Source organism: Jaculus jaculus, chromosome 5 (genome assembly GCF_020740685.1).
Source record: "Jaculus jaculus isolate mJacJac1 chromosome 5, mJacJac1.mat.Y.cur, whole genome shotgun sequence".
In the NCBI taxonomy this organism is placed as follows: domain Eukaryota; kingdom Metazoa; phylum Chordata; class Mammalia; order Rodentia; family Dipodidae; genus Jaculus; species Jaculus jaculus.
The window spans coordinates 1,988,356-2,107,500 of record NC_059106.1 but is presented as its reverse complement, the minus strand read 5'-3'; the positions used below and the strand labels follow the sequence as shown (position 1 = coordinate 2,107,500).

Sequence of the window (119,145 nt, the reverse complement as noted above, 5' to 3'; positions counted from 1 at the left end):
TTTTAAAAATCTAAAATAATGTATAAGGTTATAAAATGAAATTTCTGTCCTGGTGTCTTATCCCCACTGTCATTCCCCAGGGTAGCCTCTATTAACAGTTTATAATGTAATTTTCAGAAAAATTTTATGTGTATAAGCAAATATGTAATATTTATTTTAAATAAATGGGATCATATTACATAAACACCTGTATATTGCTTTTTTACTTGCCATCTTGGAGATCCTTAACTCATTCAGATAGTGACTCCATCATTTACTTGATGAAGTACTCCCAGTACCCATGCTTTGGTGGTGGCCAGTAGTTATTAAAGATAATTTATTTATTCCATTAGAACATTGCTACAATGAACATCCTCAAGGGAAGGAATATTCTTAAAAATACTACATCATTGAAATGCTTAGAAAGGCTATTGCGGACTAGAGAGGGAGCTCAGTGGTTAAAGGTACTTGCTTGCAAGGCCTAAGAGTCCATCTGAGGCAGGATACATAGGGTGGTGCATGCATCTGGAGTTTCATTTGCAGTGGCAAGAGGACCTGGTGTTCCTGTTTTTTTCTTTCAACCCTTGCAAATAATTTAAAAAGTGTTTGCAGGGTTGCAGAGATGGCTTAGTAGTTAAATGCGCTTGCTTGCAAAGGCTGATGGCCTGAATTCAATTCCCAAGTACTCACATAAAACCAAAGTGGTGCATATATCTGGAGTTCATTTGCAGTGGCAAGAGGCCTTGACACAACCATTCTCTCTGCAAAAAAAAAAACAAAAAACAAAAAACATACATACATATATGAGACTCCACCCCCCCCCCCCGCCAGCCGAGGTAGGGTTTCACTCTAGCCTAGGCTGACCTAGAATTCACTATATAGTCTCAGGATAGCCTCGAAATTATGGCACTCCTCCTACCTCTACCTCCCAAGTGTTGGGATTAAAGGCGTGTGCCACCATGCCAGCTTTATTTTTACTTTTATTTACTTTCAAGCAGAGAGAGAGTGGGCACACCAGAGCCTCTTGCCATTGCAAACAAACTCCAGATGCATGCACCACCTTGTGCTTCCAGCTTTACATGGGTAATGGGGGATCAAACCTGGACCATCAGCCTCTGCAAGCAGGGCCTTTAACCTCTGAGCCATCTCTAGCTCAAAAATATTTTTTTTAAGATTTATTTATTTATTTATTTTTTAGAGACACAGGGAGAATGGGCGCACCAGGGCTTCTAGCCACTGCAAACGAACTCCAGACACATGCACCACTATGTGCATCTGGCTTTCATGGGACCAGGAGAATGGAACCTGGGTCCCTAGGATTTGCAGGCATGCACCTTAACCGCTAAGCCATCTTTCTTGCCCAGAAATTCTTTTTGTAAAGGTATTTGCAGTTTGCATTACAGAATAGGCCAAGTTGGTTCCTTTAAAGGCTGGGGTTTAGGACCCACAACATTGTAGAGAATGTCCACTCCTGCCAACAATTGTCATTCTTTCATCTTTGTTGGCATAATAGACAAAAAAGTTCAGTGTGTTTTCTTTGTGTGTGTGTGTTTCTGTATGCATGCAGAAGCCACACAGTAGTACATCAGGTGTCTTCTTCTGTCACACTTCCACTCTATTTCCCAGAGACTGAGTCTCTCAGTGAACCTGGACTTTGCTATCTCATAGTGAATTCCAGGTCAGCCTGGGCTAGAGTTTAGACCCCACCATCGAAACCTCCCGACCCTGCAAAAAAAACTTGGATTTATTTATGAGAAAGAATGAATATTGGTGCACAAGGGCCTTACGCTACAGCAAATAAACTCCAGGCATATGCCATTTTGTGTGTCTAGTTTTATGTGGGCACTAGGGAATTGAACCTGAGTCAGGCTTTGCAAGCAAGCACTTTTAGCCACTGAGATATATCACCAACCTATGCCTGGCTTTTTACATGGTTCTTGGGAATCAAACTCAGGTCCTCATGCTTGTACAGCAAGTGCTCATACCTGCTGAGCCATCTCCTCAGCCAAAGTTGTTGTTTTCCTAAATATTTATATATATGTATATATGTATGTAGATATACATATATATGTATGTATATGTATGTATGTATTTGTTGTTTTTGTTTTTTGAGGTAGGGTCTCACTCTAGCCCAGGCTGACCTGGAATTCACTATGTAGTCTCAGGGTGGCCTCAAACTCATGGCAATCTTCCTACCTCTGCCTCCCAAATGCTGGGATTAAAGGTGTGCACCACCATGCCTGTTTGTTTTTTTTTTGTTTGTTTTTTGTTTGTTTTTTAGGTAGGGTCTCACTCTAGCCCAGGCTGGCCTGGAATTCACTATGTAGTCTCAGGGTAGCTTTGAACTCATGGCGATCCTCCTACCTCTGCCTCCTGAGTGCTGGGATTAAAGGCGTGTGCCACCATGCCTGGCATTTTTTTTTTTTTTTTTGAGGTAGGGTCTTACTGTACCCCAGGTTGACCTGGAATTCACTGTGTAGTCTCAGGGTGACCTCAAACTCACAGTGATCCTCCTATTTCAGCCTCCTCAGATTAAAGGTGTGCGCCACCACCGCCCCCCGCTTTTTTTTTTTTTTTTGATTTAGGGTTTCTCTCTCCAGCCCAAGCTGACCTGGAATTTACTATGGCCTTAAACTCATAGTGATCCTCCTACCTCTGCCTCCTGAGTACTAGGATTAAATTAAAGGCATGCACCACCACACCCAGAATTTTTCCCTGTCCTTTTTTTATGTTTATATCTGGTATCTGAGCAATTACTTGTTGGTGGGACAAAATACATGACCAAAAGCATGTTAGGGAAGGGCAGGTTTTATTTTCAGTTTATAGGTCACAGGGAAAGGTCAGTGCAGCAGGAGCAGAAAGCTACTGTCACGTTGTCATGGCAGCAGAGATAAGATGAATGCTGCAAGCCGGGCTGCACTATACACCCCAAGACCCGCCGACTCCATGGTGCACTTCCCTTCAGCAAGGCTCCAACTCCCAAAGGTACCAGAACCTTTGCAAACAGCTCCACCAATTAGGGATTAAATAGTCAAACACATGAGGCTATGGGGGAACATTTTAAATCCAAACTACAATGGTATCCAAGGAAGGTGTTTGGCTCCCACCCACAGAAGACTTGTGATTAACATCCTCAAGAACTAAGCACTGACCCACCCCCTGCTGAGGATCATCCAGTGGTCCTTCCACTGACCCCCATCACCTAAGGATCATCCAGTGTTCCCTGCCAATGATCCTCCACAGCTAAGGCTCATCCAGTGTTCCCACACACTGATACATTCCAGATTTGGGTCCTCCAGTGTTCTCATCCACTGATGCATTCCAGATAAGGCTCATCCAATGTTCCCTTCTACTGACACACTCCAGATAATGCTCATCCAGTGTTCTCTTCTGATGACACATTCCAGATAAGTGTCATCCAGTGTTCCTTTCCACTGATGCAGTCCAGATAAGGCTCATCCAGTGTTCCCTTCCACTGATGGACTCCAGATAAGTGTCATCCAGTGTTCCACTAATGCATTTCAGATAGGGGTCATCCAATGTTCCCTTCCACTAATGCATTCCAGATAAGTGTCATCCAGTGTTCCCTTCCACTGATGCATTCCAGATAAGGCTCATCCAGTGTTCCCTTCCACTAATGCATTCCAGATAAGGGTCATCCAGTGTTCCCTTCCACTAATGCATTCCAGATAAGGCTCATCCAGTGTTCCCTTCCACTAATGCATTTCAGATAGGGGTCATCCAATGTTCCCTTCCACTAATGCATTCCAGATAAGGGTCATCCAGTGTTCCCTTCCACTGAAGGCCTCCAGAGAAGTGTCATCCAGTGTTCCCTTCCACTAATGCATTTCAGATAGGGGGCATCCAGTGTTCCCTTCCACTAATGCATTCCAGATAAGGCTCATCCAGTGTTCCCTCCACTAATGCATTCCAGATAAGTGTCATCCAGTGTTCTCTTCCACTAATGCATTCCAGATAAGGCTCATCCAGTGTTCCCTCCACTAATGCATTCCAGATAAGTGTCATCCAGTGTTCTCTTCCACTGACACTCTCCAGATAAGGGTCATCCAGTGTTCTCTTCCACTGACACACTCCAGATAAGGGTCATCCAGTGTTCCCTTCCACTGACCCTCCCCAAGAAGGTCTCACCCAGTGTTCCTTTGTGCGTTAGCATGTAACCCTGGCTACATACTCTATTTCCACTTATAGTTGGAACTATACCTATTTCCTATTAGTGATCTCTTGCTTTGTGCTGCTAAACTATGTTAAGAACTACCTTCATAATGTGTTTTAGTATTCTTTTTCCTTTTAGATTTATCCCAGGCACTATAATCTTAATATGGAAAGCATTTGTCAACATCCCTATAAAAATTAGATTTAATTTTGAGGCTAATTTATGTATTATTGACAGCTTTTGATAGATATTTGACAATTTTTAAAAATCTATTGATAGAATACTTGTGCTCCATAAGTTCCTGACTGACAAATAGAACGTACAGTAGTAGAACTTTTGGATAGAAAGTTCTATAGACATAATTCAGGTAGAGAAACTTAGAAGAAACAAAGTTTCAGGCATACTTTTTTATTTTTATTTTTAGGGTAGGGTCTTGCCCAGACTGACCTGGAATTCACTATGTAGTCTCATGGTGGCCTTGAACTCCTCCTTTCTCTGAACTCCAGAATGCTGAGATTAAAGATGTCTGCCAACATGCCCGGCTCAGGCATACTGTTAAAGCAGGTATAAAGAGAAAGAGAGAGAGAACAGGATCTCACTATGTAGTCTAGGCTGGCTGTGGTGGTTTGATTCAGGAGTCCCCATAAACTTAGGTGTTCTGAATGCTAGGTTCCCAGCTGATAGAGATTTGGGAATTAATGTCTCCTGGAGGCAGTGTATTGCTGGAGACAGGCTTATGGGTATTATAGCCAGTTTCCCCTTGTCAGTGTTTGGCACACTCTCCTGTTCCTATTGTCCAATTTATGTTGGCCAGGGGGGTGACGTCCATGCTCTGCTCATGCCATCATTTTTCTCTGCCATCATGGAGCTTCCTTTGAGTCTATAAGCCAAAATAAACCCTTTTCCCAAAAGCTGCCATTTTGTTTTTTGAGGTAGGGTTTCACTCTAACTCAGGCTGACCTAGAATTCACTATGTAGTCTCAGGGTTGCCTCGAACTTATGGCGATCCTCCTGCCTCTCCTCCTGAGTGCTGGGATTAAAGGCTTGTGCCACCACACTGGCTTACAAACTGCTCTTGGTTGGGTGAATTCTGCCAGCAATGTGAACCTGCAACGCTGGCCTTGAACTTGAGGTCCTTCTGTCTCTTTCCTGGACACTGGGATTATGTACAAGTGTTACTATGCCCTGGTCTGTTCTTCATTTTAAAAATCAGTTTTCCAGCACAGATAATCTTTGAGGATTTTACTCTGACATGGTCTCAGCACATCCATTATAATGGATAAAGACCATATCTTGGTCTGCCCCACCACTGCTCTGGTGTGCGTTGTCAATGGCTGACACACAGGAACAGCTATGTTGTCAGTGGTGTCTCTGGAAAGTGCTGGCCAAGACAGACGTGGTCATTGGCCCTAAGACACAGCACAGATGATGCAATTCGTGTAATGTGGTCATTCACAGCCGGGGACCTTCACTAGTGGGGGAAGGATCTTCCTGAGGACTTTAGAAAGTGGTTTAGATGAAACCATTTTATTTGAGCCAAGACTTGAAGGCAGCTTCAGAAAGACTTTCCAGGCGAAAGGGAGCATGGGATGGCCAAGGCTCTACTTGCTGTTCAGTAAAAGAGGCTAGGAAATGGGCTAGACAAGACAGGGTCAGGTCACATGGGCTGCTGCTCAGAGCCTTAGAATCTCATCTGAAAGTCAGGTGTGGTTTCATCTCCTATAATTCCAGCTCTGGGGTAGAGACAGGCAGAATCTTGGGGCTGGCTGGCTAGCCAGTCAAACCTAGTTAACAGCTTACAAGTATTAAGAGACTGTCTTAAAAAGGTGAATGGAAAAAAAATTAATAAACAAAAAAAATTTAGAAGGGCTGGAGAGATGGCTTAGTGGTTAAGTGCTTGCCTGTGAAGCCTAAGGACCCCAGTTCAAGGCTGGATTCCTCAGGACCCACATAAGCCAGATGCAGAAGGTGGTACATGCATCTGGAGTCGTTTGTGGTGGCTGGAGGCCCTGATGCACCCATTCTCTCTCTCTTTGCCTCTTTCTCTCTCTGTCTGTCACCCTCAAATAAATAAATATATTAACAAAAAAAAAAAATGAATTGTGGGCTAGAGAGATGGATCAGCAGTCAAGTGTGCTTCTTGTGACAAGGGCCTGGGGAGGGGGTGGTGGGCCTTAAATCTCCTGAGTTTGAAACTCCAGATCCCATGTTAACAGCTGAGTATGGTCACATATGTCTATAACCCCAGTCCCCAAAGGGGAGCATAAACTAGAAAATCATGGGCTCATGAGAGGGGATATTGTTTATAATCATTGAAGTTGTTAATAAAAAAACTTAAATTAAAAAAAATGGAGGGCTGGAGAGATGGCGTAGCGGTTAAGCGCTTGCCTGTGATGTCTAAGGACCCCGATTCGAGGCTCGGTTCCCCAGGTCCCACGTTAGCCAGATGCACAAGGGGGCGCACGCGTCTGGAGTTCGTTTGCAGAGGCTGGAAGCCCTGGCGCGCCCATTCTCTCTCTCTCCCTCTATCTGTCTTTCTCTCTGTGTCTGTCGCTCTCAAATAAATAAATAAAAATAAATAAAAAAAAAAATGGAGGGACGGGTATATTATTGCCGGGCGTGGTCGCGCACGCCTTTAATCCTAGCACTCAGGAGGCAGAGGTAAGTGGATTGCTGTGAGTTCAAGGCCACCCTGAGACTACATAGTGAATTCCAGGTCAGCTTTGTCTAGAGCAAGACCCTACCTCAAAAAAAAAAAAAATGGGGGGAGGGCAATTGAGCAGGACACCTAATGTTTGGCTCTGGTCCACTGTAGACAAGCACATGGGGACATTGCAAGGTTACATACACATGTATACAGTACATTACACACACATACACACAAGCCAAAAGAAAAAGTGGTGTCTGAAAAACAACTCCCAAGATTAGCCATGCATAATGGCACAGACCTTTAACCCCAGCACTTGGAAGGTTGATGCAGGAGGTTTGGTGTGAGTTCGAGGCCAGCCTGAGACTACATAGTAAATGCCAGATCAGCAAAACCCTACCTCAAAAACAAACAAAAAAGCCAGGTGTGGTAGCACACACCTTTAATCTTAGCATTTGGGAGGCAGAGGTAGGAGGATCGCCATGAGTTCAATGCCACCCTGAGACTACATAGTGAATTCCAGGTCAGCTTGGGCTAGAGGGAAGCCCTACTTTGAAAAACAAAAAAGAGGGCTGGAGGGATGGCTTAGTGGTTAAGGTGTTTGCCTGCAAAGCTAAAGAACCCAGGTTCAATTCCCCAGGACCCATGTTAGCCAGATGCACAAAGGGGCACATGCATCTGCAGTTCATCTGCAGTTGCTGGAGGCCCTGGAGCACCCATTCTCTCTCTCTTTCCCTCTTTCTCTGTCAAATAAATAAATAAAAATAAAAATATTTAAGAAAAGAAAAAGAGAGAGAGAGGGAGATGGGCTGGAGAGATGGCTTAGTGGTTAAGGTGTTTGCCTGCAAAGCCAAAGGACTCAGGTTCACTTCTCCAGGGCCCACATAAGCCAGATGCACAGGTTGCACATGCATCTGGGGTTTGTTTGCGATGGCCGAAGGCCCTGGCACTCCCATTCTCTCCATCTGTCTCTTTGAGAGAGAGAGAGAGAGAATGGAGAGAGAGAGAATGGAGAGAATAGTGGATCAAGGGCCATCTCTTTCTGCATGTTTTGGTGTCTGCTGCAAGGAGCACAAGAAACAGAGAGCCGTGGTTGGGGCTAGAAGTGACTTGTGTGACCTTCTAACTTCTGCTGAACCTGCTTTCTCAGGAGAAGCAGCCACAGGACATACAGACACAGAACTGCTTTTATTTTCTGAGAAGTGGGTGTGAGGCCAGGCGAAAGCCTGAAGAGAGGGCGTAATGATATTGCAGTTCACATACACCCTGGAGCTGACTTCTTACAAGAAATAGCCTGTGGTTTTAGGGTTCTTCAAACACAAACAGACCCATTGTGTTCACTTAAGAGGTCACAGAACCACTGGATCAGTTCATTAGCTGCACGTTTCCACAAGAGCCCAGCGGAACTCCCCATTCCTACAGACACTGTCATCTCAATCAAGAATTCCAGTCTCCTTGGACAGTACAGAAGAGCTTGATGAAGAACTCTGAACACAGAAGAGCTCAGCACCAGCAAAGCAGGAGACAACTCTGCACAACTTTAGTAGGTGGTGGTTCATCAGAAGGAAGAAATGGGGCTCAGTTCCTGTTGGGTTGGTTGTGAGCCCCCTTGCTTGGAGAGCCTGCAGTACTTGTACAACAGAAGTGCCAGGCCACAGGCTCCCAGCAACACGAGGGAGAAGAGGATGTACAGTGCCATCTGTGCCTCTGTGGTGCCCAGCATCAGCCCCAGGAAGGGCACCTCCTCCTGTCTGTCAGGGCTGGTGGTGGGTTTAGCATCTAGGAGAGAAGAACGGGGTGTTCAGACTCTAGCAAGGAGAATTTTCAGATCACTGGGGCCTAGCCAGGCCCCTGCTGGACCCTTATACTCCAGAGGTCATGCCACATTCCCCACCTGCAGCCCAGGGCACAGCAGGCCCCTGGCTGCGAGGAGTACAAGCCTCTGACTAGCTTAAGCAGTTTTAAAAATTTATTTATTTTATTATTATTATTATTTTGTTTTTTTTAAGGTAGGATTTCACTCTAGCTCAGGCTGACCTGGAATTCACTCTGTAATCTCAGGGTGGCCTCGAACTCATGGTGACCCTCCTACCTCTGCCTCCTAAGTGCTTGGATTAAAGGCGTGAAACACCACGCCCGGCTTAAAAAAATTGTTTATTTGCAAGCAGAGAGATACAGTGTCTGGGAGTAACACTAGCCGTAAGTATTCTTTCTTTCTGCTCACAAGTGTTTGAAGTACTTAAAGAAACTAACTTTCTGGGCCAGAAGAGATGGTTTAGTGGTTGAGGCACTTGCCTGCAAAGCCAAAGGACCCAGGTTTGATTCCCTAGTACCCAGATGCACAAGGTGGTACATGCATCTGTAGTTCATTTGCAGTGCCTAGCAGCCCTGGTGCACCCATCTCTCTCTCTCTTTCTTTCTCTCTCTTTCTCTCTCTATTTCTCTTTAAATAATAAATAAAAGCCAGGCATAGTGGCGCACGCCTTTAATCCCAGCACTTGGGAAGCAGAGGTAGGAGGATCACCATGAGTTCAAGGCCACCCTGAGACTCCATAGTGAATTCCAGGTCAGCCTGGGCTACAGTGAGACCCTACCTCGAAAACCCAAAATTAATAATAATAATAATAATAACAATAATAAATACATTATATATATATATATATATATATATATATATATATATATATATATGGAAGCAACTAAGTTTCTGCTAAATGAATGAAGAGGAGGGGAAAATAGGAAGAATGTAATAAACTAGGAAAATGGATTGAAGGAGCTCCTCCCTCTCATGCTTGAGCCTTCCTTATTAGTCCCTCTCAGAGTCATTTCTCACCTTCAGGTTGCTGGAGACAAGGGTGAGGTCCTTGTGCTGGGTCAGGAAAGCCATTGCACCGGACCACCGAGGCGTAGAATTTGGCCGATGCTTTGGGGATCCTTGGCAGAGAGGGGTCACTGCGGTTCACGAAATGCACACCAAACCTCTCTGCATAGCCTGTGGCCCATTCGAAGTTGTCCATTACACTCCATACTGTGTATCCGCGCAGGTCCACCTTATCTTCCTGCACAGCTGCTCAAACAAGAGGCTGGGTATGAATGCCCATCTCTCAGATGCCTCTGCCAGGCTTCCCATAGTTCTCCCACTGTCCCACCCTGCAGAGTTAGGTGGGCTTGGACTCAGACTCTGAGAAAGCTGCCCGCGTTCTCTCCCTTCCTATGTAGGTCCTCTGAGTGGCACTGCAGGGCCACCAGCATCTTGCTTTGGCACACCCCTATCTGGGTGTGTGGCACCCATCTTCAATTCCAGCTCTCAGGAGGTAGAGGTAGGAGAATGGCTGTGAGTTCGAGGCCACTCTGAGACTACATAGTGAATTCCAGGTCAGCTTGAGCTAGAGTGAGACCCTACCTTGAAAACTCAAAAAAAGAAAGAAAGAAAAGAAAGGCTTAGCCCTGAGTGGATCATGGGAGGTCTGAGTTAGGACCTTAGAATTGTGATGTGCCTCCATACAGAGAAGCAGTAGCTGGAGTAAGGTCTCCCAAACATGCCCCTCACTAGGGTTGAGACCAGAGGCTCACAATTGTACCTCAGAATCAAAAGGCCCTAGAGCCTGCCACCCTTGCCTCAAGAGGATGCTACTGCACAGAGATGTGAGCCTTCAGGGAGAACTGAAGAGAGCAGAGGACTGAGGCCAAAAGCAGGCCAGTGGGTCTGCTTGCCAAGAGCAGATCTAGGACAATCCCCAGAGCCCAGTCCCAAGCAAAGGCTTCACTCCTCATCCCTCCCAGAGCAAAAACCTTTTTGTTGTTGTTGTTGGTTTTTCGAGGTAGGGTCTTCACTTTAGCCCAGGCTGACCTGGAATTCACTCAGTCTCAGAGTGGCCTCAAACTCACAGTGATCCTCCTACCTCTGCCTCCTGAGTGCTGGAATTAAAGGCGTGCCCCACCACACATGGCAAAAAAAACCTTTGCTTGCTTGCTTTTGGAGTGTGTATATGTGTGTGTGTATGTGTGTGCACTTGTGCACAGATGTGTATGCCCCAGGCACAGGTGTAAGGAGGCCAGAGGAGGTCATCAAGGTTCAACCTTACTTTCCCGAGCCAGGGCCTCTCACGAAACCTGGAGCTCATGAGTTTTTCACTCTGATTTGTTTGAGGCAGTCTCACTTTACCCCAAGCTGGGCTTGAACTCGAACTCACAGAGCTCCTCCTACCTCATCTTCCCAAATGCAGGGAATAAAGGTATGAGCCACCACACCTGACTACACTTGGTTAGGCTAGAAGCACCAGCGATCCTCCTGTCTCTGCCCTCCTCAGCTCTAGAGTTACAGGAATGCATGGCCATGCCTGGCTTTTTCTTTCTCTTTTTTTCTTTTTTTTCGAGGTAGGGTCTCACTTTAGCCCAGGCTGACCTGGAATTCACTATGTAATCTCAGTGTGGCCTCAAACTCACAGGGATCCTCCTACCTCTGCCTCCCAAATGCTGGGATTAAAGGCGTGGGCCACCACGCCCGGCATGCCTGGTTTTTTATGTGGGTGCTGGGGATCAAAATTGTGCTGCAGGGGCTCTTCCCCACTGAGCCATCTCCCCAGCCCCAGCCTTGTCTTTTGTTACTTCACTGCCCGGATGCCAGGTTACCCTCCCACAGACATTGAAAGTTTCTAACAATAAGAGGGCACTGTTGGGGGCTGGGTTGGGTTGGGTAGGCTGTCACCTTTGAGGGCCTCATTGATGTAACTGCGGAGATAGTAGATCCTGTCAGTGTCATTGAGCTCTGGGTCCCCTCTCCTGGACACTCCGTTCTCTGTGACATAAATTGTAGGATTGTTGTACTCTTCCTTCAGCCAGTTCAAAATCCTCCTAAAGCCAAAAGGTGTCATCTTCAGCCAGAAGGAGCCAGAGGTCGGCCAGGAGCGGTCTGCAATGGAGGCGACGCCCCTGCAGTTCAAAGCCAAAGTGAGGACTCCTTTTGCTAGCCCCAACAGGGTCTTTACATGAAATGGGATTTATAGTACTTTAAGTTTACTTAATTTTATTTTTATTTATTGATTTCAGAGAGAGTGAGAGAAAGAAGCAGACAGAGAGAGAGAGGAGGCGGGGAGAGAATGGGCACACCAGAGCCTCTAGCCACTGCAAATTAACTCCAAATGTACGCACCACCATGTGGATTATGGGGAAATTGTTTTTTTAATTTTTTATTGGCGGGGGGAGAGAATTGGCATGCCAGGGCCTCTAGCCACTGTAATAGAACTCCAGATGCAAGTGTCATCTTCTGCACATGTGCGACCTTATGTGCTTGCATCACATTGTGCATCTAGCTTACATGGGACCTGGAGAGTTGAACATGAGTCCTTAGGCTTTGCAGACAAGCACCTTAACTGCTAAGCCATTTCTCCAGCCTAATTTTGGGGAAGTGAATCTGGACCCTTAGGCTTTGCAGACAAGCATCTTAATCACTAAGCCATCTCTCCAGCTCCAATATTTTTATTTTTTAAATATTTTATTTTATTTATTTATTAGAGAGACCTTTAATCCCAGCACTTGGGAGGCAGAGGTAGGAGTATTACTGTGAGTTCGAGGTCACCCTGAGACTACATAGTGAATTCCAGGTCAGCCTGGGCTAGAGTGAGACCCTATCTAAAAAAAGAGAGAGAGAAAGAGAGAGAGAGAGAGAGAGAGAAAGAATGGGCTGCCAGGGCCTGTAGCAAGTGCAAATGAACTCCAGATGCATGTGTCACCTTGTGCATCTGGCTTATGTGGGTACTATGGAATTGAACCTGGATCCTTAGGCTTTGCATCTTAACAACTGAGCCATCTCTCTAGCCCATAGTTTTGTTGTTGTTTTTCTGTTTTTTTGAGGTTGGGTCTTGCACTAGCTCAGGGTGACCTGGAATTCACTATGTAGTCTCAGGGTGGCCTCAAACTCATAGAGATCCTCCTACCTCTACCTCCCAAGTACTGGGATTAATGGCAGGTACCACCATGCCAGGCTGAAGTTTTGAAAGTTTTATACATAGTATTACAGAGCTTACGAGAAGGGAAGAAGGCAGAGCTCCTGCAAGACAGGCGAGGTCCTGAGTGGGTCTTCCCAGCCTTAGGCTTTTAGACTCATGCTAACCCCACAGGAACTGAATTGCTTCAGAATCTCCTCTGCTCATTCTGGCTGCCACATGCAGTGCTGACTGAGCTTGGTTCAGTGCTTAACATCCATGCTTTGAGCTCCCCACCAGGGCAGCGGCCTAGGCTTGCTCATGGAGCCTAACCTGCCACAGGGTCCCATTCACAGTGATGTGCCGCACAGATGTTCACAGTTGGGTGTGCCCCAGCTCTTGTCATCCAATGAAATGCAAGTGCTGTCTGCAGAGAATGAGCCCCAGTCTCATGTCTTGCTCATGCCACAGGCTGGCTGCCCTACCTGTCTGCATCGAAGGAGGAGATGATGGGGGGGTAGTTGAGGTTGTAGGCCAGGACCGTGGTGTAATGATTGAACCCAAAGAAGTCATAGGTGCCGCTGATGCTTCGCTTCTCGTCCTCTGTAAACTCAGGAAGCCTGAGTGGAGAAAGCCAAGAAGAGAGAGAAATTGTCAGGAAGAATCAGGCTTTGAGGAGAGAATATCACAGGCTGGGAGCACTTGGACCCCAGGAGCTTGGCTGTGGCTAAAGCCGCAGCTGGGCCAGTGGTGCTGGCAGAGCCTCTGCAGCTGTCCCGTTAGCTGTGAAGAGCTGCCCAAACACACATCACCTTTCACAAACCTCCCCTCACACAACACCATCTTATATATTTCCAGACATTGTCTATTTGAGCTTTTCCACTCTGATTTATTTATTTATTTGAGAGAGATAAAGAGGCAGATAGAGAGAGAAAATGAGCACACCAGGGCCTCTAGGTACTGCAAATGAACTCCAGATGCATGGGCCACCTTGTGTATCTGGCTTTACGTGGGCATTAGAGAATTGAACCTGGGTCCTTTGGCTTTGCTGGCAAGCACCTTAACCACTAAGCCATCCCTCCAGCCCTGAACTTTGTTTTCTTAACATGTAGATGTGGGATATGTGTGTATGTGTGCATATGTGCACACATGCCATGCCAAGCATGTAGAGGTCAGGGGATGGCCTCATGGGGTCAGCCCTATACTTCCAGCTTAAGACAGAACTCTCTCTCTCTTTCTTTTTAACCTCTGGGAAGGCCAGACTCACTAGCCTGAGAGCTCTGGGGTTCTCCTGACTCCAAATCCCATTGCACTGGCATTACATGCTCCACTTTGTATCCAGTTTTATGTGGGTGCTGGAGATCCAAATTCCAGTAGGCAGGCTGTGGAGCAAGCACCTTTAATCACTGAGTCGTGTCTCTAACCCCAGATGGTATGTGTGAAGAGACATTTCTGTAAACCTTGACTGACATGGCTGATGGTTAATCTTGATTGTCAACTTGATAGGCTCTAGGATCACCACGGAGGTAAGTTTCTGGACATATCTTTGAGGGAGTTTCTACATTAGGTTAATCAAGGTGGAAGACCCACCTTAAATGTGAGTGGCATCATTCTACAGGACTGAATAAAAGGAAAACCATGAGCTGTGCACCAGCATTCATGGTTCTTTGCTTCCTGACTGGATGCAGTGTGACCAGCCACTGCATGTTCTGTCATGATATGGATGGCATCCCCTTGAACTATAAGCTGAGGCTCTGCTTGGCTCTGACCCTCCCTCCTGTGTGCTTCCTTCCCTGCGACAGGTTCACCCTCCCTCCCCTTAGCTACAGAAGCTGGGGAAGCGAGGATGTAAGAGTTGGAGGGCGGGAGGAACAGGAATGCTTGGAGCACTGTGTTCTGGACCTAGTATGGCTGTTAGACTCATGAACTCACAACAGCTGTGGTTTCATGCACAAGATTGGGCCCATCAGCATTCCATAATGGATGGGGTTAGGGCTCATGAGACCCCACTCTTGCCAGAAGAGCTGCTGGCAGTTAATGCTTGCTGGGGGTGGGGGTCACAGCCACTGGCGAGCTGCCCATGCTCCAGCAAATAAGATCCACGCATGCTCACGCAACCAACCTGGCTTCTCTTTCTCACAGGAAGACGAGGATCAACTTGAGTGGGAGGGGATAAGAGAATAATCAGGGGTGACCAAAACATATTATATACATGTATAAAGTTACTAAAAATGAAATAAATATAGTGTTTATACTAAAATAAAAATAATAATAAATGAGCCAGGCGTGGTGGCGCATGCCCGTAATCCCAGCACTCAGGAGGCAGAGGTAGGAGGATCGCCCTGAGTTCGAGGCCACACTGAGCATACAGAGTGAATTCCAGGTCAGCCTGGGCTAGAGTGAGACCCTACCTCGAAAAACAAAACAAAAATAAATAAATAAATAAAAATTTAAAAAATGAGCCGGGGGCTGGAGAGATGGCTTAGCCATTAAGGCGCTTGCCTGCAAAGCCAAAGGACCTCGGTTCGATTCCCCAGGACCTATGTAAGCCAGATGCACAACGTGGCACATACATGCATTTGGAGTTCGTTTGCAGTGGCTGGAAGCCCTGGCGCTCTCGCTCTCTCTCTCTCTCTCTCTCTCTCTCTCTCTCTCTCTCTCTATCTATCTATCTCTCTCTCCCTCTTTCATGCTCTTAAACAAATTAAGAAATTATTTAAAAAAAAATAAAAAAGAGCCAGGAGTGGTGGCACACACCTTTAATCCCAGCACTCAAGGGCAGAGGTAGCAGGATCACTGTGAGTTGGAGGCCACCATGAGACTACATAGTGAATTTCAGGTCAGCCTGAACTACAGTGAGACTCTACCTTGAGAAAGCAAACCAAACTAAACCAACCAAACAAACAAAAAGCAAAACAAAACAAACAACAAAAAACGAAATTGGGAAACAACTCCTAAGGGTTTTGTCTGAACCACTGACCTATCAGCACTTGGGCTCTGACCTGGATGCCCAGTTGCTGCAAAGTTGTGTGGAAGACTGGAATGCCCACTTGCTTTTTGGGCACCAGACATATGATCATAGTCTGCCCAGCAGGACCTTCCTCAAGCAGCCAGAGCATGCTGTGAGGTGAACGGGAGTTTTAAATTCTCAAATACGGGCATCATGAAGTTTGGGGAAAACACTTGAAGGCTGTGTTAGCAAGTCATACCTATGGAATTCTTTTTCTTTCCTTCCTTCCTTCTTTCTTTCCTTTTTTTTTTTTTTTTTTTTTTTTGAGGTAGGTCTTACTCTAGCCCAGGCTGACCTGTAATTTACTATATAGTCTCAGGGTGGCCTCGAACTCATGGCAATCCTCTGCCTCCTGAGTTCTGGGATTAAAGGTGTGTGCCACTACACTGGGTACCTATGGGATTCTTTTCACTTTCCCATGCTTATGGTCACATGAGCTAGCTTAGCACATGTGTCTCCTGTTACCATAACACCAGGGACGCTCACTTTGCTTCCTGCTATGCCCCACACCTCTATTACCACTTGCATGACTCTTAAACCCGGACTACAGGCCCTGGAGACAGATGGCTTCATTTCAAACCCCAGTTCTATAACTTCAGTAGTTGGCTGTTCTTGCCCTAATTACTCACTCAACTTTAGGAATAAAAGTATTAATGGGTAGAGGGGCAAATATAAAGAAAATACATTATATGTAAGTATTAAAAGTGGGCTGGGGAGATGGCTAAGTGGTTAAAAGGCACTTGCTTGTAAAGCCTGCTGACCTGAGTTCAATTCCCAAGCACTCATGTAAAGCCAGATGAAAATTGTTACACACATATATGCATACACAAATAAATAATTTTACAAATAATAATATGCATCTCAGCCGGGCATGGTGGCGCACGCCTTTAATCCCAGCACTCGGGAGGCAGAGGTAGGAGGATTGCCATCAGTTCAAGGCCACCCTGAGATGACAGTTAATTCCAGGTCAGCCTGGACCAGAGTGAGACCCTACCTCGAAAAACCAAAATAAAATAATAATAATATGCATCTCTTTCTCCATATATATATATATATATATATATATATATATATAGTGCAGATAGAGAGAAAGAGAGAGAGAGAGAGAATGGGCACATCAGGGCTTCCAGCCATTGCAAATGAACTCCAGACACATATCCCACCTTATGAATCTGATCTACGTGGGTACTGGGGAATCAAACCTGGGTCCTTAAGCTTAGCAGGCAAACAAATTAACCACTAAGCCATCTCTCCAGCCCTGCTCTTGTTTGTTTGTTTCAAAGTAGGGTCTCACTCTAGCCAAGGCTGAGCTGGAATTCACTTTGTAGTTCCAGGCACACCTCAAACTCATGACAGTCCTCCTTCTTCTGCCTCCCAAGGGCTGGGATTAAAGGCGTGCACTACCATATCTGGCTTCTTGTTTTTCTTTTGAATCTCATATTCATGCTTTTTCTTTCTTGCTCTCTTTCTTTCTCTCTCTCTTTCTTTCTTCCTTCCTTCCTTCCTCTCTCTCTCTCTCTCTCTCTCTCTCTCTCCTCTTTCTTTATGTAGGGTCTTACTCTAGCCCAGGCTAACCTAGAATTCACTATGTAGTCTCACGGTGGCCTTGAACTCATGTTGATCCTCCTACCTCGGCCTCCCAAGTGCTGACATTAAAGATACGCGCCACCACAGACAGAAACTTCCCTTGAATACTACTCATTCTACTGGTTCTTTTCCTCTAGAGACCCCTGACTAACGCTGTGATCCTCCTGCTTCTGCCATGTACTTCTAGGATTACAGATGTGAGCCATCATGCCCCACTCCCCACTCACATTCACTCTTAGGGTGATGAGCTGGGGAGTCTGTTTTTGGAGTGACATAGCAGGGTTGCTTAGAAGTGAGTGCCTTTGGGACAGGTTCCCTGGTTCTCCTGAAATATGACAACAAGGTAGCAACTGTGTTTTGTCACACATGTCACAGTGCCATACACTGAGCTAAAGGCTTTACTATACCTTCAGGTGTGAGCTTCCCAGCAAACACAGAAGCTGTGACACAGAACCCTGTCAGAAACATGCATAACACCCATGCTCTCACCGCTGTGGGATCTTACCGAGACTTGCTGAGGCCTGCAGCCAGGCTCCTGTCATGGATTCGAGTCTTCATCACTTCAGGGTAATCTCCATTCTTGAATATAGGATGTGCAAACCAGCCTCCCATAAACTGTGGGGTGGGGGACAGGACAGTCAGCCTCAGTGTCACAGACAGGTTTACCAAGAGACAGCAGCATCCTTGCTCAGAAGTGTGTCCTCAGAACCTTCCCACCCACTTTGGCTCGCTCTGCCTGCAGCTGTCTTTCAACCTGCCTGTGATGCTCAGCCACAGCGCAGTGCTTAGAGCAGGACACACTCCCAGTGATTACTGCTCAGGGAAAGGGCTGAAGGACTGCAGGCCCTGGCACTCCACAAATGCTTCTGCCACCAGTAGGAGGGTGTGACAGAAGAGAGCAGACACTTCCAAGCCTGAGTCACTTTCTCACCACAAAGCAACAGACCTCATGTTTTGGTTTGTCCTCATCCCAGTGCCTGAGGGCCAAGCAAGAACTCCTGAGGAGGACTAAAGAGCTTAGTAGTTAAGGCATTTGCCTGCAAAGCTAAAGGACCTCGGTTCAATTCCCCAGGACCCATGTAAACCAGATGCACAAGGTGGCACGTGCATCTGGAGTTCGTTTGCAGTGGCTGCAAGCCCTTGTGCACCCATTCTCTCTCTCTCTCTTGCTCTTTCTCTGCCTCTTTCCTTTTCTCAAATAAATAATAAAACAAAAATAAAATCTTTTAAAATTAAAAAAAAAAAAAAAGCTCCTGAAGAGAGGTGGGTACAAGGCTTTCCAGTTGCCCAGGTTGTCTTGTGAACTTTAGGTTCAAAGCTTTAGAGAGGGAAATTATTCAACCTGTTTTTGGAGGAGAGAGGGTCCTGGGTACCCAAGACCCAGGGTCTAATACATCTAAGCATGGCTCTGCCACTGAGCTACATCCCAAGAAAACCAATTTCTTTAGTGAGGTCTAGGCCATCCATACTGTTTGTTAGGAGGACACATGGCACCCAAACATATACTCCTAGGGTCTGGAGAGGCCTTCTTGGTCTCTTCAGATCACCTGCCCCATGCTGGCTGAGGCAGCAGACTTCTACACTATTAGTGAGGGTGCTGGAAATGCACACCTCCAGTGGAAGAGACTTAAGTGCACTCTGTGGTCCAAGAGCACCTTTAGCTGGGCCTAGTGGTCCAAGCCTGGAATCCCAGCACTTGGGAGACAAAGGCAAGAAGATCAGTTCAGGGTTAGTCTCAGCTACATAGTGAGATCAAGTCCAGCCTGGCTACTGGAGACCCTGTCTCAAAAATCCAAAAGCAGGGCTGGATGTGGTGACACATGCCTTTAATCCCAGCACTTGGGAGACAGAGGTAGGAGGATTACCATGAGTTTGAGGCCATCCTGAGACTACATAGTGAATTCCAGGTCAGCATGAGCTAGAGCGAGACCCTACCTTGGGAAAAAAAAATATCCAAAAGTAGGACTGGAGAAATGGCTTAGTGGTTAGAATGCTTGCCTACAAAGCCAAAGGGCCCAGGTTTGATTTCCCAGGACCCAAGTGATCCAGATGCACAAGGGGACACATGTATCTGGAGTTTGCAGTGGCTGGAGGCTCCGGCTAGCTCATTCTCTCTCTCTTTCTCTCTCTCTCTCCCTCCCTCTTTCTCTCTCCCTCAAATAAATAAATAGAATAGAATATATATCCAAAAGCAGACTAGAAAGATGGCTTAGTGGCTAAGGTGCTTTGCCTATGAAGCAAAAGAACCCAGGTTCAATTTCCCAGTACTCATAGAAACCAGATGCACAAGGTGGCACATGTATCTGGAGTTCATTTGCAGAGGCTAGAGGCTCTGGTTCACCAATTAATTCTCTTTCACATTCAAATAAATAAGTATAAATAAAAAAATTAAAAATCCAAAACCAAGCCAGGCATGTTGGTTTATGATTTTAATCCCAGCATTTAGGAGGCAGAGGTAGGAGGACCACTGTGAGTCCAAGATTAGCTTGGGCTAGAGGGAGAGCTTGCCTCAAAACAAACAAAATTCCCTAAATCAAACAAGTTTCATCTTTACGTGGAAGTGGTTCTAATAGGAGATGGATCTATCTATTATTCAGTCACTCTCCATCCATCATCTATCTGCCTATTATTGGTCTATTTATCATCTGTTGATCTATCAGCTACTACACAGCCATCTATCATCTCTTTCTCTCTCTATCAACTATCTATCTATCTAGCCATCCATCATCAATCCATCCATCTATCTTAGTCTTGGGCTGAAAGTGCACACATCCCCATTTATCTATTAGCTAATAAGACAATTCATGATGTTTCAATTTCAGGGGAACAGTTCTTGCTCTGACATCAGGTCTGAGTCTGAAATGAAAGGTGCTAACTCAGACACCTTTATGAAGCTCTCTGTGAAGAGTCAGAAGACCTCCTCCTTGGAGTCAGAATGCCACAGTCTCTAGACTCCTGACAGAACTAAAGTGGGCACAATCCAAAGGATGAAGGCCTTTCCTTTTCTTGCTGACACCAAGATGGGGGACGGGTCATCATCCCGGCAGAGGCATGAGCAGGACTGGCGGTGGGGGCTGAACCTCCAGTGAGGGCCATTCTCCCCATCTCTGTAGAGGTCCAGATTGAATGGGTTTTTCATGTTGGTATCTGCTATGGCTGCTAACCCGGGCTAAAATCCACAACCATAATACACGTGAAATTAGCAGCTGAGGGGCACTAACTAGTCTCACAGAGTCGAAAGCCTTCAATTCAAGGAATTCTTGGATAGGAGCAAATACAATAAAATGGTCACACCCAAAGGGGACCACACATAGCCTGGGTCTGTAGTTACTGTGGTCAAACTAGACAGATGGAAGAGTCAGGAGCTCTTTCTCTGAGCTGGCCTCACATCAATGTTATATCCTGTGAAGATTGCATGCACAAGCATTTTCTTTTGTTGTTGTTGTTTAACAAGGTAGGGTCTCACATTGGCCCAGGCTGACCTGGAACTCACAGCAATCCTCCTTCCTCTGTTTCGCAAGTGCTGGGATTAAAGGTGTAAGCCATCATTCCTGGCTAACATTTTTTAAAACTTTATTTATTTATTTTTATTTATGTGCAAGCAGAGAGAGATAAGAGAGACAGACAGAGAGAATGGGTGCACCAGGGCCTCCAGGCTCTGCAAATGAACTCCAAATGCATGCGCCCCTATGTGCATTTGGCTGTATGTGAGCCCAAGTCATCAAGCTCTGTGGCAAGCTCCTTAACTGCCAAACCTTCTCTCCAGGCCACATTTTTTTTTTTAGAGGTAGGGTCTCACTCTAGCCTAGGCTGACCTGGAATTCACTATGGAGTCTCAGGTGGCCTCAAACTCATGGCAATCCTCCTAACCCTGCCTCCCGAGTGCTGGAATTAAAGGCGTGTGTCACCATGCCCGGTCCACATGTTTTCTTTTTTGAGACAGGGTTTCATGTAGCCCAGGCTGGCCTGGAGCTCACTATGTAGCTGAGGAGGACCTTGAACTTCTGATCCTCTTGCCTCCACCTCCTGAGTGTTGGGATCACAGCTGTGCACCACACACCCAGTTGATGCGGCGCTGGGACCCACCCTAGAGCTTCATGCTAGAGCAACGCTTCGTCGACACAGCCACGTCCTCACCCTGTACAACTTAAAACCCAGCCCCTGCTAGCTTCTTTTTGTCCCAGCAAGCTTCTGATATGAGCAGGACACCGCTAGTTCAAAGGTGAAACCTCAAGTGCAGAAAAGTTAGACCCTTTCTCAGGCTTCACAGAATGAAGTGAAAGCAAATCTCCAATTCTCAGCCGACCTGTTTCTACTCAGCCACTACAAGAGGGAGGACAGTCAAGAGCAACAGTGACCAGAAGACACAGACCTGCACGTATCTCCTGGCCGCCTCCACGTCCTCCTGGTTGGTGGGGTCCCTGGGCTCTGCCCAGTCACTGTTGATGGTGATGGAAATCACACCTCCCTGACTGGCACGGTACTTGTCGTTATAGAGATGCCAGGCCTTGGCATGAGCCTTTATTAGGTTGTGGCCAGCAGTGTAGGGTGCACTGCCAGGCCTAAAGGAGATTCCTGGAAGCACAGAGAGGAATGTCAAGAGAGAGCATTGCTCTGCATGCAGATGACCCCTGTGTTTGAGGAAAAGGTTTTGGTGTTAGGAGGCTGACAAATCAGATCCTGGATCTCTGTCTTTCTAGATGGCAGAGTAGGTCTGCCTTTTATGGCAAAGAGTGCATGCAAGAAGGAGTTAAATTGTGTAGATCAAGCAGCCAGCAGCACTGTGGGCCAAAAAAAAGTCAGAAATCAACGTTGGCTTTAGAGCTCCTCCTGCAAAAGCATGGTCTGAAGGTGGATGTGGTGGCGCACGCCTTTAATACCAGCACTAGAGAGGCAGAGGTAGGAGGATCACTGTGGGTTCGAGGCCGCCCTGGGACTCCACGGTAAATTCTATGTACACCTGGGCCAGAGTGAGACTCTACCTTGAAAATAAATAGAAAAAAAGGAAGGAAGGAAGGAAGGAAGGAAGGAAGGAAGGAAGGAAGGAAGGAAGGAAGGAAGGAAGGAAGCAAGCAAGCAAGCAGGCAAATAGAAGGATGGTCTGGGGGTAGAGAGATGGCTTCATGGTACAGCGGTTGCTGCGCAAGTGTGAGGGCCTGAGTTGGGATCTTTAGCACAGAAGCTGAGCATGGTGGCTGTGCCTGTGATCCCAGTGCAGGGGGAAGGCAGACAGGAGGACCCTGGGGCATGTGCCTGTGATCCCAGTGCAGTGGGGAAGGCAGACAGGAGGACCCTGGGGCATGTGCCTGTGATCCCAGTGCAGTGGGGAAGGCAGACAGGAGGACCCTGGGGCAGGTGCCTGTGATCCCAGTGCAGTGGGGAAGGCAGACAGGAGGATCCTGGGGCATGTGCCTGTGATCCCAGTGCAGGGGGAAGGCAGACAGGAGGACCCTGGGGCATGTGCCTGTGATCCCAGTGCAGGGGGAAGGCAGACAGGAGGACCCTGGGGCTTGTGCCTGTGATCCCAGTGCAGGGGGAAGGCAGACAGGAGGACCTTGGGGCATGTGTCTGTGGTCCCAGTGCAGGGGGAAGGGAAGACAGGAGGACCCTGGGGCATGTGCCTGTGGTCCCAGTGCAGGGGGAAGGCAGACAGGAGGACCCTGGGCCATGTGCCTGTGATCCCAGTGCAGGGGGAAGGCAGACAGGAGGACCCTGGGGCATGTGCCTGTGATCCCAGTGCAGGGGGAAGCAGACAGGAGGACCCTGGGGCTTGTGCCTGTGATCCCAGTGCAGGGGGAAGGCAGACAGGAGGAACCTGGGGCATGTGCCTGTGATCCCAGTGCAGGGGGAAGGCAGACAGGAGGACACTGGGGCTTGTGCCTGTGATCCCAGTGCAGGGGGAAGGCAGACAGGAGGACCCTGGGGCATGTGCCTCTGATCCCAGTGCAGGGGGAAGCAGACAGGAGGACCCTGGGGCATGTGCCTCTGATCCCAGTGCAGGGGGAAGCAGACAGGAGGACCCTGGGGCATGTGCCTGTGATCCCAGTGCAGGGGGAAGGCAGACAGGAGGACCCTGGGGCATGTGTCTGTGGTTCCAGTGCAGGGGGAAGGCAGACAGGAGGACCCTGGGGCATGTGCCTGTGATCCCAGTGCAGGGGGAAGGCAGACAGGAGGACCCTGGGGCTTGTGCCTGTGATCCCAGTGCAGGGGAAAGACAGACAGGAGGACCCTGGGGCATGTGCCTGTGATCCCAGTGCAGGGGGAAGGCAGACAGGAGGACCCTGGGGCATGTGCCTGTGATCCCAGTGCAGGGGGAAGGCAGACAGGAGGACCCTGGGGCTTGTGCCTGTGATCCCAGTGCAGGGGGAAGGCAGACAGGAGGACCCTGGGGCTTGTGCCTGTGATCCCAGTGCAGGGGGACGGCAGACAGGAGGACCCTGGGGCATGTGCCTGTGATCCCAGTGCAGTGGGGAAGGCAGACAGGAGGACCCTGGGGCATGTGCCTCTGATCCCAGTGCAGGGGGAAGGCAGACAGGAGGACCCTGGGGCATGTGCCTGTGATCCCAGTGCAGGGGGAAGGCAGACAGGAGGACCCTGGGGCTTGTGCCTGTGATCCCAGTGCAGGGGAAAGGCAGACAGGAGGACCCTGGGGCATGTGCCTGTGATCCCAGTGCAGTGGGGATGGCAGACAGGAGGACCCTGGGGCATGTGCCTGTGATCCCAGTGCAGTGGGGAAGGCAGACAGGAGGACCCTGGGGCATGTGCCTGTGATCCCAGTGCAGGGGGAAGGCAGACAGGAGGACCCTGGGGCTTGTGCCTGTGATCCCAGTGCAGGGGAAAGGCAGACAGGAGGACCCTGGGGCATGTGCCTGTGATCCCAGTGCAGTGGGGAAGGCAGACAGGAGGACCCTGGGGCATGTGCCTGTGATCCCAGTGCAGTGGGGAAGGCAGACAGGAGGACCCTGGGGCATGTGCCTGTGATCCCAGTGCAGGGGGAAGGCAGACAGGAGGACCCTGGCGCATGTGCCTGTGATCCCAGTGCAGTGGGGAAGGCAGACAGGAGGACCCTGGGGCATGTGCCTCTGATCCCAGTGCAGGGGGAAGGCAGACAGGAGGACCCTGGGGCATGTGCCTGTGATCCCAGTGCAGGGGGAAGGCAGACAGGAGGACCCTGGGGCTTGTGCCTGTGATCCCAGTGCAGGGGGAAGGCAGACAGGAGGACCCTGGGGCATGTGTCTGTGGTCCCAGTGCAGGGGGAAGGGCAGACAGGAGGACCCTGGGGCATGTGCCTGTGATCCCAGTGCAGGGGGAAGGGCAGACAGGAGGACCCTGGGGCATGTGCCTGTGATCCCAGTGCAGGGGAAAGGCAGACAGGAGGACCCTGGGGCATGTGCCTGTGATCCCAGTGCAGTGGGGAAGGCAGACAGGAGGACCCTGGGGCATGTGCCTGTGATCCCAGTGCAGTGGGGAAGGCAGACAGGAGGACCCTGTGGCATGTGCCTGTGATCCCAGTGCAGGGGGAAGGCAGACAGGAGGACCCTGGGGCATGTGCCTCTGATCCCAGTGCAGGGGGAAGGCAGACAGGAGGACCCTGGGGCATGTGCCTGTGATCCCAGTGCAGGGGGAAGGCAGACAGGAGGACCCTGGGGCTTGTGCCTGTGATCCCAGTGCAGGGGGAAGGCAGACAGGAGGACCCTGCGGCATCTGTCTGTGGTCCCAGTGCAGGGGGAAGGGCAGACAGGATGACCCTGGGGCATGTGCCTGTGATCCCAGTGCAGGGGGAAGGCAGACAGGAGGACCCTGGGCCATGTGCCTGTGATCCCAGTGCAGGGGGAAGGCAGACAGGAGGACCCTGGGGCTTGTTGGCTAGCTCATTTAACCACATCACAAGCTCCAGATTCAGTGATACACCCTGTTACAAAAAATAGGGTAGAAAGCCATTGAAAACCTTGGGCTTCCACATGCATGTGCATATATGTGTACCTGCACACATATGAACATGCATACACACACACACACACACACATGCATGCGTGGCATGGATCATGTCTCCATCAGAACATCCACCATGTTGTAGCCTTGGTAGCTGGTATCCTGGAGCACTGGGTGTGGGAAGGGGGCTCTGTGGAAATCAGGGTTGGATAAGATAGCAAATGCTGGGTTGGGAGACACTGCTCCAATCAAAGCACTGAGAACCATGGGAGACGCACTGTCGGCAGCAGAGGTGCCTCTTCCTGCGCTCTCAGGGGACCCACAGATGAGCATAACTTTTCCTCATGCACTGAGAACCAGAGGAAATGGAGACTGGCTCAGAGGGACAGATTCACAATCCATTATTCAAAGCCTGATGGTTAGCTATGTTTTGAAATGAAACATCTTACAGAAGGATTAAGGACCTGGTCAGCCTGAGCTACAGCAAGACCCTACCTTGAACAATGAAACGAAACGAAACAAAATGAAACAAAACGAAACAAAACAAGACAGCATAGCTGGGCGTGGTGGCGCACGCCTTTAACCCCAGCACTGGGGAGGCAGAGGTAGGAGGATTGCTGTGAGTTTGAGGCCGCCCTGAGAATACAGTGAATTCCAGGTCAGCCTGGGCTAGACTGAGACCCTACCTCGAAAAGCAAAACAAAACAACAACAAAAAAAGACAGCATACGTGAGGCACCTCTGGCCTCCACATACATGTGCACATACATGCATATGTACACTCATGCATGTACACACATCACACACACAAAGGCAAGCAATGAGTGGCACCTAATGTCTACTGTGCAAGACTCCAGCGGTCGAGGACCACAGTAGAACTCAGGAATGCTCACTCGGAGGGCCACCAGACCCCCAACGCCCATGCTGCTTCAAGTCAGGTTTTGCTGTTACTAGCTGGGTTCAGATCATCCCAATCAGCTGTTGAATTCTTGTAGGATTTAGGAATTCTGAGAAACTGACTGTATACCCTAATCAATTGTCCTTTCCCACATCCCTAATCTTAGAGACTGTCCCATTAAGGCAGGTCAGAGTCACAGACTAAAGGAGTGCAGTCATCTTGAGGGGCTGAGATGTAAAATGGCATTTAGCAAAATCATCAGGAGGACCTCTGGGCCCTGAGCAGCAGGTGAGATTTCCAACGCAATGCACAGGGCTTCACAGGCCACCCCTCCCCATGCCACCTAAATTTCATGTCTTCAAGGTGCTAAGTTTGCCATGCTCTAAAGAACTAGCAAATCCAGCCTGGGATCTTTACCTGGAGCTGACACCCCAGAGCCGTAACCATGGGCGGCAATGATAAAGGGCTCATTGATTGTGATCCAGAACTTGACCTTGTCCCCCAGCCTCTGGAAGAGCACTTCTGCGTACTCTGTGAAGCGCTGCACAATGGTCTCATTCTCCCATCCGCCAATGTCCTGGAGTGCCTGGGGCAGGTCCCAGTGGTACATTGTCACCTGTGGGAAAGCCACATTGTGTTTTCCATTGGGAACCACTGACAAGAGATGTGAAAGCATAAGTATCTGAGAGGATAATAAATAAAAATTTAAAATTTAAAAAGCCGGGTGTGGTGGTGCACGCCTTCAATCCCAGCACTTTGAGAGGCAGAAGTACGAGGATGTGCATTCAAGGCCACCTTGAGACTGCATAGTGAATTCCAGGTCAGTTTGGGCTAAAGCAAGACTCTACCCCAAAAAGAAAAGAAAAAAATTAAATATCTGAGGGGGCCATTATGAGACAAAAAGACTCAGAAAGTTTTTCTGTGGTGGTGGGCTAAGTTTTCTCTCTAGGGAAGATTGTGGGGAAAAATCTTTCAAGATTTAATTCTGAGCTGGGTGTGGTGGCACACGCCTTCAATCCCAGCACTTGGGAGGCAGAGGTAGGAGGATCACCATGAGTGCAAGGCCACCCTGAGACTACATAGTGAATCCAGGTTAGCCTGGGCTAGAGTGAGACCCTAACTCCAAAAACCAACAGAAAAAACAAGATTAATTCTGTATCATGCGAGTCTGTATGAACTCGAAAATTTAAGGTTTTTTAAAATTAAGTTTTTTAAATTTTTTGTTTATTTTTATTTATTTATTTGAGAGGGACAGACATAGAAAGAAAGAGGGAGATAGAGAGAGTGGGTGCACCAGGGCCTCCAGCCACTGCAAACGAACTCCAGACGTGTACACCCCCTTGTGCAACTGGCTATCGTGGGTCCTGGGGAATTGAGCCTTGAACCAGGGTCCTCGGGTTTCACAGGCAAGCGCTTAACTGCTAAGCCATCTCTCCAGCCCTAAATTAAGTTTTAAAAGGAACATTTTGGAGGCTGCAGAGGTAGGTCGTTTGGTAGAATGCTGGCATAGCATTCACAAAGATTTGGTTTCTAATCCCAGCACCACATAAACCAGGCATGATGGTGCACATCTGTAATCCTAGGAAGTGGAGGTTGGTGGATCAGAAGTTTAAGGTCATCCTCAGCTACACAGGAGTTCAAGGCCAACCTGAGCTACATGAACTATACTTCAAAAATCAATAAATTAATTAAGTAAGGGGCTGGGAAGATGGCTCAGTGGATAAAGTGCTTGCCATGCAAGTTTAGAGACCTGTGTTTAGATCCTTAGTACCCACGTAAATTGCAAGCTGTGGTGATGTGTGCCCAAAATCCCAGCACGGAGGAGGCAGAGACAGGGCGATCTCCAGGGCTTGCTGGCTCCCTGCCAGCTGAACCAGTGAGTTCTGGGTTCAGAGAGAGGCTCTGTCTCAAAAAGTGAGGTGGAGAGCAATTGATGACACATGGTATTGACCTCTGGCCTCTATGTATACACATGCACATGCACAAACATGAATGTACGCAGGTTCATACAGCACACACACATGAAATAAGTAAATAAATAAAAACAATTAAATGGCATTTTGTTTGCATAACAAACGTGCTCCCTTAGCCCCGTTGCCTGCTCAGGCCAGGCGCACCCTTACCTGGGGTGTGATGCGGGAAGCCAGCAGCGCGTCCACCAACCGCACGTAGTAGCTCAAGCCTGCTTCACTGATGTGCTTGGTGGTTCCATCGGGGAGGACACGAGGCCAAGAGATGGAAAAGCGATAGTGGGACACGGCTAAGTTCTGCAGGGCTGCCACATCCTCGGTGATCTTGTGATAACTATCGCAGGCCACATCTCCAGTGTCATCATTCCCAACCCTCAGTGGCGTGTGGGCAAAGGTGTCCCAGATACTAAGTCCTTTGCCGTCTTCTCTCCATGCGCCTTCAACCTCAACATGACAAGATGTGGTCCAAGTCATTGGTCAAGCATTCATAAAGTGTCTTTCTGTGCTGAGCAACCCCCAAGGCAGGACATTTGTCACCAAAGGGGGAGCCCTCCCCATTTCTGAAGTTCTACTGCACACATCGGTGCCATCACACTGCACTGTGCAACTGTGTGCTGACTTCCCACACAGCCATGCAACCAGGGATCATGGCTTCACCTGTGTGTCCCACCAACTAACGCAGGCAGCGGGGCTTGGAGTATGATGGGTGCTCATTAGGTCTTGTTTTGTTTTGGGGTGTGTGTGTGTCAGGGTGCACATGTGCCATAGCTTTGTATGCAGCTCAAAGGGCAGCCTCAGGGTGTTGGTCCTTAACTTCCAACTTTGTTTGAGACAGGCTGTCTCTCAATTTTTTTTTCAAGGTAGAGGCTCACTGTAACCCAGGCTGACCTGGAACTCATGGTGATCCTCCTGCCTCTGCGTCCCGAGTGCTGGGATTAAAGGTGGGCGCCGCCACGCCTGGCTCTCTTTCAATTTTTGCTCCTAGGAATATCTGACTAGCTGACTCAACAGCCTTTGGGTATTTCCTGCCTCTACCTCCCCTTGCCATAGGCACATCAGGGTAACTGACGCATGCGCAATTTGCACCAGGAATATTCCTGTCTCTACTTCCCTAACATTGGGAATACAGGCACGTGCTTCCACACCTGGCATTTTATGTTGATATTGGGAATCAAACTCCGGTCCTCTTGCTTGTGAGGCAAGCACATGACAGACTGAGACATATGCCCAGCCCCTCACTAAAAGTTTTTTTTTTAATTTTTTTTTAAATTTATTTATTTATTTATTTGAGAGTGACAGACACAGAGAGAAAGACAGATAGAGAGAGAGAGAGAGAGAGAAGATGGGCGCGCCAGGGCTTCCAGCCTCTGCAAACAAACTCCAGACGCGTGCGCCCCCTTGTGCATCTGGCTAACGTGGGACCTGGGGAACCGAGCCTCGAACCGGGGTCCTTAGGCTTCACAGGCAAGCGCTTAACCGCTAAGCCATCTCTCCAGCCCCCTCACTAAAAGTTTTAAAAAGAAAAATTTCACACCTCCTGCCACCTCTAACCATAGCCAAACCACAAAGGTGCAGGCTACAAAGGCAGAATTTCTAGTGAGTACACTGTTTCTGTACCTCCTCTGTTCCCCCCCAAAGCCCCTGGGAAATGCTGATCTACAATCAGCTAGGTTGATACATACATTGTCTGAAATTTACTTCAAAATATTTCACTAAATATGGCATGGTCTTACGTGACTGGTTGCAGCTAAGGTGGTATGAGTGTTCTAACCATGGGCATGTATTCAGTGCCACCACGGGAGAGGCAGTCGATCTAGCATGAATACCATGGTGATAGCCATGGGGGTGGTATGGAGGCTGGCAGCTTAGGTGATGCAGGGGGACTGAACAATAGGAGACTATATGAAAGATGTTAGAAGCTACATGTCTCAGCACTGGAAAAAGGACATACAAACATGGCAATGAAAAGGCTAGCATTAACCTTGTGGAGCTGGATTGATAATGGACATATCAGGGAGAAATACATAACTATGTGCATGGGTACATCGGTGTGTTTTCTAGTTCTACCCACTGAGAGGGCTCAGAAGGTGTCACACCCTCAGAACAGCAGGTGTATACATCGTCCAGGCTGAAGTTTCTGCTCTGTTTTGTTTTCTCAGTTTTTCAAGGTCTGGTCTCACTCTGGCCCAGGCTGACCTGGATTCACTATGTAGTCTAGAGTGGCCTTGACTCATGGTGGTCCTCTTACCTCTGCCTTCTGAGTGCTGGGATTAAAGGTGTGCACCACCATGCCTCAGGCTGTGGTTTCTAAATGCCATTTACTGTGAAACCAGAGCCAGGGCTCATTAAGAAAATGCCTGGAGAGGGAAAAGGTACAAGATGGGCCAGAACCATCCTGTTGTACCAGAAAGAATTATGGGAAATTGGCAGGAGAATCAGGAGTTCAAGGTCATCCTCAGTTATGTAGCAAGTGTGATGCCAGGGTCAGCCTGAGCTACATGATACCCTGTCCCATTAAAAAAAAAAGAAAGAAAAGGGGAGGGGGGAGAGAAGGAGGAGGCTAAACAGGAGGAGAATAGGAGATGCCAATCAGGCAGGGTTGAGAAACTCTGCCCAAGGGCAGATGCCATTTGCCTGAATTGTAAGAGGACCCAGTCTCTGACATCTTGGCATTTGCTTCATGTAGACCTTGATGTCAGATGCTATGTGATCTGCAACCTCGGGCCTCCTTGAAGTGACTAACCAGACATAAATAGTTAACTAACACATAGCTAGTGTCTGTCTATCTATGGTAGACTTGGATCTGGCTCTTTATCATTTGATGATGTGTTCATCTGGGGGTAGCTACCTCTTGCCTACCTCAGAAATTTTCAGCAACAGTGAACAAGTGACCATCTTAAAAAAAAAAAACAAAAAAAAACAGAAAACAGCTGGGTATGATGGTGCATGCTTTGAATCCCAGCACTAAGGAGGCGGAGGTAGGATTGCCCTGAGTTCAAGACCACTCTGAGACTATATAGTCAAATCAGCCTGAGCTACAGTGAGACCCTACCTCAAAAACCCAAACAAACAAATAAAAAACCATAATATAAGCACACTCAGAGCCAAGTCAGTTATAACCTGGCCCTGCCCAGGTACCACTGAGCCCCACTCCTGGATCAGATCAGAGATGAATGAAGGTGGAACATGGGGGCAGGAGCCCGGCATCCATCATGAACTGCCCAGCCAACAAGGTGTATTCGTGGTTGCTCACTTCTCTCTCCCTCTCATAGTGCTAGATATCAAACCTCCAGGGCCTTAGGCTAGGGGTATGCCCATAGCACTGAGCCATAACCTCCAGCCCATTCATTCATTTAAAAAAAACTTAACTTTTTAAAAATTTATTTGGAAAGAGAGAGAGAGAAAGAGGGAGAGAGAGAGAGAATGGATGTTCCTTCAGCTGCTGTGAACGAACTTCAGATGCATGTGCCCCCTGTGTGCATGTGTAACATTGTGCACTTGTGTCACTGTGCATCTGGCTTATGTGGGATCTGAAGATTCAAACGTGTTCTTAGGCTTCGCTAGCAAGCACCTTGACTGCTAAGCAATCTCTCCAGCCCTATTTTTTTTAATTGTTTATCTATTTTTTTAATTTTTTACTTTATTTTTAGTTATTTATTTGAGAGACAGAGAGAGAAAGAGGCAGAGACAGGGAGAGAGAGAATGGGTGCACCAGGGCCTCCAGTCACTGCAAACGAACTCCAGATGCATGCGCCCCCTTGTGCATCTGGTTTACGTGGGTTCTGGGGAATTGAACCGAGGTCCTTTGGCTTTGCACGCAAATGCTTTACCTTTGTTTTGTTTTTATGAGGCAGGGCCTCACTCTATCCCAGGCTGATCAAGAATTCACTATATAGTCTAATGGTGGCCTTGAACTCATGGGTATCCTCCTACCTCTGCCTCCTGAGTGCTGGGATTAAAGGTGTTGGGATTGCCCTTTCTATTTCAGCAAGGCCCCTAAACCATACTGCTTTGATCAAAACTGGGGGTGAGCCATCAGTGAAGTGAAGCCTCCAGGGCCCCCACAGCACGCACTGGCTTCCATAGGTGCCTCCCCTGCACTGAGCAGAAGCCTGGGGCACTGGGGCAGCACCACAAGTGGTACCCAAAGGCCCCAAAGTCCTCACCTGATATGCAGCAGAAGCTGCACTCCAGATAAAGCCTGCGGGAAACTGTCCATACAAGAATTCGTCCTCTTTAGGCAGTGGCATGCCGTTGTTGGTGATGACCTCTGTGTAGTACCTGGCTGAAGCTCTGGCTGTGCGAGGCCTGTTCACATGATTGAAGTCAACATGGTACAGGCCATACTTGATGGTATACCCAGACAGCCACTCGAAGTTGTCCATCAGTGACCAGGCAGAATACCCTCGAAGGTCTACACCATCAAGCCTGTAGGCTAGGAACATCCCAAAGGTAGTAGAGCTTTACACCAGGGCCAGGAACTCCAAGAAGCCCAGCTACATGCTGGCTCCTCAACTCAAGGCAACAGTCTCAAACCATCAACCTAGCTGGGCGTGATGTTGCACGCCTTTAATCCCAGCATTTAGGAGGCAAAGGTAGGAGGATCACCATGAGTTCAAGGCCACCTGAGACTCCATAGTGGATTCCAGGTCAGCCTGGGTTAAACTGAAACCCTACTTCAAAAAAACCAACCAACTGTGGGCTGGAGAGATGGCTTAGCGGTTAAGCGCTTGCCTGTGTAGCCTAAGGACCCTGGTTCGAGGCTCGGTTCCCCAGGTCCCACGTTAGCCAGATGCACAAGGGGGCGCACGCGTCTGGAGTTCATTTGCAGAGGCTGCCCTGGCGCGCCCATTCTCTCTCTCTCTCTCTATCTGCCTCTTTGTCTCTCTGTCACTTTCAAATAAATGAAAAAAAAACAAAAAAAAAACAACCAACCAACTGGGCCTGGAATGATGGCTTAGCATTTAAGGCATTGGCCTGCAAAGCCAAAGAATCTCGGTCCGATACCCCACATAAGCCAGATGCACAAGGTGGCACATGCGTCTGGAGTTCATTTACAGTGGCTGGAAGCCCTGGCACGCCCATTCTCTCTCTCTCTCTCTACCTCTTTCCCTTTCTCAAATAAATAAATAAAATATAAAATTTTTTAAATTTATTTTTATTTGAGACAGAGGGAGGAGAGAAAGAGAGAGAGAGAATGGGAGTGGTAGGGCCTCTAGCCACTAGAAACAGACTCCAGATGCATGTGCCATCTTGTGCACCTGGCTTACATGGGTCCTGGAGAATCAAACCTGGGTCCTTAGGCTTGCAGGCAAGTGCCTTAACCACTAAGCCATTTCTCCAGCCCCAAATAAAATAATTTTAAAACACCTGACAAACAAAATATCCACATAAGCCAGATGCCCAATGTGGTACATGCATTTGGGATCATTTATAGTGGCTAAAGGCCCTGGAGCACCTGGTTCTCTCTCTGTCATCTGCCTCCCTCTCTCAAATAAATAAATAAAATATTTAAAAAATCACACTTCTGTGCTCAACTCCTAAAGAGGGTTGAAGACTATCACATCCAGCTTTTAAATAGGCACAGGGGAATTGAACCTGGGTCCTCCCCTGTCGTTATTGTCCACCTGATGTTGGCCAGGGGTGATGTCCACCCTCTGCTCATGCCATCATTTTCCCTGCCATCATGGAGCTTCCCCTTGAGCCTGTAAGTCAAAATAAACCTCTTTTTTCCCACAAGCTGCTCTTGGTTGGGTGATTTCTACCAGCAATGCAGACTGGACTGCAACATCAGGGATACACAGAGCACATGGGGCCGGTGTTAGTTTGTTCCTTGCCCATTCCCACAACCTCAAATAGAGCTTGTTATGGAGTAGTTGCTTAGTAATAAGTAGACCCATCAAAACATTCTTTTTTGGGGGGTGATATAGCTCAGTTGGTAGAGTGCTTACCTCGTATCCATAAAGCCCTAGGTTTGATCTCCAGACTGAATAAACAGGGTGTATGGTGGCACATGTCTGTAATCCCCATGCTTGGGAGGTAGAGGCAGGATGAGAAGTTCATGGGCTGGAAACATGCATGGTCAGTCAGTAAAGGGGCTTGCCTTGCAAGTTTGAGGACCTGAGTCTGATCTCAGAACTGGCATGGTGGCACTTACTTGAAAGCCCAGAACCGAGGCAGTGGGGACAGGGGCTCACTGCCAGCCAGTCTAGACTAACTGGCCAGCTCTTGGCCAATGAGAGACTGTATGTATCTCAATAAGAGGTGGACAACATACCTGAGGATGACACCCAAGGCTGTAGCTTGGTCTCTACACACACGTGCATTAAAAAAGAAGAAAATAGGGCTGGAGAGATGGCTTAGCGGTTAAGAAACTTGCCTGCAAAGCCAAAGGACCTCGGCTCAATTCCCCAGGACCCACATAAGCCAGAGGCAAAGAGGGCGCATGCATCTGGAGTTCATTTGTAGTGGCTGGAGACCCTGGTGTGCCCATTCTCTCTTTCTCTCTCTTGCCTCTTTCCCCATCTCCAATAAATAAATAAAAATAAAGTTAAAAAAGAAGAAACCTAGTGTGGTACCTAGCTGATGACTGTAACCCCAGCACTCGGGAGGCTAAGGTAGAGGATCACCATGATACCCTGCCTCAAAACAAAACAACAACAACAAAAAGTCAGCCTCAGTTACAAAGCAAGTTGGAGTTAAGCCTGAGCTATATGAACCCCACCCCACCCTGTGTAGTCTTTTGGGAATTCTTTTGCATTTATATGTTTTCTCTGGGGAGAGGACTGTAGGCTTTTATTTATTTATTTGGGAGAAAGAGAGAAAAAAAAAAGGGCACATCAGAGCCTCTTGCCACTGCAAACTTACACCAGACGCACGTGCATCTTTGTGTGCCTGGCTTTACATGGGTACTCAGGAATTGAATTCAGACCTGGAAATGCCTCTAACCACTGAACAATCTCTGCAGTCCTTTTTTTTTTTTTTTTTTTTTTTTCAGAGGTAGGGTCTCACTCTAGCCCAGGCTGACTTGGAACGCACTCTCTAGTCTCAGTTTGACCTCAAACTCACAGCGATTCTCCTACCTCAGCCTCCCCATTGCTGGGACTAAAGGCACCACCACACTCGGATAGCTTTGTTTTCAGCTTCTCAACAACAATCTAATTATCAAACAGGTGAGAATTTCAGAGTTAGAGCCCCAAAGAGATTTTTTTGAAGCACCTCACCAAACCATTGACATATGTAAGTTAGAAACCTTTGTGAGATAAACTGAGTGCTCAATACCTTTCAGAGCTTCATTGATATAGGTTTTGTGGTAAAATACCCTGTCGGTATCTTCCAGGTTGGAATCCTCCAGCCCTATGCCGTTTTCAGTGACATAAATGGGGATGGCACCATACTCCTCCTTGATCCAGTTCAGCAGTCTCCGGATCCCCCAGGCCACAGCCCTATGCGTTGGTGTGGAAATCCAGGACGAGTCCACCTCTAAGGTTATCTCCTGGTCATCGTCATAGGAGGGTGGGTTTAGCCGAGGTGTCTTGTGCTGCACTATTCGGGATGAGTAGGTATTGAGACAGAAGACATCCGCTGTGGCCCTGATGTAAGCCTTCTCCTCCTCAGTGAAGCTGGGCAGGCGTGAGGTGGCTAAGTGCTGGAGTTCACTCCTGTTCCCCACTTTCCATTTCATGGCATCTGGATAGTCACCATTTTTAAAGATGGGGTGGGCAAACCAGCCCAGGGAGAACTGCAGCATTCGGTCAGCAGCTTCAACATCCCTCAGGACCCCTGGGGCCTTGGGCTCTGCCCAGTGTGTGCTGAGGCTCAGAGAGATGACCCCGTTCTGCTTCTGCCTGTATTTCTCATTGTAAGTGTGGTAGACCCGGGCATGGGCTTTGATGACTGCATGGCCAATCCTGTAAGGTGCCCAGCCTGGGTCCTGCACATTTGGGGGAAACGTACCTAAGCCATAACCCAACCATGCCTGGTATGTGGGCTCATTAAAGGTCATCCAGAACTTGACTCTGTCCCCAAAGGTCTGGAAACAAAAGTCCGCGTAGCTGTCAAACAACTCAATCAAGAAAGGGTTCTCCCAACCTCCGATATCCTGGAGGGCCTGGGGCAGGTCCCAGTGAAACAAGGTTACCATGGGAAAGATGTTGTTTGCCACCAAGCCATCAATGAGCCTGTTATAGTAGTCAACCCCGCGGTAGTTGATGGACGTGTTTCTCCCTGTTGGGAAAATCCGAGACCAGGCGATAGAGAAGCGGTAGGCGTTCACCTTCAGGGCGCGGAGGATGTTCAGGTCCGCCTCCAGCTGGTGATAGCTGTCGCACGCTACGTCTCCAGTGGAATTGTCCTTCACGGCGCTGCCCGCGCTGTGCGTGAAGTTGTCCCAGATGCTGGGCCCTTTGCCGTCGGCGTCCCAGCCGCCTTCCACCTGGTAGGCGGAGGAGGACACGCCCCACAGGAAGCCCTCGCGGAAGGAGCCCGCGAGGACCAGGTCGCGCTCGAACCGCGGCTGCGCGGAGAACCGCGCCCACACCACGCTGGCTTTGGAGGGGACCTCGGAGCGCGGGGCGAGCGCGCGGGCTGTGGGGCGGACGGCCGCTGTCCTGGGGGGCGCAGGGGTCTTCTCCGCCCTGGGAAGAAGGCCGTTGTCGGCGACGACGCGGCTGAAGAAGAGCGCGGACCGCCTGGGCGTGCGGGGCCTGCCGCCGTCCTCGAAGCGGACGCGGTGCAGCCCGAACCGCTGCCTGAAACCGGAGGGACCTTCGAAGCCGTCCATGAGGGAGCGGACAATGTAAGAACGGACGTCCACCGAGTCTTCCTTGATGGCTATGAAGGAAAAGGAAACTCAGGATTATTTTTAAATTTAATCAGTTTTAGCCGGGCGTGGTGGCGCACGCCTGTAATCCCAGCACTCGGGAGGCAGCGGTAGGGGGATCACCGTGAGTTCGAAGCCACCCTAAGACTCCATAGTGAATTACAGGTCAGCCTGGGCGAGAGTGAGACCCTGCCTCGGAAAACCAAAAAATAAAATATTTTAAAAAATCAGTTTTAGGGCTGGAGAGATGGCTTAGCGGTTAAGCGCTTGCCTGTGAAGCCTAAGGACCCCGGTTCGAGGCTCGGTTCTCCAGGTCCCACGTTAGCCAGATGCACAAGGGGGCGCACGCGTCTGGAGTTCGTTTGCAGAGGCTGGAGGCCCTGGCGCGCCCATTCTCTCTCTCTCCCTCTACCTGTCTTTCTCTCTGTGTCTATCGCTCTCAAATTAATAAAAAAAAAAAATCAGTTTTATTATACAGTATGTTGAACTGCAACACAAGCACTAGAGAGGAAGAGGACTGCCTCAAATTCAAGGCCAGCCACGGCTACATGATGAAACACTATCTCAAAATGGAATAATAATAATATTTTAGACTTGGCTTAGAAAATAAAAATACTAAAAAATTATAAATAAAATGTTTATTACTGATGCTGTTTTTAGGATATTTTCCTGTGATATGACATTGTTTCTTTTTAAAAAATATTTTTATTTATTTATTCGAGAGAGAAAGAACAGAGAGGGGAGAGAAAGAATGGACATGCCAGGGTCTCTACCCAGGCAAATGAACTCTTGTGCATCTGGCTTTACATGGGTACTGGGGAATCAAATCTGGTCCTTAGGATTTGTAGGCATCTGCCTTAACTGCTGAGCCATCTCTCTAGCCCCTATTTTCCTTATTTTATAGTCTCATGGTTTGCTAGACTTTTTTCTATGTATTCGTTTGTTCATATGGACTGATAAATTACGTATTAAACATGTGAATCCTCTTGATGTATATTTTTCCATATATATTTTGGTACCCCTCCCCCCAGATACTCTAGTGAGTGGTGCACATCTTTAATCCCAACCCTTGGGAGGCAGAAATAGGAGGATCACTGTGAGTTCGAGGCCATCCTGAGAGTACAGAGTGAGTTCCACGTCAGCCTGTGCTAGGGTGAGACTCTACCTTGAAAAAGAAATGCTATTATTTTTGACTTAAAAAAGTGAAATTTCTGGGTGTGGTGGTGCACGCCTTTAATACCTGCACTCAGGAGGCAGAGGTAGGAGGATTGTCGTGAGTTCAAGGCCACCCTGAGACTACATAGTTAATTCCAGGTCAGCCTGGACCAGAGTAAGACCCTACCTCGAAAAACCAAAAAAAAAAAAAAAAAGTTTAATCTTTCTAGTAGTAGGTTCTACTATTACTAGTAGAAACTGGGCCTGGAGAGATGTCTCAGTGGTTAAGATACTTGCCTGCAAAGCCCAACAACCTTGGTTTGTACCACAGTACCCACATAAAGCCAGATGCACAAAGTGTTGCATGCATGTGGAGTTCATTTGCAGCAGTTAGAGGTCCTGGTGTATCCATTCTCTCTATTTCTTTTCTCTTTCTGTTTGGATGTTTTTGTTTTGTTTTGTTTTGTTTTTGTTTTTGAGGTAGTGTCTCACTCTAGCCCAGGCTGACAGGGAAATTACTCTATAGGCCAAAAACTCATGGCAATCTTTCTGTCTCAGCATCCCAAGTGTTGTGATTAAAGATGTGTGCCACCATGCCCAGCTTGACATGACATTTTCTTTTAATTTTTTTGTTTGTTTTTCATTTTTTGAGGTAGGGGCTCACTCTAGCCCAGGCTGACCTGGAATTCTTGACATAGTCTCAGGATGGCCTTGAACACACATCAATACTCCTTATCTCTGCCTCCCATGTGCTGGGATCGAAGGCATGCGCCATCACGCTTGGCCTTTTAATTTTTTTTTTTTTTTGAGGTAGGGCATGGCCTCCAATCACTGTAAACAAATTCCAGATTCATGTAGCATTTTGTGCATATGGCTTTATGTAGGTACTGGGGAATAGAACCTGGGTCCATTAGGTTTGGCAGGCATGTGCCTTAAACGTTGAACCATCTCTCTAGTCTTGACATGACTTTTTTTTTGTTTTGACTTTTGAGGTAAGATCTCACTCTGGCCCAGGCTGATCTGGAATTCACTATGTAGTCTCAGGGTGGCCTCAAACTCACAGCAATCCTCCTACCTCTGCCTCTCAAGTGCTAGGATTACAGGCATGTGCTGTCACATCAGTATTTTTATATGGGTTCTAGAAATGAATCCAGGTCCTCATGCTTGTGAGGGAAGCACTTTACCAACTGAGCTATCTCTTTAGTTAGCCCCAGGGCTGCCTTTATAGCATAAATCTCAATGCAGAGAAACTCCACTTTCTTAAAAATGAGTAACAGAATATGATCAACCTGCTAGGATCAAGATGCTTTTTTTGTTTGGTTGGTTAGTTGGTTTTTTGAGTCAAGGTTTCACTCTAGCTCAGGCTGAAATGGAATTTACTATATACTCTTAGGGTGGCCTTAAATTCACAGCGATCCCCTTACCTCTGCTTCTTGAGTGTACCATCATGTCTGGCAATATGTATGTGTGTGTGTGTGTGTGTGTGTGTGTGTGTGTGTGTGTATATATATATGAATGATAGGTAGCTATTGTGTGTGCTTGTGTGTGTGTTTGAGGTAGGGTCTCATTCTGGCCCAGGCTGGCCTCGAACTCACAGTGATCCTCCTTCCTCTGCCTCCCAAGTGCTGGGATTAAAGGTATACTCCACCATGCCTGGCTTTAAGTTTTTTTTTTTTTTTTTTTTTTTTTTTCATTTCACTTTATTTTTAAGCAGAGAGAGGAGAGAAGAAAGGCAGAGAGTGGGCGTGGCAGGGCCTCTAGCCACTGGAAACAAACTCCAGAGGCATGTGCCACTTTGTGTGTCCAACTTTACATGGGTACTGGGGAATTGAACTGAGATCATTAGGGTTTACAGGCAAGTGCCTTAACTACTAAGACATCTTGGAAGCTCCCAGCTCCATTAAAAAAAATTTTTTTTAATTTGAGAAAGAAGGAGGGGGAGACAGAGAGAGAGGCGCCAGGGCCTCCAGCCACTGCAAACAAACTCCAGATGTGTGCACCCCACTGGGCATCTGGCTCACGTGGGTCCTGGAGAGTTGAACCAGGATCCTTTGGCTTTGCAGGCACATGCCTCAACTGCTAAACCATCTCTCCAGCACCCCCTCCTTTTTTAAAAAAAGAAAACCTATGGTGGCTCATGTCTTTAATCCCAGCACTCGGGAGAGAGCTAGGAGGAATGCTATGAATTTGAGAACATCCTGAGACTACATAATGGATTCCAGGTCAGCCTTAGCTAGAGCAAGACCCTGCCTCAGAAAACAAATAAATTAAGTAAATAAATAAAATAACAAAGCCTAAAGAAGTGCATTCCCCAGTGTTGTAGAATGAATGGTGGTACCTATAAGGATATGTCTTACCCTTACCCAGAGACCCATAAATATAACCTTATTTGGAAAAAAAAAATCTTTGCAGAGGCAACTAACAGTCTCAAGATGAAATCATCCTGGATTAACCAAGCAAATCCACAATCTGATAAGTATATTTATGTATTTATTCAATTTTAAAGTTATTTTATTTACTTACTTTGGTTTTGCCAGGTAAGGTCTTGCTCTAGCCCAGGCTAACCTGGAATTCACTGTGTAGTCTTAGAGTGGCCTTGAACTCAAGGCGATCCTCCTACCCCTACTTCCCAAGTGCTGGGATTAAAGGCAATTTTAAAGTTTTTTTTGACAAGTGTGTAGTATGTGTGGTGTGTATAGTGTAGTCGTGCACATATGTGGAGGCCAGAGGAAAATGCAGGGTGCCTGGGTTTCTCACTGAGCTCACAGCTCACCAATTTGTCCAGTCTACCTAACCAGCTTGCCCCAGGGACCCTGCCTGTCTCCACCTCCCCAGCATGGGGATTAGAGGCACACACGGCCACGTTTACGTGGTGCTGGGATCCGAACTCTGGCCTCCACGCTTGCACAAGCCCTCTACCCACCGAGCCATAGCCACAGCCTCGGGTAACCAGGGCTCTCGCTGCCCACTTCAGATGACGGCCGCCTGTCTTTCTTACCCTTGAGCACCTCGCTGATGTACTGGCTGAAGTAATCCACTCTTAAGGAGTCCTCAAGGTCATCCTCGCTTTCCCCGATGGGCATGCCATGTCCAGCCAGGTAGATGGGAACTCTTCCTTTGGTATATTCCATGGATACAAACCTCAGCAGCCTCCTTATGCCCCAGGGAACCACACGGATCCAAGGAGAGGCTGTTTGGGGCCAGGTGGGGTCCACATGCTGGGAGAAGCCTCCAATGTGGTCATAGCTGGGCACACAGGGGTGCTGAGCAGCCGTGCCCACAAGGCGGGAGGTGTAGTGTGAAAGGCCCAGGAAGTCCGCTGAGCCTTTCAGGAGCTGCCTCTCTGCCTTGGTGAACTCGGGGAGCTGGGCCACCAGGGCACCACACTGTTGGTTGATCTGTTGGATTCGGGCCTTCAGAGTGGCAGGGTAGTCTCCATCCACAAAGATGGGATGCGCAAACCAGCCGAGCATAAAGTGCAAGTAGCGCTCCGAGGCCATGAGGTCTTCGGGACTCTCTGGGGCCAGGGGTTCCGCCCAGTCTGAGTTGAGCACGATGCCTACGTGCCCCTGCTGCTGTGAGCGATGGTGACTGTCGTAGTGGTGCCAAGCTCTGGCATGAGCCTTGAGGATCAAATGAGCCACCTTGGAGGAAGGAGGAAGTCAGTGTCAAAAATAGCACCAGTAAAGCTTAGCAGTTAAGGTGTTTGCCTGCAAAGCCAAAAGACCCAGGTTTGATTCCTCAGGACCCATGTAAGCCAGATGCACAAGGGGGCACATGCTGAATGCCCTAGAGTGCCTATTTTCCCTCCCTCCCCCCCCAGTAAATAAAATAAATTTTAAAAAAGAAAAAGAAAAGAAAAAATAGCACCAGTAAGCCAATGAGAAGTTGGTGAAGTCAAGTCAGCATCAACGATGGGGCTGTGGGTGTAGCTCAGTTGGCAGAATACTTTCTGAGCATACACCACATAAATCAGGAGAGGTGACACATGCCTATAATGCCAGCACTTGGGAGGTGGAGGCAAGAAGATCAGAAGTTGGAGGCCATCTTTGGCTACATAGAAATTCAAAGGCCAGCATGTGCAACATGAAACCGCGTCTCAAAAAATAATCTGAGCACTTGGGAAACTGAAGTAGAAAGATTACCTTGAGTTCAAGGCCAGCCTGGATTACAGAGTGAGTTCCAAAGTTAGAGTGTGGCCTTGCCTCCAAAACCCAAAATAATAGCAATGACAGTGATATCAGCAAGTCAGTGCAGACACCACTGACAGGGCTTACATTCATGCAAATTCCAGCAGGGCACCAACAATTCCACATTAACACCAACTTCAGGAACGTCAGCAAGTTAAGAGTATGAACAAACCAACAAACACATCAATAACTAGCCAGGCAGGTTGGCGCACGCCTTTAGTCCCAGCACTCGGGGAGCAGAGCTAGGAGGATCATCATGAGTTCCAGGCCACCCTGGGACTACATAGTAAATTCCAACTCAGCCTGGACTAGAGTGAGATCCTACCTCGAAAAAACAAAACAAAAAATTAATTAGGAGGAAAAAGTTAATTAGGGGCCAGGGGTAGCCTGATGGTTTAAAGGTGCTTGCTTGCAAAGCCTGATAGGCCTGGTGTTTGATCCCCAGCACCCACATAAATCACACAAAGTAGTGCACATGTCCCAAGTTTGCTTACAGAGGCTGGAGGCCCTGGCATGCCCATATTTTCTCTCTCAAATTAATGAATTTGCCAGGCATGGTGTTGCACACCTTAAATCCCAGCACTCAGGAGGCAGAGGTAAGAGGGTCACCATGAATTCAAGGCCACCCTGAGACTACATAGTGGATTCCAGGTCAGCTTGAACTAGAGTGAGATCCTAACTCAAACAACAACAACAACAAAAATAATAATAACAAAATAAATACATTTTTAAAAATTCTTGAAAGGAAATACCTTAAAAGAGGCCACTCCTGGGTCAGAGATGCCTGGTGCGTGCTGACCAGTGCCATAGCCTGCATAGCTGATGACCCATGGCTCATGGAAGGTTACCCACAGTTTTACACGGTCCCCAAATGTGGAGAAGCAGAAGGCTGCATAGTGTAGAAAGGCATCCACCACAGCCTCGTTCTGCCACCCGCCCTGGTCCTGCAGAGCCTGAGGCAGGTCCCAGTGGAACAGTGTGACCATGGGCTGGATGTTTGAGTCCAGCAGGTTGTTGATGAGCGTGTTATAGTAGGCAACACCGTGGAGGTTGGGGCTGCTCTCAAGCCCAGTGGGGAAGATACGGGACCAGGAGATGGAGAATTTGTATACCCCAGCCCGGAGGCCGCGAAGCAAGGCCACGTCAGAGGCTGGCTTGTAGTAACTGTCACTGGCCACCTCTGGTGTTGCTTGGCCCTTGGTGTCATACAGGTGCCCATACTGGTCCCAGATACTTGGTCCCCTCTTGCCCTCAGCCCAGCCCCCTTCCACATTAAAGGCTCCTGTGGAGACACCCCAGAGGAAGCCTTCAGGAAATGTATCTTGCAGGAAGACGTCCCTTTCAGCCTTGGACTGGTTCGCAAAGGCCTCCCACACTCTCTGATAGGCTGAGCCATTCAGGGCTGAGGCTGCGGCTGTCTTCCCATGCTGCTCCTGGTCAGTCAGAAGGGCCAGGCTGTCAGCCAAAGAACAAGATGTGCTGTGGGATTGAAGGGACATGATAATTAATCACTGAGTTACCAAGTCCTCAAAGGACTAGGGACTAGCTGAAGATGACAGAGTGCTCACCTCGCACGCATAGTCCTGGGTTGGATACTCAGCCCAGTGTAAACTGGACCATAGTACATATCTGTCCTTCTAGCACTGGGAGGTGGGAAGCAGGAGGATCAGAAATTCAAGGAATGCTTAGATTACATTGTGAATTTGAGGCTAGAGGCTAGCCTGGGAAACATGTGACCCTATGTTAGAAAAGAAAAAAGCAGGCGGGAGTGGTGGTGCACGCCTTTAATCCCAGCATTTGGGAGGCAGAGGTGAGTTCGAGGCCACCCTGAGACTGCATAGTGAATTCCAGGTCAGGCTGGGCTACAATGAGACCCTACCTCGAAAAACAAAAACAAAATTAAAACAAAGAGAAGAGAAATGCAAAAGGAGGGTTGGGGAGCTCAGTATTTAAAGGTACTTGCTAGCAAAGCCTACTGGCCCAAGTTTGACTCCCCACTTAAAGACTGCTGCTGGTTTGTTCTTGCTACTTTTTAGTTTTTGCTGACTGGAGGCAGTTTCTCTCTGCTTGGAGTTATATGAGAGTTAAATGGGAGCCAGTTTCTCTTACTGTTTTTTTGTTTTTGTTTTTGTTTTTCGAGGTAGGGTCTCACTCTAGCCCAGGCTGACCTGGAATTCACTATGGAGTCTCAGGGTGGCCTCGAACTCACGGCAATCCTCCCACCTCTGCCTCCTGAGTGCTGGGATTAAAGGCGTGCACCACCATGCCCAGCAGTTTCTCCTACTGTTGATGGCACTTCCCCTTGGATCCATAAACTAATTCCTGTTCCTCCCATAAACTGTCTGTTTGGAAGTCCATACCAGCAGCTGTCTACTTCAACTGTATTCCCAGCACTCAGAGGCCAAGGCAGGAAGATTGGAAGTTTAAAAAAAAAAAAAGCTGGTCTAGGTTCAATACCCCAGTACCCATGTAAAGCCAGACACACAATGTGGCACATGCATCTGGAGTTTGCAACAAGAGGACCTAACATACCCATTCTCTCTTTCATAGATAAATAAATACTTTTTTAAAGCCTCAGGCACTGTGCTCAGGGCTTGTAAGTACCCCTCCTTTAGTCAACCTTCTTCACAGCAGCCTAGATAACACTTCTCTTTGGGATGCAGTTGTGCCTCTGCCACACTTGGTCAGCTCTGTCCATGAATACACATTATAGATCACCCATTAGGTAAGCCAACCTTACCCCTCTGCCGAACTTGGTGAGCAGCTCAGGAATGCACTGATATCAAAACCAATGAGGAGTATTTTGTCTTTATTTATGGCTGTAAGAAAAGAAGCTCAGTTAACTATAAGTTAAGTTTGAGATATACATACCTAAAATCAGCCGTTTTCCTCAGTCATAAGACCCACCCAAACTCTAAGCAATGGTTTCCAGACACTCTGGAAAAAATGAATGAACTAAGGATTTCTTCTCTGGAAAATACTTAAGACTAAAATGGCGGTCATACATTTCAGGGTGACCCTGAGGGTTCATAAAATATCTGGGCCCACCGCAGAATCTTGGAGCCAGCAGGCCTATGTCCAGTGGCGCATTCACCTGGATTTGAGAACCAAACTCATTGTGTGGTAAGGGGTTGGAGCCCTCAGAACAGAGAGGAGAGCTAGTGTCTGATGACTGGAAACAGCCTTGAAGCCCAGGGTGTGGTGATAAAGGCAAACTAGAGAAAAGAGAGCTGAAACATCTGTGGCTGGCCAGCGTCTTTGAGCCGACCTCCTTGTAACCCTGACCTGCCAAGAGATAGAGGAAAGAAGTAGACAGCCATGTTTTGCTCTTTACTATAAAAAGGGTGTAACACCTTGGATCAGGGCTGGGCTTTGTGTTTCATTTTTTTTTTTTGGAGGTGACTCCACCTGGGTCTTAGCCACTATTCTCTTGTAATCTCGGTGCCTTGGTCTTTATTCCTTTCCTCTCCTGTTTCAATTGTGCCACCAAGGTGAGTTAGAGGGAGAGTATTAATGGGGGCCTGTGGACAAGCTACAGTTGGCCTGTGGAACTAGTATAGTGTGGGGAGAGATTGCACGTATAGAAAGGATGCCACCACCTTGCCCATCTCCTAGATTAAGGATGGGCAGATGGGGTGTTGGCACTGAGTATCAGAATCCTTCAGCAGATGGCTCTCTACCTTTTCCTATGGAGTCTCTATCAGCTTCAGGCCTTAACAGACCTAACACCCTTCTGACTCCATGGTCAGGGACAGCCTCCTGATAAACAGCCAACCAGTCAGATTCGCAGTCAAGAATTTAAATAAGGCTGGAGAGACAGCTTAGCAGTTAAGAAGCTTGCCTGCAAAGCCTAAGCACTCATGTTCAACTCCCCAGATCCCATGAAAGCCAGATGCACAAAGTGATGCATGCCTGAAGTTGCACATACATACAAGGTGGCACACACATTGGAGTTCAATTGCAGTGGCTGGAGGCCCTGACATGCCAATTCTCTTTCTCTTTCTGTTCTGTCTCTCATTTAAAAAAAAAAAGAAAAAAAGAATTTAGCCAGGTGTGGTGGCACACATCTTTAATCCCAGCACTCAGGATGCAGAGGTGGGAGGATTGCTGTGAGCTTGAGGCCACCCGGAGACTACATAGTGAATTCCAAGTCAGCCTGAACTAGAATGAGTCCTTACCTCAAAAAAACAAAAGCAAAGACAAACAAACAAACAAACAAAAGAATTATTAAAGTTAGGGTCTGGAGAGATGGCTTAGTGGTTAAAGGTAGGGGCTTAAACTCGTAAAGCCTGCTGGCCTGGGTTCAATTCCCTAGTACCTACATAAAGCTATATGCACAAAGTGGCACAGACATCTGGAATATTTTTGCAGTGGCAAGAGGCCCTGGTTATTAGTTTTTATTAGCTTGTCTCTCTCTCTCTCTCTCTTTCTCTAATATGTTAAAAAAAAAAACAAAAAAGGGCTGGAGAGATGGCTTAGCGGTTAAGCGCTTGCCTGTGAAGCCTAAGGACCCCGGTTCGAGGCTCGGTTCCCCAGGTCCCACGTTAGCCAGATGCACAAGGGGGCACACGCATCTGGAGTTCGTTTGCAGAGGCTGGAAGCCCTGGCGCGCCCATTCTCTCTCCCTCTATCTGTCTTTCTGTCTGTGTCTGTCGCTCTCAAATAAATAAATAATTAAAAAAAAAAAAGAATTTAGGGCTGGAGAGATGGCTTAACAGTTAAGGTGCTTGCCTGCGAAGTCTAAGGACCCAGGTTTGATTTGCTAGAACCCATGTAAGCCAGATGCACATGGTAGTTCATGTGTTGAGTTCACTTGCCCTGGTGCACCCATTCTCTCTCACTCTCTCTCTAACAAATAAACAAAAACAAAATATTTTTAAAAAGAGAATTTAACTTATGAGACACTAAAGGATATCTCTATCACCCCCACCCCCAAGGCTCAGGGAATATTGCAGGATGTAGGAGCCATAGTTTGGGGAGGAGTGTCATGGATCACTGTCTTCTGGACAGGACGTGGCCATTGTATTATTGAGCTCAGAGAGCTATGGCCACCTGCACAAGATTGGGCCCATCAACATTCCATCAGGGATGCAAAAGGGTCTCATAAGGGCTACATCCCTCTCTGAGGAGCAATTGGCAGTTAGTAGTTTCTGGAGGGAAGGGGAGACATTTTTCTCAGTGGTCTAGGTATTAGTACATTTCCCATGTTCCTGTAAATAATTGTTGACAGATGTACGTACACACATGAGTGCATGTGTGCATATACACACACATACACACAAAAGCAGAGAAGGGATGACTCTTATCCTATGTTTTCTACTTCGTTGGGAAGACTGGGTTCACTGGAAGGTGGAGAGGAATAACAGAGTGTTGGACACAGGCAGGGCCCCAGGTTAAAGCAAGCCTAAACTGTCAGACATGACTAAGGGCCCCAGGCTACGGAGAGGAGAGGTTGTAGCATCCTGAACCGCTGGACACATCTCAGGTCCCAGACGGGCAGGGAGGCTCCTTCCCCCATTTTCGGGGGTTGCAGTGAGCCAGGCTCCTGGGCCCCCAGACAAAAATCTCGGGCCCCAAGATAGGCAGGAGGTAGGGCCACTCCCTTTCCAGCCCAGGACACTTGGACTCCTGATAAGACTTAGGCTTTGCTCATAGCCCTGTGACCTTTGGCCAGTTGCTTAGGAAACTCCTTATACGGTATCAGCCAGCCATCTTCACACAGCCCGTCCCCCTGCGACTCACACCCCATGCCTTTTCCCGCCACTACATAGATCACCCGGCTCTCTCCCTACATGCTGGAATGAATGTCCCTAGGCATTGGCAAGAACCTTTGAACCCACCAATCCCCTTAGGACCCTCTTCCTGCTCTCTCTCAGCTGCTTGTAACAACTCAGTCCCCTGATCAATAAAGAAGCTGTTCTCTGAAGCTGTCTCCTGGGTGTTTCTTCCTGTCGCACTCATGGCCACTCAAGACCCTGCTCCAAGTTGCCTGGATGCCTCCAAGGAGCTGGTGCACAATGGCCTCTTGAAGAACCAGGGACCCCACAACAGAAGGTAATGGGGGTATGATAGAAATACATTTTATACATGTATGAAATTACCAGAAATAAAATAAAAATAGGGGCTGGAGAGATGCCTCAGTGATTAAAGCTCTTGCTTGCAAAGTCTGCCTTTATGGGTTTCGATTCTCCAATAACCATTCAGAGCCAGATGCACAAAGTAGCACATCTGAGGTTCTTCTGCAGTGGCAGAAGGCCCTGGTGTGCCCATTCTCTCTCTTTCTCTCGCTCTCTCTGCTTGCAAATAAATAAATAATTAAAAAACAGAAGGGCTGGTAGATGGCTCAGCAGTTAAAGGCACTTGCTTGCAAAACCTTCTGGTCTGGGTTCAATTCTCCCAGCCACCTCCATAAAGCTGGATGGAAATTTGTTTACAGTGGTAAGAGATGCTAGTGAGCCCATACACACACAAATAGGCAAATAATTTTTTTTGTTGTTCTTTTGAGGTAGGGTCTCCCTCTAGCTCAGGCTGACCTGGAAGTCACTATGTAGTCTCAGGGTGTCCTCGAATTCATGGCAATTCTCCTACCTCTGCTTCCTGAGTGCTGGGGTTAAAGGCCTGTGCCACCATGCCTGGCTCAGCCTGCTAAGTTTTTAAAAAGTTAAAATACACCTTTAATCCCAGTACTCGGGAGGAAGGGGGGGAGGATCACCGTGAGTTTGAGGACACCCTGAGACTACATAGTGACTTCCAGGTCAGCCTGGAGTGAGACTCTACCTTGAAAAATCAAAACAACAATAAAAAAATAAAAATAAAAGCTAAATAAGGGCTGGAGAGATGGCTTAGCGGTTGAGCGCTTGCCTGTGAAGCCTAAGGACCCCGGTTCAAGGCTCAGTTCCCCAGGTCCCACGTTAGCCAGATGCACAAGGGGGCGCACGCGTCTGGAGTTCGTTTGCAGAGGCTGGAAGCCCTGGCACGCCCATTCTCTTTCTCTCCCTCTATCTGTCTTTCTCTCTGTGTCTGTCACTCTCAAATAAATTAAAAAAAAAAATTAAAAAAAAATAAAAGCTAAATAAAAATGTTAAAACAAAAAACACCAAGGAGCCGGGCGCGGTGGCGCGTGCCTGTAGTCCCAGCTACTCGGGAGGCTGAGGCGGGAGGATCGCTTGTGTCCAGGAGTTCTGGGCTGCAGTGAGCTATGCCGATCGGGTGTCCGCACTAAGTTCGGCATCAATATGGTGACCTCCCGGGAGCGGGGGACCACCAGGTTGCCTAAGGAGGGGTGAACCGGCCCAGGTCGGAAACGGAGCAGGTCAAAAAACACCAAAGAGACAGCATGACAACTAGTACCTGCTCATAATTCCACCACTCAGGAAGCTGAGGCAGGATGACTGCCTTGAGTTCAAGGCCAGCCTGGGCTACAAAGTGAGACTCCCTCTCCACCTCAGAAAAACCACAGCAATCTAGTTCTTTGGTAGGTTGTGTGCCTACCTGGAGCTTTCTAGCATCAGAGGTGCCCTTCAGAGCCCTCTCAAGCCGAGGCAAAGGCCCCAGGGACCAGAGTAGGTGGAGCTAAGTTTCGGCGCTCTCCATACCTGCCTGAGGTCCCCCGGCCTCCTTGGCAACCACACAGAGCCTTGCCCTATCTGAGTCCAGTGGGAGCTGGTGGCCAAGGAGGGCCTGGCCCTAGACTCTCCAGCTCTCCTCTTACTGGAACCCTGGGCTTCAAGACTGCTATCCAGCAAGCCTACACACCAAATGTCACTCCAGACCTCCACTTACCTTCAAGAAGGCCAAAGAACAGTGTGGTGAGGCTCTCCCTGGTGGAGAGGCAGTCCTGAAGTTCTAGGGTAAAGATGAAAACTGTCACTTGTGGCTCAATGTTCTGAAAAAGATTAAGACCAGTAAGAGAACAGAAGCTGGGCAAACCCCTTGGAGATGACCTCTCGCCAGCTAGGGAAGTAGGGCGTTGACTTAAAGGGCAGAGGGAGAAAGAGTTCCACTCTCCAGTGACCAGTTTTCCCTCCGTCCCCTCAGCAAAGCCACACCCTCAGTCACTCATTTCACTTCACTCTTATACAACCTTCTGACCCTCACTGTGTCCTCCTGGCTTGAAGGAAGGAAGCCAGCTGCCGGTGGGGAAGCAAACCTTGGAGCAGGGCTGTCTGAGTTCACCTAACGTTGGAAGAGATTTTGTGATCTAAGAATGAGGCTGGGATACAGTGCAGTTGGGAGACTTCTTGCCTAGCATGGTGGAACACCTGCTTTTCTTTTTCCAAGGTAGGGTTTCACTCTAGCTCAGGCTCTCCTGAGATTCACTATGGAGTCTCAGGGTGGCCTCGAACTCATGGTGATCCACTTACCTCTGCCTCCCGAGTGCTGGGATTAAAGGCGTGCGCCACCATGCCCGGCTTGTTTTTGTTTTTACATGTGTCAAGATTTATTTACAAGGCCTGAGAACATTTAATCAAGATGATTCTGCAAGTTCTTAAGTATAAACAATACAGTTTTTATTTTTGTTTTGTTTTGCTTTGTTTTTGAGGCAGGGTCTTATTCTAGGCCAGGCTGGCCTTGAACTCTTTGTGATCCTCCTGAGTGCTGAGAACAAAGGAGCAAAGGTGTGTTCCACCACACCAGGCATAGTATAGTCTTAAAAACAAAGCTAAGGCTGGAGAGATTGTCTACTGGTTAAGGTGCTTGCTTGTGAAGCCTAAGAACTCATGTTTGAATCTCCAGGTCCTATGTAAGCCAGATGCACAGTGACGCAAGTGTGCAACGTCACACATATGCACAAGGGTTTGCACATGTATGGAGCTCATTTGCAGTGGCTGAAGGCTCTGGCATGCCTATTCTCTCTCTCTCTCTCCCTCTCACTCACACACACACAAAGGAAAAAAATATTAAGACAATTAACTCCAAAGAACATACCATGATTTCCAAAAGCAATGGCTGTTTAACAAAATGTAAGAAAACATTAGTGAGCTTTCACACATTTTTAAATTTTTTTTAACTTTATTTATTTATTTATTTATTTGAGAGCAACTCCAGACGCGTGCGCCCCCTTGTGCATCTGGCTAACGTGGGACCTGGGGAACCGAGCCTCGAACTGGGGTCCTTAGGCTTCACAGGCAAGCGCTTAACCACTAAGCCATCTCTCCAGCCCAGCTTTCACACATTTAATGAGGACATAATGAGCAGTAAGCTGTCCAGACTAAACAGCACAAATCAGTTTTTACACTTCCCATGTTTGTTTTTGACTTTGCTCCATAAAGCCACTGATAATTGAGACTTTTTTCAAGTATGAAATTTCTAACATTAAAATATTTATTTTCAGGGCTGAAGATGTAGCTTGGTGTAGAACACTTGCCTAATATTCACACAGCCCTGAGCCATTTCAGAATAGCACAAAAAAAATAGACACATACAAGCTGGACATGGTGGCTCACACCTTTAATCCCAGCACTCGGGAGGCAGAGGTAGGAGGAGCACCATGAGTTTGAGGCCACCCTGAGACTACATAGTTAATTCCAGGTCAGCCTCAGCTAGAGTGAGACCCTACCTCGAAAAACAAAAAAAAGGAAGAAAGAAAGAAAAAATAGACAAAACAGCTGGTGTGGTGGCACACACCTTTAACCCCAGCACTTGGGAGGCAGAGGTAGGAGGATCACCATGAGTTCGAGACCATCCTGAGAATACATAGTGGACTCCAGGTTAACCCCTGGGCCTCAAAACAAAACAAGTAAACAAACAAAAAAAGACAATGTGTAGCTCTACAATGACCTTCGACATGCATGAACATCGACCCTCCCACCTCACCTCCCCACCAGCACCTTGAGCCCTGGTGCAGTGGACCATCAGACAGAACACAAAGCTATCTGCAAGCTAGTTTCCTAACTAGCCACAATTCCAAGTTTCTGCCAATATAAGCAAAAGGATTCAAGCAGCCAAACTTTAGAAGAAAAATGCAAGTTATAAAGTTTAATGAAAACCTTCTACCTTTCTTAAGCTACAAGTACTCTTTGGACTATCATGAGGTTATATTTAGCTATGAATACAAGGCTACCCAGGCTTAGATTATGCTTTAGAACACAGGGCCACAATTTAAAAAAATTTCCTGCTGGGCGTGGTGGCACACGCCTTTAATCCCAGCACTTGGGAGGCAGAGGTAGGAGGATCACTGTGAGTTCAAGGCCACCTGAGACTACAGAGTGAATTCCAGGTCAGCCTGGGCTAGAGTGAGATCATACCTCAAAAAACCAAACAAATAATATTAAGAAGAAGAAGAAGAAGGAGGGGGAGGGGGGAAGGGGAGAGGAAGAGGAAGAGAAAGAGGAAGAAGAACGAGGAGGAGGAGGAGAAGAAGAAGAAGATTTCCTATGTGGGGGAAGCATTTTACTTAAGAAAGTAGTACATACAAATTAATGACTTTGTGCTCTTTACATCCCAAGGAAGCCAGCCTGTAGATGAAGTGTGTTGTTTTGTTTTTCTGACAGTGCAAAGCAGAAATGCACTTCACCACCTGCCACAAGATGGGACTGGAAGGACAGTCAGAGGCAGTCTGAGGTGCACATTGCAGGCTGTTCCGAGCAGGAGTGAGGGAGACAACCACTTAAAGGAAAGGAGCCAAAGTCAAGAAATGCTAAATGACAAGAATACTCTGAAAACATAACACAAAAACAAGATTATTGTCTTAAAAAAATTTTTGACAGGAAGTGTCTAGGACCCTTCAAACTAAAGCAGTTCTAGAAACAGACACCAGGATGAATGGCCACACAAGGGCAACAAGTAAAACATGGCACACAACCTTACATCTGTAATAATAAAACATCAAAACACCTGGCTCGGCATGGTGGCACATGCCTTTAATCCCAGCACTCGGGGGCAGAGGTAGGATTGCTGTGAGTTTAAAGCCAGCCTGGGACTACAGAGTGAGTGCCAGGTCAGCCTAGGCTAGACAGCAAGATCCTACCTCGAAAAACAAAAAACAAACAAACAAACAACAACAACAACAAACAAGAATCAAAGTTCTTTTCTGGTCTGAGGTAGCCAATAACGGCCACATGGAAATTTCCCCATAGAAGGCCTCTTTGAAGGTGTGGATGATGCAAGTTTCCATGGACGCTTTCGCGCTCTTGTAGCAAGGCTTCCATGCCATGCTCACCACCATCTTATGGACGTCTCCACTTCCAACATTGGTCCAATGAAATAAATGCCAGTGGGCACATCAGCTGGAAGATTGCCTAGTACTTGTTCAGAAAAATTCACTGTAGGGATGCCCAGCTGCTTGGAGCATGGCACCACCTGGCCCTGGCAGAGCGGCAGGCTCCTCAAGTCGCCATGTGCTGGGGACAAGGGCTGCTGCCGGTCCCCACCTCCCAACGGGGCCAGGAGCACTCTCTAGTGAGCACAAATCACCCAATGGGAGCTGCCCAGAGACTTCCACCTGGTTGTTTTGAGACCCATCTCTCAGTGACTCCTGAGCTCACCTATTCAGCCAGGCTAGCCCTCTTGCCCTGGGCGTTGTCCTGTCTTCCCCTCCTCGCACTGTGCAAACTCAGGCCCTCATGCTTGGGCTGTGAGCGCCTCACCCACGGAGCCTTACAGCTACTTGCGGCGGGACCTTTCCTGACTTTTAGACAGTGCCTCCTATAGCCTAGGCTGGTCCTGATTCACTAGGTCGCCAAGGAGGCCTCGACAGTCTTACCGTCCTGCGGGCACCAAGTGCTGGCACTACCAGGGGCACAACCAGGCTGCACTTAGGGCAAGAGCGCGACTGAGCGGCAGCCCCTCCGCGTCGCACCGCGGCGGCCGGGCGTGGGCGGTGACAGACCGCACTCCCCGCGCTAGAGGCCTTCCAGCCCTCAACTTGCTTCCGACAGGCATTTATTTGGCCACAGCAGTGAGAAAGTAAAGACAGTCCTCAAGATGGCGCTGTTGGGAGGTGATTTACCCGCAGGTCTTCGGGTCAGTGGGACTCATGTTCTCAGACTGCGGGAACCCAGTCTCTGTGTAACTTCCTGCTTCTCGAGAGCAGCGCCGCGTCCCTGCATCTCCACTGAATCTCCAGAACTGTGAGCAAAATAAATCCTCCCTCCCTCCATTCCTCTCTCCATCTGTTCCTCCATCTCATCTCTCCCTCCTTTTTTTTTTTTTGTCCAGGTAGTGTCTCACTCTAGCCCCGGCTGACCTGGAATTAACTCTGTATTCCAAGGCTGGCCTCAAACTCACAGTGATCCTCTTACCTATGCCTCCCGAGTGCGGAGATTAAAGGTGTGAGCCGCGACACGCCTGGCTTCTTTGTTTCTTTGGAGTGTGTGTGTGTGTGTATGCCCGCACACAAACTCAGGAACTCAGAGTTGCCAGCAGGTGCTTTATCAATTGAGCCATCTTCCCAGCTAAAAATCTCTTTTCTTTATAAAGTTAGCCTGCCTCGGGAATTTTGGGGGAGTTGATACAAAACAAACTGATACAGCACCCATTAGTGAATTTCAGCTTTCAGATTCCTACACCAGAGAGCAGAGGAGCTATGTGGACACTTTCTAAACTCACCCTTACTCTTGCTCTTCTCCACTCTTGTTCTTGCTCACTCTTACTCTTGCTTTTTCTTTTAAAAATATTATTATTATTATTAACAACATGCTTTGTATGGATACATCATGTGTTGGTATCCTTTTTTCCCTTGTCTCTGCTCCCATTCTGCTGGGGACTCTCCTCAGTGGGGTTACAGGTATCCCCCATGGGGTTGTGGGTTATACTTTGTGAGAGCAGCAGTCAGTTAGTTTTTTGGGGAAGGGAATACCTCTGGGCATGATGTCTCAACCTGTGGCTCTTACAATCTTTCTGCCCCCTCTTCTGCACAATTCCCTGAGCCATGGTGGGTGAGTTTTACATCTACTTCAGTGATGAGCTCTTAGGAGCCTCTGGATCTCTGCTTTGGTAGGTGTTGTGTGTCCTCAGGGTTGTCTCCTGCACCCTGGTGCTGATGACCAGGTTCAGCATGGAAGCAGCACTCTTGTTCTCCCCATTCCTCTGTGGATTCAGCTGTGGCTTGGGTGAAGTGCAAGGGGTCACTTATCTCCTCTGTCTCGCTGTTACTCTTAATTAGCAGAGATGCTTCCAGTGGGAAGTTCTCAGCTATAGCTCAGGTCTCCCAACTTTTGGTGGAAGCCCAGTTCACACATTTACCCAAGTAATAATGTCTAATCAGCTATCCTTGGGCCAGGCCAATGGCTCAGTCAGTAAAATGCTTCCTGCCCAGGCATGAGGACTTGAATTTGAATCCCTACAACCTATTTAAATGCCAGTAGTAGTGGTGTGAGCCTGTAACCCCAGCACTTGGGAGGCAAAGACAGGAATCTCAGGGCTTGATGGCTTTCTAGACCAGCTGAATGAGGAGCTCCACGTTCAGTGAGAAACTCTGTCTAAAAAAATAAGTGCTGGGCGTGGTGGCGCACACCTTTAATCCCAGCACTAGGGAGGCTGAGGTAGGAGGATCGCCGTGAGTTCAAGGCCACCCTAATACCCACGTAAAAACAGATGTACAATGTATATGCAGGCATTTGGAGTTTGTTTTCAGTGACAGGAGGCCTTGGAACAACCATACTTTCTCTGTCTGTCCTGCCTCTCTATCATGTAAATAAGTAAAAATATTCATTTATTTATTTGCAAGCAGAGAGAGAATGGTCACACCAGGGCATCTAGCTATTGCAAACAAACTTCAGATGTACGCACCACTTTTATCTGGCTTTTTACATGGGTTCTGGGGAATCGAACCCAGGTTGTTAGGCTTTGCAGGCAAGCACCTTAACTACTGAGCCATCTCTCCAGCCCTAAAATTAGTTTTTAAAAAATACAAAAACAGCCAGGAGTGATGGCTCATGCCTATGCTGAGGCAGGCAGATTACCCTGAGTTCAAGGCTAGACTGGTCTTAATAGTGAGTACAGCACAACCTGAGTTACAAAGTGAAACCCTGTCTCAAAAAAACCAAAGATAAAGCCCTGGGTATGGTGGTGCCCACCTTTAATCCCAGCTCCCAGTAAGCAGAGGTAGGAGATCTCTGTGAATTCGAGGCTATTCTGAGACTACACAGTCTATTAGTGAATTCCAGGTCAGCCTGGGCTAGAGTGAGACCTTAACCTCAAAAAAGCAAAATAAACAAACAAAAAACCCCAAAGATAAACAAAAAAATGAGCTATCCATTCACCATCAATATGGAAAAACACTGAAATTACCTGTAGCTCACTCAGCTTCTGTGGTAGATCTGCCACTTCTTGACAGTCATAGGACAAATCAAGTGAGAGGAAGTCAGTCGAGTCCTGGGAAGAAAGAGAAAGAAAGTCATTGGAGAACAAGCAATTCTAGGACAAATCCCTAAAAAACAAATTGGGCAGCGGGGCATGGTGGCACACATCTTTAATCTCAGTACTTGGGAGGCAGAGGTAGGAGGATCACCATGGGTTCAAGGCCTCCCTGAGACCACATAGTGAATTCCAGGTCAGCCTGGACTAGAGTGAGACAGTACCTGAAAAAAGCAAACAAACAGAAAACTTGGGCAATGGGCTTGAGAGATGGTTCGGTGGTTAAAGGTGCTTTCCAGGCCTGCTGCTCTGGCTTTGATTCCCCAGTGCCCAAGTACAAAGCCAGATACACAAAATGGCAAGTGTGTATGGAGTTTGTTTGCAGCAGCAAGAGGCCCTGGTGTACTTATTCTCTCTTTTCCTCTCTCAAACAAATACCTAAGTAAATAAATATTTCAAGAAATTGGGCAAAGTAGCACACACCTATAATCCCAACACTGAGGAAGGGAAGACAGCAGGATCCCTGGGGCTTGCTGGCCAGTTAGTCTCATCTAGTTAAGTTCTAGGTTAATGAGAGACCCTGTCTCAAAAAAAGTTGATGATGCCTGAGAAATGACATCTGAGGTTTTCCTCTGGCCTCCACACACATCCATGTACACACGTGCATGTTTATACCCAAGAACACACACGAACATGCACATGTATAATTCTCACATGGAAAGATAAATAAGACCTGCAGAAACTTTCAATTCAGAAGGAGGAGCCACAGCTGGGAGTGGTGGCACATGCCTTTAATCCCAGCACTCAGGAGGCAGAGGTAGGAGGATCACTGTGAGTTCGAGGCCACCCTGAGACTGCATAGAGAATTCCAGGTCAGCCTGAGCTAAAGTGAGACCCTACCTCGTAAAACAAAAGAAAACAAAAAAAAAAGAAGGAGCCGGGCGTGGTAGCGCACACGCCTTTAATCCCAGCACTTGAGAGGCAGAGGTAGGAGGATTGCTCTGGGTTAATAATAAATACAGCAAGTGCTTGCAGAAAAGACAGAAACTTCAAAGGGCTTTAAGGAAAGCCCACATGAGGGATCTCAAACCTTGGGGAGATTAGACTCGCCTAAGGTTTTGGGACACCTTTGGAGGCTCAGGTCGACCCCATACTAAGTCTCACTCTCTCTCCTTTTGAGACAGTGTCTCATGAAGCTCAGGCTAACCTCAAACTTAATAAGTATGTTGTCTGAGGATGACCTTGAACTTCTAATCCTCTTACTTCCACTTCTCAAATGCTGGGATCACTGGCATATGCCTCCATACCCCATCTTTGTGGAGATGGGGATGGAACCCAGGGCTTTGTGCATGCTGGGCAGGCCCTCTGCCCACTGAGCCCCATTCCCAGCTCAAGGTCTCTTCTTTACTGGCTTTCTGTGTGGTCCTGATCCACAACAAACCCTGAGAACCACTGGTTTAAACAAATGTCTAAGGGTCCTGGCGAGGACCCAGCTCCTTGGCTGAGTGACCGGGAACCAACATCCCTATGGAGCACACACTCACGTGGACTTTAGCAATATGGGGACTTTGGTGAAAGATCTGAGGGTGGCAGGAGGACAGGAAGGACACCAGGAGGGTGTAGTGTACTATGCAGGAAGTGAGCATAGGCTACATACAAGGTAAGACAGGAAGTGAGGCAGAGACAGAGAGGTCGGCATGGCCATTGTTGGAAGCCCCTTCTTGCCCTGGTTGGGGGATCATGTTGATGGGGGAGGGTCCTACCCAGAAGGGCCCTGATATCACCTTGGGCTGCTGGGTTACCGGGGAGCAGCGCGCACCACACACAGGCAGAGAGAGCGGTTCAAAGGCTGCTGTTGGACAAGCACTTTTCCGATCAGCTTTTGATCCCCTGATAGCGATTATGGCCCTTTGTAAAGTAATTTAGAGGGCATCCTGGCCAAGCAAGCAGGCAGAGATCTGTTTATCCAGAACCTTATCGCCACTGGGCTTTAAGTTCCTGAAGTGGTAAATCTGAAAAGTGGACCCTGGCTTGTGTGGCCCACAGCTATGCAGACACCAGAAAGCTTGCAGGGTCTCCATGGCGCCAGGGCTGCAGAATCTGAGGACAGCCCACACTGCCTAGCTGACAGCAGCAGGCAAAGCTATCTGCTTGCTCAGATGTTTTTTTCTTTTAAAAATTATAATTAAGCTGGGTGTGGTAGCACATGCCTTTAATCCTAGGAACAGAGGTAGGAGGATTGCCCCAAGTTTAAGGCCACCTGAGACTATATACTGAATTCCAGGTCAGCCGGGCTAGAGTGAGACCCCACCTCAAAAAATAAACAACCAACAAAAATTATAGTTAAGATGGGCGTGCTGGTGCATGCCTTTAATCCCAGCACTCCGGAGGCAGAGGTAGGAGGATTACGGGGAGTTCGAGGCCATCCTGAGACTACATAGTGATTCCAGGTCAGCCTGGGCTAGAGTAAGACCCTACCTTAAAAAAACAAAAATAAAATAAAAGAAAGCCAATCGTGGTGGTGCACACCTTTAATCCTAGCTCTTGGCAGGCAGCGGTAGGAGGATCACTGGGAGTTTGAGGCCATGCTGAGACTATATAGTGAATTCCAGGTCAGCCTGGACTAGAGTGAGACCCTACCTCAAAATAATAATAATCATAAATAAAAATAAAATGCATCTTGGGCTGGAGAGATGGTTTAGTGGTTAAGGCTCTTGTCTCCAAAGCCTAAGGACCCAAGTTCGATTCTCTAGTACTCATGTAAACCAGATGCACAAAGTGGCACATGCATCTAGAGTTCATTTATAGCAGTTGGAGGCCCTGGTATTACCATTCTGTCTTTCTCTCTATATCTGCCTCTCTCTCCCAAATAAATAAATAAAAATTAAATTAAAAAAAATCATCTTTAGCCAGGCATGGTGGCACATGCCTTTAATCCCAGCACTAGAGAGGCAAAGGTAGGAGGATTACCATGAGTTTGAGGACACCCTGAGACTACATAGTGAATTACAGGTTGGCCTGGGCTAAAGCAAGACCCTACCTCAACCCCCCCCAAAAAATTATATATATATATATATATGTATGTATGTATATACACACACACACATACATACACACACACACACACACACATATATGTATATATGTGTGTGTGTGTGTGTGTGTGTGTGTGTATGAATGAGACCCTCCGGGCATACTCTGGCCTCCTCATATGCACACACACACATATTTCTCTCTCTCTTTCTCTCTGAGTGTGTGTCTGTGTCTGAGAGAGAAAGAGAGCAGAGAAGTTATAGAAGTTATAGAAGATGTAAATTGGGATGGGCACGCTAGGAGTCCATGAGCCTTGACCCTAGTGTCTGCTATATAGACTGACCTCTTCTTTAGTAAGCTATTTTATATTCTTTTAATGTAGCCAAGTTGAAACCTGAGAAATCATGGGCTGGCTAAAATAATGAGATTTTTGTTTTTGGTAATTATGACTCTAGAGACTGTATGCCACTCAGAAGAGGCATTTTTATTGAAATCTATCGGGGGCTGGAGAAATGGCTTAACGGTTAAGGTGCTTGTCAGTGAAGCCTAAAGACCCAGGTTTGATTCCCCAGGACCCACATAAGCCAGATGCACATATGGTGCATGTGTCTGGAGGTTGTTTGCAGTGGCTAGAGACCCTGGCATGTCCGGTCTCTCTCTCTCAAATAAATAAATAAATAAATAAAAATAAGAAATATAAATATTGAACCAGGGCTGTATAGATGGCTCAGTGATTAAAGACACTTGCTTGCAAAGTCTGATAGCCCGAGTTTAATCCCCCAGTACTCATATGAAGCTAGATGCACAAAATGGTACATGCATCTGTGATTTGTTTGAAGAGGCAGGAGGCCCTGGCGTGCCCATTCTCTCTCTCTCTCTCTCTCTCTGCCTCTTTCTCTGTCTGTTGTTCTCAAATAAATAAATAAAAATAAGAAATCTTAAAAAAAAAATGTCAAACCAGGTCTGGGAGTCAGTGGTAGAGGACCTACCTAGCATGCACAGAGCACTGCGTAAATTGGCATAGTGGTGCAAGCCTGTAATCCAACACTCAGGGTGGAGAGGTAGGAAGATCAGAAGCCCAAGGCTAACCTTAGCTAGATGAGACCCTGCCTTGAAAAAAGAAAAAAAAAAACACACCCATAAGTGTCAAATAAGCAGATAAAAACCTGGCTTATTTTTAACAATTTAAAATCCTGACTGTCGGGGTTGGAGAGATGGCTTAGTGGTTAAGGTGTGTGCCTGCAAAGCCAAAGGACCTTGGTTCTATTCCTCAGGACCCACATTAGCCAGATGCACAAGGTGGCACATGCATCTGGAGTTCGTTTGCCATGGCTGGAGGCCCTGGCACACCCATTCTCATTCTTGCTCTCTCTCTCTTTCACTCTTTGCCTCTTTCCCTCTCTTAAATAAATAAATAAAATATAAAATTTTTTTTTAAAAATCCTGACTGTCCCTAGATGTTCCAGAAGTTGTGTCTGTCTGCTGTTGTCACCTTGGCAAGTGCAGATGTGAATGGGTCTAGCAGGAGCTCGGCGACATCTTCAGCTCTCAGGACCACAGACAGCTTTCCACCTGGAAACAGCCAGAGGAAGAGAGGGTGAGCGGGGCAGTGCTGACCAGAGCCACGGAGGCTCATTCCTTATCCTCCTTTCCCTGAGCAGTTGATAGGCTTTTGCCTTTAACCACAGAGCAATCTACCAGACCCCAGTTGGTTGACTTTCAAAAGCATTTATTTTCTTATTAAAATTTTTTTTTTTACATGTGTGTATGTGTGTGCGTGCAGGCACGTGCATGGTACAGTGCATGTGTGGAGGTCAGAAGACAAACAGGCTAGAGGGCACCTTTCAGGTTGGTCCTCTCTGTTCACCTCATTTGAGGTGGGTTTCTTGCTCTGCTGTTGCTCGCTGTGCCAGCCATAAATTTCTGAGAAATTTTCCTGCTCAACCTCCCATCTCACCACTGGCGTCAGCATGCTAGGATTCCAGAAACCCACCAAGGTTTTTTGTGACATTTTATGTGGGGTCTAGAGATTGAACTCAGGTACTCCAGCTTGAGTGGAGAGAGCTTTATCCACTGTGCCATCTCCCCAACCCTAAGGATTTCTAAGAAATCACATATATGACTTCAGCTGAAAGATTTTAGAAAAAAAGATGACAAAAAGGAAAAAAAATGATGGTTCCCTATACAGAATGTGTTGTATGAATCAAAACATACAAAGCCTTTAGCTGGGTGTGCTGGTGCATGTCTTTAATCCCAGCACTTGGGAGGCAAAGACAGGATCGCTGTGAGTTAGAGGCCAGCCTGAGTGAATTCCAGGTCAGTCTGAACCAAAGCAAGATCCTACCTTAAAAATAAATAAATAAATAAAACATACAAAGACTTTACAGTAAGAAGAATTGCCCAGGGTGTCAGCAAGAGAAACCCTTAACAACCCTCCTTTTATTTTGTTATGTGTGTGGTGTCATACATGTGAGTGCACGTTCATTTGTGTGGGTATATATGTGTGCATGTACATGTGTGCATGGAAGACCAAAGGACACCCTCAGGTGTCATCCTTAGGTACACCTATTTTTTTGGTTAATATTTTATTTTTATTTGTTTGAAAGAGAAAGAGAGAGAAAGAGGCAGATAGAGACAGAGAGAATGGGTGCACGAGGACCTCTAGTTGTTGCAAATGAACTTCAGATGCATGCGCCACCTTATGCATCTGGCTTTACATGGGTCCTGGGGAATCAAACCTGGGTCCTTTGGCTTTGCAAGCAAGCACCTTAACCTCTAAGCCATCACTCCAGCTGTGTATACCTATTTTTGAGACAGTCTCTCATTGGTCTAAAGATCACCAATTAGAATCCCAGCACTAGGGAGGCAGAGGTAGGAGGATTGCCCAGAGTTTGAGGCTAGCCTGAGGCTACATAGCGAATTCCAGGTCAGAGTAAGATCCTACCTCAGAAAATGAAAAAAAAAAAAAAAAACAAGATCACCAATTAGGTTAGACTGATTGGCCAGTGAGCTCCCACCCAGGGATCTTTGCTTCCCCAGCACGAGATTACAGGCACCCCATACCATGCTGACTTTTAAAATATGAGTTCTGGGCTGGAGAGATAGCGGTTAAGGCACCTGCCTTCAAAGCCAAAGGACCGTGGCTCAATTCCCCAGGACCCACATAAGCCAGATGCACAAGGTGGTGCATGAGTCTGGAGTTTGTTTGCAGTAGCTAGAGGCCCTGGTATGCCCATCCTCTATGTCTCTCTTTTTTTCCTCTTTCTCTTTTTTCCCCCTGAAGTAGGATCTCACTCTAGCCCAGGCTGACCTGGAATTTACTATGTAGTCTCAGAGTGACCTTGAACTCATGGAGATCCTCCTACCTCTGCCTCCTGGCCTCTCTCTCTATCTCTCTCTCCCTCTTTCTCTGTTTCACACTCTCTCAAATAAATTTTAAAAAATGTTTTTAAATAAAAATATAAATTCTGGGCTGGAGAGATGGCTTAGCGGTTAAGCGCTTGCCTATGAAGACTAAGGACCCCGGTTCGAGGCTCGGTTCCCCAGATCCCACGTTAGCCAGATGCACAAGGGGGCGCATGCATCTGGAGTTCGTTTGCAGAGGCTGGAAGCCCTGGCGTGCCCATTCTCTCTCTCTCCCTCTATCTGTCTTTCTCTCTGAGTCTGTCGCTCTCAAATAAATAAATAAAAAATTTAAATAAAAAATAAATAAATAAATAAATTCTGAGCTGGGTGTGGTGGTGCACACCTTTAAACCTAGCACTCAGAAGGCAGAGGTAGAAGAATCGCCATGAGTTCGAGGCCAGCTTGGGACTACAAAGTGAATGTCAGGCCAGCCTGGGCTAGAGTGAGACTATACCTAAAAACACCAATAAATAAATAAATATGAATTCTGGGTATCAGACTCAGGTCCTCATGCTTGCAAGGTGTGGTGGTTTGATTCAGGTGCCTCCCATAAACTTGGGTGCTCTGACTGCTAGGTGCCCAGCTGATGGAGATTTGGGAGTTAACACCTCCTGGAGGGAGTGTATTGTTGGGGGTGGGTTTATGGGTATTATAGCCAGTTTCCCCATACCAGTACTTGACACACTCTCCTGTTCCTATTGTCCACCTGATGTTGGCCAAGGGGTGACGTCCACCCTCTGCTCATGTCATCTCTTTCCCTGCCATCGTGGAGCTTCCCCTTGAGCCTATAAACCAAATAAACCTGTTTTTTCCCACAAGCTGCTCTTGATTGGGTGATTTCTGCCAGCAATGAGAACCTGACTGCAGCAGTAAGGTGGTACTGAGGAGTGGGGTTGCTGCCAGAAACCTGTCTGTGTGGCTTTGACCTTTTGGAGCTGATTTTCAAGAGGAATGTGGAAGGATTTGAAACCTTGGCCTAGGAGATGGCTTGCAGTGCTGCAAGTACAGCTTGATGGACTACTCTGGTCAGAGTTGAAAGGCCTGAATGCAGTAAGAACTATGGACTGTGAGGTTTGGCTTATGAGGGTGAGAAAGAACTTTGCTTGAACTGGGCTAGCAGTTTGTGTGAGAAACTTGCTGTTATGCCTGTGTCCTGAGAAGTTGTGCAGGGTTGCTTTGTGTAGAAATGAACTTGTGTGAGCAGAGGGATATGGCACAGAAAAAATGAAATCTTTGGGCCGAAACTTTTGCCTGTTCAGCTGTAATTGTATGAGGGGTTACAACCATAGAGATTGGGCCAGCTGACCTGCATTGGGACAACAGAAAGAATGCAGTCTTTTGAAGGGGCCTGAGTGCTCAAGGAGTGTCCATTCTTCAAAGTCTGCTTTATTCCCCCTGGATTAACAAATTGGCACCCCACCTGGTATTGTGGAGTATAAGAATTACAGGAAAGAGCGGGTCATTGAATTTGCAACATGGTCTTATGACCATGTTTTGGAAATGGCCATGGGCAGTGTGAAGCAGGTTTGCTGGATGCCTGCATGGAGACCCGATGGAGCCATGAGGATGAATTGTGGATTACAGTGGAGACCCAGTGGAGATGCCGGGACCACAAAATGGCTGCTAAGGAAAGCTGCCTGCCCCAGATGAAGTTCTCCAGGACTGTGAGTAGCATAGCTGGAGGGGCAGAATTGGAACTCTGGTTAGAATTATCAGACTTGGACTTAGAGATTTAGAGTTTTTTTTGTTTGTTTGTTTGTTTGTTTTTTTTTTTAAGAGATTTAGAGTTGTTGGACTTGGAGTTACAGAGTTTGATGTTTGCCCTGGTTATTTTAAATCTTGTATTGATTGAATATTTCTTTGCTTTGCCCAATGTCTTTTGCAATGTGAATTTTATCCTGTACCATTATGGGTTTGGGGGGGATTTTTCTGGTATTATGGCTCAGTTAAAAGACCTTGTGCTGTGGGGATGTATGAACATCATTAGGATTGATAAAAATTATAGGGACTTTTAAAGTTGGGCTGAATGCATTGTATTTTACATCATGTATGGATATCAGTTTATGGGGGCCAGGGGTGAAATGTGGTGGTGTGATTCAGGTGTCCCCCATAAACTTAGGTGTTCTGAATGCTAGGTTCCCAGCTGAAGGAGATTTGGGAATTAATGCCTCCTGGAGGCAGTTGTTGAGGGCAGTTTTATGGGTATTATAACCAGTTTCCACCTTGCCAGTGTTTGGCACACTCCCCTGTTGCTATTGCCCACCTTATGTTGGCCAGGGAGTGATGTCCACCCTCTGCTCATGCCACTGTTTTCCCTGCCATTGTGGAGCTTCCCCTTGAGCCTGTAAGCCAAAATAAACCTCTTTTTCCCACAAGCTGTTCTTGGTCGGATGATTTCTGCCAGCAATGCGAACCTGACTGCAACACAAGGCGAGCCCACAAATGACAACTATCTTCCTGGCCTCAGTTTATTGTTTGTTTGAAACAGGGTGTCACATGTCCCTGGCTGGCCTCAAACTTGCTGTGTAGTTGAGGATGATCTTTAACTCCCAATACTCGTGCCTCTACCTCTGAAATGCTGGATTACAGGTAGGTAACACCATACCCAGTTTATATGGTGATGAGGATGGAACTTACGACTTAGTACATGCTAGGCAAGCAGTCTACCAACTGAGTGACTTCAGATCAGAACACTGACTTTTTCTAGCTTTTTTAACTTAAAAAATATTTTTTAAAATATTTTTGTTTATTTTTATTTATTTATTTGAAAGTGACAGACAGAGAGAAAGAGGCAGATATATATAGAGAATGGACCCGCCAGGGCCTTCAGCCACTGCAAACGAACTCCAGATGCATGGGCCCCCTTGTGCATCTGGCTAACGTGGGACCTGGGGAATTGAGCCTCGAACCAGGGTCCTTAGGCTTCACAGGCAAGCGCTTAACCACTAAGCCATCTCTCCAGCCCTTAAAAAATATTTTATCTATTTATCTATTTGAGAGACAGTGAGAGAGAAAGAGGTGGAGAGAGAGAGAGAAAGCACGCAAGAGAGAGCACAAGCCAATAAGGGCCATTAGTCACTGCCAAAGAATTCCAGATGTATGGACCACCTGTGCATCTGGCTCTTTGTGGGTACTGGGGAATCAAACCAGGGTCCTTAGGCTTTGCAGGCAAGTGATTTAACCACTGAGCAATCTCTCCAGCCCTACTTTTTATAGTTTTTTAAAAATGTGTTTGTTAAATGACTGGCTTGCCTCTTGCATGCCTATTAGCTGTAGTATGAGATTCCCCATCCAATCACCATTAAAACCCATCACCAATCACAACAGTGCGTGCGTGCATGCGTGCGTGTGTTTAGGGTGCTGGAGATTGAACACAGGACCTTACCCATAGTAGGCAAGCACTGTCACTGAGCTGATTCCTATTGCTTATTCTGATAATCAGAAAGGAACTTTGGAAACTTCTGAGTAGGGAATGTCTCCTGGAGACAGTTCTTCATTCTGATAAGATAGCTTGTCGAGTTATTTACTGATTGACCTGGTGGAGCCACTTCCCATAGGTTCTGCACTTCAGCCAATCTTCCTATCAGCATACACAGAACATGTGTGCTCGGCCTGTGCCTAACATTTCAATTTTTTTTTTTTTTTTGAGGTAGGGTCTCACTCTAGCCCAGGCTGACCTGGAATTCACTATGGAGTCTCAGGGTGGCCTTGAACTCACGGCAATCCTCCTACCTCTGCCTCCCGAGTGCTGGGATTAAAGGCGTGTGCCACCACACCCTGCTAAACTTTGTTTATTTTTATTTATTTATTTGAGAGCAACAGACAGAGAGAGAAAGAGGCATATATAGAGAGAGAATGGGCACGCCAGGGCCTCCAGCCACTGCAAACAAACTCCAGATGTGTGCGCCCCCTTGTTCATCTGGCTAACGTGGGTCCTGGGGAATCGAGCTTCAAACTGGGGTCCTTAGGCTTCACAGGCAAGCGCTTAACTGCTAAGCCATCTCTCCAGCCCTGTGCCTAACATTTCAAAGTGCTCGATTTCATATAGAACTTCCAGTATCAGTTCTTCAAGCAGCTATTGTGGGAGAAGGATGGAGGTTCCCAGGTTGTCCTGGAGTGTGAGCTGGTGCTGTGCAAACGGCAGTGCTGTGTGGGCAGCTTCTCCTCCCTACCCGATGGGTGTTCACGCATCTCTCCCTTCCTCACAGCAATGATCATGTGCTTATTGACTATTTGCATATATTCTTTGGAGCGATGTCTACTCAAGTCCTTAGCCCATTTTGATGGGAAGGTGGGAAGATGTTGAAACAGGGTCTTACTATGTAGTCTTGCTGGCTCTGTCTTCCAGGCTGGTCTCAAACTCTTAATCCTCTTGCCTCATCCTCCTGAGCACTGGGATTATAGGCATATGCCACAATGTTCTTAGAACTGGCAGGGCTCGAAATCATGGCAATCCTCCTACCTCTGCCTGAGTGCTAGCCTTAAAGGTATGCACCAACACCTGGCTTCTAGTAACTTTTTTTTAAAGAGCTACTTTTTTTAAAGCTTATTTTTATTTATTCATTTGAGAGAGAGAGAGAAATAGGCAGGTAGAGAGAGAGAGAATGGGTGCACCAGGACCTCTGGCCACTTCAAATGAACTCTAGATGCATGTGCCCTCTTGTGTATCTGCTTATGTGGGTCCTGGAGAATTGAACCTTTGGCATAGGAATTTCCTGGAAGTTCACAGACCAGCTAGCCTGGTGAATAGAGTGGTGAACAATGAGAGAACCTGCCTCAAATCAGGTATAAGGTAAGGACTGACATTCAAGTTATCACCTGACCTCCACAAACTCACAGTGGCACATGTGTGCCTGCACAAACACACACCCCAAAGAGAAAGTTTGGAATAGGGAGAAATAGTTCCCTACATCTAGTGTAAAGAGAGAATAAGTCTGACAAGCACCATTTTAGCCAAGCGTCTAATGTCAGTGGTCATGTTATATTGGTAGTATAGACACATGACAGGATGTGCTAAAAATGTCCCTTTAAAACTGGGCATACTGGATATCCATGGTCTCACAGTGCCTGACACTACCTGCAGAAGACCATCATAAGAGGAGGAAAAGATCATGACATCAAAGTAAAAGACTGATTGAGATGGGGAGGGGGTATGATGGAGAGTGGAGTTTCAAAGGGGTAAGTGGGGGGGGGTATTACCATGGGGTATTTTTTATAATCATGGAAGTTGTTAATAAAAAACAAATTAAGGGCTGGAGAGATGGCTTAGCGGTTAAGCGCTTGCCTGTGAAGCCTAAGGACCCCGGTTCGAGGCTTGGTTCTCCAGGTCCCACATTAGCCAGATGCACAAGGGGGCGCACGCATCTGGAGTTCATTTGCAGAGGCTGGAAGCCCTGGCATGTCCATTCTCTCTCTCCCTCTATCTGTCTTTCTCTCTGTGTCTGTCGCTCTCAAATAAAAAAATAAAAAACAAATTAAATTTAATTCAAAAAAAGCTGGGCATAATGTCTTGCACCTTAGTCCTAGTACTTGAGAGGCTGAGATGGGAGGATCATTTAAGCCCAGGATTTTCAGACCAACCCTAAGCCAGTCTTTAAGGGAAAAAAGCAAAGCATGGTGACATACATCTTTAATACCAGCACTCAGGAGACAGAGGTAGTAGGATCGCTGTGAGTTCGAGGCCAGCCTGAGACTACAGAGTAAGTTCCAAGTCAGCCTGGGCTACAGTGAGACTCTACTTTGAAAAAACCAAAATAAATAAATAAATAAATAAATCTATAAATAAATAAAATATGACACTTCTGTGATCTTCCTCCCCTAAACCCATAACCCAGCCTATTCATGACAGTAAAATCAGACAGGCCTGAGGATGTAGCTCAGTCAGTAGAGTGTTTGTCTAGCATGCATGAAGCCTTGGGTTTAACCCAGTCCTTCATAAACTGAGCATTCTGGTGTCCTCCCATAACTCAGGACACAAAGGCAAGCAAATCAGAGGATCAAGGCTGTCTTCAACTACATAGCAAGTTTGAGGCTAATTTGGGCTACATGAGAACCTGTCTCAAAAAAAAAAAAAAAAAAAAAAAAAAGGCAGCCAGATGTGGTTGCTCATGCCTTTAATCCCAGCACTTGAGAGGCTGAGGGAGGAGGATTGTCAGGAGTTTAAGGCCAACTTGGGGCTACAGAGTGACTTCCAGGTCAGCCTGGGCTAGAGTGAGACTCTGCTTCAAACAAACAGCTAACACCTCCAAAACAAGAGGGACTAGGGAGATAAATGGCTCAGCAAGCAGGAGCCCTTGCTGCACAAGCATGAGGAGCCGAAAGGGCCTCATTTGCTCTGAGTGTGACTCCAGCACCCATTTCAGCAGCGGGGCATGGCCATGCACACCTGTAACCCCAGTCCTGTGGGGATAGAGACCAGAGGATCATTCGGGCTAGCTGGTCAGCCAGTCTGACCAAAACAGCAGCTCCAAGTTTAGTGAGAGACTTTGTCTCAAAGAAACATGGGGCTGAGTGACAGAAAGCCAGCCAGTGTTCTCCTCTGGTCTTCACACACATGCTCATGGGATATGCACACCTGCACACAAGCCATATCACCACACATACACATGTGCAAAATATACATATATGCATATAAAGGAAAAAAGAGAGGCTGGAGAGACAGCTCAGCAGGTTAGAATGCTTCCTGTGCAAGCATGAGGGCCTGAGGGGCCAGAAAACCACCTGAGTGCAGACCCCAGAACCCACATGGACAGCTGGGTGTGGCCACACCTGTCTGTAACCCCAGTCCTGTGGAGAGCAGAGAGCAGAGAATCACTAATGTTCACAAAAACTGCAAGCTCCAGGGCCAGTAAGAGACTCCATGTCAAGGAACCACACCGAGTATTGGATGTGGGAGACACCTGGCATTCCACATACAACACGTACACTATTCAGACATACACCACACACAGACACACATTATTTTTTTTGAGGCAAGCCCAACAGACTGCCTTTTTTATGGGAGGGGGATCGGCACACCAGGGCCTCCAGCCCCTGCAATCAAACTGCAGATGTGTGTGTCCCATTGTGTGCATGTGTCCTAGTGCACTTGTGTCACTGTGCGTCTGGTTTACATGGGACCTGGAGAGGTGAATGTGAGTCCTCAGGCTTCACAGACAAGTGCCTTAACTGCTAAGCCATTTCGCCAGTCACACGTGTTTTTTAATGAATAGGTTATGTAAACCTGGAAGAATAGAATCAGAACACTTTTATAACTGTTGGAATAACTTAGTATGCTTTTAGTTTGGTTTTAATTTATTTTCTTGAGGCAGGGTTTTATGATGTAGCCTAGGCTGGCCTTAAACTTACTACATAGCCAAGGATAGTTTTGAACCCCTGATCCTCCTGACTCCACAGCCTGAGGGCTGGGATTATGGTTGTGTGCTCCAACACCTAGTTTAGCACCTGTGCTCTGAAATCTTAAATGATGCAGATTTTGGGGGCTGGAGAGATGGCTTAGCAATTAAGGTGTTTGCCTGCAAAGCCATAGAATACTGGTTCAATTCTCCAGGACCCACATAAGCCAGGTGTACAAGGAGACATGTGTATCTGGAGTTTGTTTGCAGTGGCTGAAGGCCCTAGCATGCCCATTCTCTCCCTCTCTCTGCCTCTTTCTCTGTACCAAACAAATAAATAATAAAATAATGCTGATTTTTTTTGTTTGTTTTTTGTTTTTTGAGGTAGCCCAGACTGACCTATGTAGTCTGGGGTGGCCTTGAACTCACAGTGATCTTCCTACCTCTGCCTCCCGAGTGCTTGGATTACAGGCGTGTGCCACCACGCCCGGCAATGCAGATATTTTTACCCATTATTTTTTTTTAATACTTTTGTCCTCTTTTTTGCTTTTCTTTTCTCCCTTCTCCTCCTCCTTCTTCCTCTTCTTTTGTTTGGACAGGGCTTTGTTATGTGGTCCAGGTTGGCCTTGAACTTGCAATCTTCTTGAGTCAGCTCTTCCTGAGTGTTAGGATTACATGTGTAGGCCACCACCCCAAGCTAATTTTGGTTTTAAGAACCCATCAGAAGACTTGGTCAGATAGTGGCCAAGAATATATATAGGAATATTCACCACAATATAACTATAACAGTGAAAATGAGATTAATGAGAGGCTAGGGTGTAGCTCAGTGGTGGAACACTTGTCTAGCATGAATGAGTCCCTGGGATTAATTCCTAGCAACACACACACACACAAAACACAACTCTATTTAGCTTTACGTTGGTTCTGAGGAATGGAACTCAGGTGCACACACTTGCATGGCAAGCACTTTATCCCCTGAACCATCTCCCCCATCTCCACCTTAATTCTGAAGCAGAGTCTCTCACTGAACCTGGAAGTCACCAATTTAGCCAGACTAGCTAGCCTGCAAGTCCCAGAGACCCTCCTGCGTGCCTCCTCATTTCTGGATTACAGACAGGCTGCCAGCCCTGGCTTTTACATGGGTGCTGGCTATCCAAACTCAGGTCCTCATGCTTGAACAGAAAGCACTTTATAGGGCTGGAAAGATGGTTCAGTGGTTAAGGCTCTTGTCGCCAAAGCCTGGTGACCAGGATTCAATTCCCCAGGACCCATGTAAGCCAGATACACAAGGGGGTGCTTGCATCTGGAGTTTGTTTGCAGTGGCTGGAGGCCCCGGCTTGCCCATTCTATCTTCTCTCAATCTCTCTCTGCTTGCAAATAAATAAACATAAAAAAAGATAAAGGGCTGGGGAAATGGCTTAGTGGTTAAGGCATTTGCCTTCAAGGCCTAAGACCCCTGTTTGATTCCCCAGGACCCACATAAGCTAGATGCACAAGGGGGTGCATGCATCTGGAGTTCGTTTGCAGTGGCTGGAGGCCCTGGTGCACCTATTCTCTCTCTCCTTGTCCCTCTTTCTCTGTCAAATAAATAAATAATTTTTTTTTTAAAAGCACTTTACGAACTGAGCCATCTCCTCAACCCCAAATCATACATTATTTATTGATCCCTCACAAATGCACCATGTGAGGCATCTCCTGGAAGTAGATAGAGGAAACGCCCCCTAACATCCTGCTGTAAGGAGGTTGAGAGGTGGGTGGTGAAGGTGGCATGCACACCAGCCGTGAATGACTGGGCACTTACCCTGCGAAGCATAATGCTTGTGGTAAATGTCAAAGGCTTTCCTGTGGGCATCAGTGAGGGTCTGAAGATGGGATGCTTTGGAGGCCTGGTGGGGAAGACCCAGGGTCACTTCCTGCAGGTCACTGAAGGTGAACCAGGTCCCAACGAGGTCCCCAAAGGTGTGGAAGGCGAAGGTGGCGTACTCAGCGAATAGGTCAGAGAAGGCCTCTGCTGTCTGGACCGTGCTGGGGGGTGGCATCTGGTGATGCAGGACAACCATGGGCTGAAGCTGGGCAGCCTTGAGAACCTCCAGGAGTTGCCGGTAGCAGCGCACCGTGTTCTTCTCGGGGCTCTTGGAGCTGCCTGTTGGGAGAAGCTGTGCCCATGGCAGAAATACTTTGTAATGGGTTATCTTACTGGCATGAAGGCTGCTGAAGTACCCTGGCAGAAAAGCAGGCAGTGGTTGGTGGCATACGTAAATGTCCTTGTCCCCAGCTGTAGAATCAGAGCCCTGGTTGCCCAGGGGATTGCTTAGGGTGCGTTTCACATCCCTGGTTAGAGGTCCAGCAGCTGAAATGAAGTTCCTGTCAGATACCCAGTGGAACCCCTGGCATGAAGCACTCAGGATGACCAGGAGGAGAGCTTTCCAACAGGACTCCATGGTCAGGACACTGTTAGAAGGACATGGACAGAACCCTGATTTTATAACTACAGCTGAGGCTGTAAAATAGCAAGTGATTAATGGCACACTATTTAAGTGGGTTATCTATGATAGCAAAACCAGAACATGGTTCACCAGCGTAATCTTTAAAAAGTTAAAAACCATGAGAGATAATGTTAATAGAGCTGTCAGGGTCAGAGCCTGCACTCTGGCAGGCTCATCATGCCAGGTCAGCCAACCTTCCTCAATAGGCCAGTTAGCTAGGCAATAGCGAAAAGCAGAGACAGGAGATTGATCTGTTAATATGACGCAGACACTCTGGAAAGAGAATAAGAGACCAGGGACCTCTAAGTCCATCTTGCTGATCCTGACGTGAGGGTTAGGTTTAAAAAGCAGGCAAGAGGTATACATTACAAGCAGTCCTGTCCAAGTGTGTCCTGCCCATCACTGACTTAGCATTGTCTGGGCTCCTGTCTCTCCTGCAAGGTGGTCTGAAGATTTGCCAGATTTGTGTGAAATCGTGTGTGTGTGTGTGTGTGTGTGTGTGTGTGTGTGTGTGTGTAATCTTGACAAGTTCATCCTCTGGGTGGTACCAGGCTTTATTTCTCCCAGTAGGGGACCCTTGGGAAATTTCTAGTTTCTTGGGCTGTATTATTTTAATAGTCTGATAGCCAAAGGGAAGGGTACAAGTGTCTCTCTTTATATTTTCTCTCCAGCCAGGACAGTTAGAATAACAGCAAAAGGGCTGGAGAGATAGTTTAGCAGTTGAGGCACTTGTCTGCAAAGCCAGAGGATCCAGTTTCCATTCCCAAGACCCACATAAGCCAGATGTAAAAGAGGGCACATGTGTCTGGAGTTCATTTTCAGTGGCTAGAGACCCTGGAGCGCCTGTTCTCTCCCTCCCTCCTTCCCTCCCTACCTCCCTCTCTCATAAGAGCTGGAGAGATGGCTTAGTGGTTAAGCACTTGCCTGTGAAGCCTAAGGACCCCGGTTCCAGGCTTGATTCCCTAGGACCCACATTAGCCATATGTACAAGGGTGCGCACAGGTCTGGAGTTCGTTTGCTGTGGCTGGAAGCCCTGGTGCGCCCATTTTCTCTCTCTATGTGCCTCTTTCTCTCTCTCTCTGTCACTCTCAAATAAATAAATAAAAATGAACAAAAAATTAAAAAATAAAATAAAAGTAAAAATAAAAATATTTTTTAAAAACACTTAAGGGCTGGAGAGATGACTTAGTGGTTAAGTCATTTGTCTGCAAAGCCAAAGGACCTAGGTTCCATTCCCCAGGACCCATTTTAGCCAGATGCACAAGGGGGTGCTCGCATCTAGAATTTGTTTGCAGAGGCTGGGGGCCCTGAGTGTGCCCATTCTCTTGCTCTCTCCCTCTTTCTCTGTCAAATAAATAAATAAATAAAAAGCAGTTGAGGTGCTTGCTTGCAAAGCCAAAGGACCTATGTTCGATTTTCCAGGACCCATGTAAGCCAGATGCAGAAGGTGGCACATGTGTCTGAAGTTTGTTGGCAGTGGCTGGAGGCCCTGGCGTGCCCATTCTCTATCTGCCTCTATCTCTCTATTTCTCTCTCTCTCAATAAATAAATAAAAATAAAATATTAGGGCTAGAGGGATGGCTTAGCAGTTAAGGCACTTGCCTGCAAAGTCAAAGGACCTAGGTTTGATTCCCCAAGACCCATGTAAGCCAGATGCACAAGGTGGCACATGTGTCTGGAGTTCATTTGGAGTGGCTGAAGGCCCTGGACTGCCCATTCTCTCTCTATCTGCCTCTCTCTCAAATAAATAAAATAAATTAAAAAACAGTTTTAAGGGCTGGAGAGATGGCTTAGCAGTTAAGCTCTTGCCTGTGAAGCCTAAGGACCCTGGTTCAAGGCTCAATTTCCCCAGGACCCATGTTAGCCAGATGCACAAGGGGGCGTATGCATCTGGAGTTCATTTGCAGTGGTTGGAGGCGCACCCAATCTCCCTCTCTCTCTATCTGCCTCTTTCTCTCTGTCTGTCACTGTCAAATAAATAATTTTTAAAAATTGAAAAAAAAAAGTTTTAAAAAAATATTAAAAGAAGAATAACAGAAAAAGTTCAAACATCCCACCAATGTAAGCAGAGGAACCTGAAAATGCCTGAAAAGATAAACAAATTATTATTACTGGTTTTTCGAGGTAGGGTCTCACGCTAGCTCAGGCTGACCTGAAATTCACTATGTAGTCTCAGAGTGGCCTCAAACTCTCGGCATTCCTATCTCTGCCTCCCAAGTGCTGGGATTAAAGGCGTGAACCACCATGCCAGGCTCAAGATAAACAAATTATTGTTATTATTTTTGTTTTTCGAGGTAGGGTCTCCCTCTAGCCCAAGCTGACCCAAAATTCACCATGTAGTCTCAGGATGGCCTCCAACTCATGGTTATCCTCCCACCTCTGCCTCCCAAGTGCTGGGATTAAAGGCATGTACCATGACGCCCAGCCCCCACATTATTATTATTCACTCTAGCCCAGGCTGGCCTGTAATTCACAATGTGTCTCAGGGTAGCCTTAAATTCATGGCTATCCTCCTACCTCTGCCTCCCCAGTGTTGGTATTAAAGGCCTGTGCCACCATACCAACCTTTTTATTTTTATTTTTTTAACAAATTATTTAAACATTTTTTCATTTTTTAAAAAATATTTTTTTAATTTATTTGAGAGAGAGAGACAGAAACAGGCAGGTAGAGAGAGAATGAGTATTCCAGGGCCTCTAGCCACTGCAAACAAACTCCAGATGCGTGTGCCCCCTTGTGCATCTGGCTTATGTGGATTCTGGGGAGTCGAACCTGGGTCCTTTGGCTTTGCAGGCAAGAGCCTTAACTGCTAAGCCATCCCTCCAGCCCCTAAAACATTTTTTGACAGAACAAAGATCATGAGTCCCTTATCAACTTTTTTCTCCTTTGAAAATATGTGAATTATGGCTGACAGAAAGCTGGAAGAAGCCATTCTACATGTAGTTCAATGGGAGAAAGAGATACTACCAGTGAAGATACTCAACAGTGGACACTGCAAGCCTTATAATTGGCTAGCGAGGCCAAATGAGCCAACGGGTGTAATAGTGGCATGTCTATCATGGTGGAAACCAACTGCCCTCCAGTTGGACGGGAGGCCTGTTCCATAGGGGGAGATACATCCCTGATTCTGAAAACTTAAAACAGGGGTAGTCATGAGCCCTAGGGGTGTAACATCTGCTGATGTCTGGAAAAATGTATATACTATGCTTATCAAACTGCCCAGAAAGCACTTCTCTTAATAATTACACCCTTATATTAACACTACTCTCACTTTGGGTAGAGAATCTTCTCTTTTCAGATGGCAGTGACCTTGGGATGACTCAGAAGGTAGCATCGTGCTGGAAAGAAGTGACTGGAGTACTGAGTACCTCCTATCTCTGCCTCCCAAGTGCTGGGGTTAAAGGTGTGTGACACCACACCTGGCTTTTTTTTCTCAATTTTTATTAACATTTTCCATGATTATAAAAAATATCCCATGGTAATACCCTCTCCCCCCAACTTTCCCCTTTGAAATTCCATTCTCTATCATATCCCCTCCCCATCTCAATCAGTCTCTCTTTTATTTTGATGTCATGATCTCTTCCTCCTCTTATGATAGTCTTCTGTAGGTAGTGTCATGCACTATGAGGTCATGGATATCCAGGCCATTTTAGAGTAAGACCCTATCTTGAAAAACTACACACACACAATAGGGATGTGTACCTCTCATCCTAGCTTATTTATTATATATTTGCAAGCAGAGAGGAGAGAGAGATAGAATGAGCATGCCCAGGCCTCCAGCCACTGCAAATGAACTCCAGATGCATGAACCACTTTGCGCATCTATTTTTTTAATAATAAAAGTCTGTTTAATATCTGATATTCAAAGTCAACCTCACAAAGAAATGTCTTTGCATTTTATAAAGATGCTAAAAATGTTATTCACTTTTTAAATATTTATAATTTCCTTGTACAAAGTTCTGTACACAAAAATAAATATACAGAAGCAAACCCCATCAACTGTCTGCATCAGTAATCCTCACTGGTAGGCTCACCATTTATTTATTTATTTTTTTTCTTTTTTTAAATTTTTCGTGTCCAAGGACTAACCCCTGAGCCAAATGCTGATATGCTGCACTTGAGTGTATTGCTCAAGCAAATTCCTTAAAATTAAATAGAAGCGCATGGCTCAACCACGCAAAATCTCACATAACCGTGCATATCCTTTTCTACATCTTTTTTCTACTCAGACAGAGACTAGATAACTTACAAAGAAATGGGAGATTTTTCATATAGTCTGGTGCTGGAATCTGAAGAGGGTCTTCATCTTGATGCATTATAGCGTGAAGTATAGTCACATGACTAGAGGGACTGTGTGAGAGAACAGATAGATGTACACTTACATGTAAAAAGCTCTAGGCTCACCATTTATAAGGAAGACATCATTCAACACAACCTGTCACAAAGACCGTCCTGTCAGCAAGGACTTCTACTCTAAGAGATCATACTGGCCTCTTATCAAGATTGCTCATCATGGGGGGGGGAGGGAGGGAATTACCATGGGATTTTTTTTATAATCATGGAAAATGCTAATAAAAATTTTAAAAAAGTAAATAAAATATTTAAAATCAAAAAAAAAAAAAAAAGATTGCTCATCAGCAAGAGGCCTCCACCTGTCAACCAGCCAATTGCAATGGCTGACTTTGTGGAATGTGACCTAATGGTAATGTCTACATCCCATATTGACCAATGCTTAAAAATGCAAATATGGTTAAAAACAGAAATAAGCCCCACCACTCCTTAGCTAGTCACTGTGAAAAGCATGCGTAAGGCAATTGAACTGAGGGTGAAGGGTTTGCCTTGCTAATGTAAAAAGTGACATTAACAAGGTTCTTAGCTTCATCCACCAGCTGCTGGGCCCCTGAGTCCTGGTCTCCAGGAGCCTGCTCCACCTCCTTCACCAGTCAGAGGGTTATAACCACTGCCCCCAAAAGCTTCTTGTCAGACTTCCGTTTGGGGACAACAGATGAAGTAGAAGGCCCAGGATTGTCTTCTTCAGGAGGCTTTCTTGCGTTCCCTCGGTAACTTCTGCCTTCTTGCATGCTGTCCCACATTTCAGTCTTCTGTCTCCTTTTCTCTTCTTCAACCTTAGTTTTTCCTTATGTTTTTCAACTTGTGTGTTTAGTTCTTCTTGCATTCTTAAACGAGCAGCTGCTAAAGCCTCTTGTCGTTTAACAACGTCAGGTTCAAGCGCAGCCTCAGGTGGGATCAGCTGCCTGTGCTTCAAGGCTCTCAGCTGGATGGAGAGCTTCTGGAAGACCACGTAGAGGACGTAGCTGAAGACGATGTATCAGCCATAGCTGGCCAGCAGGGAGCCCACTGAGACGTGCAGGAGGCGCAGACCCTTGGTCTCCAGCACTGGTCGCGCAGACAGCTGCTCTGCTTCATGTTCCATAGCTGCCTCTGCTGCTGCAGCCACCTGGACACCACCCGGTCGTCTGGTCTTCTGCATCTGTTTTTTTTTTTAATTAATTTATTTATTTGAGATAGAGGGAGAGAGAGATAGAGTGAGGATGGGCATGCCAGGGCCTCTAGCCACTGCAAACAAACTCCACAGGCATGTGCCACCATATACATCTGGCTTATGTGGGACCTAAACAATCAAACTTGGGTCCTTAGGCTTCATAGGCAAATGTCTTAACCACTAAACCATCTCTCCAGCCCTTTTAAATATTTATTTAAAGAGAGAGAGAGAGACAGATGAGAGAAAAAGAGACAATGGGTGTGCCAGGGCCTCTAGCCACTGCAAATGAACTCCAGATACATGCACTACCTTGTGCATCTGGCTTGTTACCTGAAGAATCAAAACTGGGTCCTTAAGCTTCTCAAGCAAACGCCTTAACTGCTAAGCCATCTTGCCAGCCCTATGTAGTAATGTACTTCGATCACAGTTGCCTCGTTACCTCACTCTTCCCCCTGAACCTATTCTTTCCAACTAGTCCCTCTTCCACTTTGGCATTTGTTGCCCTCTCCATCATCCATGACAGGCTGCTGACAGTCCAATTCTGGGCAGGTCTTGATAGGGATTTGAGGTGTAATGGCTATTTTCATGTCTGAAAAACAGGTCCAAAACACTCCTCCTGATCCTCTGGCTTACACTCTTCTTTAAAAAATATATGTGTGCATGACAGGGTTACATAGAGTATGGTGTGAAAGGGCCTCTTAGTCCCAGATGTATGCAACACTTTGTGCCCTTGGCTTTATGTGGGTACAGGGAAATCAAACCCAGCACCTTTAACCACTAAGTAATCTAATCTCCCCAGTCCCTGGTTCTTACTATTTTGGCCCTTCTTCCGCCACATTCCCTGAGCCTTGGAGGTGTTTAGGTGTCTCATTTAGTGCTGAGCACACATTACTCATTCTAAGCACTCTGATGAGTTTTGTCTCCCTAGTAGTTACTGCCAAAAGCAGTTTTTCAGCCTGAGCTAGACTCTACCTACACAGGGGGAGCATTTCTGATTAAAGGTGAGAGCTAATCTATGAGCATTAGATCAATATTTAGGACCAATTTGGTGGTTTTCTCGTTAATCTTGAAGCCCCTTTCTTCAGCACTTTACTCCCCTGCCACAGGAAGGTGTGGGGCGATCTAAGTACTTCAGTTGTGCAAAATAGATGCCTTTTTGCAGTAATGACCTTACCTTGCTCTGCAGGCCCCTTCCAATACAGAATTACCAACTCAATAAAAAGGCATCTTAGGCTCTAAGTTTTCCTTTAGGTAAATGTTTGACCAAAGGAGTGTTTTATGTTCCAGGTAGGCTGTTTTCATTCAGGATCATCCCATCTACTTCATTATTAAGTAATGTTAGTACAAGTAACTCTAAATCAAGTGGTAGAGGGCTTTCTGGAATGTTCTGCACTTACCCATATGCTAGGCTAGCTTGCGCCTCACCTCCCCACAGGCCATTTAAGATCTTGACCTTGAGGCTTTTTCAAGGTCCATGTTAGCTAGTAGGACAAACTTACTCTTATAACTGATTTCTCTACTCACTTCCAGCCTCTCTGTTCTTGCCATGGAATAGTAAAAACCTTTTTTTTTTTTTTTGAGGAAAGCCCAACAGACTGGCCGCTTTTTTTTTTTTTAAATGCCAGGGCCCCTAGCCACTGCAATCAGACTCTAGACATGTGTGCCTCCTTGTGCACAATGAGCAACCTTGTGTGCTTGCATCACTGTGCATCTGGCTTATGTGATAAGTGAAGTCAAACATTGGTCCTTAGATTTCACAGACAAGGGCCTTAACTGCTAAGCCATCTCTCCAGCCCTATTTTCTTGAGCTTTGGTTTTGCTCTATCACTGAGGCTTGTCTTGGGATTCTGGTCAGAGGCCGTCCTCCAGCCTGAGACAGCTGCAATCAGCCAGGTGCTGACACACCTGGCCGCAGTGCCCACTCGTCACAGAAAACCTTGCTGTAAGCAGGGTGTGGTGGAACACGCCTTTAATCCCAGCAGAAGTAGGAAGCTCACTGTGAGTTCGAGGCCAGCCTACTACATGGTGAATCCCAGATCCTGAGCTACACGGAGACCCTACCTCAAGAGAAAAGAAAGAAAATTTTGCTGTAACTAGTGGCTCTGGCCCCAAGACTGCCATGATGTAAAGGCTGAAGCAGTTACCTTCTGCCACGAGCATGCTGACCTCATCTCAGGTGCTGTTGGTATTAGACGATTGTTCCTAGGGGTGGGGGGTAGAGGGCTGTAAGATGAGCATTGGTGCATACCTTTAATCCCAGCAGTCAGGAGGAGTAGGTAGGGGGATTGCTGTAAATTCAAAGTCAGCCAGAGACTACATAGTGAATTCTAGAGCAAGACCCTACCCTGAAAAACAAAACAGGCTATAAAGTTTGTACCCAGCTTATAATATAAGAAAGAGCATATCAGCTGGGTGTGGTGGCGCACGCCTTTAATCCCAGCACTCGGGAGACAGAGGTAGGAGGATTGCCATGAGTTTGAGGCCACCCTGAGACTCCGTAGTGAATTCCAGGTCACACTGGGCTAGAGTGAGACCCTACCTTGAAAAACCCAAAAAAATAAATAAATAAAAAAAGAAAGAGCGTATCTATGGCCCCCCGAAACTTGGACATAATCTTAAAGAATTATATTACCCTTAGGACACAGATGTAAAAGAAATTATTTAAAAAGGGCTGGAGAGATGGCTTAGTTTAGCCTGTGAAGCCAAAGGACCCACTTAAGCCAGATGTACAAGGTAGCACATGTGTCTGGAGTTCATCTGCACCGGCTAAAGGCCCTGGATAGCCCATTTTCAATCTGTCTCTCTCTCAAACAAATGTAAATTTAAAAATTTTAATAGGATTAAGTTGTCAATAAAATTTTTTTTAAACTGCTGGGCGTGGTGACACCTTTAATCCCACCACTTGGGAGGCAGAAGGAAGATCGCCAAGAGTTCAAGGCCACCCTGAGACTACATAGTGAATTACAGGTCAGCCTGAGCTAGAGTGAGACCCTACTTTGAAAAACAAAAAATAAAATAAAAAACAGCTTATAAACTCAGGCTGACCTGGAATTCATTATGTAGTTAGTCTCAGGGTGACCTTGAGCTCTTGGCGATCTTCCTACCTACCTGTGTCTTCCAAGTGCTGGAATTAAAGGTATGTGCCACCACGCCTGGCTTTAAACTTATTTTTTAAAAAAATATTTATTTGGGGGGGAGGGAGGGAGGGAATGGGCACACTAGGGCCTCCAGTTGCTGCAAACAAACTCCAGACACATGGCATCCTGCGCATGCTGGCTTACATGGGTCCTGGGGAATTGAACCTGGGTCTTTTGGCTTTGCAGGCAAGCGCTTTAACTGCTAAGTCATTTCTCCAGCCCTTTAAACTTATTTTTTATAAACCAAGAATACCCTGGGGGGCTGGATGGATGGCTTAGCAGTTAAGGTATTTGCCTGCATAGCCAAAGGACCCAGGTTTGATTCCCCAGGACCCACATTAGCCAGATGCAAGGGGGGGGGGCACACGCGTCTGGAGTTCATTTGCAGTGCCTGGAGGCCCTGGTGTACCCATTCTCTCTCTCTCATCTTCTGCCAAATAAATAAATTAAAAATAAAATAAAATAATAAAATAAAGCAAGTACACTGGGATCCTGATGTGGTGGTTCATGCCTGCAATTCCAGTACTTGGGAAGCTGAGGCAAGAGGACAGGGACTTCAGCACCAGCATGGGCTGAATGAGACACTGACTTAAATAGTGCCCTCTCTTCCCAAAAAACCAAACCGAACCAACCATTTAAGTTACCCTTAGAAAGTCATCTCCAAGGCCTCTAGGTCTGACTCCCATTCTCTAATTCCAAATCCACACTGTCTTACCCCTTCCTACCCGAGTAAACAGTAAGTAACTGCTCACACGAGAGCAGAAATAAAGCCAGCAGTCAGCCTCAGAACGAGTCATTTTATTTTCATTAATAAAAGCAGTAGCTGACAACTAAAAAAAGCCATGTCTGTGATAAGGCACTCCATCCCACAAGGTAACAGGCCCTTCACCACACAAGGAAACAAGGGCCCTCTTCCCTCAAGAGAGCCCCTGCTTGTATTTCCACTCAATCAGGACAAGTAGCACTCCAAGCCCATACTTAGTAAAAGCTGCAACAAGGACAATTGTGACAGGGCAATCGACTCAGTTCTAGCTCCTTGAAATGATCCCCAACCATCAATCCCAGAGCTCGTCTCTCCAGCAAAGCCCCATCTAGGCTAGAGGTGGGAGCCACAGGTCCTTGGCTTGGCTCAATCTTCAAGCATGTAATTTGGGTTAACGACCAAGTAGGGGTCTTCCTCGTAGCTCTTGCTTTCCTCTGTGGAGCCCTTCAGCCCAGCTTGCGTGAGCTCGATTAGAACATGGTCCTGTGAAACACAAACATTTATCCTCAGGTTTCCAGCAATACAAGGACATACTGATTGATGCACTCCTCCATTCCCACCAAAAGCTCTAGGACAAAGATTACTGTTCAACTACCTTTCTAAGGATGCCGATCGTATCATAGTCACCTCCTTTGAAAATTTAAGAAATGTAACCTCAATGGATATTGTGTTACTTTTTTTTTTTTTGAGATAGGGTGTCACTATATTGCTTTGGAATGTATGCCCAGCCTGATACTGTGATTTATGAGGTCTCCTGACACACAGCAAATGCTTAAAACTTCAAAAAAGAAAAATAATGCTTAGATTTTAAGATCTAATATCTAAGTCTTAATTTTATTTAATACTGTATTTTTGTTGTTATTTGAGGCAAGGTCACACTCTAGCCCAAACTGACCTGGACTATGTAGTCTCAGGCTGTCCTTGATTGAACTCATGGCAATCCTCCTACCTCTGCCTCCCAAGTGCTAGGATTAAAGGCATGTGCCACCATGCCTGGATCATTTTGTTTTACAAGGTAGGGTCTCATTCTGGCTCAGGCTGACCTGGAATCCACTATGTAGTCTCAGGGTGGCCTCAAACTCACAACAATCCTACCTCTGCCTCATAAATGCTGGGATTAAAAGCATGTGCAACTATGCTTGGTTCTTTCCAGCTTTTTTGAGGCAGTCTCACTCTATCACAGTCTGGCCTCAAACTCAAACTCATGGGAAATCCTCCTACCTTAGCCTCCCAAGTACTGGGATTACAAATTGAGCCACCACACCCAGATCCATTGGACTTTTTCACATATCACCCTTTTTTAGAAATAAGATCTCACTATATAGCCTAGACTGGCGTTAGCCACTTGACTGCTGGTGTTTCAGAACCTTGAGTTCCAGGCTAGCCTGGGCTTCAGAGCAAGATTCTGCTTCAAATAGATAAATACATGGTGACTTCAATCACTTCTTACCTGACTAGAGCCACTCAGTGAGGGTAGTGGACAAAGAATAGCACAGAAGATGACCGTGAGGTCTGGCCTAGACCAACTGAACCCAAGTGAGGAACAAGGAGACACATTTTGCTTCTGAACAAATTAAGTGTGGCAAAGTATCAGTCCACCTGAAGTTTGGAGGAGAGGGTGAGCTAGGTGGTGTAAACTTGGTAGTCATCAGCAGACAGGCGGATTCATAAAACTAGATACAACCACTTAGGTACGATATACACATGAACTTAGGGTTGCTGGACGTGGTGGCGCACGACTTTAATCCCAGTACTAAGGAGGAAAAGGTAAGAGGAACATTATGGGCTTAAGGCCACCCCGAGACTCCATAGCGAATTCCAGGTCAGCCTGGGCTATAGTGAAACCCTACCTCAAAAAAAAAAAAAAAAAAAAAAAAGGGCTGGAGAGATGGTTTAGCGCTTGCCTGTGAAGCCTAAGGACCCCGGTTCAAGGCTTGGTTCCCCAGGACCCATGTTAGCCAGATGCACAAGGGGGTGCACACATCTGGAGTTCGTTTGCAGTGGCTGGAGGCCCTGGCATGCCCGTTCTCAATCTCTCTCTCTTCTCTCTCTGTCACTCTCAAATAAATAAATAAAAAATGAACAAAAAATTTTCAAAAAAAAAAGACTCATCAAAGAGCTGTTTGGGATTTTTCAGGAGAACGTGGTGACTGAAACACAAAATTCTACTCTGAGGTTGCAAACAGGGGAGCAACCACTTGGGATTGACATGAATTTGAATAAAACTGCAGGTTGGTGTGGCAAGGCACTTTCAATTCCAGCGGTGGGGGGGGGGGGGAAGAAGTAGGCAGATCACTGAGTTCAAGGTCAGCCTGGGACCCCAAGAGTGAGTTATAGATCTGCCTGGGCTTGAGTGAGACCCTACCTCAAACAAACAAAGCAAAACACAACGCTGACTCAGAGGTAAACACTTACTCCCTTGTGCTGACCCTGCAGCCACATAGCCGTACGTACATAGTGTGTGAGCCGGTGGATGACTTTCTCTATGACCCTCTTCTTATTGATGAGCTCCTCTTCAGAGTCTATTTCTGACTCAATCTCCTTCAAGTACCAGTTTACAAGCTCACTCCTCTTTAGTGCTGACTCATCTTCCTCTGCAATAAAAATACATTTTAAAAGAATTACCTTCTAGAGAATTGCACTGGCAATTTGTGGGTCTGCATACTCAAGAACATACACTGATTAGATAACATTAGCCTGTCACGAAATGCATCTACTGAAGTAAGATTTGTTGTCTTCCAACAAAGGACTAAAATAACCTGTCACATTATATTAAAGCATACCTTGCTTCATCCAAAAGAGAAAAACAAAGCATAAGAAACAAGTTGGGACTCAGTAGTTAAAGGTACTTACTTGCAAACCCTGCCAGTCCAGGTTCGATTCCCCAGTACCCATGTAACACTAGATTCACAAAGTGGTGTATATGTCTAGAGTTTATCTGCAGCATATGGTTGTTTGAATGTATGTCCCCCCATGACTCAGGCGTTAAAATTAAACTTGTAACTTGGATTTGATTGGAGGAGTCACTGAGGAATTAGATCTGTTTCCTGCCTAAAGGTGTGCAAAGCAGACTGAGCTCTTTCTCTGGTGGGCTCCCTGCTTGCTGCTTTTTTTTTTTTTAAATGGGTATGTGTGTTGGTGTTTTGCTTGCTACAGTTTCTTTCTCTGCATGGATTTATGAATGGGAGTCAGCTTCTTCCACCATTAATGGAGTTTGGAATTTGCCCTGGATCTGTAAGCTTGAATAAATCCCGTTTGGCTGGATGGTCATACCAGCATTGTAGAACTATCTACAACACAGCAAGCAGAGACCCTGGCATGCCCAAACTCTCTCTGCTAGGGAAGGAGGGAAGAAAAAAACAAACCAAAAGAAAGAAACAAGTCTCCCAAACCTATCAAGATTTCAAAGTATGGGTGACCTTGACAGGCCCACACTCACTCTTCCCTGAGTGCCTCTATTAACCCTGGCGGTGATGATAGACAAAACTTAAATGTAGCCAGGCGTGGTGGGGCACACCTTTAACCCCAGCACTCAGGAGGCAGAGGCAGGAGGATTGCTGTGAGTTTAAGGCCACCCTGAGACTACGGAGTGAATACCTGGTTAGCCTGGGCTAGAGTGAGACCCTACCTCAAAACAAAAACAAAAAAACCCATCTTAAATGTAACTCACCCTTCCCCCCATAGAAGAGCATGACTTTACAATCTGCCTCTTTCTCTCTCTAATAATTACTTACCTATTGTACTCTTTTTCTATTTTCAAATTTATTATTGTTTGTTAATTTCTTTCTGAGAGAAAGAAGGGCATACCAGGACCTCTTGCCACTATAAACTCCAGAGACATGCATCACTGTGTGTGGATGGCTTGGGCAGGATTGAACCTGGACCAGTAGGCTTCACAGACAAGCACTTTAACTATGAGCAATCTCCTTAGCCCCAATTCTCTATCTTAGCAAAGTCTTTCCACACTAATTTGACTGCCACTTTATAAAGTTCCAAGCAGAACTCTCATCTCACCAGAACTCTCATCTCATAAGCTGGGGTGTGTGTAACACACAGAAATAAAGTATAATAAAAGGGCTGGAAAGATGGCTTAGTGGTTAAGGCACCTGCCTGCGAAGCCTACGAACACAGGTCTGACTCCCTAGAACCCATGTAAGCCAGATGCACATGTCTAGAGTTTGTTTGCAGTGGCTAAAGGCCTTGGTGTGCCCATTTTTTCTCTCTCTTCCTCTCTCAAAGTATAATAAAAAGAAAAACAAGGGCTGGAGACATGGTTCGGCTGTTAAAGGCACTTGCTAGCAAAGCCATTGGCCCAGGTTCACTTCTCCAGGATCCATGTGATGCTAGGTGAATAAGGTGGCACAGGCGTCTGGGATTTGTTTGCAGTGGCAGGAGGCCCTAGCCACACCCCCAACTCTCTTCCCTTCTCTCCCTCCCTACAGATAAAGATAACCTTTTTGCATTTTTTTTTTCTATAAGAGCAAGACAGAATTGGCATGCCAAAGTCTCCAGCTACTGCAATGGAACTGCAGACGCATGTGACGCCTGGTGCTCATGTGAGACCTTACATGCTTGTGCCACCGGTGTGTCTGGCTTACATGGGGCCTAGAAAGTCAAACATGGGTCCTTAGGATTTGCAGGCAAGTGCTTTAACTGCTAAGCCATCTCTCCAGTGCAAATAAATTTTAAAAAATTCTTTATTTATGGGGGGTGAGAATGGGCACATCAGAGCCTCTAGCCACTACAAATGAACTGCAGAGGCATGCACCATCTTGTTTATCTGGCTTGTGGTGGTTTGATTCAGGTGTCCTCCATAAACTTAGGTATTTCAAATGCTAGTTCTCTCAGCTGATGGCAATTGGAAATTAAAGCCTTCTGAAGGTGGTGTATTGTTGGGAGCAGAGAAGTCAACTTGCCTCTAAAATATAAAAACCCTGGGAGTCCATCTATTTTAAATAAAGCCATTATAGTAATTTTTCATACATGTAAAAACATCTATAAGTTATCAGATCTAAAATATCTGCTTCAAAATTACTGAAAAAAAAATGAATTTATAAACCTTTAGCAATGAAATTGTGGGCAATGTATAGGTTATGCCGATTTTCCACAAATTCACTTTGCTAAAAGTGTATCTGTAAGACAGTTAATCAGCTCTTCTGGCATAGAAATACAGTGTTTAGCAATCAGAAGTGGCTTGTGCAGAAACAGAGCTTGTGTAAATGATGGCAATAAACAGCATTAGTCACAGCCTCACCTTCCTCTACCTTTCTGAGGTGCAGCACGACAAGGTTGGAGATCCGGCAGTACTCGGAGAAGCCCAGCCGCAGGGAAGGTTTGGAAATGGCTTCCTGACTCGCAGCTTCACTGTGGCCATTGGTTCCGTTTACAGGGCCGGGACTATCAGCAAGTCCTAGGTGAAAAATCAGCCACCCAATCTGTTGAATGCCTTTAACATCCCTCACCAAGCACTCACACATGTACTACTTCATTCCTTTTTAAATATTTTTATTGACTTGTAAGGGGGAGAGAGAGAGAAGGAGGAGTGGGAGGGAGGGAAAGAACTGGTGCACCAGGGCCTCCAGCCACTGCAAATGACTTCAGATGCATGCATCACTTTGAGCATTTGGCTTTACGTGGGTACTGGGGGATTGAATCCAGGTCATTAGGCTCTGTAGGCAAGTGCCTTAGCCACTGAGCAATTTCTCTGACCCTACATGTACTGTTTAATATCCTTCACCAAAAATTTATATATGCAACTTCTTATGTTTAACATCCCTTTATCAAGCACTGCTTATGCTTAGTATTAATTTCAGAAAAAAAAGCACACAGTTAAACATAATAATATTAAAAAATTCAAAGCAAACCAAGAAAGTGAAGATATTGCCGGGTGTAGTGGTTGCATGCCTAATCCCAGCACTTGGGAGGCAGAGGTAGGAGGACTGCCATGAGTTTAAGGCCACCTTAAGATTACACTTTAAGATTACAGAGTGATTTCCAGGTCAGCCTGGGACAGAGCGAGACCCTATACCCCCCCCCAAAAAAGGCAACTAGAGTGAAATTTTACCTTGAAAAACTAAATGGAAAAAAAAAAAGGGGGGGGAGGACTGTTAGAGATGGAGACAAAGATTTTATGATACCATTTACAGCTAGCTGAGCATGGTGGCACATATCTATAATCTCTATACTGGGGAAGCTGAGACAGAAGGATTGTGAATTTAAGCTAGCCTAGGCTACCTATCTAGTGAGGTCCTATCTCAAAAATTTGCTGTATTACAAGCAAAAATTTAAAATTCTAGTATTTACCTACTCCAGTGTGCTTGAGAAAACTTTTTCAATTCAAGAGCAAAATAGTAACATGGGGCTGGGGAGATGGCTGTTAAGGTGCTTGCCTGCAAAGCCAAAGACTCAGGTTTGATTCCCCAGTATCCACATAAGCCAGATGTATAAGGGGGTGCACCAGTTTGGAGTTTGTTTGTAGTGGCTGAAGGCCTTGGCATGCCAATTCTCTCTTTCTCAAAACACACACATACACACACACACACACACGACAAAGTCAACTATCCCATTCTGATGTGTTTTTTTGTCAGTCTTTTAAGCACAAATACTCTCATCAATTACTTACTTGTTCCTCAGCTTATAAACCAGTACAATTCAATATTCACCTTCCCCTGACACACATGCTTCATAACCATCATGTGTACTTGTACCACAGGGTACCTCACCATTGATGCCGCCTGAGGTCTCATCTGTTTCCATCTGGGTCTCTTCCTCTTGATCTAGGTTGACATCAGGCGTCTCTACACGGATAATTGATTTATTCAGTAACCGAAAAGCCTCCTTCACATGTTTAGGCTGGACCTAAACCAGAAATGATGAATTAGGTTGGTCTCGACATTTTATGTCAAGAAGATCCCCCCCCACCTCCTGTGCTGGGTGTGGTGGTGCATGCCTTTAGTTCCAGTACTTGGGAGACAGATGTAGGAGGACTGCTGTAAATTCGAGGCTAGCCTGAGACTAATTCCAGGTCAGCCTGGGCTAAAGCAAGGACCTACACAAAACAAAACAAAACAAAACAAGGCCAGACATGGTGGCACATGCCTTTAATCCTAGCACTTGGGATGCAGAGGTAGGAAGATCGCCATAAGTTTGAAGCCACCCTGAGATGACTACATAGTGGATTTCAGGTCAGCCTGGACTACAGTGAAGCCCTACCTTGAAAAACAAACCAAAACAAAACAAGCCAGCCAGCAAGCAAAAGAACTAAAGGAAAAAAAAAAAAATTACCCCCTCTGTAAATATACCAGAATAGCTAGTGAATGACAATATCATGTGTTGGCAAGAATACAGAACAAGGGCTGGAGAGATGGCTTAGCTGTTAAGCGCTTGCCTGTGAAGCCTAAGGACCCCAGTTCGAGGCTCAATTCTCCAGGACCCACGTTAGCCAGATGCACAAAGGGGTGCACGCATCTAGAGTTCGTCTGCAGTGGCTGGAGGCCCTGGCGCACCCATTCTCTCTCTCTCTATCTGCCTCTTTCTCTTTCTGTCTGTCACTCTCAAATAAATAAACAAAATAAATAAGTAAATAAATAAAAGAGTTAAAAAAAAAAAGAATACAGAACAAAGCAAATACAATTAAAAATTTTAAAACGTGAGGAGGGGCTGAGATGGCTCTAAAGGCATTTTCTTGCAGAGCTGCTGATCTGGCTGAAATCCACTTCAGCCACCCACATAAAACAAGATGGGCATTTGCAGTGGTAAGAGACTCTCATGCATGTGTGCACCATAGTAACGTGCAATAAACAAAAATAATTTTAAAAAAAGAAAAAAGAAAAAGCAGGCCAGGGAGAAGGCTCAGTGGTTGAAGGTGCCTTCTCACAAAACCTGATGGCCTGGGTTTCGTTCCTCAGTGCACACGTAAAGCCAGAGGCACAAAGTGGCGTGTGAGTCTGGAGTTTATTTTACAGTGGCTCAAGCTCATTCTCAAATAAATATGCTTCTCAAGTGCTGGACTTACAGGCATGTGTCATCACACATTGTCTGGAAAGTTTTACTAAGTACATGCTTAAGTAAGGTTCAAAAATCCCACTAATTATGTATTCACAGAAATGTGCAACTGAAATATGTCTTTCCTGAATAAGTGATTATTTACCTCCACAGGCCCTCTGTAACCTGTGATATCTATTAATCTAACCACTTAACTCAGTAAGTACTGACCAGCAATCTTCTTAAAGTGAAACGTTAGGGTCGTTTATTATCCAGTGAGCATTCACTGTGAAGCACACTGCAGGCCACCCCCGCGGCTCTCACACCTCACCTCATCGCAGCAGTGCATTCGGGCCATGGCTTCAGAGAGGCGGATCATGCTCTCGAGCTGCCGCACTGTGATCCTCCACGAGGACCGGGCCACTCCAGACCCGTCCCTCTGGCGGAGGCGCGTATACTGCTCCACAATGAAGTCCTCCGACTCCTTGGAGATCTGTTTCAAAACCACAGTGCAGTCAGAGGAGAGCTTGACAAGAGCTGATTAGACTTAAGTTTAAGAGGAAGGCAGATAAGGACCCTGGTTCGAGGCTCGGTTCCCCAGGTCCCACGTTAGCCAGATGCACAAGGGGGCGCACGCGTCTGGAGTTCGTTTGCAGAGGCTGGAAGCCCTGGCGCGCCCATTCTCTCTCTCCCTGTCTTTCTCTCTGTGTCTATCGCTCTCAAAGAAATAAATAAATTAAAAAAAAGAAAAAAGGAAAAAAAAAGAGGAAGGCAGAGGGAGGAAGCATTTGGGGGAATTGAGAGGGCTGAAACTTTGAAGCCATGGACAATGAATTCCTACAGAAATACCCTTTGAAAGAAAAGGATACTAGGGAAGCTAATGAGTTTCATGTATCGAAGAAAATGATCATTTCTAAATGATGCTTAACAAGCTTAAGCTGTAAAACAGAGTGTAGTGCTCTCTACACCTTAAAATGTCAAAGCTCATTAGACATATCAACACTCAGTATTCTTGAGGCTCAGTTAATTAAGTCACGTTGTCCAGGGGGGGAAACATCAGCATATGCATATAGCTATTTCAATAAACTTTATCTACCTAAAAGACCTTCGGGTTTTCAGAGCAAGGAACTCAGTACATCAAGGAAGCATGTCAAGGCCACAGAGGGACCAGTATGCATCCCACTAAACACATGCCTTTTGTAAGGAAGCCACTCACAGTCCTTAGCTCATGACTGAACCTCTTCTGGGACACTGAGAAATTGCCCATCACCATGTGCAAGCTAGTGAAGGAGACGGATACCTAAGAGCTCAAAAGCCAAGGAAGACAACAATGTAAAACACTAAGAACAAAGATACATATTGTGGAGGAAGTTTTAAACCTAAGTACCCAGTTGAGAATCCTGATCCTATGCAGATTCACCCACCTACATTAAGTACAGTAAAACAAAAATCCAGGAACCCACTGGTTTTGTCAGGGAAAGGCTGAGTTAGACTCAGACAACCATTAAGATGCTCACTAATAATGGCTGAAAAACAAAACAGAACAAAAAGTAGCAGTTGAAATGGAATGTTCTTTTTCTTTTAAAGACTTTTCTATAAAAATCCCTTCCTGTCACTGTCCCTCACTCCCTTTCACTTCTTTCTAATAATACTGGGACTCAAATCCAGGGCTTTGCACAGGCCAGATAAAGGCTCTATGACTCAGTTACATCCCTAGTTCTCCTATAAAAATTAGCATCTAACAAATGAATGGAACTATTCAAATTAAAGAAAAAAAAAAGCCAGATGCCTTTAATCCCAGCACTCAGAGGTAGAAGGATTACTGTGAGTTCAAGGACACCCTGAGCCTACATAGTGAATTCCAGGTCAGGGACCCTATCTTCAAAAAACAAAGAAACAAACAAAATCTTCTCTGAAGAAACAAATCCTGTTCAAAAAATCCTCCAGGGCTGGAGAAATGGCTTAGCGGTTAATGCACTTGCCTACAAAGCCAAAGGACCCAAGGTTGATTCCCCAGGACTCACATAAGTCAGATACGAAAGGTGGTGCATGAATCTGGAGTTTCATTTACAGTGGCTGGAGACCCTGGCATGCGCAGTCTTTTTCTCTCTGACTCTCTCTCAAATAAATTAAAAAAACTGAAATACCCCCCCCCAAAAAAAACAGGGCTGGAGAGATGGCTTTGCAATTAAGTGCTTGCCTGTGAAGCTTAAGGACCCCGGTTTGAGGCTCAATTCCCCAGGATCCACGTTAGCCAGATGCACAAGGGGGCACATGCATCTGGAGTTCGTTTGTAGTGGCTGGAAGTCCTGGCATGCCCATTCTCTCTCTCTGCCTCTTTCTCTCTCTGTCACTCTCAAACAAACAAACAAATAAAAAACCCTTCAAACAGGGCTGGCAGATGGATCAGCAGTTAAAGGTGCTTGCTTGCAAACCTTAATGGCCTGGGTTGGATTCCTTAGTACTCACGTAGAGGCAGATGCAAAAGGTGGTGCATGTGTCTGGTATTGGTTTGCAGGGGCAAGAACTTTGGTGAGCCCATGCTATTTCTCAAAAACAAGTACAGCTAGGTATGGTGTCATGTTCGCATAAACCCAGCACTGGGAGGCTGAAGCAAGATGAATGCAAGTTTGAGGGCAGCCTGGGATAGTTATCAAGACCTTGTCTCAAAACAACAAAACCAAACACAGGTTCAATTATTTCTCACATGACTCATGTATTTAAATCTAACTTTAACATGCACAGTATGTCTTATCTCAGTACAGAAGGGCAGATTACCTTGGGTTTAAACTGTCGTGCAAAAAGAAGATAGCGCCTGATATCATCAAGAGAATAAACACGATCGATCGACTCCTCGATTCTTGAATGCAAGTCTACTATACGCCTTGCAATAGCATAATCTGTAACCTAATTCAAAATGAGAAAACCACCTTAGTCAGGGCAATATCTACCCAGATGATCCCAAGCAATAAGAAATGATTAATAGGTAGAAATAACCTCTAAGCTGGGTGTGGTGGCACATGCCCATAACCCACTTGGGAGTTGAGGCCAGCCTATAATATAGGAGATCGTATGTCAAAAAAACAAAAAACAAATAAACAAAAGATGATATGCCCCTGAAAAAATTAGTAGGCACCATTTTTTTTTTTCTAAGGAAAATTTGATATCAGTTTGACTTACAATAAAATCCAGAGCTGGGTATGGTGGCCCATGCCTTTAATCCCAGCACTCGGGAGGCAGAGATAGGAGGATTGCTATGAGTTCGAGGCCACCCTGACATTAAGGTCAGCCTAGAGTGAGATCTTACCTCAAAAAACCAAAATAAATAAAATCAAACTTTTAAGTGGCTACCTTTGCCCCACTCTAAAAATAACCTCATTTGACAAGAAAACAGAAGGGGGACTACTTGGAACGAGGAAAGGAACCAGCCAGTAGGCTGGGATGGGGGCAGGGAGATGACAAGTTAAACATAAAGCACAATGATCCTTATATAAGAAAATACCAGGGAAACCTGTTATTTCTTAATGTTAGCTTTTATAGGGCCCTTGTTACAGGTGAAATCTGCTATTTTAGGTATGTCTAGAAGTATTAACTCATGTTATCACACAAAAGCCTTTTTAGTAGATAGTAACCTCATTTTGTACATAAGCAAACTGAGGTCCAAAAAGGTTGTAATTTGCCCAAGGCCTCAGTAAACAGCAGCAACAGGATCTGAGGTGTCTAGCTTCAGTCTGTCCTCTATTAGCCACCACATTATGGAGACAATCCAGAATTCCAATTGGCAGAAACTGTAGACACAGGCAGCTAATGGACAAATGTTACTGTGTGAATCAGGTAAGGCTATCTAAGTGCTTCATATACTATTTCTTCCAACTCTTGTTCTATGCATTGAAGTATTTCTTGCAATGTCTTAAATTATTTCTAATTAAAAAGTTTGAGCCGGGCGTGGTGGCGCACGCCTTTAATCCTAGCACTTGGGAGGCAGAGGTAGGAGGATCACTGTGAGTTCAAGGCCACCCTGAGACTACAGAGTTAATTCCAGGTCAGCCTGGACCAGAATGAGACCCTACCTCGAAAAACAAAAAGTTTGACGGAGCTGGGTGTGGTGGCACACACCTTTAGTCCCAGCCCTTGGGAGGCAGAGGTAGGATGATCGCTGTGAATTCGAGGCCACCCTGCGATGACATAGTGAAGTCTAGGTCAGCCTGGGCTAGTGAGACCCTACCTTGGAAAACAAAAACAAATAAGCAAAAACCAAAAAGTCTGATGTTCATACCTTGATCTCCTTTGAATCAAGAGCAAACAGATGTATGGACATCAGACAATTCCTAACCCTCTTGAAATTAAGTATGTTTGAGAAGGGGAAACAAAGCCCTGCAAGGTCTCTGCACCGCTCAGCTCAGCCCACAGGAGAGCTGGGCGCACACAGTGCTGCCACTGTGGTTCAGCATTCGTGAACCAGGTAGCTGATGTTGACCATTTAAGTCTAAGGACAAATAACTTCAGGATTTCTCCATCACCTTTTGGGGAACAGGGTTTGCTAGGGATTCCACTCAGTTTTAAACTATCACACAATCTGGTAGAACATTATACAAATGACAATTTGATGGGAATAAACAGGAAGACAAATGACTTATAATTAGAAAAAAGAACATTTCGTTGCCATCTTACTTCTTTTCCAGGCAGCTGAATAAACCAAACCAAATCAACAAAACAAAGCCTTTTTGACAGAAATTTTGGAGAAGCTCGGTGTGGTAGCTCATGTCTGTAATCCCAGCATTTGGAACTGGGGAGAAAGAATGCAAGTTTGAGGCCAGCCTGGGCTACCTAATGAGCCCCTGAAACAAACACCAGAAAACAACAGCATTAACAAGAACAAAGATCTGGATGCTCTCTTTAGCTCTAGCATTTTAGGACACCGAGGCAGGATGACTGAGAGTTCAAGGCCAGCCTGGGCCACATAATGAGACCCTGTCTTAATCAACAAATGAAATGACTTTATTTTGCACTTGTGTCACCTGAGGACCATTCAAGTCACTGCACACACTTGTTCCAGCTGCTTAGCAGCTGCCTCCCAGCTTCACCTCACCCAGGAACGTAAAAATGAAATTAAGAATGGAAACAGTACAGCAGGTCACATGGTTACCTCATTGCACTCATCCACCAGGATAAAGAAGAGGTCAAATCGGGACATGATAGGAGCCGATAGATTGATGTTCTGTTTCAGTGACTTTGATCTGTCATAATGTCCACTGACTGGGTTTGCTGCTGCCAAAATGGACGTCCTGGCATTCAGAGTAGCCTGACCAGAAAAGAAAGAATGGTGAGGCCTAGAAAGAACCCTGAACTAGTCAACAAAGAAAAAGCTCAATCACACAACTAAACAAAAGCAAAAAAAGAGAATCATTTTCATCTACTGGCTCATCACAGCTCGAGTCTGATGACACAGTGCAGGCTCTCCTACACAGGGCAGGTGTGGGGTTTACATCCTGAATCCATCACCTGGCTAGCTCACCTTACAGCCAAGAACAGGACATATGACCAGGACATCTACCACAATACTGTTTGTAATACAAAAGATTGGACATGACCCAAATGTTACTCTTGAGCATCTTAAGCACTAAACAATGGTATATACAATTGAGCATCGTGAACATAAGAAGTGAAAGTTGATCTAGTATGTGCTGTATACCAAGATTAACAAATAAAAGTACTAAGTCAATAAGGAAGGAACTGAATGTACTTGCTTATTTATGTATAAAATATTCCTGGAAGAGACATGTACCTGAGTATCCACTGTGCTAAGAATGCAAAAAAAATTTCATTTTATTTTATTTATTTTATTTAATTTTATTTTTCGAGGTAAGGTCTTGCTTTAGCCTGGGCTGACCTGGAATTCACTATGTAGTTTCAGGGTGGCCTCGAACTCACAGCTATCCTCTTACCTCTGCCTACCGAGTTTTGGGATTAAAGGCGTGTGCCATCATGCCAAAGAGTGATAGATTAAGGTAGTTAAGATACAATGCGGGCTGGAGAGATGGCTTAGTGGTTAACTGCTTGCCTGTGAAGCCTAAGGACCCCGGTTCAAGGCTCGATTCCCCAGGACCCACGTTAGCCAGATGCACAAGGGGGCGCACGCGTCTGGAGTTCGTTTGCAGTGACTGGAGGCCCTGGCGTGCCCATACTCTCTCTCTCTCTCTCCCTCCCCCTCTTTCTCTCCCTTCTCTCTCTCCCTGTCTATCGTTCTCAAATAAATAAATAAAAATAAGCAAAAAAATTAAGATAAAATGCAATTAGTACACTAACATAAATTAAAAATAAATAGCTGGGCATGATGGAGCATGCCTTTAATCCCAGAATTTGGGAGGTAGAGGTAGGAGGATTGCCATGAGTTCGAGACCACCCTGAGACTACATAGTGACTTCCAGGTCAGCCTGAGTGAGCTAGGATGAGACCCTTGAAAAACCTTGAAAAACCAAATTCTCAGGGCTGCATTACATGTCTGAGTGATGACTCTCATCGGGTCATTTTCTCTAGGGCTGCATTACCTGGCAGCGCTCCGACTATACTGTGTGGGATCAAAGTGCACATACCTTCACTCCTGCTTTAGTGATGGATATGGTCTGCTGCTCCATAGCCTCATGAATAGCAACCTGGTCCCGCAAGTCCATCTTATCAAATTCATCAATGCAGCACACACCCTGCAACCCAATAAACCCGCCATTAGGACACTGCCTTACAGGACAGGATGCAGCACAGTGGTGTGTTTGCTTAGCATGTGTGAGGCCAAGTCCCTTAGGTTCAATTCCCAGTGGGGGGTGGAGTGGGGAGGGAAAGAAGAAACGAAGACAGAAAAACTGCCTTGCAGATATAATAAACTCACTAATTTTGCTACCAGAGATTTTTTTATTCTCCAGACAAGTAGATGCTAGCATTCCCAATTCTACCCCCCCCCACTACTGGGGTTTGAACTCAGGGCTTTGCACACACTAGGCCAGTGCTCTACCACTGAGCTCCAACTTTAGCCCTAATTCTCTTTTAAGTAAGACTGTTCAGGTCACGGGAGATGGCTTAGTGGTTAAAGGTACTCGCTTGCAAAGCCTGTCAATGCCGGTATTCTCCAGTACCCACATGAAGCCAGGTGCAAAGTGCCACATGAATCTGGAGTGCCCATTCTCTCTCTCTGTGCTTGCAAATAAATAAATAAATAAATAAATATATTTTTTTAAAAAGCATCACAGCAGTCCCAACTGAATCTAGATAGTGAAACTGACAAAAAGCCAGACACAGTGGCCCATGCCTTTAACCCCAGCACTTAGGAGGATTGATGTAAATTCCAGGTCAGCCTGGGCTAGAGTGAGGCATCCTGCCTTGAAAAAACCAAAAACCAAATTATATACTAACGGACAGCCTACATAAAAGAGCTATCTTTTAAATAGAAAGTGCAGGCCTCCACTGGTAGAGTAGGGGCACAGGCAGACGTACATGTGATGGATGTGCAGTGCGCACGCACGCAAAGGCTAGAGGATGGGCTCTATCACTGAACCTGAAGTTGCCATTCTTCCGGTCACTGGCGGACCAGTGAGTCCCAGTGAATCTCCAGTTTCTAATATGCACAGAACTGGGGTTACAGGTGTGCACATCCATGGGTACTAGGGAACTGAACTCAGGGAGAATAAGATCCTTTCAGGACACAATGCTTACAAAGCACCTCTCAGCCCCAGGAATTCTAACTTCTTTATATCCAAATAGTATAAAATGTTCTTACATTGTCTGCCAGCATCAAAGCTCCCGCTTCAATGACAAACTCATGAGATTCCTCATCTCTCACAACAGCTGCTGTCAAGCCTGCAGCACTGGAGGCTTTGCCACTGGTATAAACAGCTCTGGGGCTGAATTCTTCCACATGCCTGTCAAGAGTATCATATACAGACTCATTAATATAAGCATACAGCACCGTTTCCAAGAATTAGCAGCTGATAGGAGCTATACATTTGTTTTTATGAGAGAGCAAGAGACAATTGGTACGCCAGGGCCTTAGCTAATGCAAATGACCTCCAGGCGTGGGCACCACCTTGTGCATCTGGCTTACATGGGTTCTGGGCAGTTGAACCTGGGCATTCGGGAGATATGAGTTCAAGGCCAACCTGAGACTACATAGTTAATTCCAGGTCAGCCTAGACCAGACTAAGACCCTACCTCGAAAAACAAAAACAAAAACGCTCTTGATGGGATCCCTCTCCAGCTCTAATCGAGCCATACTGACTGCGTAACAACTTGGGAAGCACACACTTACTTGAGAAACTGGCTCTTAGCTGTACTTGGGTCACCAACAATGCAAACATTTATGTCACCTCGGAGTGAGGTTCCTTCCCCTGTTGTCTTTGGAACACCACCAAACAGCATCAGCAAGACACCCCGTTTTACTTCATCATTACCTGGAATGAGAGGTTATGTATGAAAAATTCATTTTTAATGCAAAATTAAAAATTCCACAGAGCTACAAAAGCATGTTTATGAGTAATACAGCAGAAGCAATTCAAGTAAAGGATTAGATTGGGACAGACAAGACCTGGTTGCTGATTTTAGTTCTTGCCTTCAGACTCACTCACCAGGCACTGTGGCAGCATCTTCTCCCATACAGGTGCTACTTGTCCATGCCCACCATCCTGAGAGCCTTCCTTTACCTATTAAGAGACCTGCTTCCTACATGAAGCCTTTTCCACTGCCTTAGCCCTCAAGATCCCCCACCCCACCCTGGCCATAAATAAACCACTCTCACTATTGCACATCATATTTGTAAGTTCTTTTCTTTCTGGTGGCACTGGAGATAGAAATCAGGGCACCATGAACGTCGGACAAGCATTCTACAACTGAGCTACAGTTCTTCCTAATGACAGCTCAATTTCCACTGAGAAGGGAATTGGGATAAGGAAATTTAGAAGCCCCTGCCCATAAGTTATGTCCTATACTGTAATAAACTTTGTTGTTTTTACAAGGTAGGGTCTCGCTCTAGCCCAAGCTAACCTGGAATTCACTATGGAGTCTAAGGGTAGCCTCAAACTCACAGTGATCCTCCTACTTCTGCCGCCTGAGTACTGGGATTATAAGGGCATGTGACACCACACCCAGCCTGTAACAGACTTTTTATTGGCTGTGTTCTGTAACTGTACAGTCTTTTGTGCTGTTTAAGTCTAACACTGTAGTTTTTGTAGTGCTTCAAGGCCATGATCTGTATTGCAGCTCCTATCCTGCACTGTACACCACCTTATGCTTCTTTGTATCTCCATAGTCCAGCTAAAGGTATCTGTCTGCTAACCATTTTCCTGTTTCTATAAAACTTGCCTATTTCATACTCAAGGTTGCTGGCACTAGGGCAAGGCTCTGAGACTTAACAATAACACTAATTTAAGGTAAGGTATATAAGCTCTTAACTACCAAGAATCAGGGTTCGGGCTTCAGAACTGATTCTCCTGGACCCATGCTGGCGAAAAAAGAAACTGATTTTCTCCTCAGTTTCCCACATCACCATCAGGAATCTCAGGGTATGGTTCAGGGTATTTTCTTTGTAGATCAACACTGAGTAAATACATGTTAACTGAACCAATATGGCTAAGATGTTAAATATAATTTATAGCTGCTTCTTTTTTAAAAATATTTTTTGTTTATTTTTATTTATTAATTTGAGAGTGACACAGAGAGAAAGACAGACGGGGGGGGTGGGGGGAATGGGTACATCAGGGCCTCCAGCCACTGCAAATGAACTCCAGATGCATGCGACTCCTTGTGCATCTGGCTGACATGAGTCCTAGGGAACCAAGCCTCAAACTGGGGTCCTTAGGCTTCACAGGCAAGTGCTTAACTGCTAAGCCATCTCTCCAGCCCTATAGCTGCTTCTAAGAACTGTCCACAAATTCAATACATAAAATGCTATGCAAATGTTTGCCAACCATCCCTTAAAAACCCATTCTACAAACAAAATTCTTCAGTTTAAGACTTATGAAACAAAAACGTGTTGAGGACATGATAATTTTCAAATAATCCTCCTTTGAAGAGAAAGAACCTTATTCTCTTCCTGCTAAGCGGGCAACGGACTTAGTGACTTATTATTTTAAACTTTTATTTATTCATTTTCGAGGAGAGATGGAAGACAGACAGACAGAATGGGTACGCCACTGCAAACAGCCTCCAGATGATTGTGCCACCTTGTGTATCTGATCTTATGTGGATACTGGGGAATTGAACTCTGGTCCTTAGGCTTTGCAGGCAAGTGCCTTAACCACTGAACCATCTCTCCAACCTTTTTTAGGGGGTGGGGAGTGGGTTTTGAAGTAAGGTCTCACTCTAGCTCAGGCTGACCTGGAATTCACTATGTAGTCTCAGGGTGGCCTCAAACTCACTCAGATCCTCCTGCCTCTGCCTCCCGAGTGCTGGGATTAAAGGTGTGCATCACTATGTCCAGCTTATGCACTGTGTTTTATACAGCTATCTAGATAGCTCAGGTTGTCTTCAGCTCGGCACTAAACGTAACTCTGCTGTAAGGCCAGATTACATCACTTTTACATGGTCTACCATTAAATCATTGGCATTTTTAAAAATTCTGTTGTTTTGTTTTTGAGGCAGTGTCTCACTATAGCCCAGGCTTACCTGGAACTCACTCTGTAGTCCTAGGCTGGCCTCAAACTCACAATGATTCTCCTAACCTCTGCCTCCCAAGAGCTGGGTTTAAAGACATGTGCCACCACACCTGGCCATTAAGCAATAAAGTGTTAAGTTTAATGCATGAAGTATGTCATGCCAAATAACTGCTACCACTATTCCTTTCCAGAATATTTTCATGATCCCAAACAGAAACTGCCCACTAAACAATAACTCTCCAATTCCTATATCCCTGATAATTTGATTCCTATGTTTTTTTCTGTGAATTTATTTTAAGCACAAATGAAATCATGCTTTGGTGAGTACAGCAAAGAACAGCAGAGTGAGAAACTTTGCCTCAAATGAGGTGGGAAGTCAAAGGACTGATCTGAAAGGTATCTTGACCTCCACATATGTGTACACAGATGCAAACAAACTCTTACCATGTATAGTAGGGAATAGGCTGGTACAGAGATTGTGGTATAAGTTCTTATCTTGACTCATTTCAAACACTTTTTCCCACTCCTTCACAGTCATTTGGTTCTTAATGGTCTCAGCTGTCTGTTCCTCATCTCTGAGCTCTTTGCCTCCAAACTGAGAGGTAGAGAAACAAAGCGGGGGAGGGAGGAGGAGCAGAGACAATGTAATGGGGAAGAAACTTTATTACAAAACAGCTTTATGATACTGACTGTAACATAATTAAAAAAACTTGTAAGGCAGGCTTCAAGACACTTAGGGTTTGCTATTTGTCCAATGAAGAAACAAGCTATCACCGTTGTTTGACACCACCATGAATGTGGACATTCAAGGATGAGCCATGGGGAACTTAACCACCGCCATGAACGTGAAGATGGGTGGGTCTTTCTCAAGCTGCCATTTTATTAAATCTCACCACTAGGATTGGGGACACAGTTCCCAGCTCGCCTAGCATGCCCAAGACTCTGGGTTTGGGATGGAGAGATGGCTTAGTGGTTAAGGCGCTTGCCTGCAAAGTCAAAGGACCTAGGTTCAATTCCCAGGACACATGTAAGCTAGATGCACAAGGTGGTGCATATGTCTGGAATTCATTTGCACTGGCTGGAGACCATGGCATGCCTATTGTCTATCTGGACCCCCTCTCTCAAATGAATAAATAAATAAAGACTCTGGGTTTGATTCCCAGCACAGAAAACAAGCAAACCAATGAATTAAGTCAAAATTAGCATACCCTTGGGTTTGTTGGTGCCACACAACAGGCAAGGAAGACCAGCCTGTATGAAAGGTCCCTGACACCCAGGGCCCGGAGCCCTCGAATGCCTTCTGTCTCATAGCCATCAACACCGCTCACTCGAGAGTTAGTTTCTGCACGCGCTCCTGAAAAATTAAATAGTTCAAATATAAGTAATTTATTTTTACTTATTAGCGGGAGAGGGAGAGAGAGAATGGGCATGCTAGTCACTGTAAACAAACTCCAGATGCAAGGACCACCATGTTCATCAAAGAAACAAGCTATCACAAGCTTCAAAGGGCAAGCGCCTTAACTGCTAAGCCATCCCTCCAGCCCTAGTTCAAAAATTAATAAGAACCAATCTGCTTAAATAATACAAAGTTAAAACAGCACCTTTTCTAGTAAAATCAATTTTTTATTCTCTTCCTACTTCCTCATCCGGCTTTCTGATTAGTAGCCAAAAAGATGTTAAGGAAGGTGTGAGAAGGCAGAAACCTTGGTTAAATCCAAGCCATGAGTAACTGACCTGGTGTGCTGAGCTTGGAGACGTCAGGCACCACAATTAGTGTCCCTGTGAAGTCACACTTGTCGCCAGCCTGAGCTGACTCTACAGCTTCAGCCCTCAGGATTACCTCTAAACTACGCGGGATGCTTCCTCGGGGAAGCTCAGCTTGAGTCTCCTGAATACGAACCTGGAACCAAGGCAAACGATATAACCCAGAATGGGAACAGAACCCCACCCATTTCTTACAATTGAAACAGAAGCTACATATGTCAATACATGCTAACTAACCCTCTGTAGGGCAATTTAATAATTAAGGGTGGTGTCAATGAGTGTTTCCTGCCTGACAGCAAAGCAGTAGGCTTTGGGTACCTCTGGAAATACTTGAGACATGGTAATGTAGCCTAGGCTGGCCTGAAACTTCAGATCTTTCTGCATCCACTTCCCGAGTACTGGGGTTATATATCATGTTCTTTTAAAAACGCCAGGTCAGCCTGGACTAGAGTGAGACCCTACCTTGGTGGAAAAAAAATACCCAAAACAAAACCATAAAGTCTTCAAGTCCTTATGCTTATGCTGAATGTCGTGGTACACACCTATGTCTATAATCCTAGCACTTAGTGGAGGCAGGAAGACAGTTAAACATATAAAAATTCAGCCTCAGTGGTTATCATGAGGAACTTTAATACTCAGCACATAAAAAGCCAGGCGTGGCTGTATCTATCTATAACTTCAGCACTGAAAGGAGTAGAGACAGGGGGACTGCTGGGGCTTGGTGGCCAACCAGCTGTGGCCTCCACAGGATGCATGTATCTGCATAATACACACCAAAATGAGTAAAAAAAAAAAACAACAAAAAACTGAGCCTCACATTTAAATAGATAAGGGCTTAGAAATGAGTTATAGAAGACTGAATCCAATGTAAACAGGAATAAATACCTTTTGAAAATCAACAAATCTTGACTTGTTTGTGTCCAGCAGGAATCTCCTCCTATTGGCGCACACTGGGTTGCGACAGATGTTTGGCTGCGTGTACTTGAACTGCTGTTCAACATCCTTGATCACCGTCTGGCAGTCCAGGCACAGGAATGTACCACTCACTAGCTCTGGGTGAACTGGGTGGGTGCGTACCACCTGCCCACTAATACGGGTAAGCAAGCCAATCCTGGATGAGGTGAGTTCTCGGATCCTGTTTACACATAAGTGGCCCTTAGTAAATATCCTCTCCACCCCACCCCCCTTCAGTGCTAGGGATTGAATCGGTGGCCTCCCACATGCTAGACAAGCAGTACGCCACTGAGCTACAGTCTTAGACCCATTTCCCATCTTAGTTTAGTAAACCTAAGAAAATGTTGTTTTAATGAAAGTATTTAATGAAAAGCATACTTTGAAAAGAACAGCTGGAAGCCGGGCGTGGTGGCGCACGCCTTTAATCCCAGCACTCGGGAGGCAGAGGTAGGAGGATTGCCATGAGTTCAAGGCCACCCTGAGATGACAGAGTTAATTCCAGGTCAGCCTGGACCAGAGTGAGACCCTACCTCGAAAAACCAAAAAAAAAAAAAAAAAAAAAAGAACAGCTGGGGGCTGGAGAGATGGCTTAGTGGTTAAGGTGTTTGCCTCCAGGACCCACGTAAGCCAGATGCACAAGGGGACACACGCATCTGGAGTTCATTTGCAATGGCTGGAGGCCCTGGTGCCCATTCTCTCTCTCAAATAAATAAAAGAACTATGCTGGGTGTGATGACACATAGCTTTAATCCCAGCACTCAGGAGGCAGAGGTAGGAGGCCAGCCTGAGACTACATAGTGAATTTCAGGTCAGCCTGGGCTAGAGTGAGACCCTACCACTAAAAAAATAAAAAATAAAAAAAACTGAGGCAATTTCCTGGACTCTTCTCTAAGAATGATTTAGTTAACATGTCCATTTCTAAATTGAGTTAACATGTAAATAAGCAAGGGCCTAGAAACACAATAAAACAAATGAATATAAGATATGACACCAAAGAAATAAAAATTAAAATTGTACAATAAAATGATTCCATTTTGTTTTATACATGAAAATACAAAATTTTGCTTACTACTATTTCTAAAAATATATGTTACTTTCATAATAGTTATAGGACTTTTATATTCAGAAATACTACTGTTACTTTACAAACACATTTTATACCAAACAACGTGGAAATATCATAAAGTTATTTCAGTGGTGTAAGTTTTCACAAATTCAAGTTTGAAAAGAAGTGCTAAATTTTTCCCATAAATGTATTCTTTATCTGCTAAAGAGATGTTTCAGTTAGACATTTAAGCTGAGAAATTAAAAAAAGTCTCAAGATTCATGAATTCAAGGTTTTCTAAAAGGACCATAAGAATAGACTGTGATGGTTTGATTCAGGGGTCCCCCATAAATTTGCATGTTCTAAATGCTAGGTTCCCAGCTGATGGAGACTGGGAATTAACGCCTCTTGGTGGCAGTGTATTGTTGGGTATTATAGCCCGTTTCTCCCTGCCAGTGTTTGGCACACTCTCCTGTTGCTATTCTCCACCCAATATTGGCCAGAAAGTGATGTCCACCCTCTGCTCATGCCATCACTTTCCCTGTAGAGGAGCTTCCCCTCTAGTCTGTAAGCCAAAATAAACCTTTTCTTCCCACAAGCTGCTCTTGGCTGGGTGATTTCTGCCAAGAATGCAAACCTGGCTGCAACACAGATAATACTAAGCATCCTATGCATTTCACTTACTTCACATCTCTATAGAACAATGTCTCTCCAGGGGTTAGGGAAATGGCTGTGGTTAAAGGCATTGCTTGCAAAACCTGCCAGTCTGGATTTAATTCACCAGTACCCATGCAAAGCCAGATGCAAAGTGGTGCATGCATCTGGAGTTCATCTGCAGTGGCAAAAGGCCCTGGTGCACCTATTCTCTCTCTGTTTGCACATGAATAAAAGCATTTTATAAAAAGAAAGAAGGTGTGCATGTGCCTTCACGCCACACAAAACGCACAAACACTGCCTAAAACATTTCAGCTCAGATTCAAGTCTATTGTGTGCTGTGAATTTCATTGTTTTTAATGGATATTCAAACTTTTCTCATAGGAACATAATGGTTTAATTATGGAAAACGGAGACTTTTAATATTCTCCTGTTATTCTTTAGCATCTAAGTATCAAATTACTACATCTTTGGATTGTGTTGTATTAGAATAGTGAATTTTAAAAATTGTTGCTTGAGTTGCTGACTTGAGTTTTGCAAAAGGTGATTCAGTGAATCTTGGTTTCGGATTAGGACAGATTTTCTAATAATTTAGGAAATGTGTCATACACACTTCTGCAATTTGGTAAGATGTGCTCATGTGTACCTACATTCCCAGCACTGACAATTATAAAATCAAAATATTGATCATCTCTGAAAGATGTTGAGGTTGTTCCATGTTGTGCAGTATCAAATATTCAGCCAAGATTTCATTCTATATGTCAAATAAGCAGCTCCACCTCACTTAGTATGCAAATTTGCTTTTAACTAGTAAAAGTATATGAATACCAAAGGAAAAAAAAAAAAAAGAAAGAAGGCTGGAGAGATGACTTAGTGGTTAAGGCACTTGCCTGCAAAGCCAAAGGACCCAGGTTTGATTCCCCAGGACCCACGTAAGCTAGATGCACAAGGTGGTGCATGCATCTGGAGTTCGTTTGCAGTGGCTGGATGCCCTAGCACACCCATTCTCTCTCTTTCTCTTTCACAAATAAGTAAATAAATAAAATATAGAAAATGAACTGTCTCCAAAACTAAACTTTCTCAATAACTAATTATAGCTTTTAAATAAGCCAATCTGACCTGGGCATGGTGACACCTGGAAGAGAAGGCCAGAGGATTGTGACTTTGAGACCAGCTTGGACTACACATAATACCTTGTCCCCAAAAGGTCAGTGCACACAAAACCCATGGCCTTGGACATGATAAGTATAGATACTACATTCAGCAACAACTGCAGTCCCAGGCTAGCACTTTAGAGCATCTATCTTTTATGCAGTTTTTCTATAATTCTTGTCACTACCAAGCTTCCAATTTTATAGCAAGAAATGATTTTCATGATTTAAGTACAAAATCTAAGCCAAAAGACACTGTAGATAAGAAAATTGAGGCCTAGCAAAATAAGAGTGATTTCTGTAATGCCAAATAACCAGCTATTAGCTTTTTTTTTTCCTTCCAAAGATTCCTTACTTATGTCTAGTAGGTAGGTCCTGGAATGCAACATAAAAGTCCTTGGCGAAAGGAATCTCTTTCCGGTCTTTGACAAACGTCTTCAAAGCCCGACACAAATAAGGGTAGACTCTGAAAAACAAACATGAAGCCCAGTGACATCTTACAGCCCAAGTTTGCTTTCTTCATGCTTGCCAATAGCAAGACTAAATAATCCTACCTGGTCCCCATTAAGCCTGAGAACTTGGGCTGGAGAGATGGCACAGGTTCAATTCCCCAGTGCCTATGCAGAGCCAGATACACAAAGTGGTGCATGCATCTAGAGTTTGTCTGCAGTGGCAGGTGGCCCTGGTGAGCTCACAGTAACTCTTTCTGTTTGGCTCTCTGCGTATCTATCTCATAAATAAATAAAAGTATTTTAAAGACCTTAGAACTACTTAACTGTAAGATACTTCTGTCATCTACTTTAGGAGCCTCTTAAGTATCCCCCATCCCACCACAAATAGAAATAACAAAGATTAAGTGCTGTATTGCAGTACCTACTGTCTTTCTTCATTTAGTACTCATATGGCAGACCAGTCTTCCGGCCTGACAATTCTACCTGCATAATTGCCTTGCCAGTACTGTGCTCAGCACAGTTTTATGTGGGCAGTTTACAGACTCGTATTTGGTCAGTTGTCTCCATATTTTCCTCCGTACACTTTCCCAATAAGCTGTTGCTTATCTCTCAATCACTGTTGATGGCCAGCTATGAGTAGAATCTTTGAGAAGAGTCCTCCATCTCCCAACCCATAAGGAAAATGGGACTGTACTTCCCCTGCCTTAGATTGTGACTTTCACAAAGTTTAATGTCTACATTTATAAATCATTTGTTTAGTTCAAATGCACATAAGGATTTATAAACAACTGTTTCTTGTCATATATTATTAAAAACAAATAATAAAAACCCAAACACAATGTCTAATCACAGTATTTTTACCCCTAAAATGCTGAGCCATTAAATGTTTCTAGAGAATTTTATATGAAAAATCATGTTAAACTGTTAAGTAAAAAAGGAAAAGATGCTTTATCTTCCACAATATACCTAGAGAAATATCAAAACCCAGTTGGGCATGTACCCTTAATCCCAGCACTCATGATGCTGAGGTAAGAGGATGGCTATGAGTTTAGGTCAGCCTGTGAATACATAGTGAATTCCAGGTCAGCCTGGGCTAGAGGGAGACCTTACTTTGAAAGTAATAATAAACAAACAAACCAACCCAAACAAAACAAAAACCAAGCCCAGTGAGAACCTTACAAGACTACACTTGTAGACTTGAGAGGCCCTTAGAAGTTTGTCCCAATAGTCCTGCTAACAGTGGCCACTCACGCATGGTGAGATTACAAGCATACAGAGATGACTGATTCTACTCTTGTTCATTTTAAAACAGGGACGTGTTACTTTCACAACCAGAAAAAAAATTCAACGAGCACAGTGTTACTGCTCTAAAGATATCCTGAAGGTCACATAGTGCTATGTGGCCAGCTGTCCAGGAAGGCGAGTCAGGAGGGTCTGGGCAGCATAGTGAAATCCTGACTCGAAGAAAAAACAACCCCGTGCAAAACCAGGACTTTGTAGACACTTTCCCAAAGCAGCTATTCCATAGTAAGGTGGAACAGGAAAGGATCAAATAAGCAATACAGCAAGAAAACTAAATGCCAACACAAAAGCCTAGATTAAGATCACAATAGCACTGAAGGGACCACTGGCTATCAAAGGGCTCCCCTTGAAGAAAGTAACTGTGGCATCCAGCAAGGGCTGGCTTCCCAGCATCCCTGGCTATTCAAAGTGAGGATGAACACACCCATACCTGTAGAACTCTTCCTGGATGGTAGTGGAGAGTTGCTGGTTAAACTGCTCCAGGTCTGCAAAACTCACAACCAATGTGTTTCTCTCAGGTCGAATTAGCTCCTCTGCTAGCTGCAAGTACTTAACCTCTCCATCGCTGCCTCGGAACCTGTGGACACCAAGTCATACTAACTTAACTCAGGAACTACGCGAGAAAGGAAAAACAAGCTCAGACAAAATGCTGTGAAGATTAAATGAAGGAATGCCTGTAATGATTTGTCTCTACAATGCCTGGAATATTGGGAAAGACGAGAATCTTTGGATTTTAATCTCAATTTGTGTTTATGAATACAGTGCACTGTGTATGTGTACAGACACATGCACACCACATGGAGGCCAGAGTAGACACAGGACATCCTCTTCCAGTGTTCTTCCACTGTTTCTCTGAGACAACTTGTCCCTGAATGGAGAGTTGCCATTTTTGGTTAGAATAGCTGCGAGTCCCAGTGATTCTCTCGCCTCTGCCCTGCTCAGGAATGGGTACAGCCTTGTGTGGCCATACTTGTTTTTTTTTTTTTTTTTTGAGGTAGGGTCTCACTCTGGTCCAGGCTGATCTGGAATTAACTCTCATCTCAGGGTGGCCTTGAACTCATGGTGCTCCTCCTACCTCTGCTTCCCAAGTGCTGGGATTAAAGGTGTGAGCCACCATTCCTTGCTTAGATTATTTTATTTTTTAAATTTATGTGACAGCTTCCATAATTGTAGACAACAACCCATGGTAATTCTCTCCCTCCCACCACTTTTCCCTTTGCAACTCCACTCTCCATCATACCCCTTCCCCTCTCAATCAGTCCTTTATTTTGAGGTCATCATCTTTTCCTCCTCTTATGATGGTCCTGGTATAGGTAGTGCCAGGCACTGAGGTCATGACTACCCAGGCCACCAGGCCATCACATACCTGGAGGAGAGTGCTGTAAGCAGTCCCACTCTTCCTTGGGCTGTGCTTGACTTTTCTATGGGTGCTGGGGATTGAACACATGTCCTCATGCTTGTGCAGCATGTGCTGACCCACTGAGCCCTCTCCCCGGCCCCAAACCTCATTTCTTAATTTAACATTTTCTTCTTCTTTTTTTGGTTATTCGAGGTAGGGTCTCTCTCTAATCCAGGCTGACCTGGAATTCACTATGTAGTCTCAGGGTGACCTCGAACTCATGGCCACCCTCCTACCTCTGCCTCCCAAATGCTGAGATTAAAGGTGTGTACCACTATGCCAGGCTATTTTTACATTTTCTAATCAACAGATTTTTTAAATTTATTTATTTATTTATTTGAGAGTGACAGAGAGGGAGGGAGGGAGGCAGGCAGAGAGCGAAAGAGAGAATGGGTGCGCCAGGGCCTCCAGCCACTGCAAACGAACTCCAGACACGTGCACCCCCTTGTGCATCTGGCTAACGTGGGTCCTGGGGAATTGAGCCTTGAACCGGGGCCCTTAGGCTTCACAGGCAAGCGCTTAACCGCTAAGCCATCTCTCCAGCCCGAATCAACAGATTTTTAAAAAATTGTTGTGTAGGGCTACAGTTAGGCATTTGCCTGTGAAGCCTTAAGACTCAAGTTCAGTTCCCCAGTACCATAGAAGCCAGAGCACAAGGTGGTGCATGGGTCTGGAGTTTGTTTGCAGTAGCTGGAGGCCATTCTCACTCTTAAATAAACAAATAAACAAGCAAACTGTTATATACAGTTAAGATCAGACAATGTTAAGTCATCTGGGTGTGGTGGTGCCCCACTTTTAATCCCATCATAAGGTAGGAGGATCACCATGAGTTTGAGACCAGACTGGGACTAGAGTGAAACCCTACCTCAAAAGTAGTAATAATTAATAATAATAATTAGAAAATGTTAGGGACTTAAGAGATGACTCAGCAGTTAAGGCATCTAAAGCCAGAGTTTTGATTCCTCAGTATCATCATAAAGCCAGATACACAAAGTAGTGCGTGTATCTGGAGTTTGTGGTAGCCAGGGTCCCTAGTGTGCCCATTCTTTCTCTTCCCTCCTTGCAAGTAAATAATAATAATATGAATGTATTTCTTTTTTGTTTTTCTCCTGTTTTTTTGAGGTAGGGTCTCAGTCTAGCCCAAGCTGACCTGGAATTCATTATGGAGTCTCAGTTAAACCAAGGCCAAGTGTGATGGCGCACAACTTTAATCCCAGCACTCCAGAGGCAGAGGTAGGAGGATAGCTGTGAGTTCGAAGCCAGGCTGAGACTGCATAGTGAATTCCAAGTTATTTTTTTAAAAAAAAAAGGGGGGGGGGGGAAACATGTGCACACAAAATAAAACTGGCAGTCTCTTTCCTAACTAGGCCAAACAGAATATATCATGCAAATATGCTTTCTGTTTTTTGGTTTTTCGAGGTAGGATCTCACTCTGGCTCAGGCTGACCTGGAATTCACTATGGAGTTTCAGGGTGGCCTCGAACTCACAGCGATCCTCCTACCTCTGCCTCCCGAGTGCTGGGATTAAAGGTGTGCGCCACCACACCTGGCTTACTTTCTGTTCTTTTAACATAGTATACAAATTAGTTTAGGGGCAAAACCAATTCCTTCTCCAGATACAGCAAGTTCTGATTCTTCTCAAACACTTATTGAACAGCAACCATGTGCAAAGCATCATTCCTGAGGTGAGGCGTCCAAAGGTGCTGACAATGGCAGAGTGGTTCCTGCTCTGTGGTTGGCATTCATGGGGGATCCAACTAAGAAGAGCAAGAAATGTGCTAATATAACACTGCCTACAGGAAGATCTAGAAAGATTTACACACATCAACCCAATAAAAAGTATTAAATTTTAAATTTGCCAGGCGTGGTAGTGCACACCTTTATTTCCAGCACTCAGCACTGGGGAGGCAGAAGTAGGAGATCACCATGAGTTCAAGGTCACCCTGAGACTACAGAGTGAATTCCAGGTCAGCCTGGGCAACAGATCCTGGTGGCGCATGCCTTTAATCCCAGCACCTGGAAGGCAGAGGTAGGAGGATCGCTGTTGAGTTCGAGGCCACCCTGAGACTCCATAGTGAATTCCAGGTCAGCCTGGGCTAGAGTGAGACCCTACCTTGAAAAACCAAAAAAACAAAACAAAACAAAAAAAAACAAAAAGCCAGGCACGGTGAGTGTCCACGACTGTGCACTCCAGTGCTGGAGGGCAGACAAAGGACACTGGGGCTCCCTGGTCAGCCATATCTAACCTACACCCTGGGAGTTCCAGGTTGAGTGAGAGGCTGTTCCAGAGAAGTGACAGAGGACACTAGACACCTTCCTCTGGCCTTCTTTGCACAAGTGCCCACACAGAATGTGCATGCCCTACACTGCATTCCAAAACTTAAGAAAAACTGGTGGTTGAGTATGGTGGCACAGACCTGTAACCCAGCCACACAAGACACAGGAGAACTACAAGTTCAAGGACTGTCTGGGACACTTAGGGCAGCTGTCTCAAAAAGTCAAAAAAGGATTAGGGATGTAAACTCAGAGAGTGGTAGAGTCCTTGACTAGCATGGGTGAGGAACTGGGTTCAATCCTCAATATAGTAAAACAACAAACCAACCAACACCCCCCCACAACAGGTGATGAACCACATGAGCGTGGACTGATGCTTGTTTTGGAAAATAAAACTGGGATGGGGAGTTTGAACTTTTTCCTTAACAGCAAGCAAAAGATGGTTTTGTGAGAGGAATTTTGACTTTTTAAAGTAAAAAGTACAGGAATCTTCCTTATCATTATCTCCATCAAGTAGCTACCAAGTAGAGAGAAGATACATGAGTGCTGAAACACTTACTGAAGCCCTTTGTGAGGTGATGTGATGAATGACAGTGTGGAGTAGCACCCACAATTTATAACAGGTATCTGGAAAAACTTAGGCCCTCTGGGAGGACAAGGGAAGAGACTGGTGCTGCCTGAAAGTTATTTGTGGGGTTTCATGAAGAGAGAATGGTTACCTGGGCTGTAAAGGATGAACAACTGTTAAAAGCCAAGAATAATATTGCCGAAAGCAGGCAAACAGAAGTCAAGTTAGATAGCAGAATTGCATAAAACAGAAGCATTATTTTAGTAAACAATAGGCAGATGAATAAATAAGCAAAATGTATGTATACCTATCTATACATATATGCAATGGTTTTTCAGCCTTAATAAGAAATTCAGCTGAGTGTGGTGGCACACACCTTTAATCTCAGTACTTAGGAAGCAGGGTTGGAGGATCACTGTGAGTTTGAAGCCACCCTGAGACTACACATTGAATTCCAGGCCAGCCTGAGCTAGAGACATTATCTCGAAAAACCAAAAAAAAAAAAAAAAAAAAAAAAAAGATAAGCTATATGATATGGTAAGCAAAATAAGCCACATTCACAAAGACACCTACAGCCACCAAATTCACAGTGACAGGGTGGAGTTTGTCAAGTTGCTAGGAAAAGGGGAGTGGGTCACTGTTTAATGGGTAGTTTTGTGAAAAGGTGGAGTTTTAAACATGAATTATGGTGGTAGCTGTCCAGGTGAATGCACTTAAAAGATGCCCCCCACAACCTTTTCTGAGGGTAGAGGGTCTTGCTCTATCTAGCCCAGGCTTATCCGGAATTCACTATATACTTTTAGAATGGCCTTGAACTCACTGTGATATTACTACTACTTCTGCCTCCTGAGTGTTGGACCCAGCTAAGATGCCACTTTTTACTTCACACTAAGACAAAGGTTAAAAAAGTAAAATTTTGTAATATATTGCCATCATTTTAGAAATGGAAAGCTTTTTGTAAGCTGTGTTAAGGTGTCTGCATTTCATCATGAGAGCAGGTCACTGAGGACAGTACTGACATGAACCTGATGAGGCCATGAGCAGAACACACAATGTTTCAGCCCCTAATGTAAGCACCTGGGCAGTGATCAAAGCACTTCCCCACACAGTCTTCACTGCAAGGGTGGCCGGGCTCCATGGCCCTGGCTACAGGCTGTGCCAGTTAGGCCTCCCATCAGAAACCATGCACTCAGAGCCCCAGTTTCCCCATAGATCACCAACGTCAGCAGGGCTGGAGATGTAGCTCAGTTGAAAGAGTGGCTGCCTATCATGCAGGAAGTCCTGGGTTCCACCCCCCAGCACAAATGAGAGAGATGTGCTAATGTAATACAATCAGTCCTGCCTACAGGAAATACCAGGAGATTCACACATATAAAATTTGGCATTGGAATTCACCCTTGAAAACTATTAAAAAATAAACTTAATCTCTCTGCCGCGTTCTCTCAAATAAATAAAAATAAATAAAATTTTAAAAAATGGGTGGCTGGGTTTGCTGATAGAGGACTGTAATAACAGCATTTAGGATGTGGAGGCTGAAGATCAAAAGTTCAAGGTCATCACTGGCTACATAATGAGTTCAAGTCCAGACTGCGCTACATGAGACATGTGTTATGTGAGAGATGGGGGAAGGGGAAGGCAGAGGAAAAGAGAGGGGTGGGAGAGGGGACAGGGTGAGGAAAGGAGGAAGAAGGGGGGGGCAGGAACGGTGATGGAGATAGAGGAGGGGACTGCACGGGAGAGGACACAAAAAGACAGGAGCAAGGCGCCGAAGGGCGCGCCCGGCCCGAGCCGGGCCACTTACTCCTCCAGGAAGTCCAGGAACAGTTTCTGGCACTTCTCGGCTACCTCGTCGCGGACCTCGGGGTGCTGGCTTCCGGACCCCGGCTCCGCCGCCGCGGCCGCCGCCAGGTCCATGGCGCTGGTCGGGACAGGGCCGCGGGCCGCACGCTACCGCTTCGCGCCGCCGCTCCGCCCCCCGCCCGCCCGCCCAGCCAATCGTGGCGCGGGAGCTCGCGGGTTTCGCGCCAAACTTGCCCAATGAGCGGCCGAGCCGCGCAAGGCCGAACCCGCCCACCCAGCCGCCGCGCGGGGATTTCGCGCCAAAGAGAAAGCTTTGGGGAGCTTGTGCGCGTGCGCAGTGCTCTCTTTGGGTTCTGCAGCGAGTGTAGAACATTGGCGTCTTGGTCCTGGTAGCCTTTCCAAACAGATTTCCGAGTGAGGATCTACGGGAAAGAAAAAGCAGTAAGATGTAAGCCTCCTCCCGAGCTGCGTAGTCCAGACAAAGTGCTCCGTGAACAGCGTAGAGGGAGTTTGCACGTTTCCGCTTCCTGCAGTGAAAGCTCTCCGTCCCTAGCCTCGAGCTCCATTGCTCCTCCTTCCTCTGCCTCCCGAGTGCTGGGGTTTACCTGGGTGTGCCACAAGGCCCAGTTTATGCAGTGTTGGGGACAGAACCCAGGGCCTCGCGCATGCTAGGCAGGCATCCTACCCACTGAGCTCTATTTCCAGACCTCTAGTGTATTTGTTTGTGTGCCCTCCTTCCTGTCTCTCTCTCCTCGCTCCCTCCTTTCTTCCTTCTTCCCCCTCCCTTTCTGGGGACTTTGTGTGGTGTTTTCATGTGTGTGCGGAGGTATGTGCGCGGAGGTATGTGCGCGTACACACACACACACACACAGGTGGTAGGATGCTGGCTGTCCTCTTTACCCCTCTTGCCTTATTTAACACTGGACTGGCTGACTAGCGATCCCGGAATAACCATCCTCCTGTCTCTACACTGCTCAGTGCTGGGGTTGCAGGTGTGTGTGGCAACACCCTGCTTTCTTTTCCTTGGTTTCTGGGACTTGAACTCGGGTCCTTATTGAAGCGTTAATGACTTTCCCTGAAGACCAGTGGGAACTAAAGGGTTAATGACTATCCCTAAGGCTTAGCTAGGCATGGTTACACAGGTCTTTAATCCCAGCACTGGGGAGGCAGAGGTAGGATTGCTATGAGTTCGAGGCCACCCTGAGACTACATAGTGAATTCCAGGTCAGCCTGGCCTAGAGTGAAACCCTACCTCGAAAAACAGGAACAAAACAAAACAAAACAAAAACGACTGGAAGGCCTTGAAGAAACAACAGAAAAATCAGTCCCAACTGGCATGTGGTGGCACATGCCTTTAATGCCAGCACTCTCGAGGCAAAGGTAGGAGGATCACCGTGAGTTCGAGGCCATCCTGAGACTATATAGTGAGATCCTACCTCAAAAAACAAAAACAAAAAAAAAATTCAGTCCCAGATAAGCCTGACAACTCCCTTGATTGATAAACTTCCCTTAACTCAGCCTTGAAGGAACAGAAACTGTGTGGTGGGTTATCCTCCCTAGACAGTTTTGCTGAAAAAGCTTATTCTAAGCAAGGACACATACCTGCAGTTCCTTATCTATTTCTCTTGGACCTGCACCTGGTCCAGTTTGTTTTCCTCTGGTCCTCTGTATAAGCTTGAACCCCAGCCTAGTTCAGTGCTTCAGCCTCCATCCTGCAAGAAGGTTGCAGTCCCTCACTGTGCTTCAATGAACAGTCTCAGTCTGTTGAGATTAAGTCTGGTGTTTTCCTTTGCTTTTCTCTTCACTTTCCTTACGTTTACACTTGCCCAGCAAGCACTTCCTCACTGACCCATCTATCTCCCTGTTTTCTAGTATGTATCTTTTTACTGTTTGTCTAGTTTTTTTGAGGTAGGGTCTTGCTCTAGCCCAGGCTGACCTGGAATTCACTTTGTAGTCTCAGGGTGGTCTTGAACTCACAGTCATCCTCCTACCTCTACCTCCCAAGTGCTGGGATTAAAGGTGTGCATCACCACGCCTGGCTTGGTATGTATCTCTTAAACGTTAAGCATTCCCTCCAGAAAAATAGACCCACTATGTATATGTTTTGGCATTCCTTAAGATTTTCTCTGGCTCACGAGCCTCTCATTCTAGCTCCATTTGAGCTCTGAGCTCCTTGGTGATGTCTTTTTCTGTGTGTGGCCCTCTGGTTTCCCACTTGTCCCCACTGATGAACTAGTTCAAAACTCTCAGAGCATCCTGAGGTAAGAGGGAGTTAAGGCCACAGAGAATCTTTGACTAACGGATGGATCAGTGATTAAGCTTCTTCCCCTTAGTGGATCTTCTGCCAATGGATACTAAAACATATGTTCGGGACTGGAGAGATGGCTCACTGGGTAAAGTGCTTGCTGCGCAAGAATGATCCCAAGTTCTGAGCTGTAGAATCAACATCAAGCTGGACCTGGTAGTACAAGTGTCTGTCATCCCAGTACTCCTGTGAAGAGATGGGAGGCAGAAACAAGAGAATCCTCAGAAACCTGAGGGCCAGTACACAGCAGCGGACATCAGAGACCCTGTTTCAAAACAAAGAGGGCAAGGGCCAACACCCGGGGCTGTCCTCTGCCCTCCACACACTCACGTGTGCTTACACTTGCACCCAAGAACACTCACGGTGCTATTAGATTACTTCCTCCCTTTCTTCTCTGTCACAAATAGTTCAATGAACATCTTTGTGTGTATGTATTTCTGGAGGATAAATTTTTGGAAAGGCTGCTCTTACATAAAAAGGTATAAACATGCGTGGCATGGTGGTGCACACCTTTAATCCCAGCACTTGGGAGGCAGAGGTAGGGGGAACACAGTAAGTTCGAGGCCACCATGAGACTCCATAGTGAATTCCAGGTTAGCCTGAGATATAATTAGACCCTACTTCAAAAAACCAAACAAGAAAAGAAAAGGTATAAACATTTTCATAAACTGCCAAATTGCTTCTCAGTATGGTTGTATGGTTGTGTTCTGTTATCACTGCTCATGGCTTTTTCATTTTTTAAAAATATTTAAATCATTTTTATTTATTTATTTGAGAGTGACAGAGAGAGAGAGGGAGAGAATGGGCACAACAGGGCCTTCAGCAACTGCAAATGAACTCCAGACGTGTGCGCCCCTTTGTGCATCTGGCTAACATGGGTCCTGGGGAATCAAGCCTTGAACTGTGGTCCTTAGGCTTCACAGGCAAGCACTTAACCGCTAGGCCATCTCTCCAGCCCAGCTTTTTCATTTAAAGTAAAATAACAGTACAGCAAATGGATTAAGTTCTGACTTGAGAATTCAAGATTTCTGTTGGTAGAGGATGATTTGGGCAGTGAAAGTTTCCTAGTGCCCCTAAAATTTCAGCCATTGCCAAACTTCCCCATTTATTCAATTGTGCAACAGATATTTACTGAGATTCTGCTTTGTGACAGAGTAGTGGGTAACAGTGATACCTCAGTGAATAAAGCAAGTGAATGTCATCTTTCTTTTTACCTCGGGGCTGGGCTTGCTGGAGTATATTAAAGATGGAGACAATTCATTGCCTGTTGACTTAGAGCCTCCATAGGTAACTGGTTTCTACTGTATAGAGCTCAATAATGGCCCAAGTTTTCACAGAGATAAAATCCATCATCCTTGGTTTAAGATTGAAAAGGAGGGCTGGAGGGATGTCTCTGTGGTTAAGGCATTTGCCTGCAAAGCCAAAGGACCCAGGTTTGATTCCCCAGGACCCACGTTAGCCAGATGAACAAGAGGATGTATGTGTCTGGAGTTCGTCTGCAGTGGCTGGAGGCCCTGGCGCACCCGTTCTCTTTCTCTCCCTCTTTCTCTGTCAAATAAATAAAAATAAATAAATAAATATTAAAACAACAACAAGCTGGGTATAGTGACACATGCCTTTAATCCCAGCACTCAGGAGACAAAGGTAGGAGGATCATCAAGAGCTGAGAGTTTGAGGCCATTCTGAGACTACATAGTGAATTCCAGGTCAGCCTGGGCTAGAGTGAGACCCTACCTCAAAAAAAAAAAAAAAAAAAAAAGGCAGAATAAAAAGCCAAAATGTCTGCTGCTCTCAGAGGTTTCAAAGAGGATTGCACAAATGCAGGCAACTTTGTTGTGTGTGTACACAGGTGGACATGTGCAAGTGTGTGTACTTGTGGAGTGGAGACCAGAAGACAACATCAGTGATGTTCCTCAGGCACCATTTACCTTTTTTTTTTTTTTAGATAGGATGTCTTGCTGACCTGGAGCTTGCCAAGTAGGCTAGTATGGCTGGGCAGTGAGCCCCAGGGATCCTCCTGTCTCCCCAGTATTAGGATTGAAAGTATGGGCCACCACTCCTGGGCTTTATTTTATATGGGTTCTGGGAATTGAATTCAGGCCCTCATGCTTGAAGGCAAGCACTTCACCTACTGAGCTATCTGCTGACAGCTTTATTTATTTATTGTTTTTGGAGGTAGGGTCTCACTGTAGCTCAGGCTGACTTGGAATTCACTATGTAGTCTCAGGGTGACCTAGAACTCACAGCAATCCTCGTACCTCTACCTCCCAAGAGCTGGGATTAAAGGAGTGTGCCACCATATCCAGCTTAAATTTTATTTTATTTTTTAAAATATATTTTATTTATTTATTTGAGAGAGAGAGAAAAAGAGGCCGAGAGGGCTGGAGGGATGGCTTAGTGGTTAAGGCGTTTGCCTGCAAAGCCAAAGGACTCAGGTTCATTTCCCCAGGACCCGTATTAGCCAGATGCACAAAGGGGCGCATGCATCTGGCGTTTGTTTGCAGTGGCTGGAGGCCCTGGTGTGCGCATTCTCTCTCTCTCCCCCTCTTTCTCTGTCAAATAAATAAAAATAAAATATTAAAAAAGAAAGATTAGAGGACTTCCAGTTAAGATG

At 46.0% G+C, this 119,145-nt stretch overlaps 2 protein-coding genes and 1 pseudogene across 2 annotated transcripts; all 3 read right to left on the bottom strand.

Annotated features, from left to right (window-relative positions):
* Positions 1-8,358: 8,358 nt before the first annotated feature.
* Lct (lactase) lies at positions 8,359-72,797 on the bottom strand. Its single transcript, XM_004668155.2, has 17 exons — positions 72,158-72,797; positions 61,110-61,189; positions 56,519-56,602; positions 50,069-50,171; positions 45,027-45,105; positions 43,039-43,765; positions 41,095-41,740; positions 35,402-36,952; positions 32,287-32,555; positions 28,274-28,564; positions 26,568-26,766; positions 21,694-21,896; positions 17,827-17,936; positions 13,210-13,344; positions 11,509-11,732; positions 9,634-9,867; positions 8,359-8,579 (listed from the first exon to the last, which is right to left on the bottom strand). The coding sequence occupies exons 1-17, from the start codon at positions 72,795-72,797 to the stop codon at positions 8,359-8,361; spliced, it is 5,796 nt and encodes a 1,931-aa protein (XP_004668212.2).
* A 4,921-nt stretch (positions 72,798-77,718) lies between these two features.
* LOC101602748 lies at positions 77,719-78,274 on the bottom strand (annotated as a pseudogene).
* Positions 78,275-82,257: 3,983 nt separating this feature from the next.
* Mcm6 (minichromosome maintenance complex component 6) lies at positions 82,258-114,358 on the bottom strand. Its single transcript, XM_004668154.2, has 17 exons — positions 114,228-114,358; positions 108,616-108,762; positions 106,787-106,897; positions 103,513-103,762; positions 102,598-102,763; positions 102,072-102,217; positions 101,308-101,458; positions 98,523-98,664; positions 97,995-98,136; positions 96,820-96,927; positions 95,373-95,528; positions 93,005-93,133; positions 90,558-90,719; positions 88,966-89,101; positions 87,498-87,653; positions 84,698-84,837; positions 82,258-82,726 (listed from the first exon to the last, which is right to left on the bottom strand). The coding sequence occupies exons 1-17, from the start codon at positions 114,338-114,340 to the stop codon at positions 82,610-82,612; spliced, it is 2,472 nt and encodes an 823-aa protein (XP_004668211.1). The 5' UTR covers positions 114,341-114,358; the 3' UTR covers positions 82,258-82,609.
* Positions 114,359-119,145: the final 4,787 nt, after the last annotated feature.

Coding starts and splice junctions, on each gene's coding strand:
- Mcm6 (XM_004668154.2), bottom strand. CDS start 114,340: ATGGACCTGGCGGCGGCCGCGGCGGCGGAGCCGGGGTCCGGAAGCCAG. Junction 96,928..97,994: donor CTTTGATGCTGGCAGACAAT/GTAAGAACATTT, acceptor ATTGGGTTGCAG/GGTGTGTGCTGCATTGATGA. Junction 89,102..90,557: donor GAATGCACTGCTGCGATGAG/GTGAGGTGTGAG, acceptor TTTCTGGTTTAG/GTCCAGCCTAAACATGTGAA.
- Lct (XM_004668155.2), bottom strand. CDS start 72,797: ATGGAGTCCTGTTGGAAAGCTCTCCTCCTGGTCATCCTGAGTGCTTCA. Junction 50,172..56,518: donor AGAAGCTGAGTGAGCTACAG/GTAATTTCAGTG, acceptor AATCTTTTTCAG/AACATTGAGCCACAAGTGAC. Junction 9,868..11,508: donor CATCAATGAGGCCCTCAAAG/GTGACAGCCTAC, acceptor TTGTTTGAGCAG/CTGTGCAGGAAGATAAGGTG.